This window comes from Ptychodera flava, chromosome 18, assembly GCF_041260155.1.
Source record: "Ptychodera flava strain L36383 chromosome 18, AS_Pfla_20210202, whole genome shotgun sequence".
Lineage (NCBI taxonomy): Eukaryota > Metazoa > Hemichordata > Enteropneusta > Ptychoderidae > Ptychodera > Ptychodera flava.
The window spans coordinates 23,906,660-24,028,555 of NC_091945.1; the positions used below are offsets into that span (position 1 = coordinate 23,906,660).

General features: G+C 37.2%; 6 protein-coding genes across 7 annotated transcripts in view; all 6 read right to left on the reverse strand.

The window, feature by feature from the left end:
* LOC139117670 (ATP-binding cassette sub-family C member 9-like) overlaps positions 1 to 343 on the reverse strand; it is an 18,056-nt gene extending 17,713 nt beyond the window's left edge. Inside the window, exons 1-2 of the mRNA XM_070680912.1 lie at positions 156 to 343; positions 1 to 50 (exon numbers count right to left, since the gene is read on the reverse strand). The exon at positions 1 to 50 is cut by the window's left edge and continues 29 nt beyond it. Coding sequence (XP_070537013.1) covers positions 1 to 23 — 23 coding nt within the window. The 5' untranslated portion in view covers positions 24 to 50; positions 156 to 343. The remainder of the gene's footprint in view (positions 51 to 155) is intronic.
* A 5,349-nt stretch (positions 344 to 5,692) lies between these two features.
* Positions 5,693 to 13,714, reverse strand: LOC139117671 (ATP-binding cassette sub-family C member 8-like). The gene is made up of 8 exons (XM_070680913.1): positions 13,318 to 13,714; positions 12,193 to 12,429; positions 10,454 to 10,645; positions 9,781 to 9,933; positions 9,053 to 9,208; positions 7,936 to 8,070; positions 6,362 to 6,524; positions 5,693 to 5,697 (listed from the first exon to the last, which is right to left on the reverse strand). The coding sequence occupies exons 1-8, from the start codon at positions 13,684 to 13,686 to the stop codon at positions 5,693 to 5,695; spliced, it is 1,410 nt and encodes a 469-aa protein (XP_070537014.1). The 5' UTR covers positions 13,687 to 13,714.
* Positions 13,715 to 15,712: 1,998 nt separating this feature from the next.
* On the reverse strand, positions 15,713 to 23,603 carry LOC139117205 (tyrosine-protein kinase SRK3-like). Its single transcript, XM_070680106.1, has 9 exons — positions 23,430 to 23,603; positions 22,756 to 22,927; positions 22,545 to 22,646; positions 20,900 to 21,045; positions 20,172 to 20,285; positions 19,724 to 19,841; positions 19,101 to 19,197; positions 18,202 to 18,301; positions 15,713 to 17,597 (listed from the first exon to the last, which is right to left on the reverse strand). Exons 1-9 carry the CDS (start codon positions 23,601 to 23,603, stop codon positions 17,454 to 17,456), a joined length of 1,167 nt encoding a protein of 388 aa, XP_070536207.1. The 3' UTR covers positions 15,713 to 17,453.
* Positions 23,604 to 26,431: 2,828 nt separating this feature from the next.
* Positions 26,432 to 32,774, reverse strand: LOC139117672 (protocadherin-15-like). The gene is made up of 9 exons (XM_070680914.1): positions 32,762 to 32,774; positions 32,255 to 32,418; positions 30,900 to 31,055; positions 30,286 to 30,395; positions 29,739 to 29,863; positions 28,349 to 28,507; positions 28,099 to 28,247; positions 27,449 to 27,655; positions 26,432 to 26,530 (listed from the first exon to the last, which is right to left on the reverse strand). Exons 1-9 carry the CDS (start codon positions 32,772 to 32,774, stop codon positions 26,432 to 26,434), a joined length of 1,182 nt encoding a protein of 393 aa, XP_070537015.1.
* A 9,347-nt stretch (positions 32,775 to 42,121) lies between these two features.
* Positions 42,122 to 85,795, reverse strand: LOC139117206 (protocadherin-15-like). 2 transcript variants are annotated; one of them, XM_070680108.1, is made up of 23 exons: positions 85,728 to 85,795; positions 81,733 to 81,790; positions 72,965 to 73,021; positions 65,346 to 65,405; positions 64,148 to 64,311; positions 62,180 to 62,289; positions 61,547 to 61,671; positions 60,692 to 60,853; positions 60,442 to 60,590; positions 59,781 to 59,987; positions 59,175 to 59,263; positions 58,713 to 58,799; positions 58,056 to 58,127; positions 57,443 to 57,633; positions 56,531 to 56,708; positions 55,841 to 56,012; positions 55,631 to 55,732; positions 52,337 to 52,482; positions 50,061 to 50,174; positions 49,616 to 49,733; positions 49,104 to 49,200; positions 44,916 to 45,015; positions 42,122 to 44,310 (listed from the first exon to the last, which is right to left on the reverse strand). In XM_070680108.1, exons 3-14 carry the CDS (start codon positions 73,005 to 73,007, stop codon positions 57,486 to 57,488), a joined length of 1,416 nt encoding a protein of 471 aa, XP_070536209.1. In that variant the 5' UTR covers positions 73,008 to 73,021; positions 81,733 to 81,790; positions 85,728 to 85,795; the 3' UTR covers positions 42,122 to 44,310; positions 44,916 to 45,015; positions 49,104 to 49,200; positions 49,616 to 49,733; positions 50,061 to 50,174; positions 52,337 to 52,482; positions 55,631 to 55,732; positions 55,841 to 56,012; positions 56,531 to 56,708; positions 57,443 to 57,485. The 2 variants fall into 2 exon arrangements, with proteins under 2 accessions (XP_070536209.1, XP_070536208.1); XM_070680107.1 differs by lacking the exons at positions 81,733 to 81,790; positions 85,728 to 85,795 and adding an exon at positions 80,587 to 80,684 and having other exon boundaries at positions 42,136 to 44,310.
* A 5,051-nt stretch (positions 85,796 to 90,846) lies between these two features.
* Positions 90,847 to 120,610, reverse strand: LOC139117207 (ATP-binding cassette sub-family C member 8-like). Its single transcript, XM_070680109.1, has 30 exons — positions 119,584 to 120,610; positions 118,539 to 118,775; positions 112,963 to 113,151; positions 111,656 to 111,808; positions 110,998 to 111,153; positions 110,464 to 110,598; positions 109,970 to 110,132; positions 109,467 to 109,507; positions 108,740 to 109,036; positions 108,008 to 108,184; positions 107,317 to 107,395; positions 106,932 to 107,037; positions 106,464 to 106,562; positions 106,051 to 106,216; positions 104,890 to 105,027; positions 104,130 to 104,346; positions 103,191 to 103,399; positions 101,968 to 102,207; positions 100,475 to 100,632; positions 99,696 to 99,788; positions 98,776 to 98,878; positions 98,256 to 98,369; positions 97,541 to 97,652; positions 96,693 to 96,823; positions 96,330 to 96,408; positions 95,979 to 96,087; positions 95,016 to 95,119; positions 94,253 to 94,386; positions 93,868 to 93,930; positions 90,847 to 93,047 (listed from the first exon to the last, which is right to left on the reverse strand). Exons 1-30 carry the CDS (start codon positions 120,181 to 120,183, stop codon positions 92,907 to 92,909), a joined length of 4,743 nt encoding a protein of 1,580 aa, XP_070536210.1. The 5' UTR covers positions 120,184 to 120,610; the 3' UTR covers positions 90,847 to 92,906.
* Positions 120,611 to 121,896: the final 1,286 nt, after the last annotated feature.

Below are 121,896 nucleotides of genomic sequence, written 5' to 3' on the forward strand. Positions count from 1 at the left end.
AGTATTGGTGTCAAGGTATCCATGTTGTGAGCAAAGGTGCCGTTTCTTATCTGTAACATTAATCCATATAATCATATTTAAGGTGGACTACGGTATCCACGATATTTAATCGGAACTGAAGTAGTCGGAAGAGTTTTGGCTTACTGTAGACATACCTGAACGGCCAGATGGTTCGCAAAACTGCAAATATGATCTTTGTCTTTTTCAGTCTGGAGTGAAGGTGTGTTAGTCCTCGGCGGTGTGCAATATCCTATCAAATGTTGTCTTCCATGGCTGTCCCTATAATCAGGCCGTATTCTGAATGGAAGTGTATCACTTCTATCGACGTCATCTTGGTAAAACGTCTAGTGACGGAAAAGATACAGCTAAAAATAATCATTTTTTTTGTTTGGTGATGTTCTACAAAATCAGCAAATCACACGAACAGTTATGGAACAAATCAGTGTGGGAGATTTTATCCTGTTAACCTCAGCCATATTGAGATTCATCTAAACTTCCATTCTTGTTTCCATTCTTGTTCCCTCCAACTAGGATCGAACAAGAATATGCGTTTAAATTGCAACGTATAATTGCAACGTGTAATGCGTCATCGTTGTTGACAGAATACCCGCTCAAAATAAGTCAACAGTTGGCAAGAACCTTCGGTGAATAAGTATTTGTATTACATAGACAGTTTAAGTAAGCAGCTTTACATACAATTGCGATGTTTCACAGACATTTTACACACGTTAAACGCGGTAAATTTCTGCAGTGACGCGCAAAAAATACCAAAATGCCACCATATTTGATTGTTCTGTCTAGAATCAGCCTGCATACTGAGCATTAGCCATTTTACGACTGCATGACATTGGTGCAGGTGTTCAGGTGTAGACCTTATGGTTTGAGCCATTAAAATTTGTACTTAAATTGATAGGCGACAGCCATATAAGGCAGATTAAGAAACAAATGAGCGCACACGTGCATGTAACTGTTATAATACATTTTCCCATTGCTGGGTCTCAATGATAACAGTTTAAACATGTTGAAGTAATATTTCAGATAGAGACACGAGGACTCGCTCAATATAAGAGGCAGGACAAGACCTAGCCTACTGCTCCGAAAACAAGTCTTTAGAAAGGTAAAAGTATCAAGTAAGTAGTCCTTACCCAGTCGACTCCATCAAAATCGTCAATACATTCCACTGGTACATGACAGAAGCCCCTCCCCATTGGCTTTCTTCCACTCTTTGATTCCTCTAATTCCGGTGTGTTGAAAAAGCGTTCAAGTCGTTGGATACTGACGAAGGCATTTACGACATCGCCAATGTATTTTGGGAATACCGAGATTGGATAATGAAGTAAGTTGAACAGCGCCAACGATGCGAACGCCACCGATGGTGTCAATTGGTCTGGGCTTGTCTTCGAGAATAAAATAAACGACTGTAAAGGGAAATGAAACTAAATTCAATTATTGGAATCAATTCTTGTAGGAATCTTTATCACAATGACAATTTTACAATTACTGACGCTGTTAAGAACCACTATACTTCATATATCGCAATGATATTTCTAGAAAATCATCAAGAAGAGTAATTTTTGGTTCACTGTTCATCCCAATGATATTTCCCTTCGAGATTGTTTACGGCAATTACTTTTCCTCAATCCAAGTTAAAAAATGGAACCGTCTGAGTTTTCGGATTGTCACTACACATTTAATGCTTTTGTTCATTAAGCTGTATATTTAATGCGAAATGCACAGTTTCTATCACTTAGAATTGCAAGATCGATTTTTCCAACAATGGTCATCAGGGGGCGTACACCACTGACAAAGGTGGAAAATCAGACGCAATGAATTACGTGCAACAAGTCACTCTTCAGAGTTAATTAACGGTAGACTTACTATAAGCGTTGAAAAGATGGGAGTACTCTTTGCGAGGAAACCTGCATATACAAAGCGTAACTTAGTGAAGTGCAATAAACATTAACACACAAGCTGTCTTTGTGCATAAACATATATATTGATTGCAATGTGGTCATAAGAATATTTTCTAAAAGATAAACTTTATTTCGTGGATCAATTTGCGAGGACGTTTTGGAATACGCACAGTAACAATTTAAGGTGTATTCCTCTAGAAGTCATGACGACTTGCTTATGAATATTCACCATTGTTGAGAATTATTATCGTTCCATTAGCATGTCCCTAAAATGGACAAACGCGATTTTTTATCTTTTTGTGACATCGAGAAATTGTGGGGTACTTGCATTAGGTTCTTTGACACTGGTTCAGGTGTTATATATATATATATATATATATATATATATTATATATATATATATATATATATTATATATAATCCCATGGTATTTTTCTCTGTTTGACGTCATCGTGTACGAGTGTTTTTCGTGGAGCCGTACAACTTCGAGCCGAAGGCGAGAAGTTGTGCGGCTCCGCGAAAAACACGAGTATACGATGACGTCAAACAGAGAAAAATACCATGGGATTATATATTTATCACATGAACGGTCTTCTTATTTTTCTTTTGATGTGAATGGATCAAAATTATCGTAACAAATTGCATGAATTTCGTCGCTATTTGTGTTTTACTTACGCGGATTACTTTCATTTAAAGAGTAAAGCGGCCCGTCACCCAGGAGATACTTTCATTCATAAATCCCATCAAGCTGAAATTTGCTACATGAAATGGTATCTCCACCAACCAGACATACGGATTCTGTCACGTGAACCTGTCAATCATTGTCTCGCGCTATACCGATGCCAAGGCAAGTCGGTACGGTGCGCGGTGGACATAACTTTCATCGTGCTAGCGACGGATAGCCATAGTAATAGTATTCAGAGTTATTCAGAATATTTACAAATAGATTTATGAAGTAAATAAAATGCAACGACACGATCGAAACACTAATTCTCATTCTCAGAGATTCCGTGGCTTTTCAAAATATCACACAAGTTTACGACCGTGGCGAGCGCGAAATATTCCGTTCGATGACACACAGAGTGTACCTCAGTGCATGTTTATGCCCACAACGCTGCCGTCACCGGTCTCTGCCATGCCGGTGTCAACTCGTTAATCCCGATCTCGGTCGTCAATGTTTTCGTCTTAAGGACTTTGATGTTTGCAGTGACATATATCTCACCCGTAGATACATCCTAATTTTACTTGACGGAAACTCTGTTTTGAGTGTTGTCTGAGTCAACTTTCGGAGTGTACATCGGATTCCACGCCACAGCGCTGCAATGCATATAGCTGATGTCTTCGCTAGCGCTACAGCCTTACGCCGCGCTACAGGTTTGATTCCGAGCAAGAATTTACAGACTTTGTTGTATGATGAAGGAAATTTATCGTTTTTAGTCGAATGACTTTATGCTTGTGCCTGTATGTCGCTTTCCCGAAGATTATACTGTACTCATTTATTCAGTTGAACTTCCGTTAAGGTGTAGATTTCAGGTTCATCGCCAACCGGGATCGCCAGGTACAACGTCCACATTGAGCCTTACGAGGCGACGTGACTGGATCGGCGGTATCCCCATTCGATTCCCGAGAACAGCTATAGTTTTAGCGACTAGAAATTTCGCTGGACATGCCTTCTATGTTTCCATGTGTGGATTTATCGGGTCACCTTTTTTGTAAAAATGTCATGAGAGCACGGCATCGATCACGACAAATCGGTCTATGTTCACGTCGCGACCCGCATGTATGAACGGTACAAGAAAAAAGTTCCGGTTGATGACGTACAACAGGGGTAATTCGGATTTCTTATCCGTCCTGTTCTACGTCACACAGGTGGGAATTCGGGCCAGTTCATGTGATAATATATATATATAATATATATATATATATATATATATATATATATATATATATATATATATATATATATACTGAGACAGGGAGGGCCACTCTGTCTGTCAGTCTGTCTGTCGGTCTGTCTGTCTGTCTGTATGTGTTATGTAGTCTTTATGTGCCTAAGTGTTTCAAGGCAGTGTACTTCCTGCTGTGAACATGGACGCCAAATTTTTGAGCGGTTTTTCAAAACCAAAATTGTTATTAATTCCGAAATCTTAAGCTTAGATAACTGCAAAGTGTCAAAAAATACCCTCTACTGAATGCAAACAAATGATTTCGTTTGTAACCTCCAGGCGAATGGATTTTTCAAATTTTCAGACCTGTTTACCTATGTCAGATAAACATTGCCACAATGCAAGAGAAAAGTTACTATCCGTATCTATATGAATGGCGTCGTCAATACATATATCATTACACAGGCTTGTATGCACTCCAAACTTTTGTAACAGAGTATATTAAGCCATGCATGATGACAGTTTTGCATTGAACTTGACTTTTTTAAAGCAGCCCCTATAATTTTTCACTGAATGTTTAACCTTGTCTTGATGCAAGTAGAGTTGGAGGACGGTCGACCAGTTGATCAGAATGGTTAAAAAGTTAAACGACACAAACTGATTTTAATTTCAAAGTAAATGCATGGAAAAAAGGTAAAAAACCCAACCCATTTTGTCCTATACGTTTGTCATGAATAGATTCTAATGTACTGCACTTAAATTATGTAAGTACATCTACTTGTACATTAATTCATATCGTGTTTTTGATTAAGGATCAGTAAATTCGTCAAGAAGAACTTCCCTTTTCAACGTGGTACATAGGAGAAACACTCACTGGGTAGCTTGCTGACGATACACAAAGATATATTAGTAGAGTCAAGTCGTTAGCAAGGGTCCTTAATTTAACCCTTTCAGGCCTTAATTTCTGGTAGCTTACTAAAGCTACCCCTATAATAAAGGTTTTAGGCCTGAAAGCTTTCCTATGATTTCATGGTATAGGAGAGAGAGAAAATAATAGAGCTATTGCGATAAACAAATTAGAAAAGGGTATTGATGATGATTGATGTAGAATCTATGGTTTAAGCCCGTAAGTGTAGATTGGTGACTGTCAAGAATCATTATATTACCGTGCCCTGCCCGTCGCATTTTGATTGGTCGAGCTGAACCACGTGACTGACCACAAATAAACCGTAATGGTTTGTTTACATGCCCGTGAATATGAATAATAAGATTAATAACAAAAAATATCGTAACTTTACAGCTGAAACGTAAATCATAATCAATCAAAAAATGAAATGAAGCACTTGTGAGCCAAGTTGAGATACTTTTTCTGAAAACATCTCCGGATTTGCCAAATATTTACAGCGCGCGTGACAGTTCGTCGCGTATAGATCAGTTCTGGGCCCAGTTGTCGTTCGCTTGTGAAATTTTCGCAAATTTTGACGGTTTTCTTGGGTTCGTTGATAATATAATGGAAATAACGGACGACGCTAACGTTTATTTATGGTCGCGGGCTCGAGGAAAGCCAAAATTAACGGGCTCGGCAAGCCTCGCCGTTAATTTTTGCTCTCGCCCTTGCCCATAAATAAACGTTAATGGTCAGCGCTTCGCCCTTTATTTCTATAATAATAGTCAGGATAAAATTTGGAAAACCGTTCTTGAGTCTCACTTGAGTAAATTTGGAAATAGTTTCTCTCGCTTTTTTAATATAAGTTACAGGTGGCAAATATAAAAATGTATTACATTGCTCTTGTGATAACTCCATTGCCAAGGCAAGGTCAGAAAAATCATATGCTTGTAGAATGTAGGAACGATCTTGCGGAGGGACGTATAAGTTGGAAAAGATATGGCGTTTTAAGCTGAAGATGATGTACATAAAGAAAGTTTAATTATTTCATGTTACATGCGAAGTTAACGTATTGGTATAACTAGTGGAAATAGGAGATCACTACATTGCGTTTCAGGCGAAAAGTGAATGAGATTATAAATAACAAACAAATTTTAAGTATTGGGAAACATATAGCATACGGTTATATGTCAGATTATGATAGGTTTAATGAATATAGTCATAAATATAGCTATTTTTCAGTATACAAGACAAAAAGGTTGAATGAAAAATGTTCTGAACGTTATATAAAGGAGAATTAATGTATAAATGTATTTTTTTTAACGCAAATAAGAGTGAATACGCAGAACACGTGATAAAGTATTTACAGTAGAATACTATTGTAAATGTCGTATTTTTCTGGTGGTGTTTTGTTTTGTTCTGTTTTCGTGTGTATGCACACGGGCTTTTTTGTTTTTATTCGTTTTCAAATTGGCTTATTTGTTTTCTTGTCTTTTGTGGGTTTTGGGTTTTTTGTTCTTCGTTGTTTTTCTTTTCTTTCCAAATAGACGTGACTTGTGAAAGGCATGTAGAGTTTAAGAATCAGAAAATAATAAAAAATGTATTATAAAGTGTTAAACTTATGAATAGTAAGAGACGAATGAAAGTGGGTTTTTTGAAAAAAATAGGAAATTTACTTAGTGCTGCCTCGCAAAAACTGGTCTTCATCATCTGCCATACCTCCTTCGAACGTATCTTTTCAATGCTGCTGCAAAATGTTTCTTCCCATCCGTGTAGTTTGAGTATCTTCATTCCATTGAGACCTTCGGTTGATTTCTCCAGCCGCAGGTCAGACATTCTCTATGTGAGCAAAAGGGACGTTGATGAAATGCTTGATTTTTTAACCAGTTTGGCTTTAACGGTCACTTTCAAAAATACTGGAAGACATTAAAATTTTTAAGAGTTACTTTCCTATTATAGATCTGATCCTTTCAACAGTCCTAGCTGTAGGCAACTTTTTGTTTTCGATTCGTTCTACAGATATACCTTTGCTCAATATTGATTGGTCATGATGTTTTCGAAGATCTATAATATTATAATATATGGTGTTTTCAATCTGGTTCGAACTCACAACATAAGCCATCCAGTAACCTAGCGATATTATTTCACTAACATGCGACTGGGTGGTTTACTTCTTACCTATCTGATTGCCAGCACTATGTTCCATAGGTTGTTACTCTCATTAGAAAATGCAGATGCTAATGCATTATTGAAAGTTATTAAGCATTTTTACTTCAGCCAATTCCTAATTTGCATATTCAATGAGCTTTCCTAATTAGGGATATATATCTGGATTTAGTTACTCAAAGTTGGCAAAACATGCTATGTACATTGATTATACCAGGTTATAACAATATTGAAAGTCATTTTGCATTTTCATGTCAGCTAATTTATAATTTGCATATCTAATGAGCTTTCACAGTTTTGGCATATATAGCTTGAAGGACTTGAATAAAGGCAACTATGCTTGCTAAAGTCGTGAGACAATGACAGCAGTCAAAGAAATGTCGTATTCGTATATCAGCTAATTATATATTTGTATACTTAATTACCTTAATAATTAATCTGTTGTGAATATTGTTCATGATATTAATCATAACAGTTTCGATGAAACTGCAAACATGTGGCAAAAGTTTAAATTTAACACAACTGCAATATATAATGAAACAAGTGAGCAATTTCAGTTCATATCTGCTTATAAATGAATAAATGAATATAGGAGGAAATCTGGCGCTAGAGTAAGTCTCATTGTCTCATAGGTGGCCTATAAAATAACATATAGGGAAGAAAATAGCGGGACGAGGGCTGGTAAACATTTTCGCATCCTAAGACGTTAACAATTTTCAAAATTGGAAGAACAAGTAACACATATATTTGTAGACTTCAACACGTTTTCTGTTTCCAATCTTGTGTAAAAGCAGCCTAACTGCAAAATTTCAAAAATTTTCAACAAGCTTAGCTCTTCAGATTTATACAAAAGAATATTTGAATCACTGGGATGGGAGTACATGTGATAATAGGTGACTTTATATTCGACGTAGATTTTGTCTTTTAAGTCCATAGATTACAGGAAAATCATTGTTTTATGGAATCTCAAATCTATATTTGAAGAGAGGGACAGACAGAGAAGGGACAGGCATGCAAATAAAGATAGTGGCAGAAGAGAAGATAGACAAAACTGGAGAGGTTAATTGTATCTGTACGTACTCACCCTGACAACAACTTGAACTTTTGACATGATTTTAGTTGTTGCATATTGCAAAGGTATTACCAACAGATAGGTTGAAGATCCGACAACAGCAGCAGTTCCAAGATTTAAATACAGAAGTATTAATGCTATAATGATCTGTAAAGATAAGCAGCAGAAATTGCCTAAAGCATCTCTCTCTCTCTCTCTCTCCCCTCTCTCTCTCTCTCTCTCTCTCTCTCTTCTCTCTCTCTCTCTCTCTCCTCTCTCTCTCTCTCTCTCTCTCTACACCACACACACACACACACACACACACACACACATTTTGTGCAGGTATGCCTGCAATATGACGTGTTTGTGAGCATAGCCGCTCAGAGTATGTTACCAAGGACGAAGATGCATGTGGACATGGGTACTCATCTCTCTTGGCCAATTGACTCTATTAAAATGAAATCTGTGACTGAAATATGGTTAAGGTTAAGTAAAGCAATAAACCCGAGGTTTGGCTACAGAGCTAGCAAAATGAACGAACCGTTTGGTGAAAGCTTTATGGAATGAATCGAACTCGAATCTCCTACGCCGTACCCACTTGCAGAGAGCGTTATTGCTCTATTATATTAAGGTATGGGTTTCTTGCGTTCTAAAGTGAGCTTCTCCGACGTTTGAACATTCGAAAATAAAACAGCAGATATTGAAATTGAGCGGGGGTCGTTGACGTCAATTCACACCAGGTGATCAGGTATTGTAAACAATATATGAATACAAGTAGTCACACGTGTATACTTCGTCGTTGCGGAGAAAGTTAATAAGAACAATTATTACAGGGCAAGGGCAAAGCACATGCCAAATATTCCAATACGGCAGTTGTAAAGTGAAAATGCTTATTCCAATACACTATAGCTCCTTTGTATTTAATCATTTATTTTGGTCTAAAACAACATTTTCCGTTGGCTATGCGCCCTCTCTTTCCGCATTAACCTTCTTTGCTGGTTTCAACACCTGTATAGATCTATTCTGCCAGAATACATCTTTCGTCGAATCAGTACGATGAGTTAGCCTACTTGACACAGTCACACAGTGTTTACAACGTTGTCTGTGGATAAGACTGAGATGACGGCAGACATAATATTTCTCACTGTACCTGATATATTATTGTAATGACCCGCGGGATACCAACAATCAAACTCTGCAGAACTGTAGCATCTACGGACATATGGTTTATCATCTGTCCTGGTCTAGTTTTACCGCAGGACAAGTTCCATGAAGACAAATGCAATGCTTTCTCGTAAATTTGCATCTAAAAGATAACATGTAGTTACTTTATCAACTGTCAGGATGAAAAAGTCGCCTAAACTCTAGGATGAATATTTGTGATATTATCTAGGCGCGCGTTAGCTTAAGACACGCCAATGTTTCTCATTTGCCATAGACGTACAGTAGTTAATAATACGATGTAAGTCCGAGTATGGAACGTTTACTCAACTCTCCAACAGAAAAATATCATCAATGCTCTTTCATCATCGTCAATCATAACAATCGAGGAGTAACCTAGCAAAGTCTCGAATTAAGGAAATAAATTGCAAAAAATAACAGATGTTTGACATTCCAAATTTATTAACTCTGCATGAATTCTATGGATAAAAACTCAATTTTTGATTTTAACAAAAACAGGACGTTGCAAATTTCGTAAGTGCTTTAAATATAGCAGACCAGAAGAGCATTGCTAAATGTCCCAAAATCTGTCACAGAAGCGCGCAAGGCCTGCAAAAGACATAATAAAGTTATCATAATTCTGAGATGAAATATACATTGTTGTCGTTAGCCCATCTTCCAAAGAATTTCAAGGTCGGAAACTTTTCGAAGAAATACCTGCACTGCGGCCTTGACTTTCACCGACGTAAAACGTGAAATGTTGACGCCATGACAAAATATGAAGAGCTGTAGAACTAAAGCGAAGAATAGTACGCCAATCAGTACGAAACCATTACGAAAATATTCAGTCACTGTCACCAATGCCGTTTCCTGAAACAGAAATAAAGATATCTTGCATGACATGTAACGTTCTGTAAGTAAGTAGGGTCCTGATTTTTGCCTCCAGAATATCAACGTATAGAGTGTAGACAAGATCATATCCACATCGAAAATTGAGGCCGATATTCGTTATCTATGTTAGTCTTGATTTGTTCACTAGAAATAGTGCATCACTTATATGCCTTTGCATGGTTCTCTTCTTGCATACGTTTGATGAGGAATTGAGAAGATTGATAATACATGCCTACGGTCCACGTATTGACCACACTTTTTTCTGTATTGGTAAAAATTGTATAATGAGCCGATGACCTACAATGCTCTCAGTCAAATGGTTTCAATGGTACATCTCTACGAAACTGGTATTAAGAAGCAAAGGTGCATTGTCACACGGTATAATGACAAAAATATCAATATATGGACAAATAATATACGGATTACGCATGCGCTGAAACGTTCATATTACTTTGGAGTAAAATAGTGTGTTGTATATTTATTTTGATAAAAATCTCACATGTTCCTGTGCAGAGTCCTTGTAATGCCATCCCGACGCATATGCTACCACGCCCCCTACAGCCGTAGGTGGAATTAATGCTAAATTCGAGCTCATCATGATCAACAACGTAGATGTGACGATTTCGCGGCCGTATACTTTGCCAAAGGTTCTCCACAGCAAGGCAGTCGTATTCGTTTCTCTTGCCTGTGTCTACAAAAGAAAAAGACAAAAAATAGCCATGTGTCAGTGCAGTTCACAAATCCTACGAAGCTAGCAACTGCTAGCAATCTGTGGCCAAAGTGCAACTTACGTCTATCCCTGAGGGGACTGTGCTCAATGTCACAAACTGTTCAATAATGTGCGAACGGCTTGTGATAGAGCCTCCTTCACTTTCTGTGATAAGCATACGCAAGTATGCTACTGTTTAACGGCACAGCTGTAAACTTTGAGGGCAGTCGCAGGCGTTCATTTACGAATAGGGAGTAGGAGAAAAGGACCCCACACCTGTCTAGCCTCCTCCCCTCCACATAACGCTTACCATAATCTTTTCAGAATCTAGGCCCACACAGCAAGTGCACAAAAAAGTAACGTCGACATAATAGGCCTTAAGCCAGAAGTGGCTTTGGGTAGACACAAAACACAACCAAGCAAACGAACGAACGAGACAAAAGATATACTTATGTTAGTATCTTAGGTAACAGTGTGATAAGGCGGGTTTTTTGATGGAATATTTCAATCTTCCAGCTTTGTCAATTTTGTAAATCTTTTATAAGTAGCATTTAGGTTATGTCTTGCACTTTAAAAAAACGTGGTAGGTGTCAATGCTCAGTTTTTCACTACTTTTTGCAAAATAAAGGCAGGAATTTACAATTTGCATACTCTTTCATGATCGTCATTTTGTGTGCTCTTCCACGGGTACCATTGACCGCGCCAGAATTGGATTAACGCAAGTCGACCTAAATTAATAAATCAAAAAGGTCCACGGATGCATTTAAAAATTAAATCAGTTCAGGAGCTTGCCTTACGAATATTGAATATTGTTATACAAACTGCTGACGATCGATATGTCTGCAACACTGCGGAAGGTACATATGTAGTATCGAATATTTGTGCGCAGAACTACGCAATGTGATTTTTCTCAACGCGTACACCTAATAAATATTTGACTATGTGATAGGGTTTTTCTATGGGGGGGGGGCTGAAAAATTTGATCACGTAGATGGGAGGATTTGAAAATTTTATTTGACGATATTAAGGGGGGAATCTGAAAAACTAAGATATCTATCGTGCTTTCTCCAGCCCCACCCCCACCCCCCAGCATTTGTGAATGTCACGCTAATCATTTCAATCGTTGTCACATATATCGTTTTATACAAGTGTATTGTTTGTTTATGTCTTCATATTTCAGCGCGTGAAGGTGTTGGATCTCAGTAAAAGTATGAGTGTCCGCATATTTTAGATTCGTTGTAGAAAGTTATAGGAATTACTTTAAGCCTTTGAGGGCCAAATTATGAAATATAACCCAGAATTTTTTTTTAGATCAAGACAATTGTTTTAAATTTTTCCCAAAAGTTTGTTCAAAAATTGTAGACAATGTAAAATGATATCCATTTGGCCAAAAATTATCAAAAAAATTACGGAAAATGCATAAAATATGGTTTAAAGTTGCACTAAAATTTTGGAGGGAAAAATGACAGCATTAAAAAGGTTAACATGTTTGAAAGGTGGGCAAAATATTCCATCCAAATCTTACCAACCTTTTCCTTTTTGAGTGCTTCATTGAACACTTTGTACTGGTACCCAGCCTCAAAGTCTTCCGGTGGGCAGCCAAGGTCGGCGAGTTCTAGAGGTCTTCTGTGAGCCAGAATTAGTAACCCGTTCAAGGACCCGAGTGCAAGGTCCGATAGAAATTTCATGCTTCCATTAATGGAAAATACGGATCGTTTCATAAGGTCACTAGGGTATTGTTCTGATTCAAGGTATCCACCAAATGCCTGAACAGGAAAGATGTGACCGATCAGTTTTAATTAAAATACGGAACCTACAATATTTTGACTATAAAATAATCGACAACACACATATAGTTATACTTTTATTTTAATGTCCCGTCTGATTATCGAATCATTAGGAGTTAATGTTAGTATCTTGAGCAACCCGGTGGGTGAAATAGTGCGCGTTATGTAAATGAGTATCGTGGAAGTTGAGGGAAGAAAAACTTTAACTTCAAACGAGCAGAATGAAGTAATCTTTTCTACCATCAAACTTATTTTTGTGTTCGCTATTGTACAATTGATGTGCCTGACCTTGGAAGGGTGTTTTTCGCCGTAAACTAGAGGAAATAATATATTGCACACTTTTGGTATGCCAAACCAAAGACAGCAGAGAAACGCTACTGTCTATGGCCAAACCGACAATGCTATCAGTTCCGTTCGAATGCGATGTCGCGAAGATGTCTCTCCATGTTAATTGATACGTCTATTGCGTCATTTGATTGACATTCAACATCTCGCATTTCACACTCACTGACAAGGACGTTTTAAGCCTGTTCTCGTTTTTATCTTGGTATCTCGCCCAAACGGCTTCGACATTCAGTGCAGCTCATACCGGGTATACATGAAATCATCAACATAAATAAAAACAAGTTCTAAGAATCTTAAACTGTCAACATGGACAACTATGAAGTGCAACAACGATTCGGCAGGGTCGTGATTCTTAACAATACTGCCCGGATGTAAGACACATTTTCCCGTCGCAAAACGCAGTCTTGCGCAAAATCAAAGTAAGTCTGTCTATTTGTCTGTTTGTCTGTCCGGCGTCCGTCCGAACGTCCGAACATCCGTCCGTCCGTCCGTCTGTCTGTATGTATGTACAAATATGCTTACCTTTGTCCTTAAGTGTTTGATTTCTATCAATACACACGCCGAATACAGCGCGATTTTTAGCATGAGAAGGTCGAATCTCAACATCTCTGAGTTAAATTGAATGACGGACATGAGACTGATAAGTTGAAAGATCTCGCAGATGAGAGCCAGACTCCAGTACACCAATGCCAACAACAGAGGACATTTGCGATAACATATCACTGTCAGAATCACATTCACTGATGCAATACTCTCCGCCAGCAGTACAGTGCTTCCTCGTAGGAACATTCCAGGCCGGGCCGATGACCCCCTTTTGAGGTCAGTCAATATTGTCTCTCCAAGACTCATCAGCAACGTTACGACGAGGAGTGTTGATACGATCCATCTCATGTAGTGACTGGAGACTTTGGTCCTTGATTTCTTCCTTGATTTATTCACTTAGTTACTTTGTTACAATTAGGTTACTTTGCAATCCCACTACTTTCATGTACACTACCCTCGATATACTTCAGTTTTCTTTTTTCTTCTTCGTTTCCTTGCTTTAACATCAAATGGCTTTGGGAACGGACTAGACTAGCATTTGCTATTTTCCGTTTCCTTTACCCTTTATCACAGCACAACTCAGATGTACATTCATCATTGAATTGTAATATCATTATGATTAAGGGTAATAAAGATTATTATTATATATTATTATTATTGTCTTGTGCCTGGCTGGGTCGATGCGGCGGCATGAAACTAGTTGTATCGCGCACGTCGCCGCAAGAAAGGTGCTGTGCACTGTAAGAGAGACAGCGCTGGCCACGATGTGGTCGTGAACTCTCCACTCGGAGTCGGCTGACTCCGATGAACGGTTGTCGAAGAACAAATTCAAATCGCTGACCATTGCTTGGTATATTTAGAATCAAATAACTTTTTGTCTGCAAACTAATTTTGCATATTTTTCATCAGAAACGAAAACATGAGTATTCAGACAGAGCGTAATATTGATTCCTAGCCTAATGGGAAACACTCTGTTAATGACGACTTCAAAACTTTAAAAACTCACAATGTCAGGAAGTAAACCTTGCTTATATATCAGCATATTACAGATTGTTTCAAGTCCATCCGGTTGGCCTTCGGTTTACATGCCAAAAATAGAAGTACGCGCCATGCAGCTCTCAACGCTACGCAGCATTCCCTCACACGGACCATTCACGTTTAAGACTGTCAGGGAGCCCTTCAGAACAAAGACTACTTTGAAATAATTTATTTTCCTTTTCGATGCAGTTAATTGCATGTTTATCAGGAAAATTACGCATTGTACGTCTCCATGCATCATTTGGAAATTAATAGCAATCATACAATCGTTCGAATGTAGAGAAACAAAATTGCTTAAAAGAGTTCCAGGTAAACCGCGCGATCGTCTTTACTTGGACCAGAAGGTGCAATGTTTTCAGACTTTAAAGAAAATCAATGATGGAACGTCACCTAAAATATGACCTTTTTTCCAATTTGTAAATGATGACCCTCCTATTCCGAGTTTCAATACACAGATTAAACTAATTTTGTAAGGGGGAAGTGACATATTTGATAACATTTCTTGCACAAGAATGCACTTTCAGTAAGCCCTCTCTAGTCGAGTACATGTGTGTGTGGAGAGAGAGAGAGAGAGAGAGAGAGAGAGAGAGAGAGAGAGAGAGAGAGAGAGAGAGATTGATTATGCAATGTCGTCTGTGCCATTCATAGTGAACACATTTTATATATGATAATAAGATATGGGGAAAATGCATGTAATTTAGGGCAGCCATTATCAATTTCATAGAATTGTTGTGAAAAGTTGTTAAGTTCTGTAAATTTGAAAATTTGCATTGAAAAATCTGTATTCATTATAAAATTGGCAGATGGTAAATGTGGTCCTCCGGAAGGCGAGATTTACAAGATTTTGCCCTCCCAAGGGACAAGTATGCAGAAATTACGCTGCCCCATTTCTTGGACTTCCCCCTCACAATAACTAACAGCTCCCTGGCGGTTGGAGAGCAAAAGCAGGCTTGCCGTCACTTTTACTTGATCAGACTTCATTTATTATTCAAGCAAATCTTCGTAATCCGTTCGAAACCTGGAAGTGAGGAAAATTTTAATAGTGATGGGGATTTCAGTTGCTGGTAATAGGTATGTCCATGTGGTAGGGTATGCTTGTTGATGGTAATGGGAGGTTTGTAGATGGGAGAACAAATGAGTTTAGAAGTTGTAGAATTTCAGTAGTTTTTAGTTATAAGCGACGGTCAATTTGTAACGATGTAATGTACAGGAAGGCAACAATAACACTCTATTGACAGTTTTGAGTAATTTATTTATTTATTTATTTATTTATTTATTTATTTATTTATTTATTTATTTATTGTTCATCATGTTTACACTCGTTAGCGCCCTCAGTAATCTTATTCAAGAGAATTGACAAAAACAAATAATGCAATGAATGTCAGACAAACTAAACATGTAATGTTCATCAAGTTAGATAAAAATGTGTTGGAACTAATTTAGTGAATCACCTAAGATAAACAAAAAACACGATTGGAACTAATTCTGGATAATTGGATCTTCATTTTTTTCAATTCCTCAAAAGTTTTAGGTGCCCTATGGCTGAATGTTGCAATTTTAGAAATTCCTCATAAAAACAAGAGTGTAACTTAAAAAGCAACTGAAAGCAGATGAGGTAACATTTGCAGATTAAACCGACATTATTTCACCATCCAATTGTCCCAAATTAGTTCCAATCGTGTTAACACAGGAATGCTAGAATTTACGTCAAAACATAGGAGCATCCAACTCAATGCCAAGTAGTGGAAAATCCGGTATAAAAGTGAATTATTGGTAGTGTGTTTACTTTGATTCAACGGGTCGGTACTTATAACTATAAATAAAGAAAAATGTTGTCTTGTTTCCATGTGATAACGTGTAATTGTCAAATGGTGACTGGCAGCACTAAAGAATGAAGAATGGAAAACTTTCCAAGATGTAAATGTAAGGTACATACTGCAACGATGCCATGCTTCAATTACCATTGATACCATTGATACTTATAATGTATTAAACTAACCTCTACAACGATTTAACATGTCATTCAAACCATCATTTTTGCCCGAAACTAAGGTAATTATTTATTTCAAGGAATGTTCAACAACAGCATGCAAAACCCTCACAAATTATCTTGGTCTACATTTTGGTGATAAAACTTCACGATTTACTAAAAGACAGCTGACGTCTGCCTGTGTTGGCTTCACACACTTCAACACATATCAGACATAGTTAATATTCCATTGCATTCAAAACTGTCTTCATTACCATAGCGACTGGCTGAAAAATATCCAAGTTTGCATAAGACTGACTATTGGACTGCCTCCTCCCTCCAGTTGATACTGTAACTGTATCGACTGTATTGACAAAATTATTTTGCTCCGATAACATGCCTTCTTAATCTTGTAAAAGAAAAGTAAAATGGTTACACAATCATTCAGTTAAAGTTTTTTTCACGATTTCTTCCGGTGGAGATAGAAAGTTGATATTTTTCAGCATATATGTCTAAAGAAGCATAGTTATTTTGCTTGCATGTGTTAGAGATGGGCCACTAGTTCTTGGCAAAATAGGTCAGAGTGGGGAACACACAAATCAATTTCCACCCATTCTTTCTTTACGAAATATATTGCCATCAAAGGAAAAGCAACACATATTGTAGAATAGCCATTGGTAGTGAAGGGTCAATTTTTCCCTGAAAAACTTTATCAAACATGTAAAGCCACAAATTTGCCTATTTCGATCCTGAACGTCCCTTCTCAAGATAGAGTGGGGCACCCGTCCGACAAAATCACTAGTTTTTGAGATAGTATCCTAAATACATTATCATTTATCTTTCGGCCAATTGATAGGAATTTGATACATTTCTTCCTAAGAGGAGCAATGAATTGACCATCGTCAAACGATATCAGTAGCTGGTGTAATTACTTCGGTATTTTCAATTATGAAATGCGATTAGGGTTCAAATGTCGTCTCCGGTTTTAAAAAGTTTCACTTCACCAATGTACTTGACTTGAAGGTGAACTACTCTGTCGCGTGTGGGTGGAACAATCAAGCGCCGCACGCGACCGAGTATTCCTTCCTCCACGTTGCTCATAGTCATTTTATCCATGACTTCCCCCGGGGCGATCCTCAACGATACTACTTTCCATTACTTGTTCTGGTTGATCTCCATAGTTGACATCCTCGTATTGGTTAGAACGACTGTAACGAGGCAGTGTACGTATGGTCGCAGTGACGAGGTAATTCTGCAGCAAAACATCGAAAAGCAATGTGTTTGTAAGTATGTCAAGTTCAAATCCCAGACCTTGGAATAAAATATACCTAGGAGTTGGTCAGGAGACAAAGCCCTATGTCTACGAATATGACATGATAAACGCATTACATTGAGTGTTTACAATAAATCTCACGAAATCTTACGATAGAATCGATGTTTTACGGCTGCATTGGAAACGGACCTGGCAGAGCTGGGAAATAAACTGCATAACGAAAACTGGACGGGCCATTTGAATTTTAAAAAATCATCGGTGATGAAGGCTTCCATACGTATCTTGGAGTCGATCATACAAGGTTTTGACGAACAAGAGACAATGTAATTACGTTGAAAGTTGAAAAGTTAGGAAACCTCTTACCTATGTCAGTAACATAGATATCACGTTAATAAAAAACAGTATCTAATGTATGTCTGGAGCACAACGTAGATTGTTGCCTTAATGAATGAGGGTCAAAGATTCAAAGATGTATATGACAGAGCAAAAACGTCTGCATCGACCAAGCATTTGTTTTGAAGCGAGATCACTGCTTGTTCTAAGAGGCGCATGTGCATTGTAACAGAAGAGGAGATGTACTTACTGCAAGATTACAGTGAATACTATCGATTTCTTTGGTCAGCTTCTTAAATTTTGGTCTTTCCTTTTGATTCCATTTCCAACATTTGTTCATCACCTCGTAGCTGTTAGTGCAAAGTCATAACGTATAACATGAATTACAGTCGAATCGAATATGTTAGTTTTCTGGTCCTCTCTGTTGGTAAACTTCTTCCGCTCTTTCATCATAGCATCGAACAAAACAGTCACTTATTAGGGTAGGATCATTGGAGGAGATGGTCGAAAAGGGTTGGATCTGCAGAGCAAACTTACTCGAAAATGGCAGAAACGCCGCTTTAGGAAACAAATGATTGTAAGAGGGGAAAGCGTATGAACATCTGCACCAAGTCAATTTTTTATCGCGACAAACTTGGAAAACTGACCACCAATCAACAGATCTAAAGGTCCGTCCATCCCTTAAAGATGTCACCCGATTTCGCGAAGGGTGTAACGCTCGCGCGCGTCTTCATGGCAGCTCTCGCTACCTTAAGTAGCGTTTGTCTCGTGCTAAGGGGTCAAACTGGATGAGACTGAAATGCAGTGTGGTCAAAAGTCGACTTATCACCACAGCAAGAGTTTAAGATGGTGATCTGATAAATGCTTCAAACGCAAGTGCAAAAGGATCTGTTAGTTTGTCTAAATAACTAAACTCATACATCTTTTCGTATTTTTAGGCATTTCTGCTATGAAATTCCCGTCTAACTTAAAACTTTACGCTGACTTCTGTCATCTCATTTGTTTTACCTGTAGAAATCCGCCATGTCAAAAATATGGCAGACTGCCTGAGACTTTTATGACTCACTTGAGTGACAAAATCGTATTTAAAGTGCCGACAATTCTAATAAAACGCATGCGCATTACCAAAACAGATGTAACTCAACTTACACATTATCGGGACACCTATCAGGTTGATTCAAACGGTTTCCCGCTTTCAGCCACTCTACCACACCCGACGATGTACCTTCATAAAACGGCCTCCGTCCTGTACATAAGTTGACATAAGTATATAGAATACAGTTCTATGTCAGAATTTGACATACCTCAGAAAAATCGGATTTCCTCCTCCCCTAAACTAACGCTGCAGTGTTTTAGGTAGAAATTTGCCTGACTAAAAGCCGTTGTATTAATCTTGCAAAGAGCGCCTGCGATTGTTATATGCGCCTCGAAAGTGACAGACCTGAACTTTTGCTAAAACTGTCTCTTCCCAAAGCAAAATTAAAAATCAGGGGTCATCGTGCAAAATTTGGTACTAGAGAGACAAACTGCCCAGATTTCCCGATATTTGAAATTCAAAATGGCCGCTATCACTGTGTTAACTCTATGGGAAGAAATACAATTTTCGGTACTAAGACGTTTAATGTTGTTGTTGTTGTTGTTGTTGTTGTTGTTATTGTTGTTTTTGTTGTTGTTGTTGTTGTTGTTGTTGTTGTTGTTGTTGTTGTTGTTGTTGTTGTTGTTGTTGTTGTTGTTGCTGCTGTTGCTGCTGCTGTTGTTGTTGCATTACATACCAAAGGACATAATTTCCCACACAACAACTCCAAATGACCACACATCAGTTTTCTGATTATATATCGGCTGAGGTACATCGATACACTCTGGTGCTGTCCAAAAGACAGGTATTTCAGTCTGTCAACGAAATGAATATCCACATCAATGAAACATTGAATACGAAAACAATTTCGAACTCAGAAACTGTCGCCATGTCTCAATTAATAGAGATGATCTCTCTCTCTCTCTCTCTCTCTCTCTCTCTCTCTCTCTCTCTCTCTCTCTCTCTCAGATCAAAACCAAAAGGCAAAGATTACGTATAAAATAGTGTCAGCAAGTCTTATTCCTAATGACAAACATGCGCTTCAAAATGTTTTTGAACATGATGTGCTCATTTTGTGCGTCCGTACACCGAAGATGCTCAAATAGAGACAGGTGTCGTGTAAAACCAAGATCTTTCTGACCAACCTGAGCAGTCGGGCTGTAGATTTCTCCAACACGCGACAGTCCAAAGTCTGCTATTTTACATATTTCACGTTCGCCAACCAGAATATTCCTTGCTGCTAAATCGCGATGTATTATCTGCAGTTAACGAAGGACAAATACACAACATACAGTGTAACTCATACAAAATAATCGCAATCATACGTTATCCATAACACTAGGTCAAAAATTCGTAATACACTAGTTATCAACATGGACGCAAAACAGCACAGAACATACAGTAACAAAATATATCACTTTCACCACCACTTTATGGTGCCTGCAAATCAAGATGTTCACTTAGAGACGCAACAAGGGATTGCGCTGCATAAGCAGCGTTTAAAGAGACACCACGTTTTCTTTTGCGAAAGTTGAATCAAGATTACACAAAAGAACTACTTTTCTCGTCAAGTAAACATTTAGAAGTACTCAGCTGACTGTTAATATGGTATAGATGTTGGAGACAACCTAATCGACATTTGCCTTCAGAGTGCCAACTCCTGTTATTATATATATATATATATATATATATATATATATATATATATATATATGTGTGTGTGTGTGTGTGTGTGTGTGTGTGTGGTGTGTGTGTGTGTGTGTGTGTGCGTGTGTGTGTATGTGTGTGTATTGTACCTGTTGCAAATTGTAAATTAGCTATGATAACAATACTTTGTACAGCCACATATACAGATGACAAATGGAGTGCATACCGATTTTGATGATAGGTATTCCATGCCTTTGGTAATATCCAGGGCAAACTTTACAAGCCTGTCATTTGACAAACCCTCTTCATGATTTCTGAGATATTTCACAAGATCTCCGTGAGGAGCAAATTCAAACACCAATAATTTAGGATCTGTATGAAAAAAACAACAGCAGTAGGTATATTCTAATAGATATTACGATAACGTCGTATAAAAGGAATTTTGAGATGAAGAGAATATACAGTAATATACATTATAATCGTCATAGTCATCTTTCGAATGCAAAGTTCATTGTTTAATATGTGTCGCATGCAATAAACTAGGTCGTCGTTAATTATCTCTAATAAAGTCTGTCATGCAATATTTTACATGATACATAGTTTTTTTAGAAAGGACAGCTTAACCAGAAATATTCCTGATGTAATTAAGTCGGATGGCCAATTTTTTGAATATGTAAATGTCATTTTATATACCATAGTACCAATTTTAACACGCCACATGCTCATTCCGTGTCGCGATTCGCCAGAAATACGTCACGTGACGAGAAAATAGAAACGTCTGGTCCCCACCGGATCGACAAAAGTGACGTCAGAGGTATTTTTTGAAAAGCTATTTCCTAGGAAATAGTTCTGACCAAATTTGGAAAAATGCCCGGTCACGTGACCGCAGTGTCGTCTGCAGCTTTGCAACAACGGTGACTGGAACGTGATGCGCGTCCGGGATAGGTAACGACACATTCTCTAAAACAGATTTTCCAACATTTTCCAACATTCCAACAGCGTAGGAACTTGAACAGCTCATCGACGGAAAAGATTAAAGTGCAACTAAGGATGTCGATAGGTATGCTTAGAATATTTTTTGAAAGAAAGTGGTACCACGTACAACTGAAACCGCTGTACATCGCGCAGTAAACTTGTCACAATGGATTGTTGCGGTGCAAAATATCAAAACACATTAAAACTGTACAACAATACAACATGAGCATGTGCTGTGTATAAAAACACTATAGCCTGGTCTTTATTCGGGCTATAGCGCTCGTCTATTACCCCTCGCGGCCGTGTGTTACCAGAAACACATCGCTACACCCCTCGGCCTACGGCTCGGGAATAGCGAGTATGTTTCTGGTAACACACGGCCCCTCGGGGTAATTGACGGGCGCTATAGCCTCATGACCAGGCAATAGGTGTTTACTATTGCACAGTTTCTTTAGCCATTGATATACGTTTAAGCTTTCCGTGCATTCATCAAGCCAACCCTCTGCGGCTCTGTACTTGTAAGAAACGAAAGCGCTTTTTAAGTAAATACGTCTAAAAGCGTATAGAAGACCTATCAGATGTCAGAGCCTTCTTTGTCGGAGGTAAAGGACATAGGTTCCTGGACATTATACACAAAATCACCCGCCCAGCTTTACCTTCAGAAAAAGATAACTAAGTAGCGCGATATGGTGTTACAATGTACTGGTCATAACTATATTTTTATCGCACATTTCAGAATTAATACTAAGCCATAGTCAAAACTCTCCTCACACAACCAAGACACGAGTTCAGACATCATTGTTTTGTATAAAAAATGCTCCGTGTCACTTTAACACATAAGGGTATGTTCCTCGCTATCTATAAATCATTTGGGTTTATTTTGTAACATCCCTTACCTCCATTCGTACAGTATCCCAGCAAGGTGATGACATTTTGGTGTTGCTTTAGGGAAGTGAGCACTTTCAACTCTTTCCTAAATGATTCTGTATTGTCGACATCTTCGTAAGGATAAAAAGAATTGAGAAATGTATGTTCATAAGTTTCAATTATGAATCAAATTCCTAAAAACAAAATTATGGAAAAAGACAAGAAATAAACCCCTCTTACCATAAAAGTTTCTAAGAGATTTTACAGCAACTTTGATGGCTACGCGCTGTCCGTCAATATTTCGGTGCAACAGAGCTCTGTTAACTAATCCATAGTGACCCCCACCTAGTTGTTCTTTATTTTCTAGCTCGTCCCGTTGAAGTTCTCTTGCCGGAAGAAAGTGTGACAGGTTCTATGCAACCAAAACACAAGCAGTTAAGCTTACAAATAGTACAAAGGAAAAGTCAAAAATAATAATCACTGCATGTACTGCCTCATTAATAGCTATATGTGAATGTAATGGTGATTACAGATAAGGATGAACAGGTTCTGCCAATTATCTTGGATTTATTTTTTTATTTTTTTTATTTATTTATTTTTTTATTTATTTATTTATTTATTTTATTTAGTTGGTTGGTTGGTTGGTTGGTTGGTTGGTTAGTTAGTTAGTTAGCTAGCTAGCTAGCTAGCTAGTTAGTTAATTATTTTGTTTGTTTGTTTGTTTGTTTGTTTGTTTTGTTTGTTTAGTTAGTTAGTTAGTTAGTTAGTTAGTTAGTTGTTAGTTTGGTTGGTTGGTTGGGTTAGTGAGTGAGTCAGTTAGTCATTTGGTTGGCTAGTTGGTTGGTTGGTTGGTTGATTTTAGTTAGTTAGTTAGTTAGTTATTTACAGCAGGAATGTAACAAGGAAGTTCGCACCTTTGTCATAGCGATTTCAGGATTTGGAATATTTCCTCCTTCAACGATTGGGCTTGAAGGAGAAAGTGTTTCCATATCGATTGCATGGTCAGAGGATATCAGTGCGTTGTCGTACGGGTTTGGTAATTGGGATCCCTCACGGTTCAAAGCTTCGAGAGACGCAGATCGTTTCATCGATCTACAAATGACAGAAATTTAACAGGTGCAGCTATTTCGTTCGTTTAGATGTAAAAGAAACACGTTGAAGATCATAGGGTCACAATTGGATACAGTGTGACATCAAAGAAGGTCAAATAATCAGTATCGTCCAACTTGAAGATAGAAAATGCCACTGACAATAGGATTGTCTTGACCAAGTGGTGGAGCAAGATGCATGGAATAGGTAAGTGTACCCTGCTATTATGCTGCACCCGTCAAGACTGACCCGTACCGACAAATTTTGTGTTATTCTGCAAGGGAGCCGAATATTATTGTAAGTATAGCCAAGGCAGGAAAGCTGTCGCTCATCATTTAAGAACCAATACTTGCACAAGTGCTTTACTTGACTGAATAGGATACGGTAGTGTTTGTACGTGAACCCAACACGAAGATATCGAGACATTCAATAAAGGCAGTGAATACATTGCAATCAAAGTTCCTAACATTCTCAAAATACTTGACAAACATGCCATGGTTATTGACGCGTCAATCAATTGATATTTGCGCCCCTTATCAACACAGACAGAAACAGAGATACAGCCCGAGTAACGAATGAAAACCAATCATCATACGCGTTACATTCAAAAGAGACAGTTCCACCCAAATTAGGGCCGTCGATAATAAAAGCTGACGCACAAGAAACGTAATTCCTTCGTTTTACTTGCAACGCCTCCCTCCCCCTCAAAACGAAAGTTCTTATGCGAAATCAATTTTGTATTATGATGCTGTTTCTGACAAATCCACACGCACTTCTCCGATCCGCACGCCCATGAAAAAATACCGAAAGTTCACATTACGCGTTTCACTTTTTAAGACACAGAATATTTTAATGTATTTCGCACGTAGGAAAGTGTTTCACGTACATTTTTCACGTTGAAAAAGCATATAAGGTTTTATTCACATCTATGCCTTTCGTTGTCTTTTCTGTCTCCGTATTTTGTGGTCATTCTGTTCTCTTCTTGATGAACGCGAAGGTAGTATTGCGTTCTCGCTGAAGTCGCACTTCGAAAACAATAGACGAAAATCCTTACGCGATTTTGACGCAAACAAAACGAAATAAGGTTTTAACCCCCCCCCCTAAACGAAAGAATTACGTTTGTCGTGCGTCAGCTTTTATCATCGACGGCCCCGTAGCTCCGACATTTTGTGGGTACTACCACATGATGGCGTCTTTACCTTTCTATTCAATTACAAATGTGCAATTGCTTGAGCTAGCATTATCACTTTAAAACACAAAACTGGACAGTTCAAATGAAAATTGTAATATAACGGTGATGAAAAACCTTTTCCACTCCAGAAATACGAGAACGAAGGCTATCACTAGTATCAGTAGTAGAGCAAGTGTGACCGCAAGTAGAACAATGGTCCATATTGGTAAGCTTATGGATTGGTCGCAGCCAGTCGTGGTTTTCCATCGATTTTCGTTTCCTTGACTGGTACTGAGAACGGCCCATTTCGATTTGAACTTGTCATCTAAAGGGCTGAAATACGGGACGTAAACGAAATAAAAGCAAGCGGCGAATGAGCTGTTGTACGTCAACTTTCAACAAACGATTTAGAAATTTAGAAACATTATCTTTAACATGAAAAATATGATGAAAGGAACATATACGTACATTCACATGGATGGGCAGATCGATGGATGGATGTATGGATGGAGGGAGGGAGGGAGGGACGGGTGGACGATTAATTATTTCCTTTATGTCATTAATGTAATGGATCCAGGGGTAGTTATGATAAGGTACTTCTTCAGCGCTTCACTAAATAATAAATAAGCTTATATAAAATTGATAACAGCAGAGCAAGAAGTTCGATGAAAAATATTACAATTACTACTAGGCATGACTAACAGTTATAAACATGCAGTAAAACTCACTTTGCTAGAATATCCTCCCCAGTCACAACGGCATGCGTCTGTGGATAGGTACATGTGTACCAAATATCGGTTCTGATGAAAAGATGCAAAACATATATGATTGTTACTTACAATGATGTTACACTCGGACTATAATTTGATAAAAACTAAGGACGTGGTTTTCCTTCAAGCAAACAGGTAATCATAAAATGAAGGCTCGTGTAACACATCAGTGTTATATCATAAATTCTGCAAAACAAACTCTGACTTTTGTTAGGACAGATTCAACAGGCTATCACATGAGTCAGTAGACTATACAGTAAATAGGATCTGCAAAGGGGACACCTATACCAAACATGACAAAAATTCAGCCGCTTACAAGGTGATAAAATTTATCGAGCAATGCCACTACTCTATTGTGGTCAAACGCATGTTTGATAAGCTCAGTATATGTAGAACTGACATGCTGAGAAAGATCTGACAAGTTGCAGTGTACTTACTCATCTGCAACTATTTGCCGCTCGTCAGACAAATTTGGACCAATATCTATAATGGCGACGTCTAATCGAAGCTGTTCTTCAAGGTCTCTGTCTCAAAGAGGAATAAGGTAACATTTGAACGTAGGTTCATCGGAAGTGCTCCCAAAGGTCGTATGGGACCCATACGACAAATCCAAACACTGTATGTAAGGTGCGTTGCTATGTCGTAAACTGTTAATGTTGCACCTATATCGACGAGCTGCATCTAGCCATTTAGTATGAATACATTATTCTTCAACAAGAAAGTCACACAGGCGGCTGAAGTCTTCACTTTAAGCTAACCATCAGCATAATTTCAAGCCTTAGCCTTTGGGTTTCTTCCGAAGTGCAACACAAGAAATTATGATGCGGTTGTCCATGCAGATATCAATACGATTCTATTGATTCCATACTTCAATGAAAATGTGGTTTTAAACTAACCTGACAAGTTCTTGAGAATGCGTTTTCATGTATGCGTCGGGTAATAAAGTAGTCAAAACAATCACATTTTGGATACTTGTTGTCATAATCTGTTGACCACAAAATAAAGAAACGAATTTATGCTATAAGGAAGATATGCATACGAAGGTGATATTAAATTTAAATAAACTTATAAATAATTGAGGTGTTTTTAGCCCTCGAGTGGTCGGCTCTCATAAAAGTCTTCAACACTATTTTGACATCAATGTTCATTGTCTATACAAAGTCAACATAATTAGATTAAGTACGAGACAAACTAAAACTGGTAACACTGGTCAAATCATGGAGTTCATATTGCATTTTTATACTGTAAAGCGTTGTCTCTCGAACAAGAAAGTCATTCTGCTGCAAAGCGAATAAACGTTTGCGTGACAAAAATGCCGAATGCTGTTGCAAAATTATATAATTAATATATATATATATATATATATATATATATATATATATATATATATATATATATATATATATATATTGGGAAGGGAAATAGTATGTTAAAGGCACAAAAGCTAATTATTCTGCAATGTCTAGGCAACCTTTAGGACAGATATTCGGACTCTTATACTTTTACAATACCTTTTTGTCTACCTTTTGTGTATGTTCATTTTGAAAATCATATGGTAAATAAAGTTTTGACCGGCTGACTTTGTTGAAAGTTTATTTTGTCTCATAGAATTAAACCCATTGTTGACTGTCATTTTGAATTTCAAGTGTTGGTAAATATTGGAAAATTTGATTGTCTAATACCACATTTTGCACGATGACTCCTAAATATTTATTCTTGATCTTGAAATAATCGTTTAGGTATCCTTACGTAAAGTTGGAGTAAAATGTTAAGCCTTTCAATGTCAAGGTGTGTGCGGCCTTAAAAATAATTAGATGGATTGTTGAACGAGTGAGGAATGTGATATAATGGATGCGAGTGACACTCTTTGACATCAGTTAAAATAGTAGTTTCTTCATCTTACTTTCACGTTCGTATCCTGGAGAGAGGAAAGTCCATTACCAAAATCATCCGTAGCCTTCACACTGAACTCAAACGTTGAAAGTTTATTATTGTCTAATAGTTCAGCCAAGTAGATGCTACCCGACCATTTTTCTATTGCAAATTGGCTTGGATCCCCTTCCACCTCGTACAGCAATGCACTGTTGTTTCCAATGTCTGCATCATCGGCCTTTAAGTAAGTGAAAAATGTAAATCGTATAGTGGTATCAATAAAAGTGGTCTCTTCATGGTATCAAAGGTGGCGAATCTTGGCACTTCAAATTGGCTACCAACTGGAAAGCGCAGGGCAAATATTATGTTGCTATAGTGAATTGAAATCAGTGACATCTTACACGGAAATATGAGTGTTGAATATAAATGACGGTCTGCAATCCCCTTCAAGATAACATGGACTTTTCAATCGCTACATCAATATTGACTCCAGCGTACTTCTAAGCTGAAAGAGACTTGCTCATATTTCCTCTAATAACTTTCGGGAGTCGGTGTTTCACTCGGTCAATTAAAATGCCTGAAATTTTCATTCTTTCAATCCCTATTATTTATTGCTTAATCAACAAAACGTCAGCGCGTATTCATGTTTTATACATTTTCATATGCATAAACTATCTTTACCGTGACTTCAATGATTTTTGTTCCCAGAAGAATATCATAGTAAATACCAATGGCATAAGTATCTTTTTGAAATATTGGCTCGTTGTCGTTGATGTCTTCAACCTGTACAAACACGCAGAGTTCGCTCGAGCGAATGTCCTGGCAATAGTCTAGTCAAGAAAAGAGGCAAACCTTAACGTGAGTACAAGACAAATAACATAAGACCTACAACTCTTAAACATTACGACCTGTCCAAAGTATAGAACCTTACCTGGAGTCATAGTGACCATAGGTGTCCCGTCATGCATATGGGTACCACTTGCATCATGATTGATGAGTGCAATGACGAGTAAATGGTACTCGGCAATCTCTTCTCTGTCAAGTTTAACGTTGTTGCAAATCACTCCAGTATCATTTATCGTAAAGTGATCTACAATACACAAGTTTCAGATAAGAAATGTATGTATAATTTGCACAATAGGAAAGATACGTATACTGAGCAGCTTTCTTTTAATACATAGTTTTGTACAGAATGCTCAGAACGTTCCATCCTTCCACAATATACGTACACATTATGCAGGGCAAAAGTGTGTGTACTGTAAGTAGTCGCCTCTAGTATTGGGCTACACAATCGTAATTTGCTATCAAGCAATATTTCTTATAACAATGTAAGGCTTCATCACTTGATAAGAAGCCATAAATTTGAATCAGTTTATAGACATTTGTTGTCCAGTTATTTGATATTTTGGTCGTTTGAAAATGATTTAATACGAAATATGATTATAAGGTGAACATGTTATTTTCTCATCAAGGGCGAACAAATGTATGGTTTGTAAATGACAATTATGATTTGGTCGATTATCAATGTTGAACAGAACAAAAAAAAACAAAAGTTCACTTCATTTGCATCACAAAGTAACCGCACTGAATCTACTTTTGATGTATAGGATAAAGCCCGATTACGAGGGCTCTGCTGGTATATAAAGTCCAACCCAACGATAAAATGTCGAGGCCGCAGGCCGAGACATTTTATCGTAGGGTTGGACTTTATATACCAGAAGAGCCCGAGTACGAGGTTTTATCCGACTTAAAAACTATCGCCCCTAACCGATATATTTTCGTTTTCAATGTGTTTACGTCAACCGTCCCCTTTGTCAATGTAACATGTTTAGGATATGAATTAAAACTTTTATTTGTGAAATAGCCTTCCAATATAATGGAACATCCTATAAATGCCCTAGGGCACATTATATAAATGCCCTAGGGCACAGCAGATTTTGTGTTGCAGCTGGTTTCCGCTGTGTTACCAAATTTTGAATATTAAACGTACCAGATGTCTACAGAATATGACATGTTCACTTTTGATTGGACAGTACTTTACTACGGCGCTGTCATTCGTTTCTGGAATTTGGTGACCAAGGCTTTACGAGTAGATAAAACACCCTGAATTGAGCACTCTGATTGGTCAATCAACAGTAGATAGTTTTGATGCATGTATATTTGCCTCATTGGTATCCTCACTATCAACATAGGGTATGATGCCTTCATATAAGTTGCGAATATGCTTGCTTAACAGTTTTAGACTTTGCAGATTCATTTATATGTACCATTAATCAATGCAATGTACGGGGTGTGAAAAGAGATACAAAATGATCACTGACTGTTTTCGTCACCTCCAATAATCCAGTACTTCACCGATCCACTGCCCGGTCCATTGTATATCGCCTGTGGTATTCCTTCGCACCAAGATTGTGCTGGTTCGCCTTCGACGGGTTTTGTAGTCATACTGTAGAAAGTTTATTAAAAGTCAACAGTTTTCAATCTCAAAAAGTTTCTTACTATGAATTTTCATCACAGAATGAGCTGTTGTAACTATAGTATTTTGTTATTGGGCAAAATGCACGGTTTATACTCGTAATGCCATGTCAAAACGAGCAGTATTCAGCTTGTCAACACTGCCCGTATATGTACAACGTCTAACGTGATTGTTTAAGAAGGAGAAGAGCAATGTTCCAATGGTTAGAGGTCGAGTCATAATGGAGTTATGCATTACACTAGCTTTCCTTCTCGCACTAGGTTTATGTAATAGACAATTGGATTATGTATGGATAACATACATGTAACCAGGCTTCGTCGACCTTTATTTTCGCCCATTCATTTACATGGTGGAATATGTTTATGACAAGACAAAAGAAAAACTTTTCTTACCTGTAAAACTGTTCAGACGCATTAAATACTGGCTGGCCCCACACAAATACTTTGACGAGGGTTTCGTTATGTTTACTCCAACATCCATCATCAGTTGCCCTCACAATAAACTATAAATGATTGAGAACATTTTGCACATTAATGATGTAGCAATAAGATATAATTCGTGTGAAATCATTAGTAGAATGTGTGGGGGTAATGTAGAGTATAACGGTAAGAGTATGGAGCATTTCTTGCACAGCATAACAAGACGAGAATGACCGTCAATTCAGAGTTTGCTTTAACAAGAACATGTTACGATTTTAATCGCCATATGACTAGATTTGGTATTGAACTACCCTTACTATCAAAATGGGTTTTTTTTAACTGATAGAACTTTCAACTATTTGAATCCGCTTGGCGACAGTCTAATTCACCGTAGAGTGTGTGAACCAACAAGTTACAAGCCAAATCATTGAGGTTCATCATCGCTAACTATTAAAATTGCAAATAACCACGGCAAATATAAAAACATGCTTTCCTCTTGCGATGGTAAGTACCCTACGGAACATTCTTAAAGTAACACCCGCCGACCCAACCACCCTTAATTTTACTGGTGATGTATTCGTTTTTACCTCATAGATAAGTGAATTCCAACTTCCCGGTCCAGTATCATCAAATTGCATGGCAAGAAACACGTGCCCCCCGTACGGATCAACAGCAAAATGGCTGAGAGCTGTAGTGTCGTCATGTGGATGTAGACTGTAGCTTACGTTAGCATTACACGTTCCCTTGAGTAATGAAATGATGGGACGTAAGAATATAAAGACGTTTTCTGAAAGGTGGTTGGTATGACGTTTCATCGTTGTCATCAAACCGGAAACACTAGGAGCCGCATGGGCAGGATGTGCTATCTCCTCGTGAAACACCTGAACTCGTTTCTTTGGTTTATGCATTGGGTGTAGAATATCCTTTACTTGGATTAAAGAATTTTGTACTGATTTTTGCAAATATTTTTGTGTGTTTTTAAAAATTTTGAATGTGTAAATGAATGCGTGTGACTTAGATTTTCGGACTTCAGATTGATTCGTTACTTCTTTGAATTATTACAATGTACATCATGATTTGACAATTTGCACTTTACGGAATGAATGCTTAGTTTTGATTAGTCTTGTTGGTCATTTTTGCCTCTAACATTAATTTTACATCGCATAATTAGTTACTTCACGATTGTGCTTTACACGACGTTGTTTCAAATTGATGACACATTACTCTAGTCTCGCCCATGTTTTGGTACTGTCCTCCTCACTGCTTCGGTTTCTCTTTCTGTACACATGGTCAGGTTTGTATTGGAAAATGGTTTTCGGTGTGTTCATTCATAACCTGAGGCTCTTCACCGTTTGCTAAGCACTTTATATACACATGCAAGGAAATTATTATGGTTATTATACGTCGGAAACGGTACACTAATTACTTGGTAATCCTCATATTTTATCCATCTTTCATCTTAAGAAGTATTTCGCGAAACGTTTAGCAGCTAAGCCGACGGAATGTTTGCTCTGACATAAAGCAGGAATGATGTTGATTGATTTTTAACATATATCTGGAGGCTTCCATAATTTAATGAGCTTTTTCAAAGATAGCGATCTTAAGACAATTTATGATTAAAAACATCGAACAGCGTAATATCAATGAAACAAACTTATACGGCGGTAAATTTGAACTGGGATTCTGTATATCAGAATTCAAATAATCTATAGATCGAGCGTTATGTACGACTTAATACAGATAGACATGAGCGACATGCCTTAGCGAATTTCCATAATTGATTATTTATGTTAAAATGCTACAAAACTGACAACACGTGATTTAGTTAATGATGCTGTAATTCTTGTATGAGATACATGACACATTACTTTATACACATTTGAGTTAATAAAATCTTATTTTGACTATTTCTCTAAGTTATATGTCCTAATGTTGGACTCACCGGATCATCATCGTCGAAGGCCAGTACCGTCAGAACATGATGTCCCACTGTTGCTGTGATCGGGATATCGCCCTCATAAGGTTGGTCGACAAAGTAGGGTGTATAAAGGTTCTCACAGTTCGTGTAGTTGTTCATCAAGCGTAGTGTTTCCTCAACCAAACCTTCTGAAACGTACAGGCAAAGACGTGGCTTAAATATAATCACTGTTTCTCATTATAAGAAAATACTATTATCCTTTTCAAACTTTATCTAAAATGTTCGTCATTATTCTTTATATGGCGTTACAGTGGGTACATTTTACAAGATTCAGCAAATGCTATAAAAGCCCAACCTCATTATTCCTTATATGGCGTTACAGTGGGTACATTTTACAAGATTCAGCAAATGCTATTAAAGCCCAAGTAGCTGCGAATTTTATACATTATTTTCATGATTTTATTTTCAAACCAAAAATGGCTCGTCTAAATGTGCTAACTGTAGAACATGTATATAAGTATCACTGCTCACTGATTTGGACCATGCCTACGCGTTTAACAGGTTAAATAAGAAACAGGTACCGCACTCATAAAAAGAACAAAAATGCAGTATTTTCTACACATACACATCGTTATCATAAAGGAAACAAGCATGATGCCATTTATTTGAATGCAAAACACACGATGGCCAACATTTTGTTGCTGTAATCTTTATTTTCTCTGTCACATGATGTGATTTTGAAATGGCAGGGAATGTAAAATGTTGTTAAAATGTTTGAATTTACATGCCACTTTCGACACTTATGACATTGTTATACACTTTTTCAGTCTTCAGGGCATGGGTCAAAGACAACTCTTGGTAAACTGAGGATATTTTGAGATCGGTTTATTACACATTCGCAGCTATTTGGGCTTTGAGGATTAGATATGCAAAAGGTAATCGGATTATATGTATTTGATTTTCAGATATCTGTGATTTAAAACTCAGAACGAAAGTTTTGAGCTCATACAATACCTCCCATCACTTTGGAGAGTCTCTGTGCATTTGGCCATTCGCTTTTTCAGGACCAGTAAAAGTTATTGAGAAGGCATTAGGGTCTGAAGTGTCATTAATCCAGGATAGTCGACAATAATCCGAGAGTTTGCAGAAATCAATTCGCTTAGTAGGCTTTTTGAAGGTGGAAAACTTCTAACCGACTGAATAGGAAAGGTCTATGATTTTTATATCTTGTGTTTTACTTTTTGAAGAGATGGATGTTTATGGAATTATTACCTTGAGAACTAACATCGAGAAGGGATGACGTCACCACCAATACCAATATATTCCACATACCTGTATTTAGTAAATCATGTTTTATCCTTAGAAACAAAGTACTGGACGAAAGTTTGCTTATTAAATATCAAAAACATTGAGACAAAAACGAAATTGTCAATTACGGAGATCATGGCTATACATACTTTCTATAACTAAGCACCTCATTATTGACGATTCTACCGGATGAACTTTACATGGTGGAGAGTTGACAGACAATATATTGACTTATGGGAAACGTGCAATGAAAGCCAGCATAAATGCGAGAGACACAGTTTAAACTGCAAAAGTTTGCTTCTGATCATTTCAACATTTCCTACAGGGTCGCCATCAAAAAATTTACGTCATCTTAGAGTTTATTATTACTTCTTTATTATGATATCATTGGTATAACTTCCTTCTCTTCGCCGAAAAGACCAATTCAACTGCTGTCGAAAACTTCTAAAAACTCGTGCACTTCCGCGTGCCATAACAAATCGGGCAACGGAAAATTAAGTGACGTCATAGTATTTGTTCACGTCAGACGACATCATCGGCTTGGACGTTCAATTGTTCTAGAGCGCTATCCAGATTGCATTTTCGACACAAACTAGTAATCCTAAATGTTGCAATCTCCATTCTGTACAATAAGTGACGTTAAAAGTGATGAAATATTAGGATTAGCTTCACGATTAGGGATTTTGAAGCTATGGACAGACAAGAGGTAGAGTTCGCACAGGAAGTGTTGGGCCTTGATTGTTGACACGTTGGCGAAAAATGTGTACTATTTGCTTACAGTGGTACTATACTGCTCTAGGTAGCCAACATTGTCTGAAGACAGATACGATGATTCCGCGCAGCGAAACGAATTTTCTCGGTCTCATTATAGAGAAAGTATACAGAAGTGGAAGTCTGGTACTCCAGCGATTGCAATTTGGCAAAGTGTGACAATGATTGTTGTGGAATAAGCGTAACGTATAACCGAGCGGAAACGTGTAACGAATACTTGTCAACCAAATGCCATTGGTACACAACACGTGACACCGCCATACTGTATCTCTCTACGTCCGTGGAAACCACTGGTCAGCGATGAAGTAGAATTCTCCTTCTTTGTCTACCGAGGTTGGTATTTTAAACTATTGTTGTTTGGCTTGTACAGGGATAGCATTGCGACAAACATTTCTTGTTCAGAAAACCTATGGCCAAATTTTACAGTTCAGTGAAAAGTGTTCGTCAAATATTCGACTTAATCAGCTTTCATGTGCGCTGAAGTACAAAGGCTTTCACTTTATTGACACTCCAGAAGAACATTCAAAACATAACCTGGTAAGCTTGTTAAATTTGTTTATGACAGCTTGTCAAAATTGAAAAGTCAAAATTTGCCGCGCAAAAGTTGTTAAAGACTTCTGTAACTTTGCTGCTTTCGAAAAATTCTTCTCATTGCTGGTTACTTCACAAGTGCACGCATACTTCATCATTTATTTGAAGACAGTAATGATCAAGTCCAGGAAAATAAAAGGAATATGTTGCATGATATCGTTCTGACCAGCTCACATAAGACTTTATAATCTACTCTTCACAGCTTGGTATATTGATATGCCACTTTGCTGTATTAATAACACGTACATACGTACATTAGAGGTGAAAGATTGCTGTAAAATTTCTCCAAACCAACAAGGATTTTGGTCCACTTAATATATAATAAAAAATTCTCAATTTATCGAAAAACAATACCTACTAATATAAACTGATCTTGAAAATTACATTATCATCTAATTTATGTGCATAATTTTTTAACAATCACTGGAGTACCATGTCTATTAAAGGGGGTGGTCGTCGGAACTCTGCTCAAAGGTTGCCAGGGACCCCTACGACCGATGTAAATACTGTATCTAGGGTACGTTTGCGATTGATGAAAGTTGAAACATGCTTGTTAACAATGAATATCGTAAACTTTATATGTTGCAGCTATTTTGAAGTGGTGTATATAGATATCATGCATGAAACACATTGTTTGTAAAGAAAGTTCCGACGACCACCCAACTTTAAGTGAGACACAAATGTACTGCATTATACTGCCGCTATACATTCACATACACTAGCTCAGTGAAAGACACACATAGATACAAACAATAGAATTGACACCCTAGCATGTTAGGTATAGGATTTCAACCCAAAGCAATGCATGTTTGATGTTTAGTACCCCATATAGTATAAAAATCATCAATAAAGCGACAAATGCCGACTGGCCATACTCAGTAATGTTTGACAATATTCAATGAGCCACGCATATCTTTGTGACAACCTGATCACGTGACAAATATGATTTTCAGTTAAACGCGACAGAGACTTCCTGAAATGCGTATATTTCACAAGCACACAGAATTACAATGTACATAAGTCTCTAAATGCTACAAATGGAAACTCGGACATGGCGGTTCTGCAAAGGGGGCCAGGTTACAAAGTTCGCACATTGCACCCATTGATTCCGAGAGGAAATTAAAACCAAATGATAAAAAGTTGGGTCGTGTACACTGCGGCAAACAAAACAAATTAAAATACGGAAATGTGACGCTTCTATCAGTAGATATTTGTGAAGAACAAAGATAGCGTCAATTAGTATTTCCAATGCTCCAATGAATGGAGACCTGGTCACAGCAAAATTATTTGACAACTCGCTATATATAGAGTACATACCTGACCTCCCCGCGATGCACCCATTCGTTATCCTCAGTACCATGACGAATTAAATATCTATAAACAATAAGAATATAATTTGGCAATATAGAGATAAATAAAATAATATACAGCCTTGAAAGTTGTTCTAATGACGAATTTAAATGTGTGTTGAGCAAGTTGTGTTATTTGCCGGTAATTGCTTATCAGTCACGGGAAAGAATCATTTTAAGTAAAAAATTTTAAAGTTGACGCGAACCAAAGGCAGTGCATAATACGAACGTCTGTCTGATTTAGATTATGTTACAATGTCAACTTGTTGTTAAATATATGCAAAGCTAGCAAAATCTAATCTTCAAAATTATCAGTTCAGGTGACATAGTACTGCACGTCCATGAGCGACCGAATTTAAATGATACCTACCCACCTCGTTGTTAAAATCTGCTACTTCTTTTGCTAAACTTGTAATCCTGACGTCGCAAATGATGTGACTGGCACAACAACGGACACTTGTTATTATGTTGTATGTCAGAAGGTACACCCCGTCATGTGTAATATGAATATTCATGACTTCGTCGAACATAAACAAGGAACATATATACGTATATTCGTTGCTGCATAATTGTTGTTAGGCTGTACCGATGTAACATTGAGCCCCTGGGATCAATGTATCGAAACAAGGTCACAGAAACTGTTATATGTGGTGGGCATTTATTTACTCTACAAACGGGGAAGAACTCATTTTCAATCACAGTTTGTGCCTTGTTGGTTCCTTGTTGCTCAATACAGAAATAACATCATCGACAAAACAATGTTTAATTTCCTTAATACTTGTTTTAGCAGCACTTTACCACTAAGGATCACTGCAAGTGTTCATGTGAAATCGATTGCAATGTTCTATTTTTCAGGATTCGAGGAATATGCAACTCAGTATGTTTTTTAGGAAAACTTTATTCCTTATTTTGTTTTCCTGGTAAAATCGTCGTCTTTATTATTTTGCAATGAGAATTGACGAGGAAATTTTGTCCCTTATACGTATAGACGTGGAGGTGATTACAGGTGGAAGTAGGATAAGACGCAATAGACGTCAAACTTGTATCTTGTACCGGGTCTGAAAAGCAAGGCCAATGCTCGATTTCCCAAATAATGCATGCTGTATTAAGGTAGTCTCGCTCTGACCCTTAACGTATTAAATCTGTGTTCATACTTAATTAATGAAACTTAAACTATGTCTCTTTCAAAATCAAGAATAAAAATCAGGGGTCACAGTGGACGATCAGAGAAATAAATACCGACAGTTCAAGTATGTATTTGCCAATATTTAACATTCACAGTGACTCCTAGCCCTATAATAATTATATGGGACAAGTAAATTTCCTATTTTCTTAAAAAGCAAGAAGTTGAAAACTTCACTTTCTCCACATGCAATAGAATGGATGAACATGAACCAAAGACCAGAAAAATGATATAAGATTTGAGCGTCCGATAATCTGTCCCCGAGGAGCATTATACATTAATGAACTCTGTCATTGGTATTTAAATCAACTTAAAGTGAGTCACTATCAATAAAATGCTGTAATCGCGTGCCACTTGGTTGTAAAAAATCACAACTGGCATGACTTTAACCTAAGTCTGATGTTCCATGTTCATTGGATGTGACAGTGGAGATATCAACTTTCCCGGTACAACTTCCATGATGTGACCGAGAGTTTTGGGTGGCCTAATAGACCAAGCCTCGCCGACAACAGTTTTAGTAAATATTGGGCAGGGAATTTTAAGAACAACCATAGTTTCTGCTTAAGTGTGGGGGAAAAAAAATGTGCCGCAGAGTTAAAAAATTTGTAGTGTGAATCTATCTGTTTACAGTCCCTGATTGGGACCTCTTACACGGTAAGTCTACCACTGTCAGTAAGTTATCTGGTGTTTACGCTAATACAACGTAGAATGCAGATCGTTGCATTGGTACCTCAGTATTGTATAATGGAATTTAGAGACAATGGCAAATACAGGTCAACCCTGCTTAGGGTTGATTGATGTTAACGAATAAAATATTATCGCTATAATTGCTTCAGGTAATGCGAGTTTCCATACCGCCACCTAAACGCTCATTATACGCGGAAGTATCGATTTTTATAGATTATTCCTTTTTTCAGGAAACCACGGGGAAGTTCTCCCTGACATAATAGCAACCTCCGGCACAGTATTACCGAGTAGTGACCGTTGACGGTAATTTCATAGTTACCTGTTTAAATGTATCTCAATAAAAATCCCAGCTTAAGTGGGACAAGGGGATTTCGAAACTGGCTTGATTCCTATTAACGTCAAAAACGTTGAATTCCTGTTTTCATCGTAACACACTGATTGCGTTGACACATATCAAGTAGGGGAGCGTAGGATTTCAGGCTTACTTCCCTCATGCCCGTTTCAAGCCCCGTCTCCAGCACAAGTATGGTTTTGAACAACCGGCTTGACCTTGCTTCTAACTATTCAAGTTCTCGAGTAAATGAAAATAATTTTTTTTTCAGTTTTGTGACACAGCTAAAGATCCACTTTCAGAATAATCAGTATTGTTTTGTTACTGAGGTCATGTACTTTGACGTCACATTTGCTATTGTTACGCAATATCAACACCTGTCAACTTTCGCCTAATGACAAATAAGTCAAGAAATCGTAAGCCAAACGATAAAATGATAATGACATCGACGTAGGAGTGTGAGAGAGTGTGATCACGCATGATACCCACCTGTACAGAGGATGATATGACGAGTTTACATTTCATTTGTATGTAAATAACTACTGTATATAGGAGGCGTCTTTACGAACACAAGCACTTGACAGAGAAGGGAGCAGGCAGAAGGAAGAAGGAAGAAGGGATAGGGAAGAATAGATAACACCTGGCAATATGTAACATCCATGTTTAAGAAAGAAACAGTGTTATCTTTGAAGACTTGGAACCACTACTCTGTTTTTGTATCCCGTCTCGCTAGCTATTCCTCCGAAGGGAGACGGTGAGCGACAATAGTTTTCCAATATAGACAGATATTCGGACTCTCAAACCTTTAAAATGCTTTGGCTGTTTTCATTCATTTTAAAGTTTGTTGAGCAAATGAAATTTCTATTGTCTTGCTTCTGCTTCGAATATCCATGTTGCTCACATAAAATTAACATCGAGCGGCAATTTGAATTTCAGATATCTTTAAAATTTATGTAATCTGTTTCTTCTGTTTCAAGATTTGCACTGTGACCTCAGTTGATTATGAAAGAGAACGGTTTAAGGTTTACTTGACGAAAGTTTGAGCAGACGTTTAAAAGTAACGAGAACATAATTTTCTATAAGGACTCACTTTCTTCCTGGGTGCAGGAGCGAAAAAGGTGTTTGTATACTATAATTTGTATTTATAAAAAAAAATTACAAAGTTATGGTATACAAACACCTTTCGGGTGTATGTATACTATGATGTTTTATTTTTTTTAATTGACTGACAATGTTTAGGAAATACTATTACTCTGTGACTTTATAAAAAATTACTTCATCTTCAATTGACTTTGTTTCTGCTGAAACTCAAACATGATTCCCTGATAATAGAGTGAATTTTAAATTAGCTTGGAATTACAATGTGCTTGGGTGATAAGAAAAACGTTTCTGGCGATAGAAAATGACGCCACCTGCATTCATCACAAACGTTCTCCTTCGATAAATTTTGCAACAATTTAACTCTGATACGACGTTCACTGTGCCATAGTCATCATCGCCAGTGTTGCCGCGCTCCCATTGAAAAACTCACCCGTTCACTGACTGCTTGATTATTCTTATATTTCCTTTATCATATTTCCCGTCGATGAAACTACACAGAAGGCTAACTATAGGTTTTATCTCTGCACATTGTGTACGGGTCGGTACAACAATTGGTATTTCCTACACTCAACGTGTTCTGTAAGTGAGAAGAGTGGACGTCGTATTGGGTTAAATTGTTGCAAATTCTGTCACAGGAGAACGTTTGCAACGGATGCACTTGGTGGGTCATTTTCTATCGCAAGAAACGTTTTTCACCCAAGCACTTGTAATTTCAAACTGTTTTGAAATTCATTATAATATTAGGTTTTGCGTCGATTGAATATGCATGTTACTTCATGGAACTGAAACTTAGCCTTACAATAAGTTTTTTAGCAAGCGTGAGATTAAGCAACAAATAGATTTAAAAACTATAGTAAAGTATTGTTAAGTCCTCTACCAATATAATTTTATGGTGAAGGATATAAACAGAAACTGTTCACTTTCACAAATATTGGGTTGTAAACCTATAGACAGCAATTTTGACAATAGCGTTAAATGCATATGTTATTACTAGTCTACTTTACCACTATAATCTTTATGGGTTGTATATGTATAGATATAGCATACAGTATTAGTTGTAAACGGTGCTACGGCAGTACACACCGGAAACGTATCTAACCCTACCTCTAAATGATTTGTGAAATGTTCTGGGGTTACCCATCCTTATATACTTGGAAAGTGGTCACTCTAACAAAATACGAGTGGTAGAAAAATTTCTATGTCAGTTTTGCTGATTTACACTTAAATGTTTGGAGAAAGCATAAAAAGGAAATCAGCAACACAGTTTTCTCTTAAAAATAGAGTATTATTTATTTTCATATTGTTTTGTAATGATAAAATGCAGTCCAATTACTTAATTTGTGTATGACCTTAGCAGAACCGCTTCGCCTCATAGCTTCCGGTGTTTACCCATCTTCGCACACCTTCGTTTGTGCCCCTGTCATTCGTTTATTCTTTGGAATTTGACCTTGTTTTCCATCTTTACAACTTACAAGGCCTTGCTCTCACAAAAAAATACAACTTTTGTCATAAACTCATATGGAGCATACTACGTTTTTAGATGTGTGTATGTATGCGACTTGACTCCCATTTGAAGTGAACGGATTGATTTGGATATTCCGATATCACATTTTCATACACAAGAGCACTTCTAATTTGCCTGCTCGAGTCCAGTACATTTGTATCTATCGTCAATCACATAAATGCACAGATACAGCTAATATAGTCTCTGAAAAAATTATTCTTATTATTAGTTTTCCCATAGACGCCTATTTATAATGAAGTGGTATCTTTAGATGAAATTCCAATATCAAATTTCTTGAATAAAAATGCACTTCTAACCATCCTATTCTGGTCAACACATTCATATCGATCGTCAAACATATATAAATGCACAGATTACATGTAAATACATACATACATGCATACATACATACATACATACATACATACATACATACATACATACATACATACATACATACATACATACATCATGCAATCATGCGCTGTCGTCTCTGCCGTTCATAGTGAACATATTGTATATTAAATCTACAGGACGAAATGTACATAATGTGGAGCAGCCATTATAAATTTGGTAGAATTGTTGTGAAAAGTTGTCAAATCCTGTTAGCAACACATTGAAAATTAGTATTCATCATAAAATTGGCAGATAGTAAATGAGGTTCTCCCAAAGGTGAGGTTAACAAAGTGTAACACATCCCAAGGGGCAGTTTTGTAAAATGACTCTGCCCCATTTTTCGGGCTTCCCGTCCTCACAATAACTGAAAGCTCCCTGACCGTTGGTGAGCAAAAGCAGACTTGTCATCACTCTCCCTTGATCAGACAACACTTACATGCATTATTCAAGCAAATCTTCGTAATCCGTTCGAAACCTGGAAGTGAGGACAATTTTAATAGCGGTGGGGATTTCAGTTGCAGGTACGTCCATGTGGTAGAGTATGTTTGTTGATGATAATGGGGGTTTGTAGATGGGAGAAGAACGAGCTTAGAAGCTGTAGAATTTCAGTAGTTTTTAGTTATAAGCGACGGTCAATTTGCAACGATATAATGTACAGTAAGTCAACATTAACACTCTGTAATGACCGATTTGTGAAATTTATTTATTTATTTATCTATCTATCTATTTATTTACTTGTGGCCATTCATCCTTAAATTTACTTTTTTCCTTATATTGTTCATAATATTTACACTCGTTAGCGCCCTGAGTAATCTTATTCCAGATAACTGTTATGCAAAAGATATGCAAAACAAAAACACTAGAATTTACGTCAAATCGCAAAACATAAGAGCATCCATACCCAATACCAAGAAGTGGAAAATCCGGTATAAAAGTGAATTATGGGTTTCTTTGAGCCCATGGGCCTGCACTTCTAGCTATAAATAAAGACTGGCCGTGTCTTGTTTCCATATAACACGATTGGAACTAATTTGGGATAATTGGATCTTCATATTTTTCAAATTTCTCAAAAATGTTAGGTGCCTATAGCTGAATGTTGCAATATTACAAATTACTCATAAAACAAGTGTGTAACTTAAAAAGAAAAGCAGATGAGGTTACATTTGTAGATTAAACAGACATTAGTTCACCATCCAATTATCCCAAATTAGTTCCAATCGTGTTATATGATAAAATGATGTCTGTTTGAACCATTTTGAAGCAAACTACTGTAACAATTAAACTTGCAATTGTCAAATGGTGAATGACAGCACTACACAGTGAAGAATTGAAAACTTTCCACGATATAAATGTAAGATACATACTGAAACGATGCCATGCTTCAACATTATCAAACTATACAAGTACGATTGATACTTACAAAGTATTCACCAAAACTTTAAAACGATTTAAACATGCCATTTAAAACGGTCATTTTTGCCCTAAACTAAGGTAATTATCTATTTCAAGGGCATCGCCATACTATGGAAAATCCTCACAAATTATCTTGGTCTACATTTTAATGATAAAACTTCACGATTACTAAAAGCCAGTTGACGTCTATCAGTTTGTTGGCTTCACACACTTCAACACATATCAGACATTATAAATATTCCATTGCATTCAAAACTGTCTTCCTTGCCATAGTGACTGGCTGAAAAATGTCCAAGTTTGCATAAGACTGACTATTGGACCGCCCCTCCCTCCAATTGATACTGTAACTTCGAGAATAATGCCATTATGACATGCAACGAATAGCTATGATTTCAGCGTCTTACAAGGACGTCATTAAAGTCGGGTCGTCACTTAACAGTCTAGCTCCCTCTCACAGATACAACGTTCTCTGCATATTTCACGTAAACTTGCTAAATATGCTCCCTCTATTGCTGTGATACGACTGTGTTGACAAAATTATTTTGCTCCGATTATATGCCCTCTTAAAATTTTGAAAGAAAGGTAAAATGGTTACACAATCATTAAGTTGAAGTTTTTTCACGATTTCTTCTGGCGGAGATAGAAAGTTGATATTTTTCAGTTTATATGTCTGAAGAAGGATAGTTATTATGCTTGCATGTGTTTAGAGAAGGGCCACTAGTTCTTGGCAAAATAGGTCAGAATGGGGAACACTCTGCGCAGTCAACACTGATCAATTTCAATCCTTTCTTTCTTTACGAAATATATTGCCATGAAAAGAAAGGCAACACATATTATAGAATAGCCATTGGTAGTGTTAAGGGTCAATTTTTCCCTGAAAAACTAAACCAAACATGTAAAGCCACTAAAATTGCCTATTTCGATCCTGAACGTCCCTTCTCAAGATAGGGGGGTGGCATCTGTCAGACAAAATCACTAGTTTATGAGATGTTGATAGATTTCCATTGAGTAATTTGAAGTATCCTAAATACATCATTTATCTTGACATGATTTTGTTATATTTCTTCCTGAGAGGAGCAATGAATTGACCATCGTCAAACGATATCACAGTAGCTGGTGTAATTACTTCGGTATGATCCATTATGAAACGCGATTGGTGTTCAAATATAGTCTCCAGTTTTAAAAAGTTTCACTATAGCAATGTACTTGACTTGAAGCTGAACTATTCTGTCGCGTGCGGGTGGACCATCGAGCGCCCGCACGCGACCGAGTATTCCTTCCTCCGCGCTGATCATGGTCATTTTATCCGTGAACTCCTCCGGGGCGATCCTCTACAATGCTACTTTCCATTAATTGTTCTGGTTGACCTCCATAGTTAACATCCTCATATTGCTTAGAACGACTGTAACGAGGTCGTGTACGCATTGAAGCAGTGACAAGGTAATTCTGCAGCAAAACATCGAAAAGCATCGTGTTTGTAAGTATGTCAAGTTCAATTCTGTGTAAAGTCACAGACCTTGGAATAAAATATATCTAGGAGTTGGTCATAAGAAGCCGTGTGTCTACGAATGTGACATGATAAAAGCATTACGTTGAATGTTTACAAATCTCACTAAATCGTACTATAGAATCGATGTTAACGGCTGCATTGGAAACGACCTGGCAGAGCTGGGAAATAAAATGCAAAACAAAAACTGCGGGCGCGGGCAATTTGGATATTTTAAAAATCATCGGTGATGAAGGCTTCCATACGTATCTTGGAGTCGATGATAAACTTTTTTGACGAACAAGGAACAATGTAAGTTACGTTGAAAGTTGAAAAGTAAGGAAACATCTAACGCATGTCTGTAACATATATATCATATAAAACAGTATTTCATGTGTGTCTTGAGCATGAGGTAGGTTGTTGCGTTAATAAAAGAGGGTCAAAGGTTCAAAGATATATGATAGAGCAAAAGAGTCTTCATCGACCAAGCATTTGTTTGGAAAGGAGATCACTGCTTGTTCTGAGCGGCGCATGTGCATTGTAACAGAAGAGAAGATGTACTTACTGCAAGATCACTGTGAATACTATCAATTTCTTTGGTCAGCTTCTTAAATTTTGGTCTTTCCTTTTGATTCCATTTCCAACATCTGTTCATCACTTCGTAGCTGTTAGTGCAAAGTCATAACGTATAACATGAATTACAGTGGAATAAATTTGTATTCTAGTCCTCTCTGTTGGTAAACTTCTTCCGCTCTTTCATCATCACATCGAACAGAACGGCCACTTATTAGGGTAGGATCGAGGGAGGAGATGGTCGAAACGGGTGGGATGTGCAGAGCAAAATATCGACAGATATGAACTGAATATGCTCACGTGTTTTACAACAGGTTCATTAATAGTAGTACGCTTCACAGAACAATATGATATATGTTATCACTAAATGAAGCAGGTTTTTTTCAACATCGCACAGTACTCTCAGATTTTAATCACTAATTACAAAACTTTATTTAATATGCAAATGAGCTGTTAATTAACTTGACACTGCTCAATGCTTTATGGGACAATTAGATATCTATCAGATCAACATTTGTAGCACGTTTTATTTAATTTAATGCTGTAATTTTAGAGTAATGTCACTAATTACAAGTTCATTAAATATGCAAATAATCCCTATATTAACTTGACACTGTTCAATGATTCATAGCAAAATTGAATATTTATCAAATCAATATCTGTAGCAGGTTTCACAAAATTTGGTGCCATAATTTTGTAGCTATATACCTAATTACAAGGTTTATTAAATATGCAAATGAACCCTTAATTAACTTTACACTACTAAATGCTTTACAACACAGTTAGATATCTGTCAGATCAGTATATGCCGCAATTTTCATCACATTTGATGCAGTATTTCGGAGTTATATGACTAATTATGAAACTTCATGAAATATGCAAATGAGCTAATTATTAACTTGACACTGCTCAATGCTTCTCAGTACAATTGGATATTTATCAGATCAACATCTGTAGCAAGTTTCATCAAATTTAACACTGCAATTTTGGAGTAATATCACTAATTACAAAGTTCATTAAATATGCAAATGAACCCTTAATTAACTTCACACAACTAAATGCTCTACACCACAATTAGATATCTGTCGGATCAGTATCTGCAGCAGATTTCATCACATTTGGTGCAGTTATTTTGGAGTTATATGACTAATTACAAAACTTAATAAAATATGCAAATGAGCTATTTATTAACTTGACACTGCCTAATGCTTCTCAGTACCATTAGATATTTATCAAAACAATATCTGTACCAATTTCAAGACTTGGGTGCTGTAATTTCAGAATTACATACCTAATTACAAAGTTCATTAAATATGCAAATGAACCCTAAATTAAATTCACACTACTTAATGCTTTACACTACAGTTAGATATCAGTCGGATCAGTATCTGCAGCAGATTTCATCACATTTGGTGAAGTTATATCGGAGTTATATGACTAATTACAAAACTTCATAAAATATGCAAATGAGCTATTTATTAACTTGACACTGCCCAATGCTTCTAAGTATGATTAGATATATATCAGATCAATATTTGTTGCAAGTATCATCAAGTTTGGTGCAGGAATTTCAGAGTTATCTCACTAATAACAAATGTTCATTAAATATGCAAATGAGAAGGTAATTGACATGACACTCACAGCATCATCATAATGTTCTGAGATTGTCATCTGTGAAAAGTTTCATGAAATTTTGTGCAGTATTTCTTGATATATGTCTACACTGTCATTACCGTCTCCATAGGGAAACCATTGTACGGAAAAAAACGATATTGCATAACTTCATTAATATGCAAGCCATACTAACCAAAATCTAATCAGTTCTTGCAAGTAGCATATGGTATCTGTCTACCAAATCTGACTTGAATCCGTTCAGGCGTTTTTGAGTTATCGTGTAAACAGACAGACAGACACACACACACACACACACACACACTAACACACACACACACACACACACACAGGGACAGACAGACAGACATCGCTATGACAATAGCCCACGTGTTTACACACGTGAGCAAAATAAAAATGGCAGAAACGCTGCTTTAGGAAACATTTAATGATTGTAAGAGGGAAAAGCGTATGAACATCTGCAACAAATCATTAGCTCACGTGTGTAAACACGTGGACTAATGTCATACCGATGTCTGTCTGTCTGTCCGTGTGTGTGTATGTTAGTGTGTGGCTGTGTGTGTCTGTCTGTCTGTCTGTCTGTCTGTCTGTTTACATGATAACTCAAAAACGCCTGAACGGATTCAAGTCAGATTTGGTACACAGGTACCATATGCTACTTGCAAGAACTGGTTAGACTTTGGTTAGTGTGACGTGGCTTGCATATTAATGAAGTTATGCAATATATTTTTTTCCGTACAATGGTTTCGCTGTGGAGACGGTAATGACAGTGTAGTCATATATTAAGAAATACTGCACCAACTTTCATGAAACTTTTCACAGATGACAGTCTCAGAACATTATGATGATACTGCGAGTGTAATGTCAATTATCTTATTATTTGCATATTTAATGAACTTTTGTTATTAGTGAGATAACTCTGAAATTCCTGCACGAAACTTGATGATACTTGCAACAAATATTGATCTGATATATATCTAATTGTACTTAGAAGCATTTGGCAGTGTCAAGTTAAAAAATAGCTCATTTGCATATTTTATGAAGTTTTGTAATTAGTCATATAACTCCGATATAACTTCACCAAATGTGATGAAATCTGCTGCAGATACTGATCTGACCGATATCTAACTGTTGTGTAAAGCGTTAAGTAGTGTAAAATTAACTAAGGGTTCATTTGCATATGCATATTTAATGAACTTTGTAATTAGTGATATTACTCCAAAATTACAGTGTTTAATTTGATGAAACTTGCTACAGATGTTGATCTGATAAATATCCAATTGTACTGAGAAGCATTTAGCAGTGTCAAGTTAATAATAAGCTCATTTGCATATTTCATGAAGTTTTATAATTAGTCATATGACTCCGAAATGACTGCATCAAACGTCATGAAAACTGCTGCATATACTGATCTGTCAGATATCTAACTGTGTTGTAAAGCATTTAGTAGTGTAAAGTTAATGAAGGGTTCATTTGCATATTTAATAAACTTTGTAATAAGGTATATAACTCTGAAATTACGGCATCAAATTTTGTGAAACATGCTACAGAAATTGATTTGATAAATATTTAATTGTGCTATGAATCATTGAACAGTGTCAAGTTAATTTAGGGTTTATTTGCATATTTAATGAACTTTGTAATTAGTGACATTACTCTAAAATTACAGCACTATTAAAATTAAATAAAACGTGCTACAAATGTTGATCTGATGGATATCTAGTTGTCCATGAAGCATTGAGCAGTGTCAATTTAACTAACAGCTCATTTGCATATTAAATAAAGTTTTGTAATTAGTGATTAAACTCTGAGAGTACAGTGCGAAGTTGGAAAAACCTGGTACTTGAAAAACCTGCTATTTTTATAGTGATAACATACATCTTATTGTTCTGTGAAGGGTACTTCTATTAATGAACCTGTTGTAAAACACGTGAGCATATTCAGTTCATATCTGGATTTTTTATTGCGACAAACTTGGAAGCCTGACCATCACTCACAGATTTAACGGTCCGTCCATCCCCGAAAGATATTACCTGATTTTGCGAAGGGTGTAATGCTCGTGCGCGTCTTCATGTCAGCTCTCGCTACCTTGAAGGTATACTGTAACCGGTTCCAATTTTGCTACAGTTACCATGGAAAGAGAAAATCTAACCAATCACAGATTTTAAGCGGGCGGCCACTTTTTAAAAACAGCGCCCTCACTTGGGCATTTTGAATACCAAGGAACGCCCCTTTGACCATATATGGGCATATTTAGATTATAGGTGACTGTATACCTTTAATTAGCGTTTGTCTCCTACTAAGGGGTCAAATTGTATGATATCGAAATGCAGCGTGGTCAAAAGCAACTACTCACCACAGCAAGAGTTTAAAATTCCCCTGTAACTTAAAATTTCTGTAATCTTATGCGTTTTACCTGTAGAAATCCGCCATGTCGAAAATATGGCAGACTGCCTGAGACTTTTATGACTCAATGAGTGGCAAAATCGTATTTAAAGTACCGACTATTCTAATAAAACATTATCAACACAGATGTAACTCAACTTACACATTATCGGGACACCTATCAGGTTGATTCAAACGGTTGCCTGCTTTCAGCCACTCTACCACACCCGACGACGTACCTTCGTAAAACGGCCTCCGTCCTATACATAAGTGGATACAAGTACATCGAATACAGTTCTATGTCAGAATTTGACATACCTCAGAAAAAACGGATTTCCTTCCCCTAAACAAACGCTGCAGTGCTTCAGGTAGAAATTTGCTTGTCTAAAAGCCAATGTAGTAATCTTGCAAAGAGTATCTGTGATGGTAATATGCGCCTCGAAAGTGAAAGACTTAAACTTTTGCTCAAACTTTCCCCAACGAAACTTTCGACCATTCTCTTACCAAAGCAAAAATAAAAATCAGTGGTCACCGCACAAAATTTGGTACTGGAGAGACAAACTGCCTGAGCTATCCCTGTGTTAACTCTATGGGGAGAAATAAAATTTTCGGTACTGAGACGTTTATTATTGTTGTTGTTGTTGTTGTTGTTGTTGTTGTTGTTGCATTACATACCAAAGGACATAATTTCCCACACAACAACTCCATATGACCATACATCAGTTCTCTGATTATATATCGGTTGAGGTACACTAATACACTCTGGTGCTGTCCAAAAGACAGGTATTTCAGTCTGTCAACGAAATGAATATCCACATCAATGAAATATTGAATACGAAAGCATTTTCTAACTCAAACACTGTCGCAATTAATAGAGATGACATTCTCTCTCTCTCTCTCTCTCTCTCTCTCTCTCTCTCTCTCTCTCTCTAACACACACACACATCAAAACAAAAAAGCATAGAATACGTATGAAAATATTGTCGGTAAATCTTATTCCTCATGACACACATGCCCTTCAAAATGTTTTAAACATGATTTGCTCATTTTGTGCGTCCGTACACCGGAGATGCTCAAGTAGAGGAGGGTGTCGTGTAAAACCAAGATCTTTCTGCCCTACCTGAGCAGTCGGGCTGTAGATTTCTTCAACACGCGATAGTCCAAAGTCTGCTATTTTACACATTTCACGATCGCCAACCAGAATATTCCTTGCTGCTAAATCGCGATGTATTATCTGCAGTTACAGAAGGACAAATACACAACGTAACTCATACAAAATATATCAATTTTACCACTTCATGGTGTCTGCAAATTGAAATGTTCACTCAGCGAGGTAACATAGTGATTATGCTGCACAAGCAGCGTTGAAGAGACACCACATTTTCTTCTGAGAAAGTTGAAATCAAGATTACACAAAAGAACTACTTTTCTCGTCAAGTAAACATTTAGAAGTACTCAGCTGATTGTTAATATTGTATAGATGTTGCAGACAGCCTAAATGACATTTGAATTCAGAGTGCTAATTTCTTTTACTATAACTCACCGATTGATACATGGCGGGTACCACATGCAGGGCAGGATGTGCTCACTGCATTCAAAACATCCAGCATCATTTCCTAGTTACATTATCATAATGGCATATGCGTCCTCGGTTTGAAACCGCTACCTTATCTTTTTGTACTTTATGCGCAGTGCGTTTGTATACTTAGAGTGAATCATAAACAATGATTAACATGGATTACCTACTGAGATTGTCATATTGTAAATGATCGACGTTTTTCTTGACGCAAAATTCTCTTTGCATTTTGTCACTTAAAGCTAGTTTAATATCATAACAAATATGTACAATAATTTAAATTACAGGATAAAAACGAGTGAGGGATTAACAGAAACTTTTCAGTCTACAACAGGAATAAAACTAGGATGTAACTTAAGCCCAACCCTTTTAATATTTTCATAAATGATCTTCCAAATATTTTTGTCAATGACAGCTCTGACTCTCCTACATTACTTGATACAGTAGTTAGCTGTCTACTTTATGCGGATGATGTAGTAATTCTATCAAAATCAAAGACAGGCCTTCAAAATTGTTTAGACAAATTATCAACATATATTCAAAGTGGAAATTACATGTCAATACAGGCAAGTCCAAAGTAATGATTTTTAATAAGACAAATCGGCTACTATGTAGCAATATATTCTTTTTGAGGGAAGGGAACTAAATGTTGTGAATCAGTTTAATTAACTGGGAGTCACGATAACACCAAATGGTAGATTTAAAACAGGCATAAATATATTAAAGAAAAAAGGTATGAAGGCTCTCTTTGCTCTTTAGGGAAAAATAGGCCCGGGTATCAACCTAAGCATTCCCCTACAACTCAGTTTATTCGACAAATTGATCAGACCGATTCTTACATATGGTAGTGATATATGGGCTGATGAAAGTAAATACAATATGTCTATTGAAGATGTGCACATAAGTTTTTGCCGGTTTATTTTAAAAATTCAAAGGCATACCCTAAGATGGCAATATACAGTGAACTAGGGAGATACCCTATTGAAACTTTGTACAAACTCAACTGATCAAATATTATAATAGAGTGCTAAAAAGCCAAAATCCATTGATAAAAGAAGTCGTCATAGTGAATAAAAATAACAAAAGCAACTGGTACATTAAAATTGAGTCACTCTTAACTAAAACAGCACATTGATTTCTGCTTACAATGCCCTCGTGACCTATAATTTGCACTGTCTTTAAAGTTACATATAAACCCATTCTGGCTTGGAGATGTTAACTTTCTGCTGAATTATACTCTTTTGAACCATGGATATCTCATGTCATTACAATAAACTTAAAGGCGCCCTTCTCAATCCCAGGTTCTCGCATTAGCGAATGTATCAACAGTCCATTAACAGTATGTCATTCTTTTGTTTTCCATTGAACATTTCATCAAGTAAATAGTATTTATATTAGATAAATCTGATAATTGAGTGGGGGCTTTAACTAACTAACTGTATATATACATACACCAAAACTTGCTTGTATCTTCTCAGAGGGGTAATGTGCTCGATGCAGGGTTGCAGAGCAATATTACAATAAAAATGAAGTCACATCAAGCATGTTATGTATGTATTATATATATATATATATATATATATATATATATATATATATATATATATGTGTGTGTGTGTGTGTGTGTGTGTGTGTGTGTGTGTGTGTGTGTGTGTGTTTGTGTATATGTATATGTATAGTATATATATATATATATATATATATATATATATATATATATATATATATATTATATATATATATATATATATATATATTGTACTATGACAACAAGATTTTGTACAGCCACATATACAGATGACAAATAGATTGCATCCTACCGATTTTGACGATAGGTATTCCATGCCTTTGGTTACATCCAGGGCAAATTTTACAAGCCTCTCACTTGACAAACCCTTTTGATGTTCTCTGAGATATTTCACAAGATCTCCGTTGGGAGCAAATTCAAAAACTAATAATTTAGGATCTGTATGGAAAAAACAGCAATAGGTATATTCTAATAGATATTACGATAACCTTGTATAAAAGGAATTTTGAGATGAAAAGAATACACATTAATACCCATTAGGGACGATTCAGAATTTACTTCCAGGGGGGGTGGAGGATTTTCAGGGGGGGGGGCACCCATTTTTCCCAAGAAAATTTAGGGGGGCCAGACAAAAATACCACAATCTTTTAGGGGGCAAAAAAAAAACATCAATTCAATATTTGCCCAGAATTTCTGATCTCTACAAAAGAGAACCATAGACGCTACCTGGGTGACAGATAAACTCAACATGTTTAGTTAAACTCCTTTAGCTGCCAAATTCGGTAATATTCACAGTGTTTGTTTTATGCATCTACTGCAGTATCTTGTTCTCCTCCCTGAAGCGTTATGAAATGTCCAGTATTTAGCATGTCAATACAAACCATACAGTGAACAGTCAGGATTTTATCTAAAGAGATCTCAGATCCAGCACTAGAATTCATTTATCAACAATAACAATGGTCATTTATGTTCACACTGGTATGTTGCTAAATACAGCATTGGGTGTTCTATGTAGTGATAGAATAACAAACAAATGCTGATACACAGAGATGAACATTGAACAAATGCTAAAAATTACAGCAAATGTCTTTTTAAGGTTGGGTTTACCTTGTAGCTTGTAAAGCAGTTGAAAGTTGCATGATAAAGAAGTGTTAATTTATGCAAATGTATGCAAATCACCTGATTTCTTGGCTTCTTTTGCCTCCCAATTTCAAAATTTCCAAAGAATTTAACTCCACTCCGGCTGGGTCAAATTTTCTGAAATTTCACATTATGTTTTTTAAATGCTATATAACACAACAACTATCAATTGGTTTTGTTTGGCAATAAAGCTCTTACATTTTTAATAAGAGGCATTTTGAATAAGAGGCATTTTAATTTTGCTGATCATGATTTTAATCAATTATTAGAGTGTCAGTCTTAAAAACCCCTACAATTTTAAAATGAGGATGGATAATGCCAAATAAAATAGTTGTTTTTCTACATGAATACTCTCCTTTCATGTCAAATATTACATTTCAGAAAATTTACAAAAGGGTTGATTTTCCAATAATCCTGTATGTGCATCCAGAAGATCATGTGGCACTGCGCCAATGCTATGTGTCGGATTGTTGAAATATTGTGTACACAAGAAATTTGCTGTAGTCCAAGAAGTGATCTCAGTGTGTATGAGGCTAGGAGAAATGTGGATAGGCTTACACATTGTGTATTGATGCTAATACTTATGTGTCCCATTCATTCTGATATGTATAATCAAAGATTTCACAGTGGCGGCTGGCAGAAAAGGCAAAAAAACAAATTAACATGTATTGTTTCGTGTCATCTGAAAACATGCGCATCATGACTATTTTAAAATTAAAGTTTGTTAAAAAAATTTGAAATATGAATGCTCTGTCAATTTTGAAAAATACTGCTGACAAAATGTGAATTTTGACTTGCACAGGGTTGTCTGCATTTTAATATGAACATTGGATTGTGAATGGAATGAGCAGAATAACATGTGAATTCATGTTTTGGATAAGGTGTTTTGTCCAAGAAATGTTCTAAAATATTCCTCAGCATTGTTGCTTTCAGTGGCAGCTACTTGGTTTTATGACAACCAAATTAGAAAAAAAGAGAAAATTAAAAACAAGTTGGCTTTCACCAATTTTAATTCCTAATGTTTAAAACTTTCACCGTGAGTCTGCAAATATTCAGCATCATCAAATGAAAATGTATGCTGAACGTGTGCATGTACATGTACATCTCACTTTCCAGAAATATCTGGATATCTGCAAATGAGATGTACCATTAAACTTCAAGATATATATCACTTTGCCAATTATCTGCTCCCTGATTTTCTGTTCACCATTTCTAACTGACATCTTTGCTTGTCTTTGTGTGCATCATATGTATCAGTGAGACATAACGAAAAAAGTATTCATATTTAGTAATTAACTTTTCTTCAGAAATTTACAACCAGATATGTTTATTGCTACCCTTTCCAAAGTGTGCCACTTGCAGTCCCTGCAAATCATTCTTTTTATAGTCACATAACCCTGAAATGATTTGTTATCGATTAATGTCCACTAGGCCCTACAGTTCCTGCAACTTGTTAGACTAGATATGTCTATAATGTACCGTATAAGCATGCATGTATATATTAGGGGGGGGCCATGGAAAAAAAACAGGAAAGATGAGGGGGGGCCATAGATTTTTTCTATAATTTACTAGGGGGGGCCATGGAAAAATCACCGAGAAAATAGAAAATCCTCCACCCTTCCCCTGGAAGTAAATTCTGAATCGTCCTTGTAACCTTCAAAGCCATCTTTCGAATGACAAGTTCAAAGTTTTATATGCTTCGCGGGCAATAACCTAGGTTGTCGATAAGGGTTTTTCACCTCTAACAAAGTCTGTTATGCAATATTTTTACATAATAAATGGTTCTTTTTAGCAAGGACAGCTTAACCAGATATATTCCTGAATGATTGTAGCTTAATATTGGTATGTGTCAGTCAAATTCAGTCGGATGGCCAAATTTGTGAATATGTAAATGTCATTTTATATACCAAAGTAACAACTGTTCAATAGTTTCTTTGGCCACTGATGCAGGTTTTAGCTTTTCGTGCATTCACGAAGCAAACCCTCTGTGGCTCTATACTTGTAAGCAAACGAAAGCGCTTTTTAGGCAAATACGTTTAAAAGTGTCAAAAAAGATATCAGAGCTTTCTATGTCAGAGGTATATAAGACATAGGTTCCTGGACATTATGAACAAAATCACCTGCCCAGCTTTACCTTCCGAAAAAGACAACTAAACGCGATATGATGTTAAAATGTACTGGCCATTACTATATTTTTATTTTATAGTATGGGCATTCATGGCCTGAAATAAAAATTAATAATACTAAAAAAATAAAATATATTTTGATTGCACACAACAGAATTTATACTAAAACATAGTCAAAACTCTCCTCACAGAATCAAAACACCTGTTAAGAGTTCAGACGTCATTTTTTTAGTAAAAAATGCTCCGTGTCACTTTTACACGTAAGGGTATATTCCTCGCTATCTATAAATCAGTTTGGTTTATTTTGTAACATCCCTTACCTCCAGTCGTACAGTATCCCAGCAAGGTGATGACATTTTGGTGTTGCTTCAGGGAAGTTAACACTTTCAACTCTTTTCTAAATGATTCTGTATTGTCGACATCTTCATAAGGATAAAAAGAATTGAGAAATGTATGTTCATAAGTTTCAGTTATGAATTAATTTCCTAAAACCAAAATCATGAAAAAGACAAGAAATAAACTCCTCTTACCATAAAAGTTCCTAAGAGATTTTACAGCAACTTTGACGGCTACGCGCTGTCCGCCAATATTTCGGTGCAACAGAGCTCTGTTAACTAATCCATAGTGACCCCCACCAAGTTGTTCTTTGTTTTCTAGCTCGTCCCGTTGAAGTTCTCTCGCCGGAAGAAAGCGTGACAGGTTCTACGCAACCAAAACACAAGCAGTTAAGCTTACAAATTGTACGAAGAAAAAGTTAAAAATAATAATCACTGCATACACTGCCACATTAATAGCTATATTTGAATGCAATGGTGATTACAGATCAGGATGAACAGGTTCTGCCAAATATCTTGGATTTATTTTTTAAGATATTGATTGATTGATTGATTGATTGATTGATTGATTGATTGATTCATTGATTGATCGATCGATCGATCGATCGATCGATCGATTGATTGATTGATTGATTGATTGATTGATTGATTGATTGATTGATTGATTGATTGATTGATTGATTGATTGGTTGTTGATTGGTTGTTGATTAGTTGATTTTATTTAGTTTGTTGGTTGGTTGCTTAGTTGGTTAGTCGGTCAGTCAGTCTGTCCGTCAGTCAGTCAGTTATATGGTCAGTTAGTTGGTGAGTTAGTTAGTTAGTTTATTACTTAGTTACTTAGTTAGTTAGTTAGTTAAAGCAAGAATGTAACAAGGAAGCTCGCACCTTTGTCATAGCGATTTCAGAATTTCGAATATTTCCTCCTTCAATGATTGGGCTTGAAGGAGAAAGTGTTTCCATATCGATTGCATGGTCAGAGGATATCAGTGCGTTGTCGTACGGGTTTGTTACTTGGGATCCTTCACGATTCAAAGCTTTGAGAGACACAGATCGTTTCATGGATCTATAAATGACAGAAATTTAACAGGTGAAGCTATTTCGTTCGTTTAAATGTAAAAGAAACAAGTCGAAGATCATATTGTCACTATTGGACACAGTCTGACATCAAAGTGGGTCAAATAATCAGTATCATTCAACTTGAAGATAGAAAATGCCACTGACAATAGGATTGTCTTGACCAAGTGGTGGAACAAGATGCATGGAATAGGTAAGCGTACCCTGCTATTATGGTGCACCCGTCAAGATTGACCCGTACTGACAAATTTCGTGTTATTCTGCAATGGAGCCGAATATTATTGTAAGTATAGACCAGGCAGGAACGCTGTCACTCATCTTTTTAGAACTAATACGTGAACAAGTGTTTTACTTGACTGCATAGGATACTATAGTGTTTGTACGTGAACCGAACACGAGACATTCAATGAACGCAGTGAATACATTCTAATCAAAGTTCGTAACATTCGTAGAATACTTGGCACCCCTTATCGACACAGAACGAAACAGAGATACAGCCCGAACAACGAATGAAAACCAAGTACCATACGCTTTACATTCCAAAGAGAGAGTTCCACCCAAATTAGCTTCGATATTTTGTAAACACTACCGTATGATGGCGTCTTTACCATACTATTCAATTACAATGAGCAATTGTTCGAGCTAGCATTATCACTTTAAAGCACAAAACTGAGCAGCAGTTTAAATCAAAATTGTAATATAACGGTGATGAAAAACCTTTACCTTTTCAACTCCAGCATTACGACAACGAAGGCTATCACTAGTATCAAATGTAGAGCAAGTGTGACCGCAAGTAAAACAATGGTCCATATTGGTATGGATTGGTCGCTGCAGCCGTCGTCTTCCATCGATTTTCATTTCCTTGACTGGTAGTAAGCACGGCCCATTTCGATTTGAGCTTGTCATCTAAAGGACTTAAATACGGAACGCAAACGAAATAATAGCAAGCGGTGAATGATCTCTTGTGCGTCAACTTTCCACAAACATTTTAAAAAACATTATCTTTGACATGAAAAATATGATGAAGGGAACATATACGTACATTCGTGGATGGGCAAGTCGATGGATGGATGGATGGATGGATGGATGGATGGATGGATGGATGGAGGGAGGGAGGGAAGGAGGGAGGGAGGGAGGATGGATAGACGGGTGGACGATTCATTTTTCCTTTCTGTCGTAAATGTAGTTGATCCAGGGGTAGTTATGATATTTTTTCAGAACTTCACTAAATCATAAACAAGCTTATAAAATTGATAAAAGGAGAGCGTGAAGTTCGATGTAAGAAGAATATTACAAAAACTACGCACGACTACAATTTATAAACTGTAAAACTCACTTTGCTAGAATATCCTCCCCAGCCACAACGGCATGCGTCTGTGGATAGGTACATGTGTACCAAATATCGGTTCTGACAAAAAGATGCAAAACATATATTATTGTTACTTACAATGATTTTACACTTGGACTCAGTAATTCAACAAAAACTAAGGGCATAGTTTTCCTTCTAGCAAACTGGTATCATAAAATGAAGACTCGTGTAACACATCACTACAGTGTTATGTCCGAGATTCTGCAAAATCTGACTTTTGTTTGGACAGACTCAAAAGGTTATCAGATGAATCGGTAGACTATCATTTCTCATTATCGTCAATGACAAGATGGTAAAACGAAGCGATGTGCAGTGTTTCCCAACGCGTTTGGTCAAGAAAATGACCAAAAGAATCCTCTGTTTAAAGAAGTACTGAAAAGTGTGTCACTATTACGAAAACAATGTAAAAAAAAGTTTGAAGTTTTTAACGATTTAAAAAACAGTAAATGGGATCTGCAACGGGGACACTTGTACCAAAAGTGGCAAAAATTTTAACCGCCCACAAGGTGACACAATTTACCGGACGATTCCACTATACGATGGTGGTCAAACGCGTGTTTGATAAGCTCTGTAGATGTAGAACTGACATGCTGAGAAAGATCTAACAAGTAGCGGTATACTTACTCATCTACAACTATTTGCCGCTCGTCAGATAAACTTGGACCAATATCTATAATTGCGACGTTCAATCCAAGCTGTTCTTCAAGGTCTCTGTGTCAAAGAGGAATAAGGTAACATTTAAACGTAGGTTCCTCGGAAGTGCTCCCAAAGGTCGTATGGGACCCATACGACAAATCCAGACATTATATGTAAGGTGCGTTGCTAAATCGTAAACTGTAAATGTTGCACCTATATAGACGAGCTGCATCTAGGCGTTTTGTATGAATACATTGTTCTTCAACAAGAAAGTCGCACAGGCGCAATTCTGAAGTCTTCCCTTTAAGCTTACCATCAGCATGATTTCAAGCCCTGCCTTTTGGTTTCTTCCAAAGCGAAATACAAGAAATTATAATGCGACTATTCATGCACATATCTATACGATTCTACTGACTCCATCCTTCAATAAAACTGTAAATTTAAACTAACCTGACAAGTTCTTGGGAATGCACTTTCATGTAAGCGTTGGGTAATAAAGTAGTCAAAACAATCACATTTTGGATACTTGTTGTCATAATCTGATGACCCAAACAATAAAAAAAACACGAATTTATACTATTAAGAAGATATGCATACGAAGGTGACATTAAACCTTAATACACTGTTAAGGAATTGGGGTGTTTTTCCCCTTGAGTAGTCGACTCTTATAAAAGTCTTCAACACTACTTTACATCTAAGTTCATTGTCTATACAAAGTCAACATAATTAGATTAAGTACAGGCAAACTAAAACTTGTTACACTGGTGACTTATTGACCGTCATTTTGAATTTCAAGTGTTGGTAAATATTGGAAAATTTGATTGTCTAATACCACATTTTGCACGATGACTCCTAAATATTTATTCTTGATCTTGAAAGAATCGTTTAGGTATCCTTACGTAAAGTTGGAGTAAAATTTTAAGCCTTTCAATGTCAAGGTGTGGGCGGCCTTAAAATTAATGAGATTGATTGCTGAAACGAGTGAGGAAAGTGATATAATGGATGCGAGTGACACATTCTTTGACTTCAGTTAAAACAGTAGTTTCTTCATCTTACTTTCACGTTCGTATCCCGAAGAGAGGAAAGGCCATTACCAAAATCATCCGTAGCCTTCACAGTGAACTCAAACGTTGAAAGTTTATTGTTGTCTAATAGTTCAGCCAAGTAGATGCCACCCGACCATTTCTCTATTGCTAATTGGCTTTGACTCCCTTCCACCTCGTACAGCAATGCGCTGTTGTTTCCAATGTCGGCATCATCAGCCTTTAAATTAGTGAAAATTGTAAATCGTATACAGGTGTGAATAACAGTGGTCTATTCAAGGTATCAAAAGACGCGAATCTTAGCACTTCAAAGTGGCGACCAACAGCAAAGTACTGGGCAAAAATTATGTAGCTATAGTGATTTGAAATCAGTGATATCTTACACGGAAATCTGAGTGTTGAATATAAATCACGGCCTTCAATTCCCTTCGAAATAACATAAAGTTTTCAATAGCTATATCAATACTGATTCCAGCGTACTTCTCAGCAGAAAGAGACTTGCTCATATTTTCTCTAGTAACTTTGGGGAGTCGGTGTTTCACTCGGTCAATTAAAATGCCTGAAATTTTCATTCTTTCAATCCCAACTATTTGTTGGTTAATCGACAAAACGCCAGCGCGTATTGATATTCTATACATTTTCAATGAAACGTCATATGCATAAACTATCTTTACCATGACTTCAATGATTTTTGTTCCTAGAAGAATATCATAGTAAATACCCATGGCGTAAGTATCTTTTTGAAATATTGGCTTGTTGTCGTTGATGTCTTCAACCTGTATAAACACGCATAGTTCGCTCGAGCGAATGTCCTGGCAATAGTCTAGTCAAGAAAAAAGGCAAATCTTTACGTGAGTACAAGGCAAATAATCTCAAATCTACAACTCTTAAAAATTACGACCTGTCTATAGTATAGAACCTTACCTGGTGTCATAGTGACCATAGGTGTCCCGTCATGCATATGGGTACCACTTGCACCATGGTTGTTGAAGAGTGCATTGACGAGTAAATGATACTCTGCAATCTCCTCTCTGTCAAGTTTAACGTTGTTGCAAATCACTCCCGTATCATTTATCGTAAAGTGATCTACAAAATACGAGTATCAGATGAGAAATGTATGTATAATTTGCACAGTAGGAAAGATATGTATACTGAGCAGCTTTCTTGTAATACATAGTTTTGTACAGAATGCTCAGAACTTTCCATCTTTCCACAATATACGTATACATTATGCAGGGCAAAAGCGTGTGTACTGTAAGTAGTCGCCTCTAATATTGGGTTACTTGATAGTAATATGCCTTCAAGCAATGTTTCTTATAACAATGTAAGGCTTCATCACTTGATAAGAAGCCACAAAGTTGAATCCTTTTATAGACATTTGTAGTCCAGTTATTTGATATTTTGATCGTTTCAAAATGATATAATACGAAACATAATTATGAGGTGAACATTTTATTTTGTCGTCAAGGGCGAACAAATGTGTGACTTGTAAATGTCAATTATAATTTGGTCGATTGTCAATGTTGTACAGAAAAATAAAAACAAAAACTCACTTCACTAGATACATCAATGCATCACACAGTAACCGCACTGAATCTACTTTTGATACATGTACATTTGCCCCATTGGTATCCTCACAAGCAACATTGGGTATGATGCCTTCATATAAGTTGCAAATATGCTGGCTTAACAGTTTTAGACTTTGCCGATTCAATTATATTGTGCTATTAATCAATGCACTGTACGGAGTGTGAAAAGAGATACAACATGATCACTGACCGTTTTCGTCACCTCCAATAATCCTGTACTTAACCGATCCATTGCCCGGTCCATTGTATATCGCCTGTGGTATTCCTTCGCACCAGGATTGTGCTGGTTCGCCTTCGACGGGTTTGGTAGTCATACTGTAGAAAGTGTATTGAAAGTCAATATTTTTCAATCTCCAAAGGTTTCTTACTTTGAATTTTCATCAAGAATGCGCCGTTTCAACTATTTTATTTTGTTTTGAGGCAAAATGCACGTTTGTACTCATAATGTCATGTCAAAATGTCAAATATTCAGCTTGTCAACACTGCCCGTATATGTACAACGTCTAACGTGATTGTTTAAGAAGGAGAAGAGCAATGTTCAAATGGTGAGAGGTCGAGTCATAATGGAGTTATGCATTACAATAGCTTTCCTTCTCGCACTAGCTTTATGTAATAGACAATTGGATTATGTATGGATAAGATGCATATGACTTTTGTAATCAGGCTTCACGTCAATATACATACATACATACATACATACATACATACATACATACATACATACATACATACATACATACATACATACATATATATATATATATATATATATATATATATATATATATATATATATATATATATAAAACACCTTTTTTCTAACCTGTAAAACTGTTCTGACGCATTAAATACTGGCTGGCTCCACACTAATACTTTGACGAGGGTTTCGTTATCCTTACTCCTACATCCGTCATCAGTTGCCCTCACAATAAACTATAAATGACGGAGAACATGGTGCTAGTCAATGATGAAGTTATAAGATATAATTCGTTTCAGATCGTTAGTAGAATGTGTGGGGGTAATGTAAAGGATAAACCGTAAGAGTATGGAGCATTTCATGCACAGCATAACAAGACGAGAATGTCCGTCAATTCAGAGCTTGCTCTAAGAAGAACATGTTACGATTTCGATTGCCGTGTGACGAGATTTGGTACTGAACTATCCTTACTATCAAAATGTTTTGTTAACTGATAGAACTTTCATCTATTTGAATCCACTTGGCGACAGAGTCTAATTTACCGTAGAGTGTGTGAACAAACAAGTCACGACCCAAATCATTGAGGGTCATCATCGCTAACTATTAAAATTGCAAGTAACCACAGGAAATATAAAAACATGCGTTCCTCTTGCGATGGTAAGTGCCCCATGTTAAATTCTTAAGATAACACCAGACTACCCAACCACCCCTAATTATACTGGTGATGCATTCGTTTTTATCTCATAGATAAGTGAATTCCAACTTCCCGGTTCAGTATCATCAAAGTGCATGGCAAGAAACACGTGCCCCTTGTACGGATCAACAGCAAAATGGCTGAGAGCTGTTGTGCCGTCATGCGGATGTAGACTGTAGCGTACGTTAGCATTACGCGTTCCCTTGATTAATGAAATGATGGGACGTAAGAATATAAAGACGTTTTCTGAAAGTCGGTTGGTATGACGTTTCATCGTTGTCAGCAAACCGGAAACACGAGGAGCCGCAAAGGCAGGATGTGCTAACTCCTCTATTAACATCTGAACTCGTTTCTTTGGTTTATGCATTGGGTGTAGAATATCCTTTTCTTTGGTTAAAGAATTTTGCACTGAGTTTTGCAACAATTGTTTGTATGTTTGTAAGAATTTTGAATATGTAAATGAATGCGAGTGACTTAGATTTTAGGACTTCGGATTGGTTCGTTACTTCTTTGAATTATTACAATGTACGTCATGATTTGACAATTTGCACTTTACGGAATGATTGCTTAGTTTTGATTAGTCTTGTTAGTCATTTTTGCCTCCAACGTTAATTTTACATCGCATAATTAGTTAATTCATCGATGTGCTTTATGCGACGTTGTTTCAAATTAATGACACATTATTCTAGTCTCGCTCATGTTTTGGTACTGTCCTCCTCACTGCTTCGGTTTCTCTTTCTGTACACATGGTCAGGTTTGTATTGGAAAATGGTTTTCGGTGTGTTCATTCATAACCTGAGGCTCTTCACCGTTTGCTAAGCACTTTATATACACATGCAAATATTATGGTTATTATACGTCGGAAACGGTACACTAATTACTTGGTAATCCTCATATTGTATCCATCTTTTATCTTATGAAGTATTTCGAGAAACGTTTAGCAGCTAAGCCGACGGAATGTTTGCTCTGACATAAAGCAGGAATGATGTTGATTGATTTTTAACAATTATCTGGAGGCTTCCATAATTTCATGAGCTTTTTCAAAGATATCGATCTTAAGACAATGTGTAATAAAAAACATCGAACAGCATAATAGCAATGAATTCCTAGCAACAAACGTATACGGCGGTAAATTTGAATTCGGATTCTGTATATCAGAATTGCAAATAATCTGTAGATAGGGCGTGATGTACGACTTATTACAGACATGAGCGACATGCCTAAGCGAATTTCCATAATTGACTATGTTAAAATGCTACAAAACTGACAACACGTGATTTACTTAATGATACTGTAATTCTTGTATGAGATATATGACACATTACTTTATACACATTTGAGTTAAAAATAATCTTATTTTGACTCTTTCTCTCAGTGATATGTCCTAATGTTGGACTCACCGGATCATCATCGTCGAAGGCCAGTACCTTCAGAACATGATGTCCCACTGTGGCTGTGATCGGGATATCGCCCTCATAAGGTTGGCTGACAAAGAAGGGTGTATAAAGGTTCTCACAGTCCGTGCAGTTGTTCATCAAAGGTAGTGTTTCCTCAAGCAAACCTTCTGAAACGTACAGGTAAAGAGGTGACTTAAATAAAACTATATGTTTCTCATTATAAGAAAATGCTATTGTCCTTTTCAAACTTTATCTAAAATGTTATTCATTATTCCTTAATATGGCATTAAAGTGGGTACATTTTACAAGATTCTACAAATGCTATAATTAAAGCCCAAATAGCTGCGAATTTTATGCATTATTTTCATGATTTCATTTTCAAACCAAAAATGGCTCGTCTAAATATGCTTACTGTATACATGTTTAGAAGTACCACTGCTCATTGATTTGTACCATGCCTACGCGTTTTACAGGTTAAATAATAAACAGGTACCACACTCATAAAAAGTACAAAAATGCAGTATTTTCTACACATACACATCGGTATCATAAAGGAAACAAGCATGATGCCATTTATTTGAATGCAAAACACACGATGGCCAACATTTTGTTGTTGTAATCTTTATTTTTTCTGTCACATGATGAGATTTTGAAATTGCACGAAATCTAAAATGTTGTTAAAATGTTTGAATTTACATGCCACTTTCGACACTTATGACATTGTTATAAACTTTTTCAGTCTTTAGTGCATGGATCAAAGACAGCTCTTGGAAAACTGAGGATATTTTGAGATCGGTTAATTACACATTCACAGCTATTTGGGCTTTAGGATTAGATTTGCATTCCGTCTACTGATGCGGAATGCAAAAGATAATCCTGTTATATGTATTTGATTTTCAGATATCTATGCTTTAAAACTCAGAACGAAAGCTCTAAGCTCAGACAATACCTCCCTTCACTTTGGAGAGTCTCCGTGCATTTGGCCATTCGCTTTTCAGGACCAGTAAAGTTATTGAAAGGCATTAGGGTCAGAAGTGTCATTAATTCAGGGTAGTCGATAATAATTCGAGAGTTTGCAGAAATCAGTTCGTTTGGTAGGCTTTTTGAAGGTTGAAAACTGCTAACCGACGGAATAGGAAAGGTCAATCATTTTTATTTGTGTTTTGCTTTTTGAAGAGAGGGATGTTTATGAAATGATTACCTTGAGAACTAACATCGAGAAGGGATGACGTCACCACCAATACCAATATATTCCACATACCTGTATTTAGTAAATCATGTTTTATCCTCAGAAACAAAGTACTGGACGAAAGTTTGCTTATGAAATATGCAAAACATTGAGACAAAACGAAATTGTCAATTGCGGAGACCATGGCAACACATACTTTCTATGACTAAGCATCGCATTAACGACGATTCTGCGGGATGAACTTTACATGGTGGACAGAAAATATATATTGACTTATGGGAAACGTGCAATGAAAGCCAGCATAAATGCGAGAGACACAGTTTAAACTGCAAAAGGTTGCTTCTGCTCATTTAAACATTTCCTACAAGGTCACCATCAAAAAAGTTACGTCATCTAAGAGTTTATTATTAATACTTTTTCATGATATTGTTGGCATAACTTCCTTCACTTCGCCGAAAAGACCAATGCAACTGCTGTTAAAAAATTCTAAAAACTTTCGACGCACTGTGTAATCTCATGCGGTAGACATACGGTTTCCATTTCAACAAGGGGGTCAAGCGCAGTGTCTAGCCTCAAAAGTCATCTGATGAAATGATATTTTCACAGACTACGACAATAATAATCTGAACAATATAAACACATGAGTGTAACGCCTGTATATTCCGAAGGAATTACGCCAATAATTTGCGGAAACAACGAACTCGAAGCTGGTCGCGTTACCGTGAATTCCGTAAGCATTGCAACCAGGGTCAGGCGCGACGTTTATAGTGTTCGCGTCGTCGAGATTCAGTCGATGTTTGTCACCACTCGTCTTCGACTCGTGGTGACACGGTCATTACGTCACGAGTATTTTCCTTCGCTGAACGAAGAAAAATATTAGGGAATGATATCTAAATGTTATGACAGAACCCCATGAGCTCGCACAGCATTTTGAGGGATACTGAAGTTATTTTAACGAGTGATGCGGCATATCCTGCGGCAGTACCGCGAGTGAAAGGTAAGCTTACAGAAGGACATGCCGCATCATGAGTTAAAATAACTTCAGTATCCCTCAAAATGCTGTGCAAGCTCATGGGGCTCTGTTATTATTACATATGTTCCTCTAATTTAGCAAAATGCATCGCGAAGTGCACTAATATTACATAAGAAAATCCCAGTGATCCGCCGCCATTACGTTTCTGTATGAGGTCTCTGATTGGTTTGGCTAGCATATGTAAATTCATGAGGTCATTATCTTCGCTCGAGCTCATTCACTCGCCCACGGAAAACAAAACGCTGAAGCAGTACACGTAGATCACAAATCTTAACTTTTATTTCACAAAAAAAACGGAGAAAACTTGCCATTAAATTACATTTGTTAAAGTTAAATAAACAGAGAACACAACATATTATATTTTGCCTTCCATAGAAGCGGCAAAATTTTGAAATTCGGGGATCGTTTCAGTCCGAATCGTCAGAATAAATCACACACGGTCTACGGCGTTTACTTGTACTACTTGGAGAGATACAGGAGCCGATCGACTTGGGACTTCCATCCATCCCAGCAACGTTAAAGTGGAAATTAAAAGTTCCTCCATATATCTGGTTATTGGCAAACAGTTGCATAACTTTAACTTTAATAATCAGACCTAATTTTCAGCGCACCCTGACTTAAATTTAATAAACTTCCTAATTAGATATATATATCTGAATTGACTTGACCAAAGGTGATGAAACTCACTATGTACATTGAAGATACTAATATAACATTATTGAAAATCATTAAGCAGTTTTACTTCAGCCAATTCCTTATTAAAATATTTAATGAACTTTCCTAATTAGGGATATTTATCTGTATTGACTAGACCAAATTTGACGAAACTTGCTATGTACATTAAAGATACTATGATACAACATTGAAAGTCATTAAGCATTTTTACTTTAGCCAATTCCTTATTTGCAAATTTAATGAACTTTCCTAATTAAGGATATTTATCTGTCTTGACTAGACCAAAGCTGACGAATTGCTTTGTACATTAAAGATACTATGATACGATATTATTAAAAGTCATTTAACATTTTTACTTCAGCCAATTCCTAATTTGCATATTTAATGAGAACATTTCAGTCAATTCCTTATTTGCATATTTTAATGAACTTTCCTGATTGGGATATATACTTGGATTAAAATTAATCTGTGGTGAATATTATTCATTATGTTGATCATAACACTCTCAATGAAGTTGCAAACATGTGGCAAAGGTTCAAATTTACACATTACTGCAATATATAATGAAACACGTGAGCATTTTCAGTTCATACCTGGTCAAAATTCAGAAAAGGGTATCAGAAACTTTTTGACATCGGCACATAGTCCACCCCCACCCCCGGTCGAAGAAACTGACCAGTCCCTAAGTAAATTTCAAGTTTCAACAGAGACTTTTTTAATTTAGTGACACAATATCTCATGAAAATAGCAGTTTCTTTTTGCTGGTAATAAATGTGGTAATCCATAGCATAAAATAACAGAAACTTATGACAGTAGTTATTTGTGTGAGTGAGAGTGTACTGTTTTACAGCAATACTTTCATGGTTGCAAGTTTAAAGCCCCACGAGCTGCAACTTTTGGCAGAATTTTCTAAAATTTAGTTACTTTCAAACTAATATTACTCCAAGCAGAAGTACTCACTGACATATCTGAGTACAAGTTACATGAACCTCTGAATTTGAGCACATATGTAAGTTATTACCAGATAAATAATAAAGTGGTGCCACACCCAAATGTGGCCGCCCATGTAAATTTTCAAACAAACAGTGAAACCAGTACATAAACCTATAAGCATTTTTACGGACAACATAATTCCATCCATAGATCTCATGGAACTGAATATACTTCACTGAGACAAGGTATTCTCTATTTTCATTGTAATATTTGAAGTATTGGAAAATTATGACAAATTAAGGTAGAGACACACGTTAGATGATACTTATTTTAAACTCACTTTTTCTCAATAAATTTCACTTTTAGACCCCACACATTATATATTTTCTGTTAGCCCTATATCTCAACATTATAGAAAATATATTTATTTTCCGAAATCACAGTGTTTGTGACCATTTCTCTCAAAAATATGCGTTTTTGAGTTTTTTTACCTAAAAAAAATTAGGTGTTACAGGACTATGGCGACTTGAGATCTTTTAACAGAAATCAACAATTGAGTAGTCTGGGGAAAAAACCGTGTCCCAGATTTTTTCTATTCCCTTTTGTTTCAGCACAATAAGGTGTGAAAGTAACAACTCTGGGTTTTTGAATAAATTACCGGGTTTCGTTCACTTCAGCAAGAATTTCTCTTGTTCTATCAATTTTACCGAAAATCTGGGACACCGTTTTTCCCCAGACTACTCAATTGTTGATTTCTGTTAAAATATCTCAAGTCGCCCTAGTCCTGTAACACCTAATTTTTTTTAGGTAAAACAACTCAAAAACGCATATTTTTGAGAGAAATGGTCACAAACACTGTGATTTCGGAAAATAAACATATTTTTCATAATGTTGAGATATAGGGCTAACAGAAAATATATAATGTGTGGGGTCTAAAAGTGAATTTATTGAGAAAAAGTAAGTTTAAAATAAGTATCATCTAACGTGTGTCTCTACCTTAAAGATTAACTAAACTATGTAAAATTCCTGGCTGTTTTGTAACAAATTATTGTTTCATGACATTGCAAGGTAATATCACTTTTTTGGTAGGAAAAATATCTGAAATTATTGGAAATATTGAACTTGAACAAATTCAATGACTTTGCAGCTCACGGACCTTTAATACTTTTGTTGTTAGTATTCTATTTGACAACTGGTCGGCTTATTTTGTGTTTTGCTCGCTTCATTATTCCTAACTATGGTTTGATTTTGACAAAAAGTCCCTAACAATGGGTCTGTTTTTTGACAATACACATGGGTCGATGTTTCAAACTTGGGCCGCACACACCCCCCCCCCCATATGAAAAATATTGAGAGTACCCCCCCCCCCGGGGAGTCCGGCCGCTTTCGACATCGCCTTCATGAGCATGTAATACCTTGTTGATTCCATACGCTGGTTACGGAACCATATACCTCTGTTGATGGTACCTGGAACGTATTCAATGCCTACATAGAACGGCTACGTGGCAGATTTCATTTTACCAGGTCTTCGCGAAGCGTAGGTCTGTACGCGAGAACGGGACATGTAGGCCTATCTGGTGAAGCCGGGGTAGCGTACGCTTTGGGGGCAAAACTTCGCGTATTGCCAGGTTCCCCTCGGCGAGTCTTTGTGAGCCATTCGTTTTAGATTATATATTCGCTGTTTTCATCTTACCCCAGAGAAATGTCACCCAATTTCATCTGATGGTGCTCATTACTGGCACGAAGACCGAATAGCTTTGTGTTATTCAGCCAGAGGGTATTAAGCTTAAGCAACGACGATGCGGAGAATTGTTCGGCACGTTCCCCTTTCCTGCTGCCTTAGGCTGTTTTCGTTTCGCTGCCAAAGCATGACGACTTGATGCGAACGCTTCGTCACGGATAATGCTAGCACCGTAGTCATTATCACGCAACCACCTTTCAATTGATTTTGGTAGCTAGTCGTCGCCGTTCTTCTTCCTGGTGCCGAGAAAAAATTTCGCGAGGAGGGAATCAAGATCGTACGGTGCTATTTCCGTTAACGTATGTCTCTCTGTCGTCATTGCTGTTTTCAATTCTTCAAATATGGCGACCTCTCGCTTCGTTTTCAAAACAGTGTTCTTGTTTTTGTGGTCGCCCACATAAGCAGCTACTTCGTCCGCCGAGAAACCTACGAACCTCGGTTTCTCGCTTGCCGAACTTGAAGTTTAAGGGCGTTCGACTTCTGGCTCAATCGCTGAAATGTTGCTGTTTTTGACTTCGAAGGCCTGCATTGTCGTTTTGTTCACACTTTCCGTACGTCTGGGTAATAAAATTCTTTTTTAAGTATTCGACGTACATATGATTCACCAGTCGTACTGTTATCCTCTAGCTGTTCCATGAAGGACGAAGTTTGCAGACGACATATTTACAAACAGAAAGTAGTTCCCCAAAAGATGTTGTTTATTAAATTTGTATATCGATGATATCATTTGCATATCGCCTAATAAAAAATACCAGTTTGTCACGCGCGGTATTAATTTGGCAAATTATGATTTTGATCACTTTGTGACCAAATATTGCAATGAATTTGATGTCAGACGAATCCTTTACCGTTATATGTGTACATGTGGAATAAAATGTTAGAAATTACGTTTTTGCAAAGAAAGATACAGGGATTACTTTATTTTTTGCTAATTTGCAAATCAGTTTGAAAAAATACGGGTGTTATTTTTCCAAGTGCAACTTGGAATACGGCAATACATATGTAATGTTTGACAATATTCAATGAGCCACACATATCTTTGTGACAACCTGATCACGTGAAAAACCAGATATGAACTGAATATGCTCACGTGTTTTACAACAGGTTCATTAATAGTAGTACGCTTCACAGAACAATGAGATATATGATATCATTATATGTAGCAGGTTTTTTCAACTTCGCACAGTACTCTCAGAGTTTAATCACTAATTGCAAAACTTTATTTAATATGCAAATGAGCTGTTAATTATCTTGAAACTGCTCAATGCTTTATGGGACAATTAGATATCCATCAGATCAACATTGGTAGCAAGTTTTATTTAATTTAATGCTGTAATTTTAGAGAAATGTCACTAATTACAAAGTTCATTAAATATGCAAATAAACCTAAATTAACTTGACACTGTTCAATGATTCATAGCACAATTAAATATTTATCAAATCAATATCTGTAGCATGTTTCACAAAATTTTGGTGCCGAAATTTCAGAGTTATATACCTAATTACAAAGTTTATTAAATATGCAAATGAACCCTTAATTAACTTTACACCACTAAATGCTTTACAACACAGTTAGATATCTGTCGTATCAGAATGTGCAGCAGTTTTCATCAAATTTGATGCAGTTGTTTCGGAGTTATATGACTAATTATAAGACTTCATGAAATATGCAAATGAGCTAATTATTAAGTTGACACTGCTCAATGCTTCTCAGTACAATTGGATATTTATCAGATCAACATCTGTAGCAAGTTTCATCAAATTTAACGCTGTAATTTTGGAGTAATATCACTAATTACAAAGTCATTTAATATGCAAATGGACCCTTATTAACTTCACACAACTAAATGCTCTACACCACAATTAGATATGTGTCAGATCAGTATCTGAAGCAGATTTCATCACATTTGGTGCAGTTATTTGGAGTTAAATCAATTATTACAAAACATCATAAAATGTGCAAATGACCTATTTGTTAACTTGACACTGCCAAATGCTTCTCAGTACAATTAGATATTTATCAAAACAATATCTGTACCAATTTCACTGACTGGGTGCCGTAATTTCAGAGTTATATACCTAATTACAAAGTTTATTAAATATGTAAATGAACCCTTAATTAATTTCACACTACTAAATGCTTTACACTAAAGTTATATATCAGTCGGATCAGTATCTGCAGCAGATTTCATTACATTTGGTGAAGTTATATCGGAGTTATATGACTAATTACAAACCTTCATAACATATGCAAATGAGCTAATTATTAACTTGACACTGCCTTATGCTTCTAAGTATAATTAGATATATATCAGATCAATATTTGTTGCAAGTATCATCAAGTTTGGTGCAGGACTTTAACAGTTATATCACTAATTACTAATTATTATATATCAGATCAATATTTGTTGCAAGTATCATCAGTTTGGTGCAGGAATTTAACAGTTATCTCACTAATAACAAAAGTTCATTAAATATGCAAATGAGAAGATAATTGACATGGCACTCACAGTCTCATCATAATGTTCTTAGATTGTCGTGAAAAGTTTCATGAAAATTTGTGCAGTATTTCTTGATATATGTCTACACTGTCATTACTGTCTCCATAGGGAAACTATTGTACGGAAAAAACGATATTGCATAACTTCATTAATATGCAAGCCACACTAAACGAAATTTAATCAGTTCTTGCAAGTAGCATATGGTACCTGTGTACCGATTCTGACTTGAATCCGTTCAGGCGTTTTTGAGTTATCGTGTAAACAAACAGACAGACACACACACGCACACACACACACGGAGAGACAGATAGACATCGCTATAACATTAGCCCATGTGTTTACACACGTGAGCTAAAAAGGATTTTCCATTAAATGCGACAGAGACTACCTGAAATGCATATATTTTACAAGCATACAGAATTACAATGTACGTAAGACTCTAAAAGTGTACTAGCATCTAGATGCTACAACGAAAACTCAGACATAGCGGTTTTGTAAAGGGCGAGGTTACAAAGTTCGCTCATTGCTCCCATTGATTCCGAGAGGAAATCAAAACCAATGATAAAAAGTTGGGTCGTGTACAATACGGCAAGCAAAACAAATCAAAATACGGAAACGTGACGCTTCTATTAATAGATATTGGTGAAGAACAAAGACAACGTCAGTTAGTATTGTCAATGCTCCAATGAATGGAGAACTGATAACAACAAAATTATTTAACAGCTCGCTATATATAGAGTACATATACCTGACCTCCCCGCGATGCACGCATTTGTTATCCTCAGTACCATGACGAATTAAATATCTATGAACAATAAGAATATAATTTGGCAATATAGAGATAAATAAAAATATAGCTGCAAGCAGCGATGATGGGACCAAAGCAATCTTAAGTGGAAAAAGAAGACAAATGTCATCACAGAGGGCAAAGGTAATCTCAGTTACACGTGGTTTTTTGCAACAAAACTTTTGTTCCTATTGTTACATCTGTCAACTAAAAAATCAGACCAGGAGGTTTATTGGGTAGCTCCAAATTAAATATGTGCATATTTTGCATATTCTCAAAAATTATTCAGGCTACACAGTGAAAATCCATTTCTGTTTTTGACTGGTGGAAATGTGGGCTTATATAAAAGACAAATTGTATCCATGATAATTAAGGGACTGGTCAGTTTCTTTGGCCTAGGGGGCGGGGGGCTGGTGGATTCATGGGGTCACCCTGTTTTTGATTTTGGTGATGGGGTCACCATGTTTTTGAAATGCCCAATAGGGGTCAGTGTGTTTTTGGATTTTGACATGGGCTCATAATTGCGTAAAATGCATCGCGTCAGCCATAAATTTCATCATTCAGTTGCATTTTTTTCGGCGCGCCCTTTGGGCGCATAACTTTAATAATCAGACATAATTTTCAGCGCACCTCGACTTAAATATATCAGATATACACATATCAGAGATATATCATATCTGTCTGTTCAATATTTTTCAGTGGGCACTTTGAGCGTATTACTTAATTTATGTATCAGACATTTTTCAGCACGCCCTTCCGACTCATGACTTTAATATATAGACATATATATCAGAAATATCAGGATGTTTCATATTTTTCGGGTGCCATACATTAATAAATCAGAGATATATGTCAGAGATATCGTGATGTTTGCTCAGTGAAAGTGTACCATTATGAAATCTGCAGTTCATATGAAAAGGATGACAAATTCCTGATACTTTTCTATTTTCTGTATGAGAATTCAGTATGAGAAAGCCACATGCACAAATATATCACAATATATATTTGATACAGTGAAATATTTTAGAAATAGAAAAATGACAAGATTTTTTCGTTCTCATTGATGCAACTATTTTCCTTTGTGTCACAGGTTTTCTGTAAATAGATGCATTTTATGATTACAGTAACAGTTAAAAAGGCAGTTTTCATCATTATTAGCTGTGCTTTTATAGTTTCAATGTTAAAAGAAAAGGTCCTCTCAGACACTGCACACATCAGATTTGGCTAAAATAGCTCTCTATGGCTTCTAAGGAGATTTAATTTGATGGCTAGCAAGTCTTAACACCCATCAAAGTTTTTGATTTACTGCTTTTTCCTCTTTGATATTAATGATTGACATCCATTACTGTACAACAGTTCAGGACATCTGGTTAAGTTTAAGAGTGAAATACATTCACAGCTCATTCAAAATACTGTATTCAAACTTTAAAATTGACACTTTGAAATTCCTATCGTACAACTGACATGTCAACAATTCAATTAAAACACATAATGACTGTTTAAAATATAATATACATAAAATATAATATATATATCATATAATTTATATTCAACCTTTGTTTTACCGATGTCGTGCACAGGGGGGTCATCCTGTTTTTTGAAGTTAGGGATATTTATTTGAATTGACTTGACCCAAAATGATGAAACTTGCTATGTACATTAAATATACTATGATATAACATTGTTGAAAGCCATTAAATATTTTTACTTCAGCCAATTCCTTATTGGCATATTTAATAAACTTTCCAAATTAGATATATATATCTGAATTTACTTGACCATAGGTGATGAAACTCACTATGTACATTGAAGATACTATGATATAACATTATTGAAAATCATTAAGCACTTTTACTTCAGCCAATTTCTTATTAACATACTTAATAAACTTTCCTAATTAGATATATATATCTGAATTGACTCGAACGAAGTTAATGAAACATATATTGAAGATACTATAAAACATCATTATTGAAAGTCATTAACTTTTTTACTACAGCCAATTTCTAATTTGCATATTTAATGAACTTTCCTAATTAGGGATATTTATCTGTATTGACTAGACGAAATTTGACGAAACTTGCTATGTACATTAAAGATACTATGATACAACATTAAAAGTTATTAAGCATTTTTACTTTAGCCAATTCCTTATTTGCAAATTTAATGAACATTCCTAATTAAGGATATTTATCTGTCTTGACTAGACCAAAGCTGACGAATTGCTTTTTACATTAAAGATACTATGATACGATATTATTAAAAGTCATTTAACATTTTTACTTCAGCCAATTCCTAATTTGCATATTTAATGAGAACATTTCAGTCAATTCCTTATTTGCATATGTTAATGGACTTTCCCGATTGGGGATATATACTTGGATTTAGAATTAATCTGTGGTGAATATTATTCATTATATTGATCATAACACTCTCAATGAAGTTGCAAACATGTGGCAAAGGTTCAAATTTACACATTACTGCAATATATAATGAAACACGTGAGCATTTTCAGTTCATACCTGGTCAAAATTCAGAAAAGGGTATCAGAAACTTTTTGACATCGGCACATAGTCCACCCCCGACCCCGGTCGAAGAAACTGACCAGTCCCTAAGTAAATTTCAAGTTTCAACAGAGACTTTTTTAATTTAGTGACACAATATCTCATGAAAATAGCAGTTTCTTTTTGCTGGCAATAAATGTGGTAATCCATAGCAATAAAATAACAGAAACTTATGACAGTAGTTATTTGTGTGAGTGAGAGTGTACTGTTTTACAGCAATACTTTCATGGTTGCAAGTTTAAAGCCCCACGAGCTGCAACTTTTGGCAGAATTTTCTAAAATTTAGTTACTTTCAAACTAATATTACTCCAAGCAGAAGTACTCACTGACATATCTGAGTATAAGTTACATGAACCTCTGAATTTGAGCACATATGTAAGAATTAACCAGATAAATAATAAAGTGGTGCCACACCCAAATGTGGCTGCCCCCATGTGAATTTTCAAACAGACAGTGAAACCAGTGCATAAACCTATAAGCATTTTTACAGACCAACATAATTCCATCCAATAGATCTCATGGGACTGAATATACTTCACTGAGACAAGGTATTCTCTATTTTCATTGTAATATGTGAAGTATTGGAAAATTGTGGGAAATTTAAGATTAACTAAACTATGTAAAATTCCTAGCTGTTTTCTAACAAATTATTGTTTTCATGACAGTGCAAGGTAATATCACTTTATTGGTAGAAAAAATATCTGAAATTATTGGAAATATTTGAACTTGAAGAAATTCAATGACTTTGCAGCTCACGGGCCTTTAATACTTTTGTTTGCTAGTATTCTATTTGACAACTGGTCGGCTTATTTTGTGTTTTGCTCGCTTCATTATTCCCTAACTATGGGCCTGATTTTGACAAAAAGTCCCTAACAATGGGTCTGTTTTTGACAATACACATGGGTCGATGTTTCCAATTTGGGCCGCACACCCCCCGTATGAAAATATTGAGAGTACCCCCACCCTGGGGAGTCCGGCCGCTTTCGACATCGCCTTCATGAGCATGTAATAGCTTGTTGATTCCCATACGCTGGTTACGGAACCATAAACCTCTGTTGATGGTACCTGGAACGTATTCAATGCCTACATAGAATGGCGAAGTGGCAGATTTCATTTTACCAGGTCTTCGCGAAGCATAGGTCTTGTACGCGAGAACGGGACATGTAGGCCTATCTGGAGAAGCCGGGGTAGCGTACGCTTTTGGGGCAAAACTTCGCGTATTGCCAGGTTCCCCTCGACGAGTCTTTGTGAGCCTTTCGTTGTAGATGATATATTCGCCGTTTTCGTCATGCCCCAGAGAAACGTCACCCCATTCCATCTGATGGTGTTCATTACTGGCGCGAAGACCGAATAGTTTTGTGTTATTCAGCCAGAGGGTATTAAGCTTAAGCAACGACGATGCGGAGTGGACTCCGAGCTGACCGGCTTTCAGCAAAGTGTTCTCGTGTTCAGATGTTATCGCCTCGGACTTGTTCGGCACGTTCCCCTTTCCTGCTGCCTTAGGCTGTTTTCGTTTCGCTGCCAAAGCATGACGACTTGATGCGAACGCTTCGTCACGGATAATGCTAGCACCGTAGTCATTATCACGCAACCACCTTTCGATCGATTTTTGGTAGCTAGTCGTCGCCGTTCTTCTTCCTGGTGCCGAGAAAAAATTTCGCGAGGAAGGGATCAAGATCGGACGGTGGTATTTCCGTTAACGTATGTCTCTCTGTCGTCATTGCTGTTTTCAATTCTTCAAACACGGCGACCTCTCGCTTCGTTTTCAAAACGGTGTTCTTGTTTTTGTGGTCGCCCACATAAGCAGCTACTTCGTCCGCCGAGAAACTTATGAACCTCGGTTTCTCGCTTGCCGAACTTGAAGTTGAAGGGCATTCGACTTCTGGCTCCATCGCTGAAATGTTGCTGTTTTCGACTTCGAAGGCCTGCATTGTCGTTTTGTTCACACTTTCCGTATGATCTGGGTAATAAAATTCACTTTCTAAGTGTTCGACGTACATACAATTCACCCAGTCGTAATGTTTATCCTCTAGCTGTTCCATGAAGGACGAAGTTTGCAGACGACAGTATTTACAAATAGAAAGTAGTTCCCCAAAAGATGTTGTTTATTAAATTTGTATATCGATGATATCATTTGCATATCGCCTAATAAAAAATACCAGTTTGTCACGCGCGGTATTAATTTGGCAAATTATGATTTTGATCACTTTGTGACCAAATATTGCAATGAATTTGATGTCAGACGTATCCTTTTACCGTTATATGTGTACAATGTGGGAATAAAATGTTAGAAATTACGTTTTTGCAAAGAAAGATACAGGGATTACTTTAATTTTTGCTAATTTGCAAATCAATTTGAAAAAATACGGGTGTTATTTTTTCAAGTGCACTTGGAATACGGCAATACATATGTAATGTTTGACAATATTCAATGAGCCACACATATCTTTGTGACAACCTGATCACGTGAAAAACCAGATATGAACTGAATATGCTCACGTGTTTTACAACAGGTTCATTAATAGTAGTACGCTTCACAGATCAATGAGATATATGATATCTTTATATGTAGCAGGTTTTTTCAACTTCGCACAGTACTCTCAGAGTTTAATCACTAATTACAAAACTTATTAATATGCAAATGAGCTGTTAATTATCTTGACACTGCTCAATGCTTTATGAGACAATTAGATATCCATCAGATCAACATTTGTAGCACGTTTTATTTAATTTTATGTTGTAATTTTAGAGACATGTCACTAATTACAAAGTTCATTAAATATGCAAATAAACCTAAATTAACTTGACACAACTAAATGCTCTACACCACAATTAGATATGTGTCAGATCAATATCTGCAGCAGATTTCATCACATTTGGTGCTGTTATTTTGGAGTTATATCACTAATTACAAAACTTCATAAAATATGCAAATGACCTATTTGTTAACTTGACACTGCCAAATGCTTCTCAGTACAATTAGATATTTATCAAAACAATATCTGTACCCGATTTCACTGGCTCGGGTGCCGTAATTTCAGAGTTATATACCTAATTACAAAGTTTATTAAATATGTAAATGAACCCTTAATTAATTTCACACTACTAAATGCTTTACACTACAGTTATATATCAGTCGGATCAGTATCTGCAGCAGATTTCATCACATTTGGTGAAGTTATATCGGAGTTATATGACTAATTACAAACCTTCATAAAATATGCAAATGAGCTATTTATTAACTTGACACTGCCTTATGCTTCTAAGTATAATTAGATATATATCAGATCAATATTTGTTGCACGTATCATCAAGTTTGGTGCAGGAATTTCAGAGTTATCTCACTAATAACAAAAGTTCATTAAATATGCAAATGAGAAGATAATTGACATGACACTCATATTTTACAAGCATACAGAATTACAATGTACGTAAGACTCTAAAAGTGTACTAGCATCTAGATGCTACAAAGAAAACTCAGACATGGCGGTTTTGTAAAGGGCGAGGTTACAAAGTTCGCACATTGCTCCCATTGATTCCGAGAGGAAATCAAAACCAATGATAAAAAGTTGGGTCGTGTACAATACGGCAAACAAAACAAATCAAAATACGGAAACGTGACGCTTCTATCAATAGATATTGGTGAAGAACAAAGACAACGTCAGTTAGTATTGTCAATGCTCCAATGAATGGAGAACTGATAACCGCAAAATTATTTAACAGCTCGCTATATATAGAGTACATATACCTGATGCCTGTGTACCAAAAATCAGGCCTCTAGGTCAATTGGCTAGCCTAGAATTAGATATGAGCATAATTAATGAGGCACATGAGCTGGTACCATATTGTCTACCATGCTACCAAATATGAACTGTATAGCAGTTGTGGCTACTGATTTATAGGCCTATAAGTATATTTGAGGTCGAAGGTCAAAGATGGCATGTGACAGTTTGTCATAAATCTTTTGTTCTCATAGTTATTCCTATGTACCGAAAATCAGACCTCTATCTCTATTGGCTTGCAGAGAATTAGATATATGCATAATTAATATGTTACAGAATGTGGCGTCATAAGGTCTCCGATCGTACCAATAGAAAGAGTATAGCACTGTTGGTTATGGACAAATATGTATATTTGAGGTCAAAGGTCATCGAGGTCACGTGACATTCTGACAAAAAAATTGTATCCCATACTTATCCATATATACCAAAAATTAGACCTGTTGCTCTATTGGCTTGCCCACAATTAGATATGTGCATAATGAACTTTTTCAGGCCTGACTTTCTGGTAACTTACCAGAGCTACCCCTATATATAGGGGTTTAGGCCTGAAAGGGTTAATAAGGTACAGGATGTGGCATCATAAGGTCTACCATCCTACCAAACATGAACTCTATAGCCATTATGACTATTGGTTTGTAGGCATATAAGTATATTTGAGGTCAAAGGTCATCAAAGTCATGTGACATTTTGTCATAAATCTTCGTTCCCATAGATATGCCTATGTACCAAAAATTAGACCTCTATCTCTATTGGCTCGCAGAGAATTAGATATATGCATAATTAATGAGGTAAAGGATGTGGCGTCATAAGGTCTCCTATCGTACCAAATATGAAGGGTATAGCACTTGTTCTTCTTTACAGAAGATGAACAGGAAAAAGAAGAAGTGATACTGAGTAAATACATTAGGGGCCAAGCCCCATAGGGCTTTGGCCCATAATAATATACAGCCTTGAAAGTTGTTCTGGTGACGAATTTAAATGTGTGATGAGCAAGTTGTGTTATTTGCAGGTAATTGCTTATCAGTCACGAGAAAGAATCATTTAAGCAAAAAAATTTGAAAGTTGACGCCAACCAAAGGCAGTGCATAATACGAACTCTATCTGATTTAGATTATGTTACAATGTCAACTTGTTGTTAAATATATGAAAAGCTAGCAAAATCTAATCTTCAAAATTATCAGTTCAGATGACATAATACTGTATGTCCATGAGCGACTGAATTTTAAATGATACCTACCCAACTCATTGTTAAATGTCTGCTACTTCTTTTGCTTAACTTGTAATCCTGACGTCGCAAATGATATGAATGGCACAACAACGGACACTTGTTATTATGTTGTATTTCAGAAGGTACACCCCGTCATGTGTAATGAATATTCATGACTTCATCGGACATAAAAAAGGAAGACATATACGTATATTCGTTGCTGCGTAATTGTTGTTAAGGTGAAGTACTACGAATTACGTCAAAATTAGGTTGTGGTGTCATTTTCTTGAAACTTTGCACAAATATTCTTGGAAGTTGTGCAAGTGCAAAAATATAATAAAAAATGGGGGTCACCACGCTCGTTTCCATGGAAACGGACGTTAAAATGGCGTCGTTAGAAATAAATAAAAATGATATAATTCACTTAAACTAAAGAAAGCAATTATAAAACGCTTAGCAAATGACTTAATTTAATAAATACCAAGAATTAAGATCCATATCTATCGAATGTATAGTTTTCATGATGTTTGTAAAGAAATTTTAACATAAGTATCGATTACAAAATAACGATATGGAAATTATATCACTACATAATTTTCGAACTTTCTTCCTGTTGCTTTGAATGGTGTCATTTTGACGAAACTTGGCGAATAAAATCCTGACATAATACCATTTAGTTTACACTTTTAATAAAAGGGTGTCACCACGCTACTTTTTACAATATGTCCAGGTGAATGGGTAATATGCGCCATGTAAATGGGAGAGAAATGTTATTTTGCGCTCATATTGAATAAAAACCAGCTTCCTAGGGGGTCAGAATATGACAAGGTTAAAGGTAACATGTATTTCTAAGAGACTGGGTCAAAAAATTAGGTAAAAGGGCAATTTCAACAATGACAGGTGATATTAAATACATGCGCTACAAAATAACCCATTTGCGGCAGGCTGGAGTTAAATCTGCGCAGAAACGTTCTAAAGCGTGTGCGCGTCCGAATTCGGCGCCCTTTACCTTTAAGCTGTACCGATGTACAAATCAAATACGGAAACGTGTTGCTTCTATTTATAGATATTGGTGAAGAACAAAGACAACGTCAGTTAGTATTGTCAGTGCGCCAATGAATGGAGAACTGATAACAACAAAATTATTTAAAAGCTCGCTATATATAGAGTACATACCTGACCTCCCCGCGATGCACGCATTTTTATTTCCTCGGTACCATGACGAATTAAATATCTATGAACAATAAGAATATAAGTTGGCAATATAGAGATAAATAAAAATATAGCTGCAAGCAGCGATGATGGGACCAAAGCAATCTTAAGTGGTAAAAGAAGACAAATGTCATCACAGAGGGCAAAGGTAATCTCAGTTACACGTGGTTTTTTGCAACAAAACGTTTGTTCTTATTGTTACATCTGTCAACCAAAAAATCAGAACACAAGGTTCATTGGGTAGCTCAAAATTATATACATGCATAATTAATGAGGTAAAGGATATGGTCTACCGTCGCATCAAAATTGAAAAATACATGTGAAGATAATGGCCCTTGTATATGAATAATGGCCCTTGTGACATTTTGTCAAAAATCTTTGCTCCCATAGATATGCCTGTGTACCAAAAATCAGACTCTAAGTCAATTGGCTAGCCTAGAATTAGATATGTGCATAATTAATGAGGCACATGATCTGGTACCATATTGTCTACCATGTTACCAAATATCAACTGTATAGCAGTTGTGGTTGCTGATTTATGGGCATAGAAGTAAAGTTTAGGTCAAAGGTAATCGAGGTCACGTGACATTTTGTGAAAAATCTTTGCTTACATAGATATGCCCTGTACAAAAAATAAGAGCTTTAGCTCAATTGGCTAGCCTAGAATTAGATATGTGCATAATTAATGAGGTATATGATGTGGCATCACAAGGTCTACCATCCAACCAAATGTGAACTCTATAGCCATTGTGACTATTGATTTATAGGCATATAAGTATATTTGAGGTCAAAGGACATCAAAGTCATGTGACATTTTGTCATAATCTTTGTTCTCATAGATATGCCTATGTACCAAAAATCAGACCTCTATCTCTATTGGCTTGCAGAGAATTAGATATATGCATAATTAATGAGTTACAGAATGTGGCGTCATAAGGTCTCCAATCGTACCAATAGAAAGAGTATAGCACTGTTGGTTATGGACAAATATGTATATTTGAGGTCAAAGGTCATCGAGGTCACGTGACATTCTGACAAAAAAATTGTATCCCATACTTATCCATATATACCAAAAATTAGACCTGTTGCTCTATTGGCTTGCCCACAATTAGATATGAGCATAATTAACTTTTCAAGCAGCTTGAGCGGACGTATAGAAATTTGCATAATTCAATAAGCTGCAGAGCCTCGTTCTGAATGTAAACAAGCAATATGCCGGAATACACGTCGTTCGAGCGACTTGGTCGTGAAAATGGGCTCGAAAGCTCACAAATATGATTATTTAATGCGAAATTGAACATGCTATGAGGTAATGTACACTTTTGAGAGTAATTTCATCGTATCTATGTATGATAGAAATAAATACTAATGATAATTGACAACTGAATTCGTACGTTGCCATGATGGTTTATACCTCTCAGCTGTGTGCTATTTTTAGACTGTGACCCGAAACACACTGATACAGGTCTTGAACAAAAATAATACTTGTTGTGTCAAACCACTTGCTATTGAACAACGCTTGTGACAAGTTTCGTGAATTTCTGACAGTGCGCCTATATTTGCGGCATGATTTCACGATGCCATGTATGCGCTGTTACCGTACAAGGCCGATCGTACAGCCCAGTGTACGCGTACGTACAGCGTATGTAACGCTATGGCACTGCCTTTACGCTATCGGACTTCAGTCAACATTGACGAGTTGAAACATGGTAACTGGACAGTGATATACTACCCGTTACCAGTGAAAAGGAAAACTGTGACAAATCACGGTCACTAAAATCCACTCTTACAACGATATTATTATCTTGAAAGGCTGAGGGGTCAGTAAAATCAGACGTGGGAATGTCCGACCACCACATCCTGCATCGACTCCAAACAGACAGACACTGACAGTTGACAATGACCGAATACAAGAGAAGTCGGCCAGTACAGTATGCACCCAATTAGAATATGTGCTCCATATTAGTGTTTCTTTTTTTGAAGTCTCGAAAGCGATCTAAATGTCATTCATAGGATGAGCGTAATGTTTGCAAACTTCACAGATCACAGTTCAATGCACGTGTGATATACACACATTGGGTAAAATTAAAGATGGCGGTGTATCGCGATCGTGGTACTACTACTAGCGAGTTTTGCAGTCTTCGTCATAGTTACACTTGAAGTTCGTTAAAAAGTCATAGGAGATGGTGAGGCAACTTAGTTAAGAGTCATCAAGCCATGAATTTTACTGAAGAAATGGCATAATGTTTGCCTGAACTTTAATACGGTACGCGCGCGATCTGCAGAAACACGGAGGCAGACCGTACATGTTTTGCAGGGTGGACGTGGGAGCTCTTCGACTTTGAGTTGTTTTCTGAATGTTCGTATAGTATTAAACCGACAAAATATAAACAAAAAACTATGGTAGTAAAAAGTTAAAATTGTTTGGCATATTCAACTGTGAAGAGAATGCGTATGCAATAATATTGCTTTGTTGTGAGTGGCAGACTTCTCCTGCCGAGTCCCACTGGCCGAGTTGGTCGGCGCTGGCGATGGCCGAGTTCGCAACTGCCCGACTTCTCCGGTTACCCAATGGAATATCGGTAGCCAATGCCTACGAGGACTACCGCGAAATAGATAGTAACCCAAGCATCAAATATAAATATAACATAAGTTGGATTGACAACAGTAAAATATGTGATATTGTTGCAATCTTTGGGCCTAAACAATTTGTAAACGTGAGCAAGGCGTCAGCGGAGAGCAACACGTTCCTCACTCTAAGCGGCCATCTTGTCTTCTGATGGCGGGACGGTGTACGACCTACGAGGCCAAAGCAGTGATTTGCAGGGCATGAACAAGAATAAAACTAAGTTAGGGGGCTTAAATAATGATTAGACTGTCTAACTATGTAAAAATATTCACAAGAATCAGCTGGGCATGTAGTTGCGGCAGCCCGAAAGTAGGCCTATGTTTAGCGAGCCATAGATCGACAATACACACATAGCACCAAAAGTAAGCCGTAGAAGTCGATAAAAATTCATAGGCACAAACTTGACTGCTTTATATGACCATAGAAATGTCTCTGACATCGTTTGTTGGGGAAAAATGGGCTGAAATTGCCCCCAAAAAACAGGAAAAATCACACTAACGGTCAAGTAGAACAGCGCCCTCATCACTTCCATTTGAACGAAATTCTAATATAAATATGCAAATAGGGGTATCCCGCTCAAGCTGAAGCCTGACTTTCTGGTAACTTACCAGAGCTACCCCTATATATAGGGGTTTAGGCCTGAAAGGGTTAATAAGGTACAGGATGTGGCATCATAAGGTCTACCATCCTACCAAACATGAACTCTATAGCCATTGTGACTATTGGTTTGTAGGCATATAAGTATATTTGAGGTCAAAGGTCATCAAAGTCATGTGATATTTTGTCATAAATCTTCGTTCCAATAGATATGCCTATGTACGAAAAATCAGACCTGTATCTCTATTGGCTCGCAGAGAATTAGACATATGCATAATTAATGAGGTACAGGATGTGGCGTCATAAGGTCTCCCATCGTACCAAATACGAAGGGTATAGCACTTGTTCTTCTTTACAGAAGAAGAAGAGGAAAAAGAAGAAGTGATACTGAGTAATACAATAGGGGCCAAGCCCCATAGGGCTTTGGCCCATAATAATATACAGCCTTGAAAGTTGTTCTGGTGACGAATTTAAATGTGTGATGAGCAAGTTGTGTTATTTGCCGGTAATTGCTTATCAGTCACGGGAAAGAATCATTTTAAGTAAAAATTTGAAAGTTGACGCGAACCAAAGGCAGTGCATAATACGAACGTCTGTCTGATTTAGATTATGTTACAATGTCAACTTGTTGTTAAATATATGCAAAGCTAGCAAAATCTAATCTTCAAAATTATCAGTTCAGATGACATAATACTGTATGTCCATGAGCGACTGAATTTTAAATGATACCTACCCAACTCATTGTTAAATGTCTGCTACTTCTTTTGCTTAACTTGTAATCCTGACGTCGCAAATGATATGAATGGCACAACAACGGACACTTGTTATTATGTTGTATTTCAGAAGGTACACCCCGTCATGTGTAATGAATATTCATGACTTCATCGGACATAAAAAAGGAAGACATATACGTATATTCGTTGCTGCGTAATTGTTGTTAAGCTCTACTGATGTACAAAACAAATCAAAATACGGAAACGTGATGCTTCTATCTATAGATATTGGTGAAGAACAAAGACAACGTCAGTTAGTATTGTCAATGCTCCAATGAATGGAGAACTGATAACAACAAAATTATTTAACAGCTCGCTATATATAGAGTACATACCTGACCTCCCCGCGATGCACGCATTTGTTATCCTCAGTACCATGACGAATTAAATATCTATGAACAATAAGAATATAAGTTGGCAATATAGAGATAAATAAAAATATAGCTGCAAGCAGCGATGATGGGACCAAAACAATCTTAAGTGGAAAAAGAAAACAAATGTCATCACAGAGGGCAAAGGTAATCTAAGTTACACGTGGTTTTTTGCAACAAAACGTTTGTTCCTATTGTTACATCTGTCAACCAAAAAATCAGAACACAAGGTTTATTGGGTAGCCCAAATTATATACATGCATAATTAATGAGGTAAAGGATATGGTCTACCATCGCATCAAAATTGAAGATAATAGCCATTGTGGCTACTGATTAAGAGGCAAAGAAGTAAATTTGAGGTCAAAGATTATCAAGGTCGCGTGACATTTTGTCAAAAATCTTTGCTCCCATAGATATGCCTGTGTACCAAAAATCAGACCTCTAGGTCAATTGGCTAGCCTAGAATTAGATATGTGCATAATTAATGAGGCACATGATCTGGTACCATATTGTCTACCATGCTACCAAATATCAACTGTATAGCAGTTGTGGCTGCTGATTTATGGGCATAGAAGAAAAATTGAGGTCAAAGGTCATCGAGGTCACGTGACATTTTGTGAAAAATCTTTGCTTACATAGATATGCCCGTGTACAAAAAATAAGAGCTTTAGCTCAATTGGCTAGCCTAGAATTAGATATGTGCATAATTAATGAGGTATATGATGTGGCATCACAAGGTCTACCATCCAACCAAATGTGAACTCTATAGCCATTGTGACTATTGATTTATAGGCATATAAGTATATTTGAGGTCAAAGGACATCAAAGTCATGTGACATTTTGTCATAATCTTTGTTCCCATAGATATGCCTATGTACCAAAAATCAGACCTCTATCTCTATTGGCTTGCAGAGAATTAGATATATGCATAATTAATGAGGTACAGAATGTGGCGTCATAAGGTCTCCCATCGTACCATTAGAAAGGGTATAGCACAGTTGGTTATGGACAAATATGTATATTTGAGGTCAAAGGTCATCGAGGTCACGTGACATTCTGACAAAAAAATTGTATCCCATACTTATCCATATATACCAAAAATTAGACCTGTTGCTCTATTGGCTTGCCCACAATTAGATATGTGCATAATGAACTTTTTCAGGCCTGACTTTCTGGTAACTTACCAGAGCTACCCCTATATATAGGGGTTTAGGCCTGAAAGGGTTAATAAGGTACAGGATGTGGTGTCATAAGGTCTACCATCCTACCAAACATGAACTCTATAGCCATTGTGACTATTGGTTTGTAGGCATATAAGTATATTTGAGGTCAAAGGTCATCAAAGTCATGTGACATTTTGTCATAAATCTTTGTTCCCATAGATATGCCTATGTACCAAAAATCAGACCTGTATCTCTATTGGCTTGCAGAGAATTAGATATATGCATTTATTAATGAGGTACAGAATGTGGCGTCATAAGGTCTCCCATCGTACCATTAGAAAGGGTATAGCACGGTTGGTTATGGAAAAATATGTATATTTGAGGTCAAAGGTCATCGTGGTCACGTAACATTCCGTAAAAAAATTGTATCCCATACTTATCTTTCTATACCAAAAATTAGACCTCTAGCTCTATTGGCTTGCCCACAATTAGATATGTGCATAGTTAATGAGGTAAAGGATGTGGCGTCATAAGGTCTCCCATCGTACCAAATATGAAGGGTATAGCACTTGTTCTTCTTTACAGAAGATGAACAGGAAAAAGAAGAAGTGATACTAAGTGAATACAATAGGGGCCAAGCCCCATAGGGCTTTGGCCCATAGTAATATACAGCCTTGAAAGTTGTTCTGATGACGAATTTAAATGTGTGATGAGCAAGTTGTGTTATTTTAATTTTATTTTAATTTTAAGAACAATCATAGTTTCTGCATAAGTGTGCGAAAAGACAAATGTGCCGCAGAGTTACAAAATTTGTACTGTGAATATATATGTTTTCAGTCCCTAATTGGCACCTCTTACACGGTAAGTCTACCACTGTCAGTAAGTTATCTGGTGTTTACGCTAATACAACGTAGAATGCAGATCGTTGCATTGGTAACTCAGTACTGTATAATGGAATTTAGAGACGATGGCAAATACAGGTCAACCCTGCTTAGGGTTGATTGATGTTAACGAATAAAATATTATCGCTATAATTGCTTCAGGTAATGCGAGTTTCCATACCGCCACCTAAAGGCTCATTATACGCGGAAGTATCGGTTTTTATCGATCATTCCTTTTTCAGGAAACCACGGGGAAGTTCTCCCTGACATAATAGCAACCTCCGGCACAGTCTTACCGAGTAGTGACCGTTGACGGTAATATCATAGTTACCTGTTTAGATGTGTCTCAATAAAGATCCCAGATCAAGTTGGGCAAGGGGATTTCTAAACTGGCTTGATTCCTATTAACGTCAACAAGGTTGAATTCCTGTTTTCATCGTTACACACTGATTGAGTTGACACATATCAGGTAGGGGAGCGTAGGATTTCAGGCGCATTTCCCTCATGGCTGTTTCAAGCCCCGTCTCCAGCACAAGTATGGTTTTGAACAACCGGCTTGACCTTGCTTCTAACTATTCAAGTTAAAGTTAATGAAAATAATTTTTTCTCAGTTTTGTGACACAGCTAAAGATCCACTTTGCTAAAGATCCACTTTCAGAATAATTGGTATTGTTTGTTACTGAGGTCATTCATTTTGACGTCAACTTTGCTATTGTTACGCAATATCTACAACTGTTAACTTTCGCCTATGACAAATTAGTGAAGAAATCGTTAATCAAACCATAAAATGATAATGATATTGACGCAGCAGTGTGAGAGGGTCTGATGACGCATGATATCCACGTGTACAGAGGATGATATGACGAGTTTACATTTCAATTGTATGTTAATAACCACTGTATATAGGAGGCGTCTTTACGAACACAAGCACTTGACAGAGAAGGGAGCAGGCAGAAGGAAGAAGGAAGAAGGGATAGGGAAGAATAGATAACACCTGGCAATATGTAACATCCATGTTTAAGAAAAAACAGTGTTATCTTTGCAGACTTGGAACCACTACTCTATTTTTCTATCCCGACGTCGTCTCACTGGCTATTCATCCGAAGGGTGACCGTGAGCGATAACAATTTTACAAAGTAGACAGACGTTCGGACTCTCAAACCTTTACAATATTTTGCTGACCGGTTGGCTGTTGTCATTCATTTTTTGAAATGTGTTGAGCAAATAAAATTTTCATTGTCCTCCTACTGAGAAAAATCGAATATTCATGTTTCTCACATAGAATTAACATAGAGCGGTAATTTTGAATTTCGGATATCTTTAAAATCTATGTAATCTTTTTCTCTTGTTTCAAGATTGCACTTTGACCTCAGTTGATTATGAAAGAGAACGGTTTAAAGTTTACTTGACGAAAGTTTCAGCAGAAGTTTAAAGTAACGAGAACATTATTTTCTATAAGGTTTCACTTTTTTCCGGGTGCCGGAGTGAAAAAGGTGTTTGTGTACTATAATTTGTATTTATAAAAAAAATACAAAGTTATGGTATACAAACACCTTTCGGGTGTATGTATACTATAATGTTTTTCATAATTGATTGACGATTTTTAGGAAATACTATTACTCTGTGACTGTATACAAATTTACTTCATCTTCGCTTGACTTTGTCTCTGCTGAAACTCATACATGATTCCCTGATAATAGAGTCAATTTCAAATTAGCTTGGAATTACAATGTGTTTGGATGATAAAAAAACGTTTCTGGCGATAGAAAATGACGCCACCTGCATTCATTACAAACTTCTCCTTCGATAAATTTTGCAACAATTTAACTCGATATGATGTTCACTGTGCCACAGTCAACATCGCCAGTGTTGCCGCGCTCCAATTGAAAAACTCACCCGTTCACTGACTGTTTGATTATTCTTATATTGCCTTTATCATATTTCCCGTCGACGAAACTACACAGAAGGCTAACAATAGGTTTTATCTCAGTACAGTGTGTACAGGTCGGTACAACAATTGGTATTTCCTACACTGAACGTGTTCTGTAAGTGAGAACAGTGGACGTCGTATTGGGTTAAATTGTTGCAAAATCTATCACAGGAGATGGTTTTCAACGGATGCAGTTGGAGTTAATTTCTATCGCCAGAAACGTTTTTCACCCAAGCACTTGTAATTTCAAACTATTTTGAAATTCATCATAATATTAGGTGTTGCGTCGCCTGAATATGCATGTTACTTCATTAAGCTTACACAGTTTTTTAGCAAGCGTGAGATTAAGCAACAAATAGATTTAAAAAACATAGTAAAGTATTGTTAAGTCCTCTAACAATATAATTTTATGATGAAGGATATAAACGGAAACTGTCAAAATATTGGGTTGTAAACCCAGCCAGCCATTTTGACAATAGCGTCAAATGTATATGTTATTACTAGTCTACTTTACCACTGTAATCATCATGAGTTGTACTTTACATGTATAGATATAGCATATTAGTTGTAAACGGTGCTAGGATAGTCGAACGTAACCCTACCTTTAAAGGGCCATGATGTGCGGAAAGTGGTCACTCTAACAAAATACGAGTGGTAGAAGAATATCTATGTCAGTTTTGCTGATTAATACTTAAATGTTTGGAGAAGGCGTAAGAAGGAAATCAGCGACACAGTTTTCTCTTAAAAATAGATTATTATTTATTTACGTATTGTTTTGTAATGATAAAATGCAGTCTAATACTTGTTTTGCACATACATACATATACATACATACATACATACATACATACATACATACATACATACATACATACATACATACAATTACTACAATTATGATCTTACATTCAAAATTATTTCACATTGCTGTTTTCAACATACGACGAGACACTCGCCCTATCATCCTGGAAACATCTTAAATAAATACCTTATCCTTGTCTTTTCGTCATTGGTGAAAGTGGAAAGCTGATAATACGTTTACATAATTTATTATTATTTGTTGTGTATCCAAGACTTTGGTCTCAAACTTACAAGAGTTTATCAATAAAACTGGACAAGTTAAAAAACATTGACAATTGTAAAAAAAAGGTCGAATTATTGCAACTGGTATATTGTTTGGAGGTAAAGACATCGATAATGTTGACTCTAAGTAAATGCTGTACTCGTAAATCCTGATTCATTTCCGTGAAAATAATGTCATTTATTCTTATCGCCACTTTGTAAGTCGTGATATCATAGAAGCTTTCAAAAATAATTCCAATAAACGGTCATGGAAATAGTTCTTGGTCCGACACAGCGTATGGTTATGAAACAATTAAAGCGTTCTTGTTGTACATTGCATCTTTTGAAATGGTTTGATATTTTGGCACAGAATCGAAATATGATGATAAAATCTTTGCACGGTTTGGGCCAAACGAATATCAGCTTTGTTCGGCAACGAACTATTTTATGTTAAATCATTAAAAAAACCAGAATGCGACATATGCAATGTTTCACTCGACCAGTGGTGCATTTTGCTCATTTTGAGTTCTCTTGGTTGGTCCTGAACAGTATAAAATACAACTATTTGTACCAGGTTATCATAGACGTAAACTGAATATGCCTGAGAAGGTAGCTGGCGCGCGCAAGATGGTAACGTTGGAATTCAAAGAAGAACACCGCACGACATGATAAGAATCTGAAATTAGCTTAACTTATTGTGTCCCCGGTTAGAGGTTTTATAATTGAAAATGTATCTTTACAGATTCGTTTTTTAATATTTTGAGATTAAGTAGCTCATTATGTTTCAGAGGTAAATAGAAAACATTTAAATGTTTCAATTTTCCAATACCTCGCTTCAAATCTCCATGTTTTCGTCGTTCATTTTTCAACAGAATCTTTTACTTGGATAACAAAACACCATTTGCAGGCAATATGTCATGTGTCACGAATCTTCTAAATAGTCATTTTTCCTCGGAAAACATTGTATATGGATGGGGAAGAGCCACTGCATGAGGTGAAGACAATCAATTTTTTAGTGTACTTGTTATTGTTTTAAGTCATTTACACCATACTTTAACATCGTTAGTCTTTATGTCTTCGGTTAGTCAGTGCTGTGCTTTTAATATTTTTTTTCATATTTTTTTGTAATCCTTGCATTTTATTTATGTTCGTATACAGCGTTATTTTTGCATGTTTGTGGAGGGACTGTCTTTCATAGGTGGTGATCACTTGTACGTGCCATTCAGCCTTCTGGTCACGTCAACGCCTAATAAAGTGACAAAAATAAATGTCACCACATCAGCTGGCTTCAACTGAAATTTACTGATAATCAGAAAACACTGGTTTACTACAGACACACACTTTCGCGCCTTCGTAAAAGCCACACGCCGACAAGCGGCAAAAGCAGAACAGTAAAAGTACAGCGTTTCACGCGTGCTTGGACCACAAACAACAGGCAGTTTTCATGGCGCAGGACTTACATCCTGGTATTTCGGTTACTATGAATCCACCTTTGTGAGTGAAAATAATGAATTTGACCCTATTACGAGTGCCAAAATATCTGAATTACATCCATCTCACATGCAAAACATAAATGATGGGTGTTTAAGCGAACGACTATTGAGTACATTACCCATAATCATATATATCATTTCTTACTAAGAATACTGGCCAAAATATTTTATGACGCCTGCTTTTGTAAGGTTAATAAGTTTAAGATGATAAACCATGTGTAGGTGATGTTGAAGGCTGTCTACGAAGTCGTTTGGTTCACCAGTGAAAAGAAGGCACTATCTTGTCGACTTAGTAAATTTTGAGGGGAGTCGTATTCGATGACTTTGCCTTCACTGAGCACCAAAACCATATCTGAGTCCACTATAGTGGCGATTCGATGCTGAAGGAGAAAATAAAAATACAAATTAGTGACATGAAATGTGATATGAAAATGTTCAATGCAAGGCCGTAATGAAGTTTGTATAGAGGAAGACGAGTGGTTATTCAAAGTGACCGTCATGTGATCGTTGCGTATACAACAATTACAAAATAGACGCCACAGCATATGCAAATAACTAAGATTTCAAAAAAAATATGCTTTAATTTGCACAAAATTCATTGTTTGGAAGGGCCGTATACTTGCCCTGCACTCTCAATAATCCCCATTTCTTCGTAAAATATGAAGTAACAAAAAACTGTAGTCTCACTCAATTTCCGGTGTGAAACATAATAAATCCAATTACATCGACTTTCCTTCTCCATTCTTTGGTGTCTAGAACGTGTACAATTGGCTCCAAAGCTTTTAAATTTCAATTTATCTGACCTCATTTCATTGCCAATACGGAGGTGTACGTCTCTCACAAGCAAGATTTTATCCTGTTTTGGTCCAACTCTATTTCATATAATTTTTAATTTAATATTTAATAAACTTTATGCTTGTACTCCCGATATGGGAATTCTGAATGGGCGTTTATTAGGACCCAACAGAGAAGTACCAGTTTATGACGTTGATATTGCACGAGTTGCTTCACTCTCATAAACAACATTCACTTATAATTCAACTAAATACCTTTTAAGTTTCCCCTTCAACCGGGCGGTTGTTCGCCACACAAAGGGCTTGAATGATAATTAAGGAGAGCACCTATAATTAGGCGATAGTTGAAAACCAAATGAAAAACTTGTGCACATATACAACAAGGTGAGGTCATAGTGTTACTCACGGCTATTGTCAAAACTGTTCGATCAGCAAAGGCTGTCTGAATAACATTTCTCAATATGGCGTCCTAAAAATATAAGAAAATACAGGAAAATGTAAAGTAATTTACAGTAACTGGTACTCTTCGAGTGCAAAATTCTAACTGAGAAAAATTCAACAAAGAGTTATCATACAGGCAAAGAAAATATACCTGATCAAAAAAACACAATAGATTTTTAATGAGCAAAAGACAAGTCAGAATTTTAGAACACGGTCTATGAATCACCTTTAGCCGTAGTATTGCTTGAGGTAGGTGTAAGCTATTAACAGACCAGAACACACCACATCGTTTAAAATAATACATAATTCTTCAATGTCAGAAAACCTTTATTTACTGCTGGTAAACTTACTGTATGCATGTCTACAGATGCCGTTGCTTCGTCCATGACGAGGATCCGCGCTTTTCTCAAAAATGCCCTAGCCAGGCAGAAGAGCTGTCTCTGGCCGACGCTGAAGTTACTGCCCTCTTCGGTGACTTCGGCATCTACAGATAGATTCACAGCGAGACAAATGATGGCGTTCAACCTCAAATGAATTCGTGTTGCGGCTCAGACAGAGAGTGCGACTGTCACAGCTAAAATTTGCACGGCTTTCTCTTAAGAGAGACTACGCATCGGCGACAGATATTCGGACTCACTAACTTTTACAATAGTGTTGTATGGTCTTACCATTTGTGGGGTTATTTTGAAACTCGTGCGGGAAGTAAAGTTTTCACCTGCTTATTTCTATGAAAATCGCAAATTTACTTTTCCTCATAGAATTAACACAGGGCTGATGGCCATTTTTAACTTCAACTCTCGATAAATATCGGGATTTCTTTTGTACAAACATTTGCACGGTGACCTCAGATTTTCATTCCCGATTCAAAACGTCGAAAGTTTCATTGAGACGAGTTTGAGTAAAAATTGAAGTCTTTCATCTTCGAGGAGCGTAATATCTTAGCAAATACAGTTTGCTTTGGTTCTTGACGAATTTGAACTAGCATGATAGATGCTATCCTCGGTGAGTCAAATTCTGACCTTTAGGCATATACGTATGTATAATACCGGTATGATGACAATATACGAACATGTTTAGCACACCTGTTGCAGCTAAAATTAAGCTTTATATTACCTAAATGCTCATCTAGATCCAATACAGTTTGCTTCAGTTGGGCGATGTCCAAAGCTTCCCAAAGCTCGTCATCAGACCGAATCTCTTCTGGGTCGAGATTGAATCTACATGAACAATTAATGTTGATATACAGTTATTGAGATTTATGTGCGAGATGTAACAAGTATGGAAGGCATCGGATAAGCTGTAGTTTTCTGTTTCGAAAGAGAGTGAACGACGGGTGCCAAAAGCACAACTATCAGCCATCAAGGAACCTGTTAAGAGTAAAATCGATGAGGGAAGAGTACAAGAATGATTAGTATAGTGATTATGATTTGGAATCACGCATGGCAAAGGAAATATGGCTAGTTTTCAATCGGGTTCGAACCCACAACATACGGCATCAGTCACCTGGCAGAGAGGCAGCAGACAGAACCGCTTGGCTAAATCTCCACTCTCAAAAAAGAGTGGTTCAATAGCCGGCTAAGTTGTTACATTTTTCTGACTGCGACCGCTCCACACGTTGTAGAGTTCGTGAAGCACTCACGCACGTACGCTCACTATCACACATCGCACACACAAACTTTATCGAAGCGAAGCAATGAATACAACGCTATAACTGGGCGAACTACTAGTCTCGGGGACAATTCTGTCCACCAGCAGAACTATTAACCCAGGGTAGAAAATACGGCTTGTTTTCAATCGGGTTCGAACCCACAACATAAAGAATCAACTCATGGTTTTAGTACAGCTTTTCCCGTGTTAGGTCGGTATAGCTTATCCTGTGTGACAAGTGTGCATCAAAAAGAACCTTATTGAGTTTTGGCATGTGTGTCGTTTCTTAATCGTCGATCCAATCAATACATGTACTCCCCCTCCTCAGGGTAATAAACATCATAGATTAGAAACTGACAGAATTAGAGTCCAACTATAAACGAATGATACTAAGCTGATGTAAATTCATTCGTGAAACCACCTACTCACCTTATTGTACCTGCGAATAGAACTGGGTCCTGAGGAATTATTGCTAATCTGCTACGGAGAGTCAACAACGGCACATCGGCTATATTAACCCCGTCTATTGAAATACATCCTACAAACATTTGGAAAGTAAGATAGAATAATATTACATCTCGTCCGATGCCCATTGGACGGGGCTCTCCTAGGCTACCACAAATTCACAAGTTGGAAATTAATGATTTCGTGTAAGGGTTATCGTAAAGTCATACTTTCATAGCGGCTATAAATGTTGAATGACACGACGATTGGCTGCGTTTCAGCAGACACCAAGGACCGACCTTGAATTTATGTTGTTGATTTTCAGTAGTTTCTTACCTTCGAAAGTGTCAATCATTCTGAACAATGCCAAGGTCAGGGAAGATTTCCCACTTCCTGTACGGCCACAGATTCCGATCTGGGAGAATAAAATGAGGTGATCCTTCAGTACGGTTTTAAAATCTTTCAGAAAGCATTAAAAATAATCTCCAACACGTGTTTTTCATGGGCTGTCATTTTCCTTCCTATTGTGCCAGAACGCATTATTGGGTGTTTCAGAATTAACAACATTTTTATGTAGCAAAGTGAGTGAACTGCAAAAATTTAAATACAAAGCAAACTTCACCATCATGCCGAAAGAGCGTGTCTCTTCGAAAATCTAGCCTTGATCTACACGCACTGTGAAAGTTAGCCATATGTTACCTTGTCTCCTCCATGAATTTGGATGTTCAAGTCTTGTAATACGGGATCTAATTCAGCGCTGTATCGCACAGACACATTTCTGAATTCGACATTGCCTTCTTTGGGCCAATCGGATGGCGGTTTGTAGAGACCTATTCGAAAAAGAGCACATCTCAGTGGAGATTTGAAATTGGTTCCCACTGGCAAGTAGTAAGCTTTATGTCCATAATAATCCTAGCCTGCATAATTATGGATTTCTCTTCTGAACACATCCCGATCTACGAAAAGCAGGTATCAATACGATAATTTCAATCGGGCTCGAATCCACAACGCACGGCACCCAATCACCTAGCGCAGAGGCCACAGACAAAACCGCTCGGCCAAATCCCAAATCTCAAAAAGATTGGTTCAATAACCGAGCTAAGGATGTTACAATTCTGACTGCGCCCTCTCCACTCGCCGTAGAGTTTGTGAAGCACTCACGTTAGTACACACACTATCATACATCTCACACAAACTTTATCGAAGTGAAGCATTGAATACAACGCTTAAATTGGGCGAGAGTTGTATAACGGAATACCTTAGTGGTACTGATGCAAAAGATAGACGTCGTAGTATGTTTCTACTTGTGAACACGATTGCTGTCAAAATAATCACTTCGTTGTTCATGGTCATGCCTATGCGAACACCTAATGCATTGCTTGCAAAATGCGTTAATCAGCTTTGTTCAGGAACGCACATCTGTCGATAGTGACTCGATATCAATGGAGGAAAATCGTATATCTCGGATATACACAAAGTCGAGTACGAAATATGTGTGAAAACTGTACTTTGGATCAAAATGTTATCAGAAAGTAGATGCCAAATACCTCGATATTCTTCTGTCTTTACTTTTGTATAGTAATCGACTCTTTCGACAGCGTTCATCTGCATCTCACAGTCCCCCATTACACGAACAAAAGCAGTAAGGTAGCCAGAAATCTGAAAACCAATATGTGTCCACGTATTCAAGATACATTCAGCATAATCAATGTGTACACTATAGTCGTAAGCCTCAAGAGATCGTATTTGTCGTATACCCAATACTCGATTTTGTCAACATGTCTAGCCGACTGTTGAGTACATCCAGATATGTAGATGATCCTTACTGTATGTCTATACAGATGCCGCGTAGAATATTTATTTTATTTCACAAATGTGTTCAATTAGATGATTGGAAAATCTGATTAATAAAAGATTGTTCAATATTGAGGTGAATCTGCTGCTTAAGTTTCAGCTGGATCCGTTCTCTGAAGTAAATAAGAACGTTTCAAACGAATTGATGCTTTAATATAGGTAAACTATGTGTTTGTGGTACAAAGACATTCATTTGAACTCGGATGGTTGAGATTTGAGCTGCACAAAATTTGTCATAGTTTTAAAACCCTTCGATGGTGTGAACAATGGACTTGAGGTCACTTCGACAGTGACAGGTTTTGCTTTGTCCCACTGTAACAGTGGGTGTATGTGGTTTGAATCGTGATTTACAGGGACGAAAGACTTCCAACGATGACAGGTCCAGAATTCCACTTTGAAGGTGCTTACATTCAAAGAATAGGTAATGGCAAGTCCGACCATGCTAGGCTCCAAGTCACCGAGAACACAGGAAAGTAAACTTGACAATCCAGATATCAACATTATCAATGCACCTATACCTTCCTGAAAAGGAAAAAATGTTAGGTGCTTTTTTTTTGAAAAACCCGTTTCTCAGAGTTATGGGAAATAAATACAAATAATTTCTTATAAAGGCGCAACGTGACATAAAAGATAGCATTCGGTACGGTACAATGGCAAGGATATGACATCCAATGCTCAATATTTGAAGAATATATGTGCTCATGAATGCAAAGGATATTAAAAACATGATTTGAATATGCAAATTAATTGAAGAGGAGTCATTATCAACTGACGAATGTACATTGACCTACATCGTGCACTAAAAGATATAATGCACGAAAGTTAATTAACTGTTGTTACGTACATGTGAATATATCAAAATTATTGCCTGTGATTGTCGTTCAAAGAGGATATTTGCGTGAGGAAATCGAAGTTGTAGAAAACTTACCAGACGAATGCCATTCCATCGGTTTCCAGGGTTTAGATAAAGTTGGGTTAGGATATTGACATCCATTCGCTCGAGAAAATGCCGTCGAAAACGGTTGTCGTGTCTAATTGAAACATGGTTGATGAAGGATAAGACGAAAAAGTCAGCAATTTGTAACTCTGCTCTTACTGAGTGTAGTGATATCATGTTTCCATTTTTTACTGTTACCAACGACGTATACATTTCATCGACACCCGGGTAATTACATGTGTTTGTTACCTGTCAGTTGTCATACAGTCGTACACGAGATTGTTATAGGACAGTTACCCTTGGATGTTTACCCATCGGGCGCTCACATGAAGCTGTTCACCCCTAATTCCCGGTAAACATACACCTAATCATCGATGACACCAAAGAGTCTGGGCAAAACAGTTGTCAATTGTCAACGCCGAACCAAACCCATATTGGTGGGTTGAAATGTCGTGGGCGTAACGTTTAAGGTGTTGTCCTGATAGTGATCTAATTTTTTTAAAAAATAGCTTTGCATTTGAACGTTGATTGCGTCTCTTCTTTTTAATTCTATACTGTTTTTGGTTTAATCAAAATGTTGCCGTGAGTTAATATAAATGCTTGCTATTTGCCTCGAGTGTAAGGCACAATAACAAGAAAAGTTATAGGTGGATGAACACACGATTTTAACCAACGCTACAGCAGTTCTGTCAAAAAGCAAGTATGGTTTCCGGAACTTGGGTAAGATTGAGAAGGCTAAAGCCTGTCTGCAAAGTCTAGATGAGAACACAACCGGATACAGGAGTGACCAATTATACGAAATAAAGTATAATCCTTTTATGGAAAAGAATTTCTTCATTAAATTGCCTTTTACATTCATGCAAAGAGAGCGACGTTTGATTTGATGACAATATTTAAAAATTGAGCTTTACCTGTACGCCCTGATTGTTGTAACTCCACTGAGTGTTTCCGATAAGTGTGAAAAGACTGGAGAATTGGAAATACTCTCAAGTCTTTTCAGTTCTCTATTCGAGAAAAAAATGTTGAAGCAGTGTAAACTACACGTGTGAAAATTCATGCTCTAAACAATTGTGTTCCATTAAATATATGTATAACGATAAGCTGCAGGCCAATATTTTAACCATAATAATAAAGCGTACGCTAACCATTAATTTTGCCATTGGGCAAGATGAGTCATGTATTATTACTGTACTGTTATTTGACATCTAATTGATTTGAAACTCGATGTCACGGAAAACGTTTGAAGTCTTGTACAACAGCTATTGCAACACCAGCACTTTTTGTATGTTTGAGCGGCTCATGGGTGTACAGAATCTGCCATTATATCCTGTGGTTAACAATACTTGTATAACATCGAGGCAAGTAATATAAGAAGTTAATACGAGATAATTCGTTTAAAAACGATTTCACATCAGCTCGCAACTTGTTTCAATAATTTTAACTCCTATGCAATCTGAATAGCTGCACTATATCAGGATTACAACTCACATTGCATCAAAGGAAATGGCCAAACTACAGGAAGACGCTAGAGGTCATAGTTTAATCGAAACAGAAACAAATGATATCGTGATAAGATATGATATGATATGATATGATATGATATGATATGATATGATATGATATGATATGATATGAGGGTATACTTCCCATTGTTCATGCAATACTATATCATATGGAAATGACGTCATACCTTGAAGTCGTGATGAAGTATTTCATAACGAGCAAGTACAAAATAATCACCGGTATGACCACTATCATGAAGACTGGAGTAACGACAGCGTTGACTACGATAGCAGAAATGCATTGTAATGCTGACGTAAGAAGTGTGAATATCGTTAGCCACAATCTCTGAAAAACGACAAAACCGTGAGTAAATCAAAAAAATCAGAAATTGCCTGATAATAGAAGAAATCAATTTCTGTACGAATGAGGAAAGCAAACTTTAAATATAAAATACGGCTAGTTTTCAATCGGATTTGAACCCACAACAGGCATCAGTCGCCTATAGCTGAGAGGCCATAGACAGAACCGCTCGGCTAAATCTCCACTCCCAAAAAAGAGTGGTTCAATAGCCGGCTAAGTTGTTACATTTTTCTGACTGAGACCGCTCAACACGTTGTAGAGTTCGTGAAGCACTCACGCACGCATGCTCACTATCATACATCGCACATACACACTTTATCGAAGCGAAGAAACGAATTTCATCGCTTTAACTGGGCGAACGATAACCTCGGGGACAATTCTGTCCACCAGCAGTGTTACCAACCCAGGTTAGAAAATTCGGATAGTTTTCAATCGGATTCGAACCCACAACATACGGCAACAGTCGCCTAGCTGAGAGGCCACAGACAGAACCACTCGGCTAAATCTCCAAATACGGCTAGTTTTCAATCGGATTCGAACCCACAACATAGGGCATCAGTCGCCTAGCTGAGAGGCCATAGACAGAACGCTCGGCTAAATCTCCACTCCCAAAAAGAGTGGTTCAATGGCCGGCTAAGTTGTTGCTAAATTGTGGACAACATTGTATCTGGATCGGTGAAAACACTCTACAGCAAGTTCAACGGTACAGTTATTAAATTTATCACAGCACCCATGAAGTCCTGTGAGAGTGAAAATGTCAACTCTTCAACCTTGTGGCTCTGCATAAATTTAGAACATCATGTAATCCATTTCTAACAGGATACCAGGGTGTAGGAGCAAACACTTTTAGCGGTAAATGTAAAACAGATGACGAGCGACACTAATATGTATTTTATCGTTACAAATCGTTCAGGTCGTCCAGTGCAAGTAGGATGGATAATTAGAAAAAGAGCACAGAAAGCGAAGCAAATCGCATTTAACCTTAAACTCACTAAAAAAGTTAATACACGATGCGTTTGGAATGTAAACTGCTAGCGGGTTTTTGACGACACAAAATCTGAACGGTGATTGAGTATGACCCATGAACATTTTCCATGGTGCAAACGTGGTTTATAGTTAGTGCGCATTGGTGAACTTTACCAAAGTTCTAAGTTTGTCATACGCGTGGTTTAATTACCTGCGGCTTTCATACCTTTCGTTTTGAAGGATTAGGCGCAGCACCTTCAGCAAATATGTACGATAATTTCCCCTCCAAACTTTACATGAACAATAGAAGAGGCTACAGCTAAAGTTAGGTATACAATTGACCATATTACATACCTGATCTATCATCTGTGTGTCATTTGATAACCTGTTGAGAATGCGTCCGGTGGGAGTTGTGTCGAAGAATCTCATTGGTGCTTGGATGATGTTACGCAACAAGTTGATGTGTAGACGTTTTGCAGCCAGCAAGGATAATATAATGTGAAAACTAGTTGCTGCAAGTGCGAGGAGAATATAGAAAAGAGACAGCAATCCATATCCCCCCAGATAAAAACTTAATTCTTCATCTAACTCCTCCTGAAAAATAAATAGCACACATACAGGATAATTGGTTCCTTACGTTCAACGCAATGTCACGCCATCGGTCAAAATTGACTGGTACACTTGCTGCCGATGATGTTGGGTCGCTGCCTACATGATTAACCACGCTTCCTGTTACTGTTATTTGCTACACAATAACAATAAGTATGACGAATAATTATCCTTTGAGACTAAATTATCACTTGGCATTGTTTAAATGGTTCACTGGCGGACATGACCATCGCGTCTTCCAATATAATACCATAGTAAGCAAACTGAGTAAGGTATCGTTATTGACTTTAACCCTTACCCTGTCAAGTTCACAATGATGCCAATCAGGTTAAAATGGTGAAAACAAGTGAGGCATGTTCCAAATGTTGGATTTTAACAAAGCAGGCCTCAGGAAACAATGTATATTTTAAACACGATGTTTACTAACTCAACACACGTGTACCATGTCAAGTAGGTGAAAACAAGTGCCGGTTTGGCTAAATGCCAGTTTTTACTGACTTGTTACATAAGGAGGGACACCTCTTGTAGGATAACTGTCAAAAGAGGTAGATATTTTTGCTCGTTGTGGCGGTTTCCGTCATACCTTCCTTTGCAGTATTTTTTGTGTGGAAAGTTAGAGACGTTGTTTAAGTTGCTTACCAAAGAAAGCAGTTGTACAGCGCACACGCTAAGAATTAGAGACCCTTTGGATCTAGAGCAAGGTAAAGAGGGGGTTGGCGGGAGATAACGTTGTGTGGTCATTAAAGGTATATTGGCACCTGTTCCCATTTTGCCATAGTTACCATGGAAAGAGAAAATCTAATCAATCGCAGATTTTAAGCAGGTGGCCGCTTTTTAAAAACAGCGCCCTCACACGAGCATTTGGAATACCAAGGAACGCCCCTTTGACCATATATGGGCATATTTAGATTACAGGTGACTGTATACCTTTAAATACAACTTTGGAGTAAGGAAATTACTTTCCGTACCTGTGTTTTATTGTTGACGCCAACTCCTGACTCCGACCAGTCAGCCAACCAAAAGTTTGTCATTATTTGAACGACGCCTTGTCCAAGAAACAACAATAAGATAAAGGCAGAAAGAGGCAGTTTGATGGCCTTGGCGTATACATAGTATATACTCCATGAAACCGACCCTCTTTCTCGCTCTTCCTTTTCAATTAAGCTTGCCCCGGGTCCTGTTAACATGAGAATCCATAGCTTAACTTGTACATACGTAAAGTAGGCATTACCACCTGTTATTTGCAAGTTAATAGAGACTGGCTCAACTGAATACGACGGAACACGGCGATTACATCTTTCCTCGACGTTTGGGAAAGAATTGACCGATTCCGAAAAACGATTTGTTGTCCCGGATACATTCTGGGTACCTTCTGTCCAAAGAGTGGTGAATAGCTCACAGTTTCTTGACTTTTTAATATATTCATTGTGCTCTATAAATTTCCATTGTTGTCTGCCCTTCAATATTCCGTATAGATGTAAAAGCGTTACCACACGCACCACAATCATTCAATCGTAACATTACTATTTGTTCATATTGAATATTAATGGGGTTATTTACAAAACACTGTCATATATCAAGTAGATCTCTAAACATGAAATGCTTAATGAGGTGTGGCTGCGATAAATAATATGCACACTGTCAGAGTCAGAATCCAGAGAAGGTCGTATTTTTTGCACGTTATGAATGGTACTGTCTCTGAGCACATTATGCGTGTATACTATCGTGCAAAATCGGTGATCTCATATGTGCATGTGAACTTCAATAGTCGTACACAATTGGTTAGTTCGTAACAAAATTAAACGGGTCAAATTAACTTGCTTACGGTGGGCACGTTATGTTATAATAAGGACAACTGATTGACTGATACATGCAAAAAGTTACGACAGTGGACCTTTTATGATTACCTTCATTCCTTTCACTTTCTTCTATTAATGACACCTGCTTTTTAAGCTCCTCCCGATCCAAACTGAGTGTTTTCTCCAGATCTGATTCAGACTCTTTTTCAGATTCACTGATGAGCTGGATCTGCTCTCTCAAACTGTGGAACAATTCAAGATCTTGGTTGCCTATTTCATTAGGGTTTCCCTGATTTATGACCCTGCCATCCTCCATAATGATCACCTGTTAATAGATATGGACATTATAATATCAAGCGGTACTGTATATTACATTTAAGCAATTGGCCATCCCAGCGACTGGTAGGCCTATGCCGTGAAATTTTGACCGGTTCACGACATTTATGATCTCGTCATAGTGAATGCATACATGGAGTGAACTAGTCAAAACCGAGTGGTTTATATTCGTTGCTGATGTGGTTTATTACTATAATATCATAACACTATATTAAAATTCTGGCGTGAAACGCCAGAATGGGATTTATCTCTGATTGAGACCTCGCGCGTGCTATTTGTACGTCTCGACGCTTATTTCCAGGTCAAGACCAGTCAGTCTTTACGCCATCGATATACTGGTATTATACATGTACAATGTAGGTTGATATACCTGTAGTGCGCAAATAACAAGAAAGCCTCCACTTCTTTTTACTACACTATGTTATCTATATTGCAAAGCTGTATTGATGAATATCTACCGGCATTCATAGAATCCGACAAGCGAATTTAAGCCTTATGGAACGCCTAGAATAACACAGGTTCTAGCACTAACCTTGTCGGCGTATTTTAAGTATTGGACTTGATGGGTAACAAGAATGACAGTTCTTCCTTCCTTCATTAGAAAGTTCATAATCCCTCTCTCCATTATGTGTGAACCAACGTGGACGTCCAAGGCTGATAATGGGTCATCCTGTCCAGATTAAGAGACAGGTAAGTGTTAACAATTATGGCTGTATTTGTATATATATTTCTTTACTGCATGACTCACGTATTGAACATCTTGCAGGCCGTTCTTTTCTATTTAATTTTGTTGATTACGTAGTGTGCATGGGGGCTCGGCCGAGTTGGTTTCGATCGAGTTCTAGGGTCAGGCCGAGTTGGTTTCAGCTGAGACGATTAGCCAGGTCGACATGATTTAAGCTGACTTGAGGAGTTAGGCGGTGTTGGTGTAGATTGACTTGGTTTTTCGCCGAATTAATTTTTTGGCTAGGCTTGGGAAGGGGCAGGGGTAGTCAGGCGGCATTGGTGATGGCCCAGTTGGTTTTGGGCCGTTGACCCGATCCGGGAGGACACAGAACCCTTACTGGCCGGTAGCGTGCCCCAAAACACTTTAATCACTACAAAATCGAACGTGCTTTACATGCATTGATGGTCCAATCGTACATATTTGAGGATACAGGAAAACCGTGTGGCAAGAGTTCATCGAAATTATGTTAAAAATGTAACATTTGAAAGTAATTCAGAATTCTAAAAATCAAAACGTATCAAAGCGATCGCTCGGACAACAGACTCTTGGTGCAACTTACACGTAATCACCTTGTGCGTTTGAAACGTAAATTCATTACCCTCTTAGTAAATCTCACTGTCAAAATCGTTTTCAGTCCTATATGTGGTTCATTTGCTCTGTATTTTCGATCAGTTATGCTACTCGGGCTTGCGGTGATTTTGCGGCCGTCCCTGCACTCGCTATACGCGCGCTTGTGCAGGAACGGCCGCAGAATACACCGCAAGCCCCCATGCATATACCCGAGTATACGACGCTCTTGCAATGTCTGGCCATGGGGTTCTGTGCTACTTTCGTCAAAAATATTTTACTATATCTAAATGGTTGCAAATACCGTTTAGTCTATAACGTGTAGTGTGTAGTATGTACTTCTTTCTTCAGAAACACTTTACTATGTCTAATTAGTTACAAAGGCATATAGAATCTTACCATTATGACAAGGGCAGAGTTACTGTACAAAGCCCTAGCCAGGCTGACTCGCTGTTTCTGGCCACCACTCAAGTTGATCCCTTTCTCGCCAATCTCTGTCATATCACCGCCGGGTAAAATGTCAATATCAGGCTGCAACGCACAAACCTCGATAACCTTGCGGTACCTGGAAGAGTATTCTACGTTTCGGCAAAGTACTCGAACAATAAATAACGCGACTCTAGACCCAGGTTCTCACTAAAATCGGCGGCTTATGTCGATAATGTTAGAGATAGAGAAAAACAGGGCATAAAGTCATCAGCAATATGAACAGACAGTGTCTAATCAACCATCAAAGATCATGGTAGTCTCACGTATCTTTAAGTTTGAAGATTGATAAAGAGTGAGATGATGAGTTTCTGGATTCTGCATACCTTTTGAAATTCATATCATTTCCAAACAAGATGTTGTCCTTGAATGATGCATTCTGTAACCATGGTTTCTGGGGGACGTAAGAAACTGAACTGCGATTTCTGCAAGAAGATGATAATTACGATAGTCAGAAATGTGCTATGATCCATCGAATCAATTGCCATGTAACCACTCTTTGAATAGTTTATATGGCATATTTACATTTACGGTGAATAAAAGTTAACAGGTCAATCGTCAAGGACGGAAAGTGATAAAAAGTGAAGTAGTTAAATAAAGTAATTGCATGGTGAAAAGAGCAGATAAGGTGCTAATTGACCAAGCTATAAACGATGACGTATTCTGATGATATTTTGTTTCGAGCTATAAATTACATACATTTATTTCTTCATACAATCAAAATTATACTTTCTGTGACGTTCCTTCTATTAGAAGTGATAGAAAAAAACTACTTGCACCATTGTGCTTTTTACCTATTGAACTTCACTGTACCGGAAATAACTTCGATTTCCTCTAACATTGCACTGAGTAGTGACGTCTTGCCACTTCCAACAAGCCCAGCAACCATCGTTAACTTTCCTGAAAAAAAAAAATTCAATGACTTGTAAAGAAATCGGGTTACAGCATGTGTTCATTGTTGCACAGGACTATTCCTTGTATATCGCCAGTTGAAAAGAGATTGTTGAATGTGATGAACTTGTATCAGAACTATAACAGACATTCTCTCTCTCTCTCTCTCTCTCTCTCTCTCTCTCTCTCTCTCTCTCTCTCTCTCTCTCTCTCTCTCATGCACACAAACACCTTAACATTCACAAAAAGCGCGGAAACGTAATGGCAGACATGATGGCAAGAACAAACCGTTTGGTATTTCTACATTGATGTCACGAAGAGTTGGTTTGGTCGAGTCACTTTCCCATGTAAAGTTGCCATTTTTAATCTGAGAAAAACGAAAAAGAAGAATCAGAATTGTGTAATTAAAAGTATATGATAGTTCAACAAACATGGTTGATTGAGTTTTCTCTTTGTGAGAACATTAAAATAGGAAAGGCTAGTATGTAGTAAAAGAGTAAATATTATACAAAGCGTAATTGATTCAGTAATTTTACTTGAACCACTTTGTTCATGAGATATTTAAGCAATAAACCACACCCAGCGACGGTATACCACGAGATTTTCACCAGTTCACGACATATATGCACGAGCGATAGTGAGTGCATATATAAAGTGAACTGATCAAAATCGAATCGCTGGGTGTGATTTATTGCTATTATATCACAACAGTATATAATTCTTGTGTGGAAAATCAAAAAAGGATTTTTGCTCTTGCCGAGAGCGAGCGCGTGTGCTAGCCGTGGTATATCGCGAATATACCAATGTTCTTTCCACGTCACGACCAATCAGATCGCGGCAGATTTGCGGCATCAATATACTGGTATGATATAATTGTTGGGAGATCGTCATAAAGATTATCCTGCTTTTGATGCGAGTCCATATGAACTTTCTATGTAACAATAGGTAGACGATAACCTTGTAAATGTTTAGTCCGTACCTGCACGCCAATGTCATCCGGTACACTGTCATCACATTCCCTCAAATCCTCGTTATCCTCCGTTGATTCGTTGCGTTCGAATGTGCCGTAACGTTTTGGACATTTCCTTTTATATGACGAGCCGTCCTTCACTAGCTTAACCGTTGCTCCCTCGTCGGAGCCAGGGTTGTCAAACATCTAATATACAAGCAGATGATGCGCAACCAATCAGGACACAGACCCCGCAACCGTTGAGGGAGCTCTTCCCTCAATAATCGCCACTGCGTGCGGGGCGTGCAATTACATACATGTAAATACTGATTTATTTCCTGACTGTATGCTACTGCTAATGATATACTATTTCACGAGCTTTAAGATAATCTATTTTGTTCGTTGTTGTCACACAGGATATTTCATGGTATTTGCACTGTGTTGGGAATTTATATCGTCGACATCATTTTTAGAAGAATGCGAAACTAAATTTAAATTTGAATACCTTACTCATTGCTATTATTCAAATATATAATCTATGACAAAAACTTGACACACAAAGTACAAAACACAAGATAACAGCGTAAAAACAAAGACAGAGTGACATGTGGACTTTACGTCATAAAAAAGTAATGAAAACAATAACAAAAAAATAAAAAAATAATACTTCATACTTCATCGCAAAAGTACAAACATCTTGAACTAAAGCGCAATCATATCACACACTTAACACAAAACCAATAATTCTATGGCGTTTCCTACCGACATGAAGTCATCAACATCGTCAGCTTCGCCATTATCATCGTCGCCGTCATCATCCGACATCGCGTTTTCAAAGCCTCGACTGAGTGGCTCTCTTCCACTTTCCGACTCGGCCAACTCGGCCGAAGCGAAGAACGTTCGTAGGCGTCGGGTGCCGGCCAAGGCATTCACCAAGTAACTGACGCAACTGGGAAGCGTTGACAGCGGCCAAACAAGCTGGTTGAACAGGGCCAAGGATGCGAATGCTACTTCTGGGGTCAGCGGGTCAGGATTTATGAGAGTGTAAACCGCAAATGACTGTAAAGAATGGAATATACTGAATAATGCTGCATATCGATGGAAAAATTATTATGTACATCGAATTTAATAATGTGATTGTAAATTTACGATCATTTGCATATATGTAGTCTGAATGGGTCTTGTGGACTATGAATAATTCGGTAAACACGATGTTTCAGTTTTTTCAACAGTGAAATAGCAGCGACTGAGTCTCTTTCCGTCAATAATATTCCGATTTCTGATGGCAAGAAGAAATACTACGTTGGTATTACACATTAAAACTGTAGGAACATAAAATCTGAAAGCATAGCGCTTACCATTAGCCCTTATGCTATTGTGCAGATTTTAGTTAAGAGTAGACGTCTGTCAGACTAGAATTCAATAACTTACTAGCATAATGATTCACTGATAGACGCAACATATTGTATACAAATAACAAACAACTTACAATGAAGGTTAGTACCACGGGTACACTCTGGGCAACGAAATCTGAGAGAGAGAGAGAGAGAGAGAGAGAGAGAGAGAGAGAGAGAGAGAGAGAGAGAGAGAGAGAGAGGAGTAGTGAGAGAAGAGAGAGAATCTCTCTAATGAGGCATTGCGACAGGTGACTGACTGAAGGCATACAAAACCTGTAGACCTGTAGCCTCGTGCAACTTTACAAGGAATTCGGTAACCATATGGTATGGTAGCCAATTACTAATTTTCACTTGGATCGCTACGCAAAAACAAGTGCCCTTTAATACACAACTAATCATGGCTGACACGCCTTTCTTACCGAATATGGATATATGCAAAGTCGTCAAGAAAGAGTACTCTTAATAGTTACTGCATACTAAATTTTATGCACCGCAAATATATAAAACCTTGTATCTTCGCCTTTATATCAAGACTATCTCGAACAACCTTCTATAAAAAATGCAAGAAAATTACGTATTACTGTAATATACTTACTTGTTACGATTATGTACACGCTGGCTTTTATCATTTGCACAACTTCCTTTTCGCGTAACTCTTCTATTTTGGTACAAAACATTTTTTCCCAACCGCAGAGTTTCAACAGTTTGATGCCCATCAGAACTTCATTCGATAATTTTAATCGTTGATCGGATATAAGCTGTGAACCGAATAAAAATATTGCAGCTAATGTGTGTGCATATATATATATATATATATATATATATATTATATATATATATATATATATATAATATATAATATATAATATAATATAATTGCAGCTAATGTGTGTACATATATATATATATATATACATATATATATATATATTGCAGCTAATGTGTGTGCATATATATATATATATATATATATATATATATATATATATATATATATATATATATATACACACATGTCTCTTACATGTTATTTCATCATTATTAACTTTCCTTAAACATTCAAGGAAGCGGAACGAATCAGATACTTACGAGGACGTAGCGTTGAACTTTTGCCATGATCTCGGTTATGGCATATTGTAGGGGCGTCACAAACAGGAATATCGATGACCCAATCAAAGAAGCTAATCCCAGTTGCCAGTACAAGAGAATAAGCACAACGACGGCCTGAAATAAACGGCGCGATAACTAGTTCATGGTATGATGTAAAAATGCGTACAAACTCATATAAAGCCGGTCTTACATACATACATACATACATACATACATACATACTTACATACATACACACACACACACACATACATACATACATACATACATACATACATACATACATACATACATACATACATACATACATACATACATACATACATACATACATACATACAATTACTACAATTATGATCTTAAAGTTAAAATGATTTCACATTACTGTTTTCAACATACAATGATACAAACATGCATACACACATACAAGCGATGGAAGTTTAAATAGATGTAGATCTACGAAGAGTGTTAGTCTCTGCGTCTTACTACAATCGAAACATTACTGAATCTCACCCGATAAGGTATAGAGACCAGAAAGATGAACCAGTAGAATATATAAAACAAGGCTGTTGCATCCACTGACATATGGTTCATAATCTGTCCTGTAGATGTTTCGCCACTGGACAATGATGAAGTCGATAAATGCAGCGCTTTTTCGTAAGCAAGTGTCTGCAAATGAGATAATCGAGTGAATTAGTCACCCTTTTGCGTCTTACAGTTCTGAAGTTAATATTGCAAAGAATGTCTGAAGTCCTCTCATTTGCAGTTGGTGTTGACATGGAATGTTTCTATTGGATCCTCTTAGATTTTGATACCAGCGTTTTATCACTGTCCATTATGGATGGACCGTATTTACAAAGAACATAGGGCTTGCGTTTCCACCTATGGCTTTTTCTATAGCTCCTGTTCAAAATATCAGTAGGTTTCGATCAAAATTACGATCAAAGAGATTTCCTAAATTACAGATGGTAAAGAAGAATTTTGCGCAAATTTCCGTGAAAATATCTGGTCTTGTCACATACATACAAAATAGTAATTAAAATTGAAAGCTGTTACTATAACTGATATATTGCCATCTTCAAAATATGAAAATCTACGCATGTCTGAGTACAAATAATAATATTGGCATAAATAAAACAAATTACGAGTTATAATAACTCAACTATATTACCTGTAGAGCTGCCTTAACCTTTATAGCTGTCATTACACCTATATTTCCACCATAAGCCAACGTAAACGCCCTTAGAACGGAAGCGATGAAAATGACGCCAACGAGGACAAAGCCGTTACGAAAGTATTCGGTGACGGTCACCATGGGGGTGTCCTTCAAACGAAAATGGTGGAAAATTGCGATGGTAAATGGAAATGACATTTGCTATGGAGGTGTCAGAATCTTAAGAAATGTGATGGATGTAATGTGCGTTCCTTCTGCGCATGTTTGCGAAAATTATTGCTTGAAACTATCATATCTGATTTGATTTCCAAAATATCAACAGTCGATTTTATTTAAATTATATAATACGACTAGGTTAACGGACATCAGCTCTTTACATGGCCGAGTGAGGCCGTATTCAATCCTATCGCACAACAAAATGACGTTGACCCGACAGAAGACGGTAACTGGGTGTGTGATTTTCGGCCAGGTATGGTTTGATAATGTTTAACGGACATCAACTTTTTTGTGACTCATTAGCTGGCCGCATTCGGATTGCGTCGCAGAAAAATTGAAACGTATATTGAAGATTGAGCAGAACGTTGTAAAACGATACATTTCGAGAGATATTGATTCAGACACTCCAAAAATGACAGAACTGCGCAATAAAGTAATGAAAATACTGTAACACACAATAACCTATGAAGATAATGAAGATACTTTAACGGTGGCAATGGACCTGTAGACCATATAGAATCGTGTAAAACAAATTCGTGTGCATGTAAATTGGAGTGTACTTTCTTAAAGAAATTTGTTAGTAGTTGTTGTGGACACACAGATGACGAGATAATCCAAGTTATCTAGGGCATTCAATCATGAACTTTCGAAGATTAAAAAATGATTCCCTTTTTCCAAGGCACATCTTTGCTAATTCTTTCGACATTTTGTGGTCACTTGTGTTCCCCAGACATGCTAATTTATTCTGCAGAGTCACATGAGATTGTTTGCATATTGTACGTTACACATGGACATATGCAATGGTGTAATTCATGCTATATGGTAAAAAAGTGCCGGGGAAGTCTGTACGATTTTTGGCCACAGAGTAGGAGCTATCTGCCTGCGCGAGACAACCTACTATTGAAAATATTTCAGTCCAAAGAATGGTAGGATTAATTCTCTTGCGAAGTTATGTCAAAAGATGGCGACCAAAACGAGAATACGATGGTGGATATTAGAAGTAAACAAGTAGATAATGACATTCAGATGCTTCAGGTTCAAACCAATTTTCATGAAATCTGTAAAGCATTCGCAATATTGAGACCTACGTATACTTGTATGCTGCCATAATGCCAGTCAGTGGCGTAGGCTACTACGCCCCCTACGGCGATTGCGGGTATGAATCCAAACGTAGAGCTGAGTAGGGTCCACAACGTAGTCTTCAACATTTCACAACCGTAGGCGATTGAGTAGGTTCTCCAGAGGGAGACCGCCCTCTTCTTCTGTATCGCCCTTTTCTGTGGTATGTACACACACAAAAAGATCAGAGTCAATATTTTGATGGCGTAGCTTTTTGTCGTAAAATTGGTCACTTCAGAAAACAGAATGACATTAAAATAAATAAAGAGAGATCTATTTCACCGATATAAAATTCCGTGCAAGGGCATTGGTTGGTTTTAGCCTGACACGGAATCAAGAGGACAAGATCAGTGATGCCTTTCTCAGAAAACAGAATGACATGACCGTTAGATCACATTATGCCCGAATTTTAGCATCACTGTTCAATAAACAGAAAGGCATTCATCTATCTGGTTAAATGCTTCACATACAGAGGTAGATATTTTACATGCTTTTCAAGTTCCATGACCTGCAACTTTTTGCGATTTTCAGCATTTTCTGTTCAGTCAATCGACTAGTAGACGTACATTTTCTTGTTCTAAAGTCTATATCATGTTAAAAACCAAGTATTTCACCTGTCAACATAGCCTGCACATGTGTAATGACCCTTGTTATGGTCGACAAATGAATTCCCATCAAAATTTGAAACAGTTTTATAAGAAAACAAAAACATAATCCTGTCGGCAGCAAATTGTCACCCAATGATGGTATACCACGAGATTTTGACAATTTTACGAAATACATGCCAGAGCGATAGCGAGTGCACATATAGATGCACATATACCTATGGATAGGGGGGTTTATTGTCATTCTATGATAACATACATTGAAATTCCAAAAGGGATTTTCCCCTAACTGAGAGCTTGCAGGTGTTCCAACCATGAAGGTTACCTTCATGAATGAAGCGACATATTGCTGAGGAGTCCACTTCTTCAATGGTCACGGTTTTGCGTCGACCTGATTCAGACACAAGCGGCTTTGAAATATTTGTGTAACACACAGCGATGGCGAGAATAGATATTTATCCTGGCAAACTTCGCTTTCCAAATGCGTGGCTAAAATGCAAGGCCAAACAATAATAGGTTTGTTTCCCCACCGGTCAGTTCCAACTATATACCGACATGAAAACAACAAATGAAAGATGTCTGTGGATCAAACTTTTGATCTCAACACACTGGTTTTTTTGTCTCAGAAATTTTCGGTTGGCTTGGTGATTCAATGTGAATACGTTGGGAAATATTAGATTAGAACTAAGACGTCGGTGTTCAAGAAATCTAGTTTTTAGAGATCTATTTCACCGATATAAAATTCCGTGCAAGGGCATTGGTTGGTTTTAGCCTGACACGGAATCAAGAGGACAAGATCAGTGATGCCTTTCTCTTTGTGGACTTGCAAAATGTACAAATTCTTGATAAGGATCCTTTTAAGTACTTAGTAAACAGCTTCAATCACTTTACAACCTGTAACATGTGGAGTCAAGCAATATGTGTCATAAACAGGTGACCGAAAGTTCCCGGCGTTGATATTGGGCTGTTCTACTGATGAGGGTTGGAGTGTTGCAACCGAAATTTTGGGTGACAAAAACTAGTGGGTTCAGATCAAAATTTTAATCGACGGTAAATCAGTTACCAACACAGATTAACTTCCATGCACAAGTCAAGGATGTTTATATGCAATGGTAATTCTGACATCGGACATGATAACGACTATAACGGACTGTTCTGAACTGTATCCATTGTGTGCAAGAAAAGATAAAGATAATAAATGACACATGTTTTGCAACGCACTGTTGTTTTTTACATGAATAATAAAAACGGCTATAGATGGACGCGCGTGATAACCACAGCTTTTTACTGTGCCCGTTCACGGCCGGTATCTGACCTCTCGTACAGAGCACATAAATGACGTACTTATTAATATAAACAAGCGTGCACCTAATTTATGCTTTGGATATCGAAAGAACCGCTTCGATGGTTATCTTTGAGGGCCCACGTTGGTGACATATAGACATGTAGTCAGGACCGCAAGGTTACGGGTTCAAAAATGGTGTTTGCATTCCGTCTACGCATCGCGATATACTTACGGGCCGTGGATATTTAAAACACGTACATTACAAACGAAACTCATCAGGTTTTAGGAAGGATTTAGCTTTATGACACGCCTCATGTCAATTCTGTGTCGCTTTTTGCAATAACACGTCACGTCTAGTCCCAGCTGCGTAAACTTTTAAAAAGTGACGTAACAGGTATATTCAAAGACCGTTTCCCTGGGAAAATAGTTAACACGATTGGAACTAATTTGGGATAATTGGATAGTCTGTTTAATCTGTAAATGTGAGCTCATCTGCTTTTCTTTTTTCATGAGTAATTTGTGTAATATTGCAACATTCAGCAATAAGGTGCCTAACATTTTTGAGAAATTTGAAAAATATGAAGATCCAATTATCCCAAATTAGTTCCAATCGTGTTAGTTATTGAAAAAGTGCCGATGAGCGAAGAGCCTCCGACTAAAAGTGCAAGAATTTTCATTAAGAAAAGTACAGGAACTTGAAGAGCTCATCGACAAAAAAGATTCCAGTGCAGCTAAAAGACGTAATTCAGTATTCTAAGGACATTCTCGCTTTTTGGGGGAAGAAATTGGCACTTCTTTGACTGCTGTGGAGAAAACGCTCGGCAATTTGAGTAAATTTCTCACGATGTATCGTTGCAGTGCATGTAAAACGCCGACATGAGCTTGTGGCGTGTTGTACAACACCTATAACATGGTCTTAATTCGCGATAGTGTGGCCCTCATGACTGCAAAATTACTGTTCACTATTGCCATTATCGCGCCAAAAGATGCACTGACTATGTATTATCAAGGTTACGCACCACACTCACCATTCTGAAATCGTTTGTCATTGAAAAGTCTGTACAGTAGACTACACATATTGACTGGCCTTGACAGAAACAGCGTACATCATTGCCTAAGGCCCTGAAAGTCGACCCAAAACAGTCTGTTCCACAAGGCCTTTGGCCGAGGGAAAGAGATTGTTTCGGGCGACTCTCAGGTCCGAGGGAAATAAAACTATGCTGTTACCCAAGTATGTGTTTTGTTATGTTTTTAAACCCCTCATCCACTTCCTCGAAAAAAAATGAGAAGTATCATGCAACGAATCGTTTACAGTCTGAAAGTTTCAGAATGGGGTCATCTGAAACTTATACTTTCGTAGGCTTCAACTTTTGTCAAAAAATAGGTTAAATTCCTCAACGAGAAATGTTTGTTTTGAGAATAAAATGGTCATGGCCCTTTGAACTGGGACCTGGGTTACTGGCTCAATGTCTCCATTGTATGTGAACCTGTGGTCCAGTGAACAAGCACAGCACTTGCTGAAAGATTGCGCTTTTACTTTGTCCCATGAACCCACAGAGACGATTAATTTTTCCCCGCTAGCAGAATGAAAGTACAGAGCGAGATTTTGCGAGAGTATTCGATATGAGAGTTTGTAAACTGCCTAACAATGCCAGATTTCGTTTTGTGAGTTGTAAACCTATACAATGCGAGATTTCGTGAACGTAAAACGCTTAAATTCGTGATGTTGTGAACATAAAGTGGCAAAATGCATGATTTTTTAAAATTATACAGTGAGCTTTGTAAACGCTTTCGGGCAGTGGATTTCTCAATTGCATTTTCGTGGGTAAAGTGTCCGTAGATCATGCCTTAAAATTAATATTCAAACTGGATTGAAATTAGGGCCTATTAGGCCTAGTTCTTGACCTCTTGAAAGCCTATTTCACAAGAAGGTCTGCATGTGCGCAAAAAATCATACTCTAACAGAAAAAGTGAAAGAAAACTTCCTATAGCCAGATCTCTGTTACATCATGGGTACACTTGTTTCAGTTTCGTTTAAAACAACAAACTGAGAAAAAAAATTACAGTTACGTCACGATATACCACATAGAATATTTATTACAGGACGAGATGCTTTCTGTGGCTAAACATTCGCGAAAACCGTCACACAGAAATTGTTAAAGTCAGCACCGTCTTCGAGTGATTTGGGCCAAAATTGATACCGATAACAAAAGGAAAAGCCTAGTGTTACTACCATCTGTCGACAGCAAACTGCCGATTGCATTATGCAGTCCGGGTCAGCTCCAAAATTGGAGATCATTATGATAATGTATTCCGGCATTCAGCCAATCATCGACCAGATTACATCATTAATAAAGTACAGGTCACGCTGGGTCACAAATTACCCACCAAGTGTGATCGGCAGTTTTGGGCCGCTTATTAAGCCCCTGTCTTGTGAATTTCGACGAATTTCGACAGTCAACATAATCCACGTGTTCTGCAGAAGGTCATGTCCAACAAGAAGTCCGATTAGTGAACAAATATTCGAAATATTGACGATTCATTTCTACCCCCAGTTTATCGATTTCGCTCAAGTACCGAGAATCATTTTGTGGATGTTCGTCATCTCTATTAGAAATACTGTTATAAAGGTTATTTGTGTAGGTACGCGTATAACATTTTGCAAGAAAGAAGAGCAATGTCAGAGCTTTAAAACGATACCTGTTTTGTAGTTGTCAAACGCAGACTAAAAATGGTACGCGATTTTGAAAATGTGTTGACAGAGTGGCCACACAACTGTTCCCCATACGGTAGAATTTGTATCGCTGCCATCTCCGATACAAATGGGGTATTCTGAACGATCTGTGTAGGTACACGATTTATATTTCGCAGAACTTCAAGCCAGAGTCTAGGAATCACAGCGATATATGGGGTTTGGTTGTCTTAGCCAGAATAAAACTGGTACGCGATTTTGAAATTGTGTTTTGACAGAGTGGCCACACAACTGTTCGACATTATGACAGAATACGGCGCGGGAGTTCGACACAGTATGGCGTACGTAACGAAGGACGCATGTGGAGGTTGCCAGGAAATACAATTTTTACTGATGGCGCGCTGGCCGCTGATTGGCTAATGAGAGGGGAAAATATTATGGTATAGCGTCTCCAATTTTGGAGCTGACCCGGACTGTTATAGACTTGGTTCAAGTCTGTGATTTGTTAATCTTTGAGTGGAGTGAACGCGATGATTTGTGTCCTGTTTTCATTTGAAACGCGAGAGTGGATGGACGTGATGAGGGGGTGAACGCTATACAGGGGAGTTTCACCCGGAATCAGGCAGAAACTAACTCACTCCTGCGCAGACTCAGAGGTAATGCATTCAATCGCAGGAAAAACCTGGCCTGGGCTGCCAAATTCCGAATAGGTTGGTATGAAATAGGAAAAACACAAGAAAAATTATTATAAATGAGTTTTGTTTTTGTTTTTAATTCACTGACTTGAACCAAGTCTAATTGCATTAGCATCCGTTTATTTCTTGAAAAGTCAAGATAGATTTCTTATAAAAAGGCCCGATTTTCGTCGCACTGGGAAAATGCATGTAGCTTAATAGAAGTGATCTCACTTCATTATTCTGAGGTCAATGCTAATTATAGTACCAAGAACAGTATCGCACCGACCTTTTCTGTTTCGTATGCCTTATTGAATAAATTGTACTGGTAGTGGGCTTCATACTCTTCCGGCAGACAGCCGAGATCCGATATTTCAAGGGGTCGTTTGTATCCGAGGACGAACAACCAATTCAATGACCAATAGGTGACCTGTGACATTATATTGGTGTATTCATAGTTGTAGTACATGGCTTTCTTCCGTAGATCACGTGGGTATGGCTTGTCATGGTAACACCAACCGAACACCTGTGTCGACAAAAAATGTTAGTCTTGTCTTTTATATTTGACGCAAGCGGAAAAAGTGGAAGAATAAAAAGTTTGTTTCTCATCCTCGCTCGCGTCAATTTTAGACCCACCGCGTCAACCTTTTTTCTGCTCGTGAGGAAATAAAATTTAAAAAATAAACTCAAAAATACGCGACGATAGTGCATACACAGTCCTGTATAAAGCAGAACTGTTAACAAAATAACTGACACTAACATTCCATTCAGAACAGTACACATATGTCACTGTTATATTAACCTGCCAATACTGTGCATTGCTGCACTAAAAGTCAAACCGCAGAACTGTTGCTATACAAAAATACTAAAAGCAACACTGCTGTGCATTTATCTCTGCGTGCATTCCTATATTGTTTTCATGTTTTATGCGCGTTCTTGTCGGTTGAAGAATAAAAATATTGAGAGAAAAGAAAGCGTCACCGCATCATTTTTGCAATATGTCAAGGACGAGAAACTTATGATTTTTCTTGGCCTTACGCGCTGTTTTTTTCCTGATCACTTTGATGTAATACTATATATAGTACATTCGTGTCTGTGTATGCATGTCCCCGTCTCTTTCTTCAACAATCTTTTTTCCTCCAAATAAACAGTGAAAGGCGAGGCAACGCCGTATATCGCACCTATGACCTCTACGATAGCATAACTCGTGTTTAAGCGTCGACGGTTTGTTAAACAATGTGGTCGCCATTTGGTGAATGCACTTTACGGAGAAACGAAAGACGCGCGGTGCGCATGTTTCAGGAAGTGCTTGCACCGTTTATTATTTCACTCACCTTCGACCTTAGCAGATTTATTTCTATCAGCAAACATCCTGAATACAACAAGATTGTTAAAACGAGAAGGTCAAATTTCAATATTTCGACCGTGAAATCAACGCTGTACGTCAAGCTGATGAATCGAAGAATTTCCCCAGCGGCGGCGAGAATCCAATATATGAAAAGAAGCCAGGCGAGACGAGGCTTGTTCCAACATTCTAGGTGGTGGTAATATACGAGAGCGATAATGACGTTGATCAAAGCAGCACTGTCCGGCACGTACAGGTTGGGCTTCGTCTCAGGGTTTCTTGTGACGTCTGTCAGTACACCTTCTCCAACGGCACCCAACAACACAATGCCGAGCGTTGACAATATCGTCCACCGAATGTAGTGACCGGGAAACTGTATCAGGCTCTTCGGGTGGTAATAACGCAGCTTGGTACAGCAGCCGAGGAGAAATAAAACTGCGCAGAATAGAACGAGGAAGGTTATATGAACACAAGCAGAAAACAGATTCGCTGTGCAGTAGTCGCTGTATATTCTCAGCTGTGTATCCTCCACCACTGATGCATTTTCTCCGCAAAACCACCTCGAACGGAAATCGGATGTGCCAGCCATAGTTTGAATGAGTCGGGGCAGTTCTCTCAGTGTTTCTTCCCCTGATTTTGTCCCGTCACAAGCTCCATTGAGTCATGCCATGCATGAGACAGATCCTAACAAACATTAAGCCGGCTTGCGAGCCTGAAATCGTGCACTATACACGTATGTGGGAAGTTAAATTTCGGGCATATCCTCATGCAACACATGATCGCGCAACTGTCAGCTGACAACTCTCAGCGTTGAACACTGGTTTTAGGCCTACATCGACGAAACTGACAAGGGCATGTGATGTATGACCTTGGTTACGATATATTATACTATGATAAGTACGGGCAGTCTCAGTGACCTTGTGCTCATTTGTCCCGTGTGCATACCCTTGTTTTGCGCCCTCACTAGGAAACACATTGAAAGGGAACACTTGGAATTGTAAATTTCCCGGCACAGCGCTTATTCTACATGGATTTAATACTGTTTTGGAGACCAGTTGGTGGAAACAAGAAAATGTATCTCCTGTTTGGCTCCCAAAAATGTCAGTCTTGAAGAAAGTTTCAATTAAGGTAAAGGGCGACGAATTCGGACGCGCACAGGCTTTAGAACGTTTCTGCGCAGATTTAACTCCAGCTTGCCGCAAATGGGTTATTTTGTAGCGCATGTATTTAACATCACCTGTCATTGTTGAAATTGCGCTTTTACCTAATTTTTTGACCCAGTGTCTTAGAAATACATGTGACCTATTACCTTGTCATATTTTGACCCCATAGGAAGCTGGTTTTTATTCAATATGAGCGAAAAATTAACATTTCTCTCCCATTTATATGGCGCAAATTACCCATTCTCCTGGAGATATTGTAAAAAGTAGCGTGGTGACACCCTTTTATTAAAAGTGTAAACTAAATGGTATTATGTCAGGAGTTTATTCGCCAAGTTTAGTCAAAATGACACCATTCAAAGCGACAGGAAGAAAGTTCGAAAATTATGTAGTGATATAATTTCGATATCGTCATTTTGTAATCGATACTTATGTTAAAATTTCTTCACAAACATCATGAAAACTATACATTCGATAGATATGAATCTTAAGTCTTGGTATTTATTAAAATTAACTCATTTGCTAAGCGTTTTATAATTGCTTTCTTTAGTTTAAGTGAATTATATCATTTTTATTTATTTCTATCGACGCCATTTTAACGTCCGTTTCCATGGAAACGAGCGTGGTGACCTCCATTTTTTATTTCATTTTTGCACTTGCACAACTTCCAAGAATATTTGTGCAAAGTTTCAAGAAAATGACACCACAACTTAATTTTGACGTAATTCGTAGTACTTCACCTTAAGGCTGCATTCACAAATACAGCAGGGAGGGGCTGGAGGAATCGGGCTTGAAATCTTATAATTCGTTTTATATTCTCTCAATACGTTCAAAAATCATTTCATATGCTGCCCCTCTATCAGACGGTCTAATATTAATGAATCCAACAATATTAGATTAAAAGTTTGATCTTTTTTCAGTATTTTTACTCTTTGTATTTTTTCAACCTCATGCTTGTTTCACATCCTATAAGTTGAAATATCCAGTATTTAGCTTGCCAACACAGCCTATTTACTATGTGTACTCTGGCTTTGTATCGTTGAAAAATGAATTTCATTTTCAATGACAAGCGGACTTTCGGACTGCACAAAAATCTTTGTCTGTTGCATGTACTAGCGATATTGCTGGGTCGTGGCTGGAAG

Coding starts and splice junctions, on each gene's coding strand:
- LOC139117671 (XM_070680913.1), bottom strand. CDS start 13,686: ATGAGATGGATCGTATCAACACTCCTCGTCGTAACGTTGCTGATGAGT. Junction 9,934..10,453: donor AGGACTCTGCACAGGAACAT/GTGAGATTTTTA, acceptor TTTCTGTTTCAG/GAAACGGCATTGGTGACAGT. Junction 9,209..9,780: donor AAGTCAAGGCCGCAGTGCAG/GTATTTCTTCGA, acceptor GTTATCTTTTAG/ATGCAAATTTACGAGAAAGC.
- LOC139117205 (XM_070680106.1), bottom strand. CDS start 23,603: ATGAAACGATCTGCGTCTCTCGAAGCTTTGAACCGTGAGGGATCCCAA. Junction 19,842..20,171: donor TCTACAGCCCGACTGCTCAG/GTTGGTCAGAAA, acceptor TTTCGTTGACAG/ACTGAAATACCTGTCTTTTG. Junction 17,598..18,201: donor GTATTCACTGTAATCTTGCA/GTAAGTACATCT, acceptor GTTTTGCTGCAG/AATTACCTCGTCACTGCGAC.
- LOC139117672 (XM_070680914.1), bottom strand. Junction 29,864..30,285: donor GCGTCTGAACAGTTTTACAG/GTAAGAAAAGTT, acceptor AACTTTCTACAG/TATGACTACAAAACCCGTCG. Junction 26,531..27,448: donor TCCAGGATACGAACGTGAAA/GTAAGATGAAGA, acceptor TGTGGTCAACAG/ATTATGACAACAAGTATCCA.
- LOC139117206 (XM_070680108.1), bottom strand. CDS start 73,007: ATGGTACTGAGGATAACAAATGCGTGCATCGCGGGGAGGTCAG. Junction 59,988..60,441: donor CAAAAATCATTGAAGTCATG/GTAAAGATAGTT, acceptor ACTAATTTAAAG/GCTGATGATGCCGACATTGG. Junction 58,800..59,174: donor CATTCCCAAGAACTTGTCAG/GTTAGTTTAAAT, acceptor TCTTTGACACAG/AGACCTTGAAGAACAGCTTG.
- LOC139117207 (XM_070680109.1), bottom strand. CDS start 120,183: ATGGCTGGCACATCCGATTTCCGTTCGAGGTGGTTTTGCGGAGAAAAT. Junction 108,185..108,739: donor ATGTTGATGACTTCATGTCG/GTAGGAAACGCC, acceptor CTTGTATATTAG/ATGTTTGACAACCCTGGCTC. Junction 99,789..100,474: donor TACTTCATCACGACTTCAAG/GTATGACGTCAT, acceptor TTTCTCGAATAG/AGAACTGAAAAGACTTGAGA.